Source organism: Mercenaria mercenaria, chromosome 12 (assembly GCF_021730395.1).
Source record: "Mercenaria mercenaria strain notata chromosome 12, MADL_Memer_1, whole genome shotgun sequence".
In the NCBI taxonomy this organism is placed as follows: domain Eukaryota; kingdom Metazoa; phylum Mollusca; class Bivalvia; order Venerida; family Veneridae; genus Mercenaria; species Mercenaria mercenaria.
Window position 1 is genome coordinate 4,671,040 of NC_069372.1, and position 144,179 is coordinate 4,815,218.

Below are 144,179 nucleotides of genomic sequence, written 5' to 3' on the forward strand. Positions count from 1 at the left end.
TTGACCTTTAACCTACTGATCCCAGTAAAAATACTGGTCATCTACTGACCACCGGCAAATAACATAGTAAGTTCGGAGGCATTAGGCCAAAGCATTCTTTCAGTTATTGTGACGAAATTATATTTAGCCTCAATATTATTGTTACCTTGATCCTTGATCAAATGACCCCCAAAACACACGGTTTATCTACTGACCAAACAATCATCTAATGAAGTTTGACAATGCAGGCCAAAGCATTCTCTATTTATTGGGTATAAACCGTTTTAGTCTCAATGTCAGTGTTACTTTGACCATACTGACCCCCAAAACAGTAGGGGTCATCTAATGACCATAGGCAGTCATCGTTTATAGTTGAACATTGTGAGGACAAGCGTTCTGTAGTTATTGATCGAAAACCAAATGGTCTACCGACCGACTGACAAACAACAATGAGCAACAATGGTGCCACAGTCACAAAATACGCCCGTCGAGAGCTTAATAGAAGAAAAGTTTTAACAGTCAAGGTCACACTTAGAGGTCAAAGGTCAGATATAAGAAGATGGTGAACAATTGTGCCAAGTCACACCAAAATCCCACCATGAATGAAGAAGAAATGCTCCGGGCAAAGTCATTCTTGAATCTGACGTATGACATCTAAGTGTGACCTTGACCTTAGACCTAGGGACCTGGTTCTTACGCAAGACACTCCGTCTCATGACAATGAACATTTGTGCCAAGTTACATCAAAATCCCTCTATGCATGAAGAAGAAATGCTCCAAACAAAGTTTGTGGATGCCACCTGCCCGTTAAGGGCGTTCCCATAATACGTCCCGTCTTTCAGACGGGCGTATAAAAAAATACTCCTCTTTTTCGAAGAGGGGCATTAAAACTTTAGAAGGTCTATGCAAGGATGCTTCTGAGTCTGGTGAAGATAAATAAAAGTCAGGCCAACAGATCATGTGACATGATACAAAAGCCATCAACAAGTCTGTATTATTATCATTATCCATACAGGTCATAACATTTATTTTATTATCGACACAAACAAGTAAACTGTAGATCAGCAAATTTACATTATATTTGTCCACAACATAATGATAATTCTCAAATCTTAAATAACTAAATCTCGTTAAACATCACTGCAATAAATGTTTACAAAGTACAGGCTGGCAGAAAATATCACATTTTTTTTCAAATGGCACTTGGCTTTCGTGTGTTTTTTTTTCTAAAGACTAACCAATCAAATACCACAAAAACTAAAATGCTTCTCTCGACTTAGAGACAGTATCCAAATTAAAACATCTGCTGGAGTTCTAACATCTAATCACTGGCAAAGAGAAAAAAAACCTGCTATTCTATTAGCAAATATTTTACCGATTGAAATTTTGTAGACTGGAAAACTTATTATGGTTTTGGGGACTGCTTTCTTGAAATATAACTTTTCCTGTTGGATATTTTTCATTGCTTTTTCTAAGAAAGGGTAGTCTCCTTAGAACTTAGTTAAATAAGGAACATTCTAATATCAAAGAGTGGGTGTTTTCCCTTTGACCACATTAATTTTTATAACTCTGAAAATCACACAGGTATGTCTTAAAAGTACAGTATTCTTTTAGACACTGACAGGCTTGAGGAGTGCTGATAAGCCCTAATGAATATTCCTAATTGAACCCAGTCTGCTAAATTGCTTGGTTGTGTTCTATGCTTCCAAAGAATCTTAAAGATCCCAGCAGAGGTCTTTTAATAGTAGGTCTATAATGCTGTATGATATATGAAATGATTTTTTCAACAAAACTTTTCAAACAAAATAAAGAATATCTTAGATTGCCAATGTATGTATATATTTACAAAACAGAGTAGTAGCCTAGATTTAACAGACAAATTACAATAAACATGATAAGAGCTTCAACAAATATAACTACTTTTGTTTTACATAAAATTTTAAAGTTTCCTCCCAAAGAAGCTGCAAATGAAGCAATTGATCAATGCTATGCAGACATAAATGAGCTGCGCCATGAGAAAACCAACATAGTGCGATTGCGACCAGCATGGATCCAGACCAGCCTGCGCCGAACAGCATGGATCCTTACCAGACTGCACGGATGCGCAGGCTGGTCTGGATCCATGCTAGTCGCAAACGCACTACGTTGGTTTTCTCATAGAGTGGCCCAAATGACAAAACCAATATATCAGTATATAATAATAATTATACAATGAAATAGAATTTAAAACAAATAAGAAAAATACAAAGAAAAGACTAAAGTTTACCTTAATTATTCTACTTAATTAATATAGTTAGTGGTAGTGGTGCTATAGACATTAATGCTTTTTATGTTCCTCTGTGTTCATTGAATTTACCCTCTGTAAACCTACAAAATCCTCATAACAGTCAAATTTCAAAAATTCAATTAAATGAATTTTACAGGCCAAACCGGGAGTTTTCTTTGCAGGCAACCAACATTTTCAAAACTAAGAAATTGTAAACATCTCTCAGTTTGTAAATTTACAAATATTATTCTAATTCCATTTTAAATTTGCATATTAAAACAAAGAAGAATTTACAAAGAAACAACTTTTCATAAAACAATTTAACAAAGTGGCAGTTTTAAGCTTTTAACTAAATTATTTACTGACAAAGGACCTCAAAATGAGGTCCTTTGGTACTCTTAATCAGTAAATACAAATTAAATTCAGCCACTTATATCGTTCTTAGTAAATTATTTACTTGAAACGTATGTTCACAAATAACTTGGGAGTCTCTATAGGAGAAATAAAGAACATTGACATTCTTAGAGCTATTTTTACTTTATATAAATATACACTATCCTACATTTTCAACAGAAGTAAAAATAGAACACAAGTGAATTCCTGAACAACAAAGATTATGTATTTGTCCACTTAACAACAACCGGCTACAGTTACTGTGAAATCATTAATATTCGTGGGGAACTAATATTTGTGGATTTCGTGGTTGAGTCAATCCAGGAAATTTAATCCCAACGAACAAGTACAATTCCCATTCATTTTATATTCAAAAGTTGAAATCCACGAATTCATATCCCCACAAAGATACTGTTTTGACCAAAACCACGAAATTTCATGCCCACGAAATTAAATGATTTTACAGTATTGTTGCAAAAATAGAAAATTTCGATTGCATTCTTTTCATGCCAAGGCACGAGAATTCAACCGTGAACTAAATACATCTGATCAAACATAACCTGTTTTCAGTCAAATAAAATTAACATAAAACTAAATGTAATATATATTTTCATTTTTGACTGCATTGGTATGAACACAGATCAAAATAGAATATACGTACTAAACAAAAACACTAAACTGGGTCTTAGGTTGTAAAACTGAGATTGGAGTATGGACTGGAAACTCAACTTCGTTATTTGTCAGAGCTCAAAATTAACCAATCGGATGCTAGAGCTTTGAGACTGATCTTCAATCTTATTTATGTAATCTTGGATCCAGGCTTAGCTAATGAGATGCAATAAGACCCAGGAAAAGAAAACTCGGAACATTTTCCATTTTTAAAGTCTACTTTAGAAAATGCCTGACAACCAAAAATCACAACAATTTTCCTTAAATATTTAAAAAACAAGAGGACCATGATGGTCCTGAATCGCTCACCTGTCCCAACATGACCCAGTTTTGAACTGAGTATGACGTCATTTTTTTCTATTATTTGACATAGTGACCCAGTTTTTGATCTCATGTGACCCAGTTTTGAACCTGACCTAGATATCATCAAGATGAACATTCTGACCAACTTTCATACAGATCCCATGAAAAATATGGTCTCTAGAGAGATCACAAGGTTTTTTCATTATTTGACCTACTGACCTAGTTATTGATGGCACGTGACCCAGTTTCAAACTTGACCTAGATATCATCAAGATGAACATTCTGACCAATTTTCATGAAGATCCATTCAAAAGTATAGCCTTCAGAGAGGTCACAAGGTTTTTCTATTTTTAGACCTAATGACCTAGTTTTTGACCGCAGCTAACCAAGTTTCGAACTTGACCTAGATATCATCAAGATGAACATTCAGACCAACTTTCATACAGATCCAATGAAAAATATGGCCTCTAGAGAGGTCACAAGGTTTTTCTATTATTTGACCTACTGACCTAGTTTCTGACGGCATGTGACCCAGTTTCGAACTTGACCTAGATATCATCAAGGTGAACATTCAGACTAATTTTCATGAAGATCCATTCAAAAGTATGGCCTCTAGAGAGGTCACAAGGTTTTTCTATTTTTAGACCTACTGACCTAGTTTTTATCCGCAGCTGACCCAGTTTCGAACTTGACCTAGATATCATCAAGATGAACATTCAGACCAATTTTCATACAGATCCCATGAAAAATATGGCCCATAGAGAGGTCACAAGGTTTTTCTATTATTTGACCTGCTGACCTAGTTTCTGAAGGCACGTGACCCAGTTTCGAACTTGATCTAGATATCATCAAGGTGAACATTCAGACTAATTTTCATGAAGATCCATTCACAAGTATGGCCTCTAGAGAGGTCACAAGGTTTTTCTATTTTTAGACCTACTAACCTAGTTTTTAACCGCAGCTGACCCAGTTTCGAACTTGACCTAGATATCATCAAGATGAACATTCAGACCAACTTTCATACAGATCCAATGAAAAATATGGCCTCTAGAGAGGTCACAAGGTTTTTCTATTATTTGACCTACTGACCTAGTTTTTGAATGCATGTGACCCAGTTTCAAACTTGACCTAGATATCATCAAGGTGAACATTCTGACCAATTTTCATGAAGATCTTTTGAAAAATATGGCCTCTAGAGAGGTCATAAGGTTTTTCTATTTTTAGACCTACTGACCTAGTTTTTGACCGCAGTTGACCCAGTTTCGAACTTGACCTAGATATCATCAAGATGAACATTCTGACCAACTTTCATAAAGATCCCATGAAAAATGTGACCTCTAGAGTGGTCACAAGCAAAAGTTTACGCACGGACGCACGCACGGACGACGGACGCTGCGCGATCACAAAAGCTCACACTGTCACTTTGTGACATGTGAGCTAAAAACTCAGAAGATTCACAAAACTTGTTGCATACAGACAAAATAATATAATCTAATTTTTATTTTTCACTCTTTGATTATTATGCCAAAAGGGGGAGACTTCCTGATATGAGACGTTACTCTAAACTGAATCGCTTTTAACCTGTGTAATGCTGAATTAGATAAAATAAATATAATCACTGGAGCCTACAATGCTGGAAAGTAAAAAATTATAAAATTCTATTTCTTATAACAATTAGAAATCATACATTTGTTTGTTTTATAGTTGATATTGATATATACTAATTTATTTTAGCTCTATTGTGATGAAAGTGTCAAGCTTATTTGAACCACACTCCAGTCAGCTTCCTGGAAAAACCAATACTGGTGTCATATAAGATGGCATGGTCATGAACCCAGTAGAGACCTGGGCTGAGCATCCGACACCATAACCACTAGACCAACACTCCCCTAAATATTGAAATATAAACGTGAAAAATTTACAATTTAATCAACAACTTTCTTCATCAATACCAACATTAAATAAAGTAATATAAACTCGGAGACTGTAACTTGGAAACAGGTGTCCTCTTAATTACCACATAATTATCAGTGATGAATTACAAGCCATTTTAAGGTAGTGGACCTGTAACAAGAATCGGCATGTTCTGTTCGATAACCTATTCTCCATATGCAATTTCAGCAGTTTCCGGTAGTTATGAAAAAACATTTTTTATTACGGCGAAAGGATGTCAAAATAACGTATCAGAATTGGTAATTACACCAAATTTCTAATGGTAATTACAGTTCCAACACCTTAACTGGAGAATGATGACGATTTCAAATATAATCTTCTTTAACCCTTACCCTGCTTAATTTCTAAAATGGGCTGGTCCGTCATTCAGTTTCGGCAGTACCACTTATTATTCATTGGGGTGTTCACTGAATATTTACTGACTAAATAGCGAACAGTGCAGACCATGATCAGACTGCACGGATGTGCAGGCTGATCTTGGTCGCACTGGTCGCAAAGGCAGAATAACTTGCCGCGAGCAGGCTAAAGGTTAAATACACCTATTATAGATCACAGGAAATCATTGATGATGGCTGAACAAATGAAGACTGATGATTAATGAGAAGTTTGACACTGGATATTATCAGGACATACATAAATTGTCTCGACATCAAAACAAGAGTAAAGTTAATTGCACCAATCTCCTTTTTCAGTCAGAGCACAAAAACCTCTTTGGAATGTAGCAATTTTGACATGTTTTGTACAAATAGGACTAGCATAACATCTAACAATTACAACTGAAGTAAAAAATACATATACAAAGATACATATCTTTAAAACACAAAGACATATTTGTCTAGCAAAAATATACATTTCATTCCAAAATTTAAACATCTGTCACACATGGAACCAACTAAGTGTATGTTGAGAAACAAAATTGTTCACATTAGTAAAATGAATTACGTTGAATGTACCAAACGTTTTCCTAAAAAAAATGTTGATGTTCTTCAAACATACTAAGAACTACATAATCATGATGCTTGATTTTTTTGCTTTCTGTTTGTTTTTTTCCCGCCACTATCCACTACAGTAACTTTAATTTTGACAAAGTGTAACGAAAAACTCTTAAGCCTATTAAACGCCATCCTTACATGCACAATGAACAAAAGGCAACTCTGCAAAATTGTAAACCCTTACCCTGCTAAGTTTCTATAATGAACTTGTCCATCTTTCAATTTAGACAGTATCGTTAATGTTAGCTAACCAAAAAGATACCGACTGAATGGCGAATAGTGCAGATCTTGATCAGACTGCATGGATGTGCAGGCTGATCATGATCCACACTAGTTACTCAGGCTGAATCAATCGTGTCTAACATGATAAGGGTTAACTATCAGAATTTCATTTGAACTGTAACTTTTTTCTTTTTGAACAAATAATATTATTAATAGAGTAACTTGCAAAAAACAACTATAGTCCTCAAAATTAAACAACATTGTTTTACTGGCGTTTTTACATACAGGTTAAAAGTCAAGTACTGACCCAAAGAAACTAAGTTTTGTTGTAACTGAATACCAAATAAATGCTCTAATGAGTTCATTGAACAGGCATTATATGGCCTGGTATCATACAAAGATAAGTGAAATAAAATTCTGAAAGAATCTCTGGTTGCTGACTGGATGTTTAAACAAATTAACTATTAAGTTTGATACAAACATTGAAAAGCCAACAAAAAAAGAGGTTAAGAATGAAAAAATTGTCTGTCAAATATTGCACTAATTTCCACTGCCCTGCAATAAATAAATGTTTGTACAAACAGAGTTTCTTTTCCTCTAAATTCATATATATATATATATATATATATATAATGTAATGATATTCTTTGTGTCTCCCAATATCAAAACAGCGCTTCTGCAGCTGTAAAAGTGCACTTGTGATTCTAAATAGTACATAAAATTCATCAAAGTTACAATTATACCAAGGTTATAAGGGTAATTCTTAAATACCAGCATCTGATTGGTTACTTGTAACGCACAATTTTGAAATCAACAAATAGCAAGATTGCCCCCTCAGACTGGTTTTAATAACCCTGGAGCCCGAATTTGTTGCAAAATGCGGATTATTATAGAATGGGACATACATGTGTATATGTCAACTATTCCACCAATATTTCTTGATACAGGTCATTCTCTGCTATTTAAATTTTTTCTGAAACTTGACTGCACATTATATTTACAGTGTAAGCCAATAACTTTTTTTATTGAGACAACACAATAAAATTATGTTAGACCATTCCAGTCACAATGAACAATTTTATATATAGTAGCCTTGAAATATAAAACAACAAAAATTGAAAGGGGACTCTATAAAACATAAAAAAGAAACAATTTACTTTAGCAAACAACCAAGAGCATAAGAAATATTAAACTGATAGAAGGGACATAACTCTAGAGAAAAAAAGAGAAATGCAGCACTAGGACAACATTGTTATCAATGCTCACATGCATCTAATGTATTTTCATATGACTTGAAAAGGCCAATACCATCAGAAGAAGACCTAAATATCAAACATTGCTTTCGTATCTGTAAAAGTGCACTTGTGATTCTATATAGAAACAAAATTCATCAAAGTCACAATTATGCCACTGAAAGATACACTTATGCCTGTGGGGAAGATGCAAATATGCCTCTGAGTGGACAACAGTTTGTGTCCAAATGTTGCAGTTACATATACATTATGTACAGAGCAAACACATTCAACTGACTACCAAAAATAGCAAATACATTTGCCACAGAACACAAAACGTGTAACAAATTTGTATACATTATACTAACCTGGCAGTTACAGCAGTTTTTCACGATCAAGGGCAAGCAATGGTCAGTTTATATCACAAAAATTTCTGATTAAGAGACAAAACTTATCAATCAGTACAGCATACTGTAAATCAGCAATATTTGAGGGATTAATTTTTGCATATTACATTTTCTCACAAACATTTTGTTTGTTTGTTTTGGGTTTAACGCCGTTTTTCAACAGTATTTCAGTCATGTTACGGCGGGCAGTTAACCTAACCATTGTTCCTTGATTCTGTACCAGTACAAACCTGTTCTCCGCAAGTAACTGCCAACTTCCCCACATGAATCAGAGGTGGAGGACTAATGATTTCAGACACAATGTCATTTATCAAATAGTCACGGAGAACATACGCCCCGCCCGAGGATCGAACTCACGACCCCGCAATCCGTAGATCAACGCTCTTACCTACTGAGCTAAGTGGGCGGGCAGTCTCACAAACATTAATTTATGCGAAAGTTCAAAGGTAATTTTAGAGATTAGGGAATTGTGACAAACAATCGTAAGATGCCAAGCTTATAACAGCCAGTACCATGTCTACAAGTACTGAGGTATTGTGTAATTTTGGATAAATGATATGAATAACCAGGTATAGCAAAACCCCTCTAAAATGGAAATCCTGAATACCAGAAACCACTCCAAACTCAACAAAGTTTGCAGTCCCGAACTTTGGATTTCATATTTTATTAGGAAAATACCCCTGAATAAACCCTCAATTCCAGAAACTGAACATTTTTTTGCAGACAAAGCCTCTACTAATCACTACAGAATATCCCCTGAAAACTGAACAATTTAAACACAATCAGAATTTTGGCACTTGCCTTTATCATGATTACCATACTTCACAATATTTGGTAAATTGGTAGCACAAGTCAAAACAAACTTAATGGTGTAATTTCATACAGTACTTAACAAGTAAAACTGCAAAACTATTTATGTAATATAGAAAAAAATCCATACACAAAACCACTCTAAACTGAAAACCCTTCGAAAACAAATTGTACTATGGTCCAGCAGCCGTTCCGCTTACAGAGATTTCATTGTTTTTGATTTTCGTTTATAAAATTAGTAAGGAAAATTAACAAAACAGCAATTCAGGAATATCGTTTTTTGTTCTTGTTTTCGAGAATAATGCTAATTTTATGTTCATGAATGTACACAATGCTAAAAGTAGCAAAATTTTGGCTGTGCAAAAATATCCGAATTTACAACTGTTCACAGTAAGAATTTATAGGCAACTTGATAGTTCTATGCATAATAAGTAAAATAATGAGCACAATTGGTCCCCGAAGAATTAGCAAAGTACAGCAGTGTAGACCTAAGGCACTCCGTCTTTGTACACAAACAGTAAATCCTCGTCTGTACCGTAACTTTTCCTGGCTATATCAAACTTGTCCATCCTACTGCAGCACAAATCTAAAAATAAGTTTATAAAGTGTATACACATTCTTAAGACCCTTTTCTTTCTATCTTAAATTTTCCTAACTACCCATGAATGCATTTTTATTGTTTAAAACCAATTTAACAAAATAAACAAAATCAAACTTGATTACTCTGAAAGAGCATAGGACTTAATATCAACAGGCCTAACACCTGGACAAAAAGGAATAATTCAGAAGTCACTGGCACAGTGGTCAGCAGGTAAAACCACAATGCTTAGTCCATGTGATCCAGGTTTGATCCCAGTTGTGTCTGATGTCTGGACCTGTGCTTTGTTCTGGGTGATTACATAAACTGATACTATTTACAGGCAGTATACCTAGCAAGTAAATACCATGCCTGCCAAATCTTTCTTAAAAAAGTATGTTTCTCAATCCATTCATGGAGGCTTTCACTGAAAACCCACGTATAATAAGTATCTCTTTTAAAATTTTCTTAACCAAGTTATTTCAGGTAATTTAAAGCAAATATTTTTCTTTCCTTTTCAATAAAATCATCCCACCTTTCATCTACTGTGTTATCTTATTCAACTACTCACAGTTCTCAATTATAACTGAGACGATCAGTCTATAGTTAATTTTCTTCCCAGAAACTATGGTAAAATTACAATAAAACAGTGTTTATATTTTTAGTTCTATAAAATAATTAATATTCATGAGTTTGGAGGGGCTTATTTTCCTGAATTTCTTCATTTCAGTACCGTCATCCTACGAATATAAGACGCACATTTTTTACCGAGATTCTGGTCTCGAAGGACCGGTGCGTCCTATATATGGGGATAGAAAAAGACCAAACATTTCCCCCGACTCAAAAATTAAGAAAATCAATCTTTGTTTACACCGCATACCTTTATATTGAAGAGAATTCAAGGGGTGTAAATACCAATGACTATCTAGTCTTCAAACATAATTTTGATAGTTGTCTATAATCCTCTTTTTAATCTCTTGTTACTTATCTTACACCTACTGCCGCAATCTGCGAACAATTAACTGTTTAATCATACCCGGAGGTAATTGTAAACATGTGCATGCAAAATTTTAGACTGATCCAATAACATGATCATAGTCGCTGATCTGTAATGTTTAAAACAATTTGCAAACCAGTCTTAAAATTACGTCATTTTACCGCCACGTGCCAAAGTGTTCTTTCGTTTACACTGGTGTCAATATTCATGGAGTAATCAGAGGATGTGGCAGCTTAGTGCTTACACAGAGTTTATGCTTTTCAATTTAAATACTTGCACAACATAAAAACAAGAGGACCATGATGGTCCTGAATCGCTCACCTCTTCCCACATGACCCAGTTTTGAGTATGACGTCGTTTTTTCTATTATTTGACATAGTGAGCTAGTTTTTGAGCTCATGTGACCCAGTTTTGAACTTGACCTAGATATTATCAAGATAAAAATTCTGACCAATTTTCATGAAGATCCATTGAAAAATATGGTCTCCAGAGAGGTCACAAGGTTTTTCTATTATTTGACCTATTGACCTAGTTTTCGAAGGTACGTGACCCTGTTTTGAACTTTACCTAGATATCATCAAGGTGAACATTCTCACTAATTTTCATGAAGATCTCATGAAAAATATGGCCTCTAGAGAGGTCACAAGGTTTTTCTATTTTTATACCTACTGGCCTAGTTTTTGACCGCACGTGACCCAGTTTCGAAACTGACCTAGATATCATCAAGGTGAACATTCAGATCAATTGAAAAATATGGCCTCTAGAGAGGTCAAAAGATTTTAATAATTTTAGACCTACTGACCTAGTTTTTGACCGCAGTTGACCCAGTTTCAAACTTGATCTAAATATCATCAAGATGAACATTCAGACCAACTTTCATACAGATCCCATGAAAAGTATGGCCTCTAGAGAGGTCACAAGGTTTTTTTATTATTTGACCTACTGACCTATTTTTTAAGGCACGTAACCCAGTTTCAAACTTGACCTAGATATCATCAAGGTGAACATTCTGACCAATTTTCATGAAGATCCATTCAAGGGTATGGCCTCTAGAGAGGTCACAAGGTTTTTCTATTTCAAGACCTACTGACCTAGTTTTTGATCGCAGTTGACCCAGTTTCAAACTTGACCTATATATCATCAAGATGAACATTCAGACCAACTTTCATACAGATCCAATGAAAAATATGGCCTCTAGAGAGGTCACAACGTTTTTTCATTATTTGACCTACTGACCTACTTTTTGAAGGCACGTGACCCACTTTCGAACTTGACCTAGATATCATCAAGATGAACATTCTGACCAATTTTTATGGAGATCCATTCACAAGTATGGCCTCTAGAGAGGTCACATGGTTTTTCTATTTTTAGACCTACTGACCTAGTTTTTGACCGCACATGACCCTGTTTCGAACCTGACCTAGATATCATCAAGATGAACATTCAGACCAACTTTCATACAGATCCCATGAAAAATATGGCCTTTAGAGAGGTCACAAGGTTTTTCTATTATTTGACCTACTGACCTAGTTTTTGACGGCACGTGACCCACTTTCGAACTTGACCTAGATATCATCAAGATGAACATTCAGACCAACTTTCATACAGATCCCATGAAAAATATGGCCTCTAGAGAGGTCACAAGGTTTTTCTATTATTTGACCTACTGACCTAGTTTTTGGTGGCACGTGACCCACTTTCGAACTTGACCTAGATATCATCAAGGTGAACATTCTGACCAATTTTCATCAAGATCTCATGAAATATATGGCCTCTAGAGAGGTCACAAGGTTTTTCTATTTTTAGGCCTACTGACCTAGTTTTTGACCGCACGTGACCCAGTTTCAAACTTGACCTAGATATCATCAAGATGAACATTCAGACCAACTTTCATACAGATCCCATGAAAAATATGGCCTTTAGAGAGGTCACAAGGTTTTTCTATTATTTGACCTACTGACCTAGTTTTTGACGGCACGTGACCCAGTTTCGAACTTGACCTAGATATCATCAAGATGAACATTCTGACCAATTTTCATGAAGATCTTGTGAAATATATGGCCTCTAGAGAGGTCACAAGGTTTTTCTATTTTTAGACCTACTGACCTAGTTTTTGATGGCACGTGACCCAGTTTCGAACTTGATCTAGATATCATCAAGGTGAACATTCTGACCAATTTTCATGAAGATCTTGTGAAATATATGGCCTCTAGAGAGGTCACAAGGTTTTTCTATTTTTAGACCTACTGACCTAGTTTTTGAAGGCATGTGACCCAGTTTCGAACTTGACCTAGATATCATCAAGATGAACAGTCTGACCAACTTTTATAAAGATCTCACAAAAAATGTGACCTCTAGAGTGGTCACAAGCAAAAGTTTACGGACGCACGGACGCACGGACGCACGCACGGACGGACGACGGATGACGGACGCTGCGTGATCACAAAAGCTCACCTTGTCACTATGTGACAGGTGAGCTAAAAACATCGACATTGATTTAGCAAAAACCGGCGGGTTCGTTTCAGAAACTATAGCAAATTTGGGACAAACATAAATTTGGATAAGTAATAAGTGGGTAGAAGCATTTTTCCAGAATTCTGTTGATATTTTTTCACAGCGTCCTATACACGAGTGCGACCTATAATCGGCCGATTACGGTAGTACACAAAATTAAATCCCAACAATGTGTATTTTCCATCTATTGTTATCTTCATCAAGTTCATGTCGTTTTCACAGAAGCCACAAACTTTCATGCCCAAGAAAAACAAGAGGACCATGATGGTCCTGAATCGCTCACCTCTTCCCACATGACCCAGTTTTGAGTATGACGTCATTATTTGACATAGTGACCTAGTTTTTGAGCTCATGTGACCCAGTTTTGAACTTGACCTAGATATTATCAAGATAAAAATTCTGACCAATTTTCATAAAGATCCATTGAAAAATATGGTCTCTACAGAGGTCACAAGGTTTTTCTATTATTTGACCTATTGACCTAGTTTTCAAAGGTACTTGACCCTGTTTTGAACTTACCTAGATATCATCAAGGTGAACATTCTCACTAATTTTCATGAAGATCTCATGAAAAATATGGCCTCTAGAGAGGTCACAAGGTTTTTCTATTTTTATACCTACTGGCCTAGTTTTTGACCGCATGTGACCCAGTTTCGAAACTGACCTAGATATCATCAAGGTGAACATTCAGATCAATTTTCATGAAGATCCATTGAAAAATATGGCCTCTAGAGAGGTCAAAAGATTTTAATAATTTTAGACTTACTGACCTAGTTTTTGACCGCAGTTGACCCAGTTTCAAACTTGACTTAGATATCATCAAGATGAACATTCAGACCAACTTTCATACAGATCCCATGAAAAGTATGGCCTCTAGAGAGGTCACAAGGTTTTTTGATTATTTGACTTAATGACCTAGTTTTTTGAGGCACGTGACCCAGTTTCAAACTTGACCTAGATATCATCAAGGTGAACATTCTGACCAATTTTAATGGAAATCCATTCACAAGTATGGCCTCTAGAGAGGTCACAAGGTTTTTCTATTTTTAGACCTGCTGACCTAGTTTTTGTCCGCACATGACCCTGTTTCGAACTTGACTTAGATATAATCAAGATGAACATTCAGACCAATTTTCATACAGATCCCATGAAAAATATGGCCTTTAGAGAGGTCACAAGGTTTTTTCTATTATTTGACCTATTGACCTAGTTTTTGATGGCACGTGATCCACTTTCGAACTTGACCTAGATATCACCAAGATGAACATTCAGACCAACTTTCATACAGATCCCATAAAAAATATGGCCTCTAGAGAGGTCACAAGGTTTTTCTATTATTTGACCTACTGACCTAGTTTTTGAAGACACGTGACCCACTTTCGAACCTGACCTAGATATCATTAATGTGAACATTCTGACCAATTTTCATGAAGATCTCATGAAATATATGGCCTATAGAGAGGTCACAAGGTTTTTCTATTTTTAGACCTACTGATCTAGTTTTTGACCGCACGTGACCCAGTTTCGAACTTGACCTAGATATCATCAAGATGAACATTCAGACCAACTTTAATACAGATCCCATGAAAAATATGGCCTTTAGAGAGGTCACAAGGTTTTTCTATTATTTGACCTACTGACCTAGTTTTTGACGGCACGTGACCCAGTTTCAATCTTGACCTAGATATCATCAATGTGAACGTTCTGACCAATTTTCATGAAGATCTTGTGAAATATATGGCCTTTAGAGAGGTCACAAGGTTTTTCTATTTTTAGACCTACTGACCTAGTTTTTGACCGCACGTGACCCAGTTTCGAAGTTGACCTGGATATCATCAAGATGAACATTCAGACCAACTTTCATACAGATCCCATGAAAAATATGGCCTTTAGAGAGGTCACAAGGTTTTTCTATTATTTGACCTACTGACCTAGTTTTTGATGGCACGTGACCCAGTTTCAAATCTGACCTAGATATCATCAAGTTGAGCGTTCTGACCAATTTTCATGAAGACCTTGTGAAATATATGGCCTCTAGAGAGGTCACAAGGTTTTTCTATTTTTAGACCTACTGACCTAGTTTTTGACGGCACGTGACCCAGTTTCGAACTTGATCTAGATATCATCAAGGTGAACATTCTGACCAATTTTCATGAAGATCTTGTGAAATATATGGCCTCTAGAGAGGTCACAAGGTTTTTCTATTTTTAGACCTACTGACCTAGTTTTTGAAGGCACGTGACCCAGTTTCGAACCTGACCTAGATATCATCAAGATGAACATTCTGACCAACTTTCATAAAGGTCCAATGAAAAATGTGACCTCTAGAGTGGTCACAAGCAAAAGTTTAGGGACGCACGGACGCACGCACGGACGACGGACACCGCGCGATCACAAAAGCTCACCTTGTCACTTTGTGACAGGTGAGCTAAAAATGAGTTTTCAGTATTCTAGTCCTCAACAAATAGTATAAAGCTTACAATTATTTTAAAGGAAACTTTTTAATGAAAAACTTTTTAATGAAAAAATATTTATAAAGTCTTGATAACTACCTTCATCATATGATGGATTCTTGTAAAATATCCTTTTCTTCTTCTTGTCAAAACCACAAACAACCACATAGTGACCTGGAGTAAAAAAGGCCAGAAATTCTGAAGCGATTACCTATGATTTACATGAGAAATTAACTTGATACCTGTTAACAAAACAAATATTTCTTTTAAAATACTGAATACCTGGTACACTGAAACAAAGACTGAAGGGTTACGACTTCAAGAATGACCCTTTAAAACTTTCTTCCCTTACATATATCTACACATCATGGGTGGCCCTGTGAAAGGCTGGACTAATTCCACCTGATTATGAAAAGGCAAATTGACACACTAGATTTTATAAGGAATAGGGCAGTAAATGCCCCTGTAAATCATTACTTGGAGGGGCACATAAAAGGTAGTAAGGTAAAAAAAAAACATCTCTTTTGTTTTGGACACTCTTCCAAATATAAACTTTAAAAATATTCTAAACTGAAACTTATGGCTCAATTTTAAAATAATTTCACACAAGGTTTTATGTTCGGGTGGCCTCCAAACAGTATTCAATCTATTTTGCATTTGTCAAAAAACTTGCCTCATTTCTTGACAAATCAGAAAAAATTGACAAAGTTGGTAAAATTTAGTCAAGGATCATTTCTTTGAAATTATTTTAATAACAGACCAAGGGAGGAGGTGTTGTTATAAGGTTTTCCTATGTGCAGTTCTGACAAACATCTTTTTTGACTAATCACAATAAGGCCTAAAAAAAAATTTCTTTGTTTCCGGTAACATGCTAAAAAAAATTAGGGTAGGTAGGTCGGAAAACTTTTTTTTTTTTGGAAATTTTTTTTATCAAGGGACACTTTTCAGAAATTATTTTTTTGTCAAAAAATGATTACAAATAAGGGGGTTATGCCTTTAGAGCATCAGTAAGTTGATTTCTAACATCACTGGCCATGTTTAAAGCATAAAAAGTGCAGTTTTGCATCTTTTTGTTAAAAAGTTGAAAAAAATATTCTCCAAGGCCATAAAAACATTTAGGGTCGGGCCAAAAATTTAGGGTAGGTTGGGATACCGGAAACAAACAATTTTTTTTTTACGCCTAATATGAATGAGTCATCTAAGGATTATTAGCATGAAGTATTTCAAAACCTGGCCTTCAAGTTTGGATTAGACCTCAACGTTTCCACTATATACATACAAGGGAAAAGTGACCATGCTCTCTTGTGCCCCTGTTTCTTTTTTACAAACTGAACAATACTAGCAGAGGGTCACCTAAGAAACTTTTGTGTGAAACTATTTTCAAATCAAGCCAGCCATCTCTAACAGGACAATTTTAAGTTTCTACAATACAGATATTGGAAAAAGTGAACACACTTCCTGGTGGTCATAGTTTTTATGAATTAGAATATGAACACACAGCAGAGTTATGTAGGGATCATTTGCATGACATATTTCAAAATCTGGCCATCAATTTCTGACTAGAAAGTTTTTGAAGCTTCCACTCATGGCGTATCCGGGAGTTGCCAGTGCACATCTTTTTGTGCATTCACTTTCATGTTACAAAAAGCTGTTCAATTGTTTTAAAATGCGGGTAATTTAGCAGAACTCAGTAAATCGATCACTTCATCAATAAATATTTATAGAATATGATAGACAATTCAACTGTAATGAGCCAGCTATGAGTTGCTTAACAGGTGATAAGGTTTTATCAGACGAATTAGTGAAACACATGCAAATAGTGGATATTGTCTCCAGTATTTGAAATAATTCATTAATCGCAATGGTTTATACGGTCTAAATCATACATTTAAGCTACAAACACAAAGTTAAAACATGTAAGGAATCTAACGAAATCCAAAGATACACATTCAGTTTTAAATCCAGTGTGTCATATATGAGCCATGCCATGGGAAAACCAACATAGTGGGTGTGCGACCAGCGTGGATCCAGACCAGCCTGCGCATCTGCGCAGTCTGGTCAGGATCCATTCTGTTCGCTAACAGTTTCTCCGATTCCAATAGGCTTTAAAAGCGAACAGCATGGAACCTGACCAGACTGCGCGGATGCGCAGGCTGGTCTGGATCCATGCTGGTCGCACACCCACTATGTGTGCTGTGAATTTTAGCTACCACAGTTTGCACTATCGTCCAAAGTAAAAGTATCCTGAATTACCTACCTTGGTAACTTCCACAACATTTACTGGTCAGACAGGAAAAGCAGCTGGTCTGAAATGTTGTTATAATCTTATATTAATATGACACTGAATAATTTGAACAAATCTGTCTTAACAGAGCATCACCTTACAGAGAATTCTTGTTACCACTTAATAAAGTATTGTGACAATTATCATATTGTGCTTACATGGTTTGCAGCCATATTAATATCTGGAGAAGAATCCCTTTAAATTCAAATACTGCTTTCACTTTTCATACAAATATATAAATATGCTATTAAGATTTTATACAAAAAACAAGGAGCTGCGTTCAATAAATGCTTGATGCCCCGGTGACATCCTTGTCGATACAAGGCAACCTAAGTCCAAAACGAGGTCAAGGTCAAGGTCAAACTGAGGTCAGGTGATGTTTGAAGACGAGGAATGGTCACAGGTTACATCTGTATTAGTATCAATTCATTCTTGTAAGCGGTATTGATGCTAGACGAAACGGTCCCATTTGGTTAACTTAGAGATGGCCCATATAAAGCAACCTAAGTCCAAAATGAGGTCAAGGTCAAACTGAGGTCAGGTGATGTCTGAAGATGAGGAATGGTCACAGGTTACATCTGCATTAGTATCAAGTCATTCTAGTAAGGGGTATTGATGCTAGACGAAATGGTCCCATTTGGTTAACCTCGTATGGACGGACGAACGAACGGACAGACAGGACAATCACTATATGCCTCCCACATCAGTAGATGCCAGGGGCATAAAAAGAACAGCTTTGTATGGAAAATCCGTAATATTTATGTAGGACTAATCTTTTTGCTAATTCAGCATTTTTCATTATTTTGCGAAAAGCAAACCTAGCCAAAGCCATATGAGAAGATTAAATGAGCCACGCCATGAAAAAACCAATATGGATCCTGACTAGCCTGCACATCTGCCGAGTCTGGTCAGGATCCATGCTGTTCCCTTTCAAAGCCTATTGCAATTTCAGAAACCGTTAGCGAACAGCATGGATCCTGACCAGACTGTGCGGACGCAAAGGCACTATGTTGGTTTTCTCATTGCGCGGCTCAAATCTTTCTCTAAATTTGGCACATCTTGTTCACATGAAACTATCTCATATTACAGTATTCTAGTGACATGCTGTGTAGGTCAAAACATACCTGGCATCTTAGCCTGTCACACCAGATACACTCCAACTCATTCCAGTCCACAAGAGCTATACAGAGATTTCCCATCTCAATATGAGCTATGATCTCATCTCTGCTTACTGACCTGAAAAATAAAGTTACATCATAGCTATACAAAGATATAATCTCAAAACTGGTTATAGACTCTTCTTGTAATCACTAAATTGAAACAAGAGCGCCTCCAAGTGGGGCAATATACACCCGAAGGGTTACATCAGAGGATGGGAGCAAAATTACTTAAGTAAGAACTTAATTAACTGTTGAAGCCCAAAGGACAGGAACAACAAAGGGAAGAAATTAAAAAAAAAAATTCTAAGCCCACAAAAAAATCCTTACCAGGTACAGGTATGTCAAAATACACCTAAAAATTGGAGGTACCATCCATCTTGTACCACAGAAAAGTGGTCTCGGTTTTTCCCTATGGCCAATAATAAAAAAGTCTCAAAATAAGCTATTTACTGTAAAGTAAAACGGAAGTAATTCAAAAAATTTTATTGTAAGTGAACAAAAAAGGGATCTGCCAAATAAAACCAAGAGCACTGCAATGCAGAGCAATATACGCAAAGCTAAGTCATATACGACCTTGACCCCTAAGTGTGACCTTGACCTTGAAGCGAGTCATCCAAAACATGCGCTCTGCATGTCGTCTCAGTGTGGTGAACATTTGTGCCAAGTTTCTTTGAAATCCTTCAAGCAGTTCAAGAGTTACAGAGCGGACACAAAATTGCTAACGGATGGATGGACAGACGCACACCGGGGGTATAACATAATACGTCCCTTCGGGCGTATAAAAGTAGTATCTAGATTCTGAATAGGCTTATCAACACTTACCCATATTCCACAATATATAGTATAAGAAAAGAACTTATATTTTGTGTTAAAATGGCCAATTATTGTTAATTACAATGGAAAATAGACCTTTCTAACGTAAACGTAATTACGAAACGGAATACTGAATCAGTAAAATTTTAGGCTAATTTGTGGTCTATGGGAGACAATTTCATCCAATAGTAATGCAATAGTATCTCCCTTAGACCATTATTTGCAAATAACATTTACGGATTCAGTAATCCGTTTCCGATTTACGTTTACGTTAGAAATGTCTAATATTAAGAAAACATAAAGTTAAAATTAAGCAAAAAACAACAGAATTTAAACAAGAGGGCCATGATGGCCCTATATCGCTCACCTGTTATCACTGCACTTGAGGACAATAAGGCCTTCAGAAAAAATATCTAAGTCCAAAGGACAGGAACAACAAAGGAAAGAAATTTAACCAAAAAGAAAAAAATATTCTTAAAATGTCAAAATACACCTAAAAATTGGAGATACCATCCATGTTGTATCACAGAAAAGTGGTCTCGGTTTTTCCCTATGGCCAACAATAACAAGAGGACCATGATGGTCCTGAATCGCTCACCTGTTCCCACATGACCCAGTTATGAACTGAGTATGATGCTGTTTTTTCTATTATTTGACCTAGTGACCTAGTTTTTGAGCTCATGTTACCAAGTTTTGAACCTGACCTAGATATCATCAAGATAAAAATTCTGACCAATTTTCATGAAGATCCATTAAAAAATATGGCCTCTAGAGAGGTCACAAGGTTTTTTTATTATTTGACCTACTGACCTAGTTATTGACCGCACGTGACCCAGTTTCGAACTTGACCTAGATATCATCAAGGTGAACATTCTGACCAATTTTCATGAAGATCCATTTGAAAGTATGGCCTCTAGAGAGGTCACAAGGATTTTCTATTTTTAGACCTACTGACCTAGTTTTTGACCGCAGTTGACCCAGTTTCAAACTTGACCTAGATATCATCAAGATAAACATTCAGACCAATTTTCATACAGATCCCATGAAAAATATGGCCTCTAGAGAGGTCACAAGGTTTTTTTATTATTTGACCTACTGACCTAGTTATTGACCGCACGTGTCCCAGTTTCAAACCTGACCTAGATATCATCCAGATGGACATTCTGACCAATTTTCATGAAGATCCATTTGAAAGTATGGCCTCTAGAGAGGTCACAAGGTTTTTCTATTTTTAGACCTACTGACCTAGATTTTAACCACAGTTGACCCAGTTTCGAACTTGACCTAGATATCATCAAGATGAACATTCAGACCAACTTTCATACAGATCCCATGAAAAATACAGCCTCTAGAGAGGTCACAAGTTTTTTTATTATTTGACCTACTGACCTAGTTATTGACCGCACGTGTCCCAGTTTCGAACCTGACCTAGATATCATCAAGGTGAACATTCTGACCAATTTTCATGAAGATCCATTCAAAAGTATGGCTTCTAGAGAGGTCACAAGGTTTTTCTATTTATAGACCTACTGACCTAGTTTTTGATCGCACGTGACCCAGTTTCAAACTTGACCTAGATATCATCAAGGTAAACATCCAGATCAACTTTCATACAGATACCATGAAAAATATGGCCTCTAGAGAGGTCACAAGGTTTTTCTATTATTTGACCTACTGACCTAGTTTTTGATGGCACGTGACCCAGTTTCGAACTTGACCTAGATATCATCAAGTTGAACATTCTGACCAATTTTCATGAAGATCTTTGAAAAATATGGCCTCTAGAGAGGTCACAAGGTTTTTCTATTTTTAGACCTACTGACCTAGTTTTTGACCACACTTGACCCAGTTTCAAACTTGACCTAGATATCATCAAGATGAACATTCTGACCAATTTTCATAAAGACCTCATGAAAAATGTGACCTCTAGAGTGGTCACAAGCAAAAGTTTATGGACCGACTGACGGACGGACGCACGGACGACGGACGCTGCGCGATCACAAAAGCACACCTTGTCACTATGTGACAGGTGAGCTAAAAAAGTTACAAAAAATAAGCTATTTATAGTAACATAAAAGGGAAGTAATTAAAAAGAAAATTATTGTAAGAGAACAAAAGAAGGATCTGCCAAATAAATCTGCTGACATAAATGAAAATTCAGATCAGTATCTTCATTAGTTACGGAGATATACTCATTTCAATTTGAAATAAAGGGAGGTAACTTGACATAAAATCAGTCCATAGTTATCTACCTTGATTGGCTCAGTCCAACTAATGACAATAATGAAATTTCAAATAAGTCCTATAAGTACTTACTGATATAAATCCATTTTGATTACAATCAGGGGAGGTAATCAGATATAAAATAACTCTGGAACCTACGATTGGATCTGATTTGTCATGGAATCCAAGATTTATTGTTGTTGAAGATATTTTGGAAGTTTGTATCAAATAAAACCATAAATGAAGTCTCTATATGGCTGCAAAAGCCAAAATAGCCAATTTTGGACCTTTAAGGGGCCATAACTCTGGAACCCATAAAGGAATCTGGCCAGTTCCAGAAAGGAACCAAGATCTTGTGGTGATACAAGTTGTGTGCAAGTTTGGTTAAAATCAAATCATAAACTAGAGATGCTTTTGAGAAAAGCGCATGTTAGTTTCTCTAGATGTTTTAGACGAGTGGATCCAATTAGATGGTCTGGATGAGTGGATCCAATCAGTAATTCAAGGGCCATAAATGAAAAGTGCCTGAGCGGATTTGGCTAGTTATCGAACTTGGGTAAGGTCTTATGGCCAAACACATTTTGTTCAAGTTTGATGAAGATCGGATGAGAAATGTTCGACTTAGAGAGCGGGCAAGAGTAAACAGACGGATTTTTTCGGTAATTCAAGAGCCGTAACTCTAAAATGCCTCGACCGATTTGGCTAGTTATCGAACTTGGCCGAGATCTCATGGTCAAACACATTTTGTTCAAGTTTGGTGAAGATCGGATGAGAAATGTCCGACTTAGAGTAAGGACAAGAGTAAAAAGGCCGATTTTTCAAAAATTCAAGGGCCGTAACTCCAAAATGCCTGGACCGACTTGGCTAGTTATCGAACGTGGCCGAGGTCTCATGGTCAAACACATTTTGTTCAAGTTTGGTGAAGATCGGATGAGAAATGTTCGATTAAGAGTGCGCACATGAGTAAAAAGGCCAATTTTTCTATAATTCAAGAGCCGTATCTCTAAAATGCCTGGACTGATTTGGCTAGTTATCGAACTTGGCCGAGGGCTCATGGTCAAACATGTTTTGTTTAAGTTTAGTGAAGATTGGATGACAAATATTCGAATTAGAGTGCGGACAAGAGTAAAAAGAATGATTTTTGGTAATTCAAGGGCCATAACTCCGAGACGCCTGGACCGATTTGGCTAGTTATCGAACTTGGCCGAGGTCTTATGGGTAAACACATTTTGTTCAAAACTGGTGAAAATCGGATGAGAAATGTTCGACTTAGTGTGGGGACAAGCTTTGTGACAGACACACACACAGACTGGAGTAAATCAATATGTCTCCCACACCACACAGTGGTGGGAGACATAATGAAACTGCTATTGTGCAGTCAAGGTCAAAATAGCTAATTTTGGCCCTTTCAGGGGCCATAACTCTGGAACCCATTAAGGGATCTGGCCGGTTCAACAAAGGAACTGAGATCTTATGGCGACACAAGTTTTGTGCAAGTTTAATTAAATTCAAATCATAAATGAAGCTGCTATTGTGCAGACAAGGTCAAAATAGCTAATTCTGGCCCTTTCAGGGGCCATAACTCTGGAACCCATAATGGATTATGGAATCTCGCCAGTTCAAAACAGGAACCAAGATCTTATAGTGATACAAGTTGTGTGCAAGTTTGGTTAAAATAAAATCATAAATAAAGCTGCTGATGTGCAGACAAGCTCAAAATAGCTAATTCTGGCCCTTTCTGGGGCCATAACTCTGGAACCCATAATGGGATCTGGCCAGTTCAAGAAAGGAACCGAGATCTTATGATGATACAAGTTGTGTGCAAGTTTGGTTAAAATAAAAGCATACATGAAACCACTATCATGCAGACAAGAAATCCTTGACGGATGGACGACGTCATAACGAAACAGTATTTATGTGACACCCCCATTGTTCTCTCTATCGTTCTATCAGTCACATAAAAAGAAAAAGGTCACATAAACAGAACGGAATGAATGACATCAAAGAGAAAGTACCGTTATGAAGTCACTTAACCATCATTTCGCGGACACGCATGCATGCACGGACGGACTGACGATGGACGACGGGTGATCACAAAAGCTCACCTTGTCACTATGTGACAGGTGAGCTAAAAATAAAAATGGCTGCTTTTGAAAATAAGTTTCTGAAAGAAACTAAACAGCTATAGTCTTTGAGGATTGGAAAAAACCTTATTTTCATTTTTTAGTATTATCCCAGCAGCCACAAATGTGATCAAAAACACGACAGTAAACATGAGCCTGACCTGAACTCTTGACCAAAATGCCATCTTAAAGACTATTTTCTTAATAAACAATGAGAAGTAAAACAGTGAATTCCAGATGGCGGACACAGCATGCTCACAATAAATCAACCTGCACCTTCGGTTCATATGAGCTAAAAAGACTAAATTCTTTCAGAGCGCATTTATAATGAACTTAGATTTCTCAAAATTCTCACCTCTGCTGAACTTCAATGCCATTTGAACCACTCTCCTCAAATAGCTTAGAAACTCTCTCCTCATCTACACTGAACTTCCTACTATAAAATGCCTGAAACATTTTACAAAGCTACATTAAAGAGATATTCAGGTTTCTTTGCAAGAAATATATGAGCCGCGCCATGAGAAAACCAACATAGTGGGTGTGCGACCAGCATGGATCCAGACCAGCCTGCGCATCCGCGCAGTCTGGTCAGGCTCCATGCTGTTCGCTTTTAAAGCCTATTGGAATTGGAGAAACTGTTAGCGAACAGCATGGAGCCTGACCAGACTGCGCGGATGCGCAGGCTGGTCTGGATTCATGCTGGTCGCACACCCACTATGTTGGTTTTCTCATGGCGCGGCTCATATATCCCTATGTAATCATACTTTTTTTACTCACTTGGATAGAAGTTGTTTTATTTAATAAAATCTAACTGCGTTATGTTTTATATGACTAAAATAAGGGGAAGTCATGAAAACATGTGACAAACTTTAATTATCTTACGGTGTCCGTGGTAAAACTGAACAACATTAGAAAACATCAAGTACTGTCTAATGATATAATTTGACTGTTTGAAGCTTTCCACCTAATACTAGCTTACAAAATAAGCTTTAGCAAAATTTATTTATTTATTTATTTATTTATTTGGGTTTTAGGGCGCACCAGCACAGTATGGCGCTAAACAGGACAATAAATTCTTTAGTTGAAAAGGGCGCATAATTTTGCCCAACCATAAGCCAGAGTTATTAAACTTGCCGTGTGAAGTCATTTCATGATGCTCAAGAAGCGTGGAGAATATGAAAACATTTGGTCAAGTAGTTTCTGAGAAACATGCTTACATGCAAAACTGTCACGAAATTCCTTTCTTAAAAGGAGCAAAATTTTAACAAAATAAAAGACTGAGTTATGTCACTTGCTCTGTGAAATAATCTCATGATGTGGAAGACATGTATAAAGTTTTCCAGCATTTGGCCCTGTAGTTTTTGAGTACCGGTAACCTGCTTACGAACAATTTCAAAATCACCAAGAGGCATAACTTTTACAAAGAGTTATGAGTTGTGTAACTTGTTCAATGAGGTTATCTCATGATGATAAAGACATGTATGAAGTTTGAAAGCAATTGTCTAAGTATTTTGAGGGAAACCTGCTCACATATAAAACTTTTGCCCATGAATGGGTGGCAATAAAAGCTCCACTACATGGAAAATATCAAACAGCTGAGCTAAAACGCGGAAAATGACATGAAAATGAAAAAAGCCTAACAACACACATAGTTCAGATTAAACTGCCAACCTATGTAAACATAAGAAATAAATCTATATTTTTAACTATGAATTTTATTTTATTGTGAGAAAACTGTCTCGAGATTTTTCTCTTCCATACAACATACATCCCTAAAAAAGATCAAAACCATCTTCCATAACAGAAACACTTTCATTTTACGCTAGACTAAAAAACCCAAAAGCATCTTAAATAATAATGCTTCCAAATTCGGAAGACTGAAACTGTACAGATGTACTAGTTTATAAAATAACCTAATACTGCAGTTCAAAGCTACAAACACTTAATACGTCATTTACTGCAGATTAGAACATTTTTGTGACACTTATATTTTCAATCACAGACATACCGGTATGTGAAACTTCTAATAGCATAAACACCTTAACAGTGAATTCTTAATGACATGAACAAGTCCCTTGTTCACTGAATAAGAGTAAAAGAGACTGATAAGAGATACGAAAATCAGCAAATCTGCAGTATCAATGTTCCGGACAAATTTCAGCAGATTTTCCCTATTAAAATGTATATAGGAAGGAAGCGAGTGCATTCTAGGGCCATAGTAAAGTTAAGGGTAGTATATTTACCTGTTTAGAGTAGTTTTTATCAACTCCCAGTGTAATAGTGCAGAGACTGTGCTTTATACCATACTTGTTCATCAGGGAAGCAAGGTCTATTGTCCAAATACTGTAATAAATAAAATGAAATTAAATCAGACTTGACAAATATGAAAACATATGAAACAAGAGGGTATGATGGCCCTATATCGCTCACCTGAGTAGAGTTGCTTGCTTGAACAAATTTCTTAGCTAAAGCTTTAAGATCTAGGCCTTCTGGTTTATTTTTAGCAAATTTATGAAGATTTCCCTATGTACAATCAAGTAACCCCATGGGGCTGGGTCAATTTGACCCTGGGGGTCAAGATTTGAACAAATTTTGTAGAGGTCCACTAGGCAATGCTACATGTCAAATATCTAAGCTCTAGGCCTTCTGGTTTATTTTTAGAAAATTTTGAAGATTTTTCTATGTACAATCAAGTAACCCCATGGGACGGGGTCAGTTTGATCCCGGGGGTCATGATTTGAACAAATTTTGTAGAAGTGTAATAGGCAATGCTACATATCAAATATCTAAGATTTTCCTATATAAAATCAAGTGACCCCTGGGGCGGGGGTCAATTTTGACCCCAGGGGTCATGATTTGAACAAATTTTGTAGAGGTCCACTAGGCAATGCTACATGTCAAATATCTAAGCTCTAGGCCTTCTGGTTTATTTTTAGAAAATTTTGAAGATTTTTCTATGTAAAATCAAGTAACCCCATGGGACGGGGTCAATTTGACCCCGGGGGTCATGATTTGAACAAATTTTGTAGAGGTCCACTAGGCAATGCTACATGTCAAATATCTAAGCTCTAGGCCTTCTGGTTTATTTTTTTATTTTTTTTTGAAGATTTTCCTATAGAAATCTATGTAAAATCAAGTGACCCCTGGGGCGGGGTCAATTTTTATCCCGGGTCATGATTTGAACAACTTTACTAGAGGTCCACTAGGCAATGCTACATGTCAAATAACTAAGCTCTAGGCTTCTGGTTTCTGAGAAGAAGATTTTTTAAGATTTTCCAATGTAAAATCAAGTGACCCCTGGGGCGGGGTCAATTTTGACCCCGGGGTCATGATTTTAACAAATTTGGTAGAGGTCCACTAGGCAATGCTTCACACCAAATATCTAAGCTCTAGGGCTTCTGGTTTTTGAGAAGAAGATTTATAAAGTTTTTCCTTTCGGTTGCCATGGCAACCAGAGTTCTGCATAGAATTCAATTCTTTGAACAATTTTTAAAGAAGACCATCCAAGGAACATCTCTGTGAAGTTTCATCAAAATTGGCCTGTTGGTTTAGGAGGAGATGTTGTTTAAAGGAAAGTGTGGACGGACGACGGATGGACGGACGGACGCTGGACGGTGAGCGATCACAATACCTCACCCTGAGCACTTTGTGCTCAGGTGAGCTAAAAAGTCACTGCTTATGGTAAGGGAACCTAGACACCACCTGACTCACACCACTGATGCTAGTTTAATGAGTATCACTCCAAATACTGAAACAGATACAGGGCTGACACAAAATTATGCTACTTGTCCTTTGAGCTCCAAGTGTGACCTTGACCTTGCATCCAGAGAGTAGTTCATGTATGAAGGTAAAAAAATTATGTGTAGTTATTTCAACGGAGTTCTGCATGACAAAAAATTCTCCAAACAAATTTGGTAGGGGACCATCCAAGGAACATCCAGGCCAAGTTTCATTGACTTTCACCAAATGGTATCAGAGGAGATGTCTTTTAAGAAAAATATGGATGGACAGATGACTGACAGATGATGGACAGACAATGTACAACAGATGGTGAATGATCACAATAGCCCATCCTGAGCAATTCGCCCTAAGATGAGCTAAAAATCTAAAAAACAGTTTCAGCAATATGACTCTAGTAAAGACTGACGAACTTACTGTCTAACAGATGTATAAGCTTGACTCAGGTGTAGCCCCCATGTACTTTACATCTGGAGGTATTATGGGTACAGCAAAATAACTTGAACAGCCTGAAAGACTGGCATGTCTCTGCTGAGCATGCAGGCCTTTCTTTCCATCCTTTTGGTCCAAGTTTTGGGAATGCCACCAATACCCGAGGGATTGGGAAAATTGTCTCCAATATTGTTTTTATTGGGAAAATTTGCAAATTATTAAAATCTATGTAAAGATATTTTTGTGTAAAATATTAATGGACTGCATTTCAGTAATTGCTCAACAGTATAACTGTTGTTTTTATATCCAAAATATACATAAAAATTAGCAAAACTATCTTAAAACAGCAACAATCCTAAAAGGTAACACTCATTTGGGAATTTTAAATTCAGAATTAGGAAAAAACATACTTTTTTGTTTTAGGATTACCTCCTTTTACTGGAGGTAGATTTATAGGGAAAAAAAGCCCTGGTATGATTGTTACCTTACCTTTCACCACACTGTAAATCCTCAAGATCAGACGTATAGACTTTTTGTGACTCTCTCCCATAGTATCTAGCAAATATGATAAAAGCATGTTACTTAAGTTTCTTTGTACCTGCTAGAATGAACTTGAATGTACTTTAATAATAGTTTTCAAAATATAAGATATATTTATTAACAAATATCTAGTGATCTACAAAACTTGGCAAATTTTCTGGCAGTATCATCTCATTTTCATTTCAAGCATGTGGAAATAGCATCACAGGTTAATAAGCTGTTCATACAAAATCAATAATTAGCTGTAACATAGAAACTCTGTCAGATTTCCCCAGTGTTGATGATATCAGGAACTCCAAGAATGCCAGGAAACACAAAATAAGTGCAAATTTAGTGAGATCTTTCATGCACAGGTATAACCAGTAGGTACAATTTATTCTGACAAAGCATAAATTATCAGTGACTTCTCAGGCTACTCTACCGGACCCATCTGTAATTTTAAAGATATAATGCTAGGATAAAAGCAGCTGTTCAAATGAGTGGCCCCTGTAAACTATAACTTACTGTAGAACCATGGAGGCACAAGCTAGTCCGCAGTCCCAACTATAGCTCTGCATACACAAGGGTACTTTATGCATAACACGCTGTCCATTTTCTGCCACTGTCGTCCTTTCATTCCACGAATTCCTTCTTCCTTTATGTGAAACAAATGTGTGTAATAACTTTGTATTTATTAATTGTAACTGTATAAATGTGAAAATATAAGAAATATCCTCCATAAAAAGCTGTTTAATATCTTTAAGTCATTTCAGCCTATTAATTATTTTACTAAAACAAATGAGCCCTACCATGAGAAAACCAACACAGTGCGTTTGCGACCAGCATGGATCCAGACCGGCCTGCGCATCCGCGCAGTCTGGTCAGGATCCATGCTGTACGCTTTCAAAGCCTATTGCAATTAGAGAAACCAGAGCTCCAGATAAACTTTTGGTGCAAATGGGTATTTACCCATCACTTTTTGTCTGAATTGGGTATTCGAAATTTGAATTGGGTAAAAATAATATCATTACCCAGCCTTTTCAGAAGTAATTGGGTATTTGCTAAAACCAGTTGGGTATTTTATCAATCTCGCACTAACAATTGAGTATTTTTTGCTTACAATATACATGGTATATATCACTGAACAGGATTGACTAAGTAGCTAAGTACTTTAATGGCACCCTTCAATGTTTAATACAAAAATGTATTTAAAATTGTAATGAATGTTCCATACTGTTGTTTTCTTTTTCACTTTTAATGAAGTCGGAGATCAGTTCATCCACAATATCCCGAACGTTGTGGTCACCACAATATGCATTCTCCCAAAAGATATCATCCAGTATTGGTGACACTACATCGTCACAAACAGATAACTGTCATTGTTGAACAGCAAAATATCCCGCTAATTATTTTGTGCTGCAACAATGTTTATTCTTCAACTCTTTTACATTTTATCGACGTAAAATTGTTTACAAAGTATCCAAATAACACCGATCAGCAGACTGAATGGTCCTGTGATTTTTCCGATAAATTGCAACCTGTTCTGTAGACTGGTGGCCGTGTTTACTCTCTACGTTCCATAAACGACCGGTATGAGAGAATGATTCTCGAAATACAGTCGGGAACCACGCTACCTGTTCTGCGGTAACGTATAACCAGTCAGTCAAATCTAGCGTTAAAGTCTTGTACCAGTTCTAGTAATAAGGAAAATGCGATACGCAAGCTATTTTTTATGAATTGGGCATTAGGAATTTTACTTGCGTTTCATTACGCACACTGTATGAATTCAACTGGGTTTTCTGCAATTTTAATTGCGCAAATACGCAGCTTATCTGGAGCTCTGAGAAACCATTAGCGAACAGCATGGATCCTGACCAGGCTGGTCTGGATCCATGTTGGTTGCAAACGCACTATGTTGGTTTTTTCATGGTGCTGCTCAAATTGTCAATAGAAGACAAAAGTTCCATAGCAGGAATGTCACCACATTATAAGACCCATGTAGCAATAAAAATAAGATAATTTAATTTCAGAAGGTTAACAAAATGTCTGATACATTCTGTGTAATTGTATGACTGTCATACGTAACAGGTGCTCTTTTTAAATGACAGCATGCTTTACTGACTGAAACTCTTTATTGAAAGCCTATATACAAAAGCAAAATTTTCTAAGATGGAAAAAGAGGCAAAATTTTGTAAACTGTAAGTCAAAGATGTGGTTTTATGCAATCTGTATCCGTCGCACAAATCACAGACAAATATGTCAAAATAACCCAACTAAAGTTAGTTTTTTAGAAATCATGCATTACAGTCAGATGTAAGATACATTTAAGAGCAAGATGTGATGAATGTGACGCCTGGCTACACTACGAGTGCCTGTCGAACCATGAAAAGATCGATGTTGATCTTAGTATTTTGACAAAGTCCAAATGGCTTTTTCTGAGATGTAGGGAGGAGTAATTTTCCTACACACAAAAGAAGTGTCAGAAACATTAGTGAGTTATTCACGGTCGTTGTTTGAATCATTAATACCTGAACATTCTGTTTTTATATAACATTATTATACGTTTTTAAGCTTTGTTCTAATATAGTGACTCCATTTCTGTAAGGGAAATATACACATAGAGGCACGTACTAAATTTTATCCTCATTTCTTTTGTTTTTCACATAATAAATGAGTAATGTTCTAAATATTATATTCGCATATGCTTGTTTGTTCATTTTTAGCCTGCTGAATTTTTTTTCGCCCTTAGTTTAATAGTTTAATAGATATAACATACCACCAGCATAGGTACCCTTCCGGGCAAACTTTCACCTTTTCACTTATGCCGTGTCGATAGCTCACGAGACGACTAAGTCACGTGATGACGCACATCAACAATATGTTTCGATAATAGGAGGATAACTTATGTTTTTGTATAGGCAAATCAAAATAATAATTCTTTCTTGTTTCTTAAAAAGATAATATATGTACACAATACCGCGAGCATAGGTTCCACCACTCTAGACACTCCCAAAGAGTGTCATGGATCACTACAAGTTAAAACAAATCCAACTAAGCCAAAATGATATCATGCTGCCTCATTTATCCTATTATATGCACTAGGCATGCAATACTAAATTATGTCATGTTAACATAGTAACTATTATGACAATTATATAACGGCTTGAATTATTTGCCAAAAATGCCTAGTTAATTACTTTTAGTTTTTATCCGAAAACATTACACTATAGATAAAGTGTCTCGCTTTAAGTTTTATTCACTCAAGTTTGGATATCTAAGACATGATACACATGTCAACAGTACCAACTAATTACCTGCCATTTCCATCACTTATATTCATTGTAAAAATACGACTTTGCTGAGTAATTCTTGTCAAAATTCGTCATAAATTCTGACCCAAATCTTTAAGAGGGAGAGTCATAAGGGGAAGTAACTAGCGAAAAAATCTTAGCCAATCCATTCCTTACTATTTCCACAGGCACGAGTACCGGGCCAGGCATGGAAAAAATATGATCAGAAATATAAAAATCCATGTTTTCATCCAAAATCAAGCCAAAATGAAAAATATTTAATGAAACATGAGCCCCTTTCAAATGATATCTGCCATGTACATATATATCACTGGAAGGTAAAATATGTGTCTCACTAGGTGATATTTTTCGTCCCTGCCCTGGTCCATGCTGGTCCGATACTCCCTGTGATTTTTTCTTGGTTCATAAAAACAAAAAATATTTTCAAAAATATGTGCTGATCTAATTATGGAAGTTACAATGTTTGATTTTGTCTCATCCCTTACCAAAATACAACAACAACAACAACAACAACATTTATTCAGCAATTAAGCATTTTTATAAATGCTTCTGGCCTAAACAGAGTTGACATGTAGCGAGACATATTTAACATTTAATATAATAATACAGATACTGAGAGAAGCTTTGTAAGATTATTATTATTACATCCAGAACATTCTAACATACAATAACTATGTTAGATGGAAAAATGGTGTTGCTTCTAAAATGAAACTAACTTTCAATATCTTGTCTTAGTTTATTCGCAAAATAAATAAATTTTGAGAGATTTAGTAATTCCTTTCTATTTTCCGTAGACATCAAATTATCAAATTTATTTAGAGTGGGCCATCTACAATAATATGGTTTTAAATATTTTCTTCGTAATTCTATATATAACGGACATACAAGAAGAAAGTGATATTCATTTTCTAAAGAATTAAGATTACAAAATTTACATTTTCTATCATTTCGATCCGTGTTGTTATATCTACCTCTTTCTATTTCCAAATTATGTGACGATAACCTAAATCTGCTAAGAGCAATTCGAAACTTTTTATCTTCAATTATATTTAAGTACTTTTCAGGATTAAATGAATGTTTAAATCTACTGTAAGAGAGTAATCGTTGAGAATTGTTAATGCTAGCATACCAAGTTTGATAATAATTGTCTAATATTCTCTGTTTTATAGTAGAAAAAGAAATACTGTTACTATCTTGACTTATCCATATATCCGACAATCCCAGGTTTTCTAACAATATCTTTATTTGAAACGCCCAGTTTGAATTATTATATGTAATATTATTATTCGCATCGTTACGCAGCATATGATAAATTCTTTTTTGTAATGAGTTTTCATTCGAATTCAGTAAACGAAACCAGTAGCGTACCATATTTATCTTTCTATATATTATCATGGGAACTCTTCCTAGTTCTCCATACAGACCAATCAAGTTGGTTGATTTATTAACGCACAAAAGTTTACGACAAAACTTGGTGTGAATAATTTCAATGTCTTTCCCATCATTCATACCCCAAATTTCAGAGCAGTAGTTAAGAACAGTAGCAACTAATGAATCAAACAATATACATTTTTCGCTCATTGAAAATTCGTAACTATTAAAAATTGTAAACAATTTATGCATAGCCTTAGACGCATGCTCTGCTATGCATTTTTGTGTTCTATGCCAACTTCCATTTTTAAAGAAGTATACCCCCAAATATTTAAATGACGTTACAATCTCTAATTTTGTATTATATAAAGAAAAGTCATAATGAGTGTGTCTAGTACTTTTTTCAAAAATCATAACCTTAGTCTTCGTAGTATTGATCTTTAATCCCCATGTATTACAATATATTTCAACGCAACATCGATTGTAAAGTTTCTGGTGAAGTTGCAAAGAGCACTTGGTCGTCTGCATACAAGATGAGAAATAATATTAAGTCTTCGTATGAAAATATTCCATCTAAGTCAGAGTTTATATTATCAACAATATCATTCACGAACATCATAAACATCAAAGAAGAGCTAGGGTCCCCCTGTTTTACGCCGAAATTTGAAACAATAGGTTCAGATATTTGATTTTTGTATTTAATACATGAACGCACAATATTATACATAGATTTAATTGCTTTGACCATTCTAGAGCTTACTCTTTCTGTTGTTAATTTTTGCCAAAGAAATGACCTATTTATCCTGTCAAAACATTTTTCATAATCGATGAAAGGGAATAGACTTTATGACCAGAATTCAATAATTTTGAGATTACCGAGTGAAATATAAAAACGCAATCGACAGTACTCTTTCCTTTTTGAAAACCAAACTGATTATTTGATATTTTCTCATATTTAACTGTCCATTTTGTTAGCCTATTTAAAAGGATCTGAGAGTATATTTTTGCAAATATATTGTTCAGCGTTATACCGCGATAATTTTTTACATCAGTTTCATCACCGCCTTTAAATAAAGGTACTATAAACCCATCTCCCCAACATTTAGGATACTCGGAATTTGTGAATAGTCTGTTAAATAGTGATAGTAAATATGGTGAAATTACATCATACGACGCCTTGATAATTTCTGCGGATATGCAGTCGGGACCGCACGCTTTAAAATTATTTTGTTTAAAAACTGCTTCGCGGATCTCAGATTCTAATATCACCCTATCTAATTCCTCATCATAAATGTCTGTATTTTGCTCGTTTTCTATGTCATTAAAATTGCTATTTACATGGTCACTCAATAATGTATTAAAATGATTGTATAAATCAGATATCAGGCTTCTGGCGAACTTTGCGGCAAATTTGGCGCAAACGTTTTGGTGAATTTGCCGAAAACTTTCATTTGGCAAACTTTTACCATGCAAATTAGTTTGCGGCAAATTTGCCGCAAACAATTTATGCAAATGAATATGCAAAAATGAAGTTTGCTGCAAATTTGCGGCAAACCTAATTTGCATGGTAAAAGTTTGCCGCAAATTCGCCAAAACTTTTCTGGCGAACTTCTGGCAATGTTCTGGCGAGCTTTTGGCAAACTATTTATGCAAATTAGTTTGCGGCGACTTTGCAGCAAACAATTATGCAAACTTTTGGCGCTTTTGTTTTTGAAGAACAAAGGATATATTTTCAAGAAAAGTAAGAAAGGTCTATTAAATTAGCAAAATATCATCTGCTAATAATGATTTATCTTTTCTAAATAATTATAAAGAAAAAAATACAAATGCACGAGATCATTATGATAAAAGTATGTCGTTAGTAAATATATTTTATGCTTACATTGGTTTGAAACTCTTTAAATATTTCAAAGGAACCGTTGTGAAAGCTGATTAACTGATATGCAAAAATTTCCTCTGTGCATGTGCAAATGTCTTAATAAATTTGCAGATTCACTAAATTATTTATTGCAATCTATTGTATCTAATGGTATTTAGGTGACACATGTCTGAAATAAACAAAGGCTAACCGTATAAAAATCATTCTGGTTTTGCATGCGTAATAATGTGAAAACTAACCTTACATCCCAACATTTATCCACGGAATTAAACACAGTATACTTCGGTGATTTGTCCATCTTTTTGAGGAAGTTTTTGTTTAGTAAAGAAACATAAATAATTCATGTTAATACATCGATGTTCAACTACTGTTTGGCAGTTTGAAAATGGAGCCAAACTCTATGCAGCCAATAAAATCAAAGAACAAGTCATGTGATACTGTTCTGGCAATCCTCTGGCGAACTTTCACATCTGGTCAGATAATTAAAATATCATATGGCGAATGTTTTGGAAAAGAAAATATAGATAAAAGATTCTGGTGACGTTTTGGTGAACAAAATCATGTGATAAAGTTTCTGGCGATGTTATATTAATTCAGTAAAGTCTGTGGTGAGTTTGCAGCAAAGTCACCGAAACGTTTGCCGAAAGGTCGCCGTTACCGGCGAACTCCTGCAAACATTTATTACTCTGTTCTGGTGAACTAAACTGTTTGCGGCAAATTTACCGCAACGTTGCGGCAAATTTGCAGCAAACTTTTCATTTTGGTAAGGGATAACACATAGACCTGTCTATATAGCCTAATTATACCCTTTAAGTGAAACGGATGTGAAATTCATAGTTTATTTATAATACTTCCTCCCAGACTGTTAGTTGCAACTAATCACAGACAAACATCAAACCAGTTAGTGTTCTACGTCCATGGAAAGGTCTTTTGAATATTAACACATTGATGTGACCTATATATAATCACAAAATCAAAAGTTATTTATCTTTGAAATATTTGAAACTATATGCTATGCTCTGCATGCAACCACTAGCTGTTACAAATAACTCCTTTTCCCTAATCTCCCATCTGACAGTTCCCTTCCCTCCAGCCCTTAAGCAGTTCTATGCCGCTGTTTGCAACACTCCATAACCATGATAACCTTGCCATGTTGCTCTCAGTCACCCCGTTTTTATCTTTTAAAACACTAACGAATGTTCCTTTCCCCTTTATTTGGCCCGGTCGATTTTCTCTAACTATTTTCTAAACAATCTTTGTGGCTTGACACGCACGATTGTACGTTCCTGTAAAGGATATAGATAGATAGTTACTAACCGGTCGCATTTTGGTTTAAAGGCAGAATTGTCTTGATCATTTCCATTGAAAAGTAGAAGAAATACTCAGAGTGAATAACATATTTCGTTCCATTCTAAACATTTTACAGAACAAACACTATTCTTTTCGAGACAGCAATTTTCATGTATGATTTAAAATATCTATTACACCTGCTAGGTTATAGGTTGGCATTATTTTACAACAGAATTGTTGCACTGGCTTGTCAAGTAGCAAGTAGGGTGTCAGAATAAAACAATCTATCGGCGTGGGCGCTCAAAATATCTTGAATTATTAAGACTAGATCTACTTAGGATAAGAGGGTTGACAACTCTTGCTACTGGAAGAATGACAGAAAGAATGGGACTTTTTTTAAAATTATTAACCCTACTCTGCTAAATTTCTATATGAACATGTCCATTTTTCATGACGAGAAAAATTGGTTACTTATTCCTTATTCCTTTTTTCGAATAAGGAATAAGTAACTAGGTACTTTCTGTTACTTATTCCTTATTCAACTGCGAATAAGTAACAGATACATTAACACCAGATAAAGTCTCATGCATCTCCTTCACCATTTTTTTCAACATGATTTAGTAGCCTAACCCACTTTTTAACCTACAAAATGTGTTCCGAACATATGACATCATTCTTTCTTTCACCAGAAAATTTGCAGAAGTCGAATAATTAGAACTCGAATAAGTAAAAGATGAATGAACAACAGATAACATCTCATCTCGTTCACCATTTCTTTAACTTGATTTTGCTACTCACTATATTTTTTAAACACCTACAAAACGTGTTCTGAACACATCTCATATCTATTTCACTGAAAAATCATATAAGACGAATAAGAAATATGTAACTGGTCTCATTTTGTTACTTATTCCTCATTTCGCTTTTATTTATTTTTCATGATCTTATATTTTTTTCCGAATATTCGAACAGTGAAACAGTATTCGAATATTCGTGTAATGAACGAATATTCGTTGCCATCCCTACTTTTTATCAATACACATAAAATGTAGCAAAATTTTATCAAAATGTATAATAACATACTGTAAATGCAGTAAAACAATTCAATTTTGTAAACAAAATCACTTCTTGGATTTGTTTACATGACTGCATGACCAATCACTTCGGAACGGACAAACATTACCTTATTCCATGGTATACACTCACCTCATTCCCAATAAGTTCAATGTACTTTTTTTTTGAATTGGTGGTCTCTGACTCGCTATTTTGACGACATCCGAGTATAGTCTGGGAGAACGTTACATAGATGATGTCGCAGTTGTTCCGTCTTGTGAACAGAGTGGCCGGGAAGCTGATGTTACGGCTAAATGCAACAAAATATGTGCAATTTATAATATAACCTTGTTTACAGATGGAAAGGAAATGTTATGTTGATATAAGAAATTATTTTATATCGGAGCGCTAACGATTCGTGTTTGATTTGCTGATCCTATTCTGTCGTTCACAAAAAAAAAAAAAAAATTTCTTAATCGACTATGAAATACTGCCGTCGTGATATAATTCCTTCACATTTTAACTCAAAACATTGACTTTATTTAACGACAATTCACTGTTTGGGATATATTATTTCTTAAAGGCGTGACAATCAGTGAATTTTTGCATAATAACATGCATTTTTCTGTCTTTTTTGTTTGATAGGAAAACAAAGCGGGTGGTTTTTAGAATGACTGCTAAGATTGCTAAGTGTACTGTAGTGTCATATGCAAACAAACGAACATGAGATTTATAGCAACAGGGTGTATCAAGGTTTACATAACAGTACCTACTTTGATCTGAGGTGCTGTATTTGACCCGAGTGGGTCACCCGAGGCGCGCAAGTGAACCGAGTGCATCATCGCCCATCAAGTTGCTGCTGTAATAACCTTTTTATTATATATATCTGTGTACTAGAACTAGTTCTCAAAAGACACTGTTACATTACAGATAACATTTTTTATTGCAACTCTTTCATACTTGACGCCTTTGAAACGGCATTCAGTCATTTTTGTTTATGCACAGAACAGAACAGAATAGAATTTTATTGAGACTTGGTCATCGTACATCGTCTAAACACCAACATTTACAATATACATATTCACGTTCATGCAATGTTTAAGAAAGTAACAAACATGTTATGAACAACAGAGAAAAGAGAAAACAAACGTTTAAAATGAATAATTTTTAGAGCTTTGCAATTTTATTTTAGAATGGTCTTGGCGGATAATCAGACTTGCCTTTCATATTTTTAGTGTGTTTTCTTGTTCCTTTTTCTTTCTTCATTCTTTTTTTTAACTGTTAAAGAACTGTGTAATCATTTTAATGAAAAAAGTCCGGACGCATGCATGATACAGATTCATAATTTCCACATGTTTAAACAGACTTTTACTTCCGTCAGTTTGTATTTGTTGTAAATAAAACAGCATGTACTTTCCACGGGTAATTCATTGAAGAAATGAGCCACGCCATGAGAAAACCAACATAGTGGCTTTGCGACCAGCAGGGATCTAGACCAGCCTGCGCATCCGCGCAGTCTGGTCAGGATCCATGCTGTTCGCTTTCAAAGCCTACTACAATTAGAGAAACGGTTAGCGAACAGCATGGATCCTGACCAGACTGCGCGGATGCGCAGGCTGGTCTGGATCCCTGCTGGTCGCAAAGCCACTATGTTGGTTTTCTCATGGCGCGGCTCATTAATAATGTTAAGCAGAAGCATATTAAAGTATATACTGAACAAAACAGTTAACTCACTACTCGCTATTTTGCTAATATTCTAAAACTTACTCAAAGTACCTTTTTTTTTAATTGAGCATACATTTAGATCAAGTGTTATTCATAGCCTACCAAATTAAAAAAAGAAGATGTATCAAATTACGTTAAGTAACGCTTTACTGATTTCACCACTATACCCTATTTTAAAAGGTCACAAAAATACACATGTAAATTGTGTATTTATAAAAAGAGTGAATACCATATGTAAGAATACAGTGTTGCTGTTTTTTGCTGGAAAATAATTAAATACCATATAAGTATTAAGTGCTTTTTTCCGACAGGACATGGCAAAAACGATATTTTGTGTTCTTTTTATATCATTTTCTTCGCAAATCTAAACATTTTATAGCATTTTTGTGACATTTCAAGTATGGGCTGGAAGCATACCAATGATTAAATATAAAGGAGGACATTGTTTGAGTTTTATTATTATTATTATCTTTTTTTTTTTTTTTTTTTTTTTTTTTTTTTTTTGCATATTGTAAAGAATACATGGTTCTAACCGTACGCTTAATTAAAAAATGTGTTTTCAGTAACTTTAAGAAATTGGCAAAATAACAAATGACGGGACGACGAAGAGTTCATACGCCTGCGAAACATGAGTGCACCATAACCAGAGTGAAAGTATTCTAAATGGCGTGCGACCGATTCAGTCTATTACATATCAATGGGTCTGTAATTTGTCTCTTTGTAAAAACGTGATTGAAATATTGAAACATATTTTGTTGATGCAGTTTCGTTAAAACCGTCACTGCGTCGACATATTACTAGGCGTCGTACAGAAAGAGTGCAACCGTACTTGATCTACTGTTTTGTAAAAATACATTTCAGAATAGAAATGATATACTTAATTCACACGCTCTGAATCGACTTTTAGACGCACTAGATGTCTATGCACTCTAAAATTATTCCGCGGTACGTGTTACCTAACATGTTTTGAAATATCCTAAAACACGGCTATGTTGACGTCAGGTCTGCCTGCTTCATTTGACACCATACAGCCTCTCTCTATTTCACCCACACGTTTACATAAAATAAATATTAGAAGTAAAATGTAGTAAGACCATGTTTTGATACATTTAAACACTTCGATTAGGTTATACACCGCGTAGAATAACTTACTCCGACCGTAACCTCTTAATTAAAGGTATTCCGCAGGCGTATAACTTATTCGTCGTGTTTAAATATATTAAAATACTGGTCTGGCGTATATTATGACTTAAATGATAAAAAACAAAGATCAATAAGGTGATTATTTGTTTGAGATAAACAAAGCTTGACTCCCGGTGATCCGTGGCAAGCATTATGGGCAGGGTCAATAACAAAACTGTAATAGTAATATCTTACAATGGCAGGCATAATTCATTAAAAACAATACACCATAGAACTAAATAATACGAAAACCTATATTTCACTCTATATAGTTATAGATGTACTCGAAATGTAAAGCATTGTGGAATTTTATTGTTTTATATGGAAAGTTCGTGTATTCATTTTTGTATTACTATAATACAATGTCCATGAGAAACCATAATACCATTGATTCAATGTTCATCTTTCAATAAAGTACTTTGTGATGATTAATTAATCTGATGCCTAGCACCTAGCACCTTTCAATCTTTTTCCAGTAATCGATATTATTGGTTTTTTACACATAGAACAAGAACGATGTATTCATGAAAACACTTTGACAGTTCGCCTTTGCACCAGCGCTATGTATTTGATGCAGCGTGTTAACTGTCCGATTAGCCTAAAGAATATTACCAACCTAGTCAGAGAGTTTTTCTACATAATATATAGACTTCATTTAATGAATTTCTTTAATTTTAATTTTCATTTGCAGCTTTCGTATAAAAGTATAAATCCGTGGGCGGTCGTCTTTAAACAAGCTCCCAAAAAGTTTACCAGTTTGCTTAAGATCTTGAAGGTTTGATGCACTAATGATTTATTTTCTAGATATATTTCAACCAGTTCCAGTTTTACGAATGTTTGAAGAACAATCCCGCCCCTCTGCAAACGCAGGGATATTTTTTCCCCATACTAGTATTATATATAAGACTTAGTATATTAACCTCTGCAGGGCAGTAACCTTTTCCAATCTTCCCGACGGTGTTCGTACAAGGATCAAACATGTCTCTAGGGAGATAAAAAAATGAGCCGCACAATGAGAAAACCAACATAGTGCGTTTGCGACCAGCATGGATCCAGATCAGCCTGCTCATCCGCGCAGTCTGGTCAGGATCCATACTGTTCGCTATCGGTTTCTCTAATTGCAATAGGCTTTGAAAGCGAACAGCATGGAGCCTGACCAGACTGCGCGGATGCGCAAGCTGGTCTGGATCCATGCTGGTCGCAAAGGCACTATGTTGGTTTTCACATGGCGCGGCTCAAATTATTTCACTGTTGCACTGTTGCACGTTTCATTACCTTTTATGAACAGACTCAGTTTGAAAAGGGGTCTGCAATTATTTTATTAGGTTTCGTTCTTTGCGTCCATGGGATTTTTTGTGGATTTTATTAACTTGGCTTGTTTCAAAAGGCGAAAAGCTTTTGAACTGATGAAATCCCCTTTTTATGATAAAGATTTTCTGAAGAGGAAATGAAGATATATAAATTATTATACTTAACAAAACGTAGTGTACCGATCGATGATCTGTATGTTACTTGATACTTTGAATATTTGGAGATATTTGAATGTCTACCCATTGAATAGGGTACTTTAAAACAGTGCAATAAAAAAAAAACTACACAAATAAACCGTGTATTATTGTAACCGCCAAACTTGTCACGTATCTTACCTTCCGTGTGCACACAGATGTTACATATACTGTACATCGTATCTATTCATCTGATGCCATTGGGCTTTACCCAAGCCTATGCTTCAGCGAATATTAACCAATCCGTGACAGTGTTCGGATCAAACGAACATAAAACATCTTTATAGTGACTTCTTTCATAAAATGAACGGGCCATATATCAGATTACAAAAATGATCGTGCAGTACAAATAAAACCTATAGAATTTTATTCTATTTTTTGCGACTAGGCTGTACGCCATTTTCGACTTAAGTGAATTATTAAGTGACTCATGATTCTTTTCGTCTTTATACTGGAGTAAAAGGATACTTATAGTGGAATTTTAGACGTGGAACAGGTAAATTTTTAAACAATTAGCATAAAGGTAAATTATTTCAGTATAAATCAACCTGTACGTTTGAATGTGACTTATATGGCGGATCGGGTATATTCACCTTCAGGAACGAGTCACAGGAATGCGTTTTACATGTAATTGTTTAGATTTTCCAAAATGGCGGATAAGGAATTAAGGTGCTTTTTGGTATCATTTTCACCTTTGAAAATTATATATCTGTTCGCAAGGAAACGCATCCGTTGCCAGATCACGGTACATACGTGACACCAAAGCTCAAGTTTCAGAGCTGAATTATTCATTTAATGAGTAGTTTAAAATTATTTTAAGCGAGCGAAAATATCTTTTTATTCAACGAATTCAACGATATTCATTTTTGACACAGCACAAATTTAATGCAATATCTATGTGTTTGCTCCCTTGACTCCGATATTATAAACAATAGAATGGCAATAAGTGACAGCTATTCAGCTAGAAAATGTGTTACATATCAAAACAATGAATTAAATATACAAAACACTTTGATGAACTGACGAGATTTGTTTTGTTGGCGGTAAGAATAATAGATCTTAGATTATACTGCCATAGGTATGCAAGGCCGTGTAATATAAAAAAAACAGAACACATGTTTATACATGTAATCAATTGCTGATTGATCAACGGCGCATAAACGTTACGGTTAAACAGTTTAAAATGAAAAAAAATATTACACAGTTTTTACCTTTTTACCGATAGCATATATGCCTGTAAAGCAGTATGTCAGAAAAGTATTTTCTGAAGTGTTCGGGAAAAAAATGTAACACTTTTGATAGTTAAAGAACTCGTTTTACCCTCGTTTATAAACGAAAGCATATCACATGACATACCCGCCGAGTTCATTTCCCCCAGGTAGGACTATGCCTAGCAGTAAAGACACTTTGGTTGCGCTGTTACTTAGTGTTCTGAAGTACTAAATTGTTTTATTTTGTCGTTTTATATTTTACCTTTGTCTAATATGTGCACATCATAACTGAGCATAACATGCATATATTAAAAATCAATGCAGTCCTTTTACAACATGGCTTATAAAAACACATGACATAGCGAAAATTAGAATTATCACAGAAACTAAATAATCTTTTTTTTTTTTTTTTTTTGGAAAAATCATTTGACATAGAGGTGCCTTGAACCATCATCAACTAAATTAATGATACCATGAAAAGCGAACCCCGTAACCTATTAACCTAAATGTAAAATTCAAATACGTCGACACTGCTCTATTAAAGGAACACTGTACTACAACACCATGCATGGAAATAATTATTGCATGCACACATGATTTTTTTAATAAAGAATAAGGTGTGGAGTACTGCTGTAGGTATTTTAAGCTTTGACTGATATTGGTTAAAAAATGCAAATAGAATGAACATATTGCTTACTTTAGAAATAAAATACTTTGAAGTTACAATTAAGGAGAATTTATTTTATTTTGTTGGATTTAACTTCGCACCGACACAGTTATATGTCATATGACGACTTAACTATACAGGAAAAAATTGATATTAATTTATCTAATATTTTTCTAAGAAATTACGATTCAAAGCAAGATAGCAAGATATAAGATTTTTTTCATAGCTCTTTTGCCACGGTTACTTTTAACGTTGAGATAAATAGGGTACAATTAATGTAATAACTTTACCCTAATATACCAGTTTGGTCATAAAGAAGAAAACACTGACGCCGCCGAAAAACCCATCATGCATAAGTGTTTAAAATAGGAGAAAATGTATTACCATGGAAACACAAGCCCCGCGACATATACCTTTAAGCTTGTATTAGAATCTGAGCTAACGCGCATAAAAGTTACCAACTATACGTATATTTCTACGGATAATACACTGAAAAGTGTTAAACATCCGTATTTTCCTTCTTTCAATATAAAATACATAAAGTGGGTCATGCACTCCAAACCTGGAGGTTGTAGCAGCTAACACATTTAATTACACGAAATAAATTGCTACGGTTCAATCAATTTGAATCTACCCTTGTGACAAGTTATACTACAATACTAAAAAAAGTACAATAATCGGTGTTACTTTGACGTTAAACTATAAATAGTCCATAATCTATTACAAATGTACATGCTGATTCTTGGTCAAGATGCTCTAAAGTACACTACAACAACGTATCTACACTATATATCGTTTATTATATACATTATGCTAAAATACATTAACACGCAGTTGGCCGTAATCATCATACTTGCTAGAACGAACTCATCAGGATAATGCTGAAAGTTTTTGGCGCCTAATTTAGCTATTTCACCATCAGAGAAATCAAACCTACAAGTATGTACATGGACCAAGTCATTAAAATCCATAACCGTACCACCAGCTTTATCAAATAAATGCTTTCTATGAGATCGGTTGCAGAGCATTGAGTTATTACATGAAGTTCTGTCTAGACGTAATGCTTACATATAATAATGTCGATGCCAACAGTAAACTCAAGACAGAGGGGAGCTACTCCACATCTGAATTTATTATTTATTGTATTGACACGGAGACAGACAAATAAGACTAGGTGGGACAATATCTAAGCTCTCAGCTGCTGTCACCACTGGGCCAATTTCACTAAATAAACAGTTTTTCCTGTTAAGGGTATACAATTCTATACAGTTATATCAATACAAATATGAAAAAAAAAAGAATATATGAATCTTGCAAATCAAACAGATTAATTTTGTTCAAATATTGTACAAAAGAATATTGGATTTTTAACCTGATACCAGCCGTCTTGATAAAAATGTTAGCAATATATTCCCCAGAGGTTTACATGAGGTTGGTGAGAACATTATATTTTGAATGGAAAAAAATTGATCCTATTTAAACTAAATGAACCCAACAAACAATTATTGACTTAACGTAGATCTTCTGTTAGTCTATGGATACCAGTTACACGAATGGCTGAACCATCCATATGTAAGAACAAGTTGTTGACATATCATTTACATAATTTAGAAATAAATGTGAACACAGAAGTCGACCCTTGAGGAACACCACATGTAACATTACAGGACACGGAACAGATGATGCCTGAAACATTAACAAGCTGTTGCCCACTTGAATATTAAATGATAATCTCTTTTCCAAGACCTTTGACTTTAAGTCTCACAGTTAAGATAGAATGAGCAAGAGCAGAAACTGTTTTCTATGTAAAAAACGACTTCTATATTGTGATCATAGAGCATTTTTAATGTATAAATATATTAGGGTTCCACATAAAAACAGAGTTTCGTTTAAGCCGTACTAGGGTGCATGAGGGTTGGTGTACATTCGTTACCCTTCATGAACGGACTCATTTAGTCAATAAATAAAAAAAAATGATACACGCTGGCTCTCGTGAGAGCTTAAATGAGAAGGAAAAATGCAGAAAAACATGATAAATATCGTTTTAAAATTTATAGTATTTTAATACAATAAATAAGAAATTCACCTACGTCACAATGGCGACAATACAATAACTATACCCCAAAACCCAACCTACGCTAGGTGGTTTTACTTCCTGACCTTAACAATTAGCCTGCTGGTGGCAAGTGAATCTGCCTTTGCGACCAGTGCAGACTAAGAATCAGCCTGCACATCCATAGACTGCACTGTTCGCTATTCAGTCAGTAAATTTTCAGTGAACACCCCTTCGATAAATAAATGGTACTGCCCAAATTTAATGATGGACCAGTCCATTTTAGAAATTTAGCAGGGTAAATGTTAATATTTACATTCGCCCTATTCTTTTCCATTGAAAATTATGACGTTCATTTCGTATGAACAGCAAAAGGAAAGGCGCGAAAGTTAGGTCTTGGCTGCTTAGTGATAACCGACCGCGGTTTTGACGACATCCGCGTATAGTCAGGGAGAACGTTCCTTATATGACGTCGCAGTTGTTCCGTCTGGTAAACAGAATGGCCGGGAAGCTGATTTTAATGTTAAATGCCACAAAATATGTGCAATTTATAATATTATCTTGTTTACAAATGGAAAGAAATATAATGTAAATATAAGAAATGAAACTATTTTTCCGGTGTTCATTTCTGTATAATGGGATAGTGCTTGTGGTTTGGTATTTTGAACATATTGCCATACAAAGTCACTCTTTTTTACCTATTTCCTAGATATCTACTATCTTCCAAACAACATGATGTATTGTGTTCGAACAGATACATATTTCTAACAGGCTCAATGGTATAACTCATTATAACAAAATCATTGGAAATATATGCACGCATTCAAGCAATTAAATACACAGGCTCGGTTTCATCGAGTCTGGTTATGAGAGGTTATAAATTGTGCAAAACCTCACATACCCCAACATTCGGCTTAGCGGATTTCTGTTATATAATAACATTAAACTATGGATTTATGATCCTAAAGAAGCAGAAACAAAATTGCTTCTACACTTTCAGTATCATAGACAAATATATAATATTCCAGATAATGATATTATCTCGACGTGAACAACTTTCACCATGACTACGATCCCTAGAGTCATTACACCCCCAACATCCCACCCGTCCCCCTCCCCCACCACAACCACCTACACACAAACACAAACACACGCACACCCTAACCCCTCCAAAAATACATTAAAAAGACACGAAAAAAATAAAATAAAAAAGCAAGAAATAACTTGATTATTAGGCCTACGTTTCATCAATTGAATAAAGTGCTTTACTTTGCGTACATAAAACACATTTATGCAAGTCATTAAATGCAAAAATCCATCTTAAAAGCAACAATTTTACGGTCACCGGTTATACATGGTCTGTACTGATACAAAGTAAACAGAAGCTGAATGAGAAAGACATATCCTCGGGGTCAGCAAAATGAAACGTGTTATATATACATAGTTTGAGCGTAATTATGTCATTTGCAAAATATAAGGTTAAGTGTGATAGTATCAATTACTTACCGAGAGTTTTAACATGATTGTTACATTGTTGCGAACCACTAATTGAAGTGCTCATAATAATTATAGAAGAGTTGCTGTTAATAGTAAAGATGTGTTGCCTTGACGACTCACCAGTTAGTAGTTATTAATAAACTGATTGTAATATTATAATGATAATGATAACTCTACACATCCAATCTTATCGATTTCCGCCTTTTACTCTTTTACACTGATTGCTACATTTGAAATTGTGACGTTTATCTATGGAACAGAATAAGGGCAAAAACTGCATTGTGCTTTCGTATATACAATCTTGCGATTTACATATATGCATTCGTTATTCTCATGTTCACATGCTTCCTTCGGACATCCCATTTTGCATTGTTACATGACCATTTGTGCATCCTATGTTTGCGTGTTTCTTTCTGATATTATACGTGCTTAATTTTGAGAAATGATCTGCGCTTGCTTCATTTTTCTAAAATATTTGTGTTGCTTTCGGACATGCTGTAATCTGACAAACTACACCCATCATTCATCTTATTTACTAGTGGTTACTTGCATTGTTTCTTTTGCTAAAGGTTAAGGACATATCGTCATACAGAAACTAAGATTACAACACTGGGTCCAATAACACAATCTCTGCATTTTTACTTGATATTCTATTAACAAAGACGGAGTGAATTGTAACAGCCTGTGGTCCAAACACTGACATATTCAATACCTGCATTAGTTTTGGAGATAGTAACTTGCATGTAAGACTTTAACCAGGATTTTCTAAGTCCAAAGGGGGGTTTAATTTGGCCAAAATACATGTCAGAGTTATAGGACTTGACCTAGTGAGGTTGGTAATTGACCTAGAAAAAGGAAAAATAAATTTCAAAGATATATGCCTTTAAATGATAGCCTTATGTACTTGAATGCAAAACTTTAACCAATGTGTGACGCCGACGCCGACGCCGACGCCAGGGTGAGTAGAATAGCTTGACTATTCTTTGAATAATCGAGCTAAAAACGAATGGTATCTCAATTGACTTAATGCAATAAATTAGATGCGTACATGTTTGATGTTACACAGGCCTTTTCGAACTTGATTACCGGACGCCTAGACAAATCAAACAGGGTGCATGATTTATTTCGTTTACCACTTACCCCTGTAATATTTCAAACAAGATAGATTTTATTGCTATGCAAGTACATGTATTTGATACGCCGGGTTAGGCTATATTGTTGGAGAAGTTCAATAAATCTATGTAGATATGGTAGAGTAAACGGGAGGTATGCATGTGCATGTGTTAGAGTTACAGGTTATATAGTACTCAGTTTTAAAATTGCATAATGTTATCCAAAAAGACTAATATTACATAAGAAATGTTTGTTTGTTGTTTGTTTAATCACACCATACAAAAAGTAACATGTTTTAGCAGATAACTCAACATAATGCTATTCTATATCAGTACTTTCAATCAGTCTTAATTTTACAATTTAAGTTACATTTAATGCCATTACATATTTTATTTTTATCAATTGATTTGTTATTTGTAATGCCATGTTCAAAGAAGGCAGCCCAATTAGCCGTACCCTATAGTATTGTATGTATGGATGTGTACAAAGTTAATATTTACACAGAAAAAAATACTGACAATGTAAATCATATCGACATCGGGGATAAAATGAACGATCCTGACATGTCAATTATTCTGACAGTTTAATATTTCAACACTATTAAATTTAGTAAACCAGTGCTTTAAATAAGTCGAGTAGAATAATTTTTGAACAGTGACAGTTCTGGGTTTCCCACAAAAGTAGTGTAAGAAGTGAGGATTACACACAAGTGTATCATTGAATGTTCCATGTGCACCGCCGTATGAACACGTCTGCGGATGTCTCTAAATTGTTTTTGTACTTGTAGCATGTGTAAATGTTGAGTTCTGCTCAACCCGGGGGTAGAGGGCGTGGACGGTAATAAGTCCATGAACCGAGCCAGCAGCATTTTCATTTTTGTCGTGTTGAGCGACCTGTGGAGTTTCCACTTTTTCTATTTTAATTGTAGATTTACTTAAACCCAAATCTTAGAAATATAATTCTCGATTGATACCGATGAGAATTATGATTCATGAAAAATGTGTTATTACAAGTCACAAACACCTATTTTGGTATAGAAGAATAGAATAAAGAGAATAAAGAAATAATATTTAGATCGATCAATACACACCCTCTTCACTCTTACGTGAATGCCACGTCTTATTGAGAAAACAGCAGCGCTTTAAATTCAAAGTAAATCGATCGGCAAAACGTTTTAGTATATCGATTTTATTACTAAAGGTAGTGGACCTGCATCAGCAATAATTTCAAAGTCTATGAAATTGGATATTGTATATGCAACGCTGTTAAGTTGCAGGTATTTTGAACGTTTAACAGTGCGCAGACATAGTACATGTAATTCTAAATGTGTCATTTTATTTTTTAATTTTGATATCTCGGGATTTCAAATTTTTACAGACGTATATACATGTAATGGACAAAATATAAACGAGGACAGGAGATTCGAAAGGAAATACTAGTCACAAAGTATATTACTACCTGATTATTATGGAAGTGATATTTACATACCGGCGTAGATATTTCCGGCCATTTTTCATAAAAAAACTATGAAACGTTTCATTGTGGCAGGCAGGCTATGATCGTACGGTTCTGAGATACCCTAAAATGTTCAGCCTTTTCACAGTTGATCGCTACGCCTTCCTTTAACATTGTGCCATAACAGGACGAAGGGGGATCTACGACAACAAGCTCTTCAATACCCTGATAGACGAACTGGTTAGATATTTGTCTACTGTACTGTTTCGTCGTTCCCTTATGCTGTTGCCTTTGGTACAAGACCTGACGTTGCATGTTCCTGAAGAAGACTATGCCATACAGAGTCGAAATATCCAGTGAATCAACATTAGTCAAAGTAATGAGATGTTTGCATCTTAATGTCTGTAAAGTCATTCAAGACATACGTTAAGGATTACGACTTACACATTTTAACATTACCATAATTGTTTGTGTTTTACAACGTGTTCAAGTATTGCTGTTGCATGTGTGGTGGATTCGCCTGGGAGTTGTTTTGTTTGCATAGTCTTCTTGTGTAGAAACATGGTGAGGACTGGGGGATGAGTTCTGGCGCCTATATGCTGGTTTGGGAACCCAGTTGTGTAGGAACACGATAGATACTAGTTGGCGGTCTTGTATAGTTTTGGCTGAACATTGTTGGGATTGGTGATGAGGTTTGGCGCTTATGGGCTGGTTTTGGCTTTCTAGCATTCATTTTGTCACTTACCTTCCTAGACAGTGCTCTGTTGTGTCCTTCATCCTTTCTGTTTATTTTTTCTGTATTTTTAGTATTGCATTCGTTTGTGAGAATGTATGCATGTGCTCTGTGTGCATAGGTATGCATTTGCATGTGTCTATTTCAATGTGAAGCGTTGTACGGTTTACTGTTTTCTTTGCATGTGTCTTTTCCTGTTGGACCTCTCTTCATATTTTTTTTATAATATTTAGAACATACATATGAAAACAGGCTTTAAATGTAATCATTATTGCCGACAAAAAAAAAAGAAAGAAAAAAACTTGGCGTGTCAATTCAACCTTTATATCAATTAATGTTCCATTTACAAAACAAATAAATATTTGTACTATATTCAAAGAACATGTCCAAAACCAATCAAGAGGAAATATTACCCGTTTGCGGTGCTCCGACTGACCCATAAAATTTCACGACCCTGAACTTTTTACCATTTTCTTGTCTTTCTTTCATAATAATAACTTCAGTCAGCTGATTTAGTTTCAAAATCACTAACATCTCTACCCATTTCTAACATTTTTGGTCGGATCACTGCAAACAAACCTTTCTTTAAAGCTGGCCTCATGAAGAAAATAGATATAAAAGAATTTTCTACATGTGAATAAGTTGTGGTGTCAGTATCAGTTAAGGCATATCATTCAGTGTTTAAAGACATGCATGCTTTATATTGACAAACAACGAAAAACAGTGATTTTCTCAGGAATAAACTTTCCAACCGTCAAACCGGAACATGAGCCGATGTGGAGTAAAATATATCATGCATGGTTCAAAGAAATGTTTGACTTTACAGCGCCGGAATCTCCTAAAACAGAATGCTAAAATATGACTTAACAAAGATGAAAATGACAAGGACAGTCTTAAAATAAAATACACCTGAATTCGCCATCTTGGAAAATATAAGGAGTGCCCGGAAGTCGCGATCCGGTGACTCTTTCCATGTTGTGATATTTGATTTGGGCAAAAATCTGAATTTTGACGGACTTAATATAGTGCGAAAACGTAAACATACTTTTGTATGACTTGAAGACAAACATGTTCATTGTGTAAACACACATATTTCAACCGATAAAATTGCAACGTGGCACATATGGTTATGCATAGTATCATATTATTTGTAATATGAATCTGTTATTCAGGATAATATTACAATAAATTAAAATGTAACCCCTGTGATAATCATATAGTGTTGGTGCATAGACCGTCATTTACTAGTTTTTAGTATATCATATTGGATTTTACCATTTACGGATAAAAACAAATCGCGTTTCGTCTATTAGAGGAGTGTACTGCATAATTATTAAAGAAATTGGAATGTGTATTATAACTATGACACAGTTTTCATGTCTGGAATGTTTCATTACTACTAAGGTAGAAGGTAAGCATTGTGAAGGCGCAAAATCCAATGTGTCTATAACACTGTCAAAAAGTAGAAATATCTTTAAGAACATTCTTTTAGAAAAATCCTTTGGGAGCAAAAAGTCATTAATGGGAGGTGTAAAGGCATTGACGATGAGTAGAATGGTTTTATTTTGCGAACTGATTAATCCTTGGTTATAATCTATGAGAGCATTTTATTAAGTTTTAGCCACATGTAAGAGTGATAGTTTTAAAGCTTTGAAGCTTTCCATTAACAAAATGTAACAAAAATTTCAACACATTTTCTACTTGCAGACGAATATAAATTAAATGATTTAACATAAAATGTAACAACAGAAGCAAAAATGTACACCTGAATACCTTTGTCAAACGCTGATATTGCGTGACATTCAGGCAAGTTGAAACATTGATTTAAGTAACACAAGGATAATTGAAAATGTTTTATGTAAAAGCGTTTAAACAAAATACCACTGTAACAAAATACAACTGTTTGTAACAACAATTCGGTGAACGATACCCATATGCAAGTTTAAAATAGACACTGTCTTATGACCCAGATACAGCTTGCTGTTAATATTGGAGCGACATATGGAACACTGTTATGCTTGTAACGTGTAACAGATTGCAACAGCCATCGATAAATTTGTTTGACTGAATTCACCTTCTATATCACCCATTCTTATTGCACGTGCAGACAACGCATTATAAAGCAGGATTTCAGTATTATTTTTTTATAAAATAAAATTTTATCAAGTGATTATAAGATAGGGATAAATTGCTATATGCCTAAGTTTTTAAATGAGTTCCTTATAGATTTTTGAGCCATGCCATGGGAAAACCAACATAGTGGGTATGCGACCAGCATGGATCCAGACCAGCCTGCGCATTCGCGCAGTCTGGTCAGGCTCCATGCTGTTCGCTAATAGTTTCTCCAATTCCAATAGGCTTTAAAAGCGAACAGCATGGAGCCTGACCAGACTGCGCGGATGCGCAGGCTGGTCTGGATCCATGCTGGTCGCAAACCCACTATGTTGGTTTTCTCATGGCACGGCTCATTTTTTTTTTCGCTGGAATTTTCTCTGTTATGAACAACTACACGTTTTGGAATTCTCGAATGCATTGAACTCCGTTTGAGTTATGAACAAAGGTATCATTTTTGAAATCTATGTACGTAATGCTTATATCAAATAAGTCATTTGATACTGCTATCTCCTTCTGTGTAAGTACAAACTATGTGTGTGTATGTATGCGAAATAATTGTGATAGATTACTTATTGTATCTTTTTCAGTCAGTTATTGAAATATAACAGTGAATTATTGAAATATAACAGACAAATGCATGTGATAATATAATGGAGAAATAAATTTGAAAATATTATGGCACGGACCTATAAAATCGGTAAAATTATTGAAAAAAAAACAAAACTAAACAGATTTTGTTTGTTTTGATCAGAGTATCTTTCACCTTTGTACACCTGGTGTAAACAGGCAGTATCCTTGAATGCTTTCATTCAGGTAAAACGACAACACACAGGCTATTGATTTCATTGTAGCATCCATGCGTATAGCTGATGTCGCGTTCACATATTGGTATTCATGCATTTAGAATAATATGGATATGACTAGTTTAAAATCCGCATGAAACTCATTTTTTCATGGCGATTGTAGCAACATAGGAAGCTATGCAACAATTTTGGTTGCATATTTTTCTTTATTAGTATTAAAAGTGCAATTCTTTCATTGGATACAACTGGTGCGATTCATATTACCTTCCTAAGGATATCTTTTAAAACGATTTAGTCACATGTTTTATTTAGATCGTGTTATCATTTGTCAATGATTATTAATAAAAATGTAAAAGGATTATTTGATGAGTTCTATGAATTATAATAATTTCTATTAATAAAAACATAAAAGAATGAACAAAGTCATTGATTGAGTTCTATGCATTATAATTTATAAAAACTGTAAGTTTGTATAGATCATGTATTAAAATGTTAAGATAAAAGAAGTTTACATATAGTCTATAATAATTATACTGTTTTTAAGATTTAAAAGATAATGTTTACGTTAACTAACGTTTTCCACTTTGAATCTGAGTAATTCTAGATATTTCAAAGAAATATAGTTTAAATGAAATTTTGACCTCATTGAATTGTTTGATTTTTTGTTGGAGGGGAGAAAGTATTTCAGATACTTTTTATTAGGTGTTTTTCTGTGTAATTTAAATTTTGCACACAGATGGAAGCCTGTAAAAGAATGTATAAAATATCTACATGTACGTAAACTGCTAGATCAAACAAAAGTTAATTCTAGTTAGCTAGTGCCCGCGACGTTGGTTACTATCCCTGAATTAATTCAATTTTGTATGAAAATAAAAATAAGCTAAATGTTTTTGTTTTTTTTTTCAGAACAAGAAGTCAAATAGCGGATTTGTTATATAGGCTATGTCGACATGGATGATAATTACTGCTGGATTTCTTGTCCATGCAATCGTATTTATCAGCATATTTGACATTTATTTCACTACACCAATAATCAGCGGCCTTCCATCACACTCCTCCCCACGTCCGCCGCCGGCAAAGCGCCTGGTATTTATAGTCGCTGATGGGTTAAGGGCGGACAAGACTCTTATGCTGCAGCCGGATGGAAGCACACCAGCCCCATTTCTCAGGTAAGAGCTGAACAATATGTTATATGAGCCGCGCCATGAGAAAACCAACATAGTGGCTTTGCGACCAGCATGGATCCAGACAAGCCTGCGCATCTGCGCAGTCTGGTCAGGATCCATGCTGTTCGCAAATGGTTTCTCTAATTGCAATAGGCTTTGAAAAAGCGAACAGCATGGATCCAGACCAGACTGCGCGGATGCGCAGGCTAGTCTGGACAAACGCGACGGTCTTTCATTTTCTCTTGCTATTTGTTAGTATAAAAAGTGTAGTATTTATAACCATATTTATTTTCACTGATAATACATAAATATATATACTCCCCCTGTGGTATATAAAGTCTTAAAACGGTTGTTATTCTAAATTGATAGTTACTAAGCAGTACTAAACATTTTATTTTTTTTTTCACGAAAAAAAAACTTTTAAAAGAACTGCATGCAGAAAACTGCCGCACGTGTAAAAGTTTTCCATATGCTAGTTATAATACAAGGAAAGTCCTATGGTTAACCGTTATTACGCAAAGCATTAATGCCCTTCTGGTCCAAAACCCTTGTAGACAAGAACGAGACGACTATGCATGTCTTAACCACCTATTTTTGCGGATTTATGACCTTATCCCTTCACAATGATTTAAATTGATCACAGTCATGTGCTGATGCAGAAAGTAACCGTTTCCTTAATCTTGTATACAGCTTTCGATCGGAATTTCAGACAAATATCATAACTTTCCAGAACAAAAATAAAATAGATAGCCACTACTTATGTTTAACCCTTATCATGGTGGACATGATTGATTCTACCTTTGCGATCAGTGTAGATCATGATCAGCCTGCACATCCGTGAAGTCTAATCATGATCTGCACTGTTCGCCATTCAGTCAGTATCATTTTGGTAAGCACCCCTTTTATCAGTTAATGGTACTGTCCAAATTGAAAGATGGAAAAGTTTATTATAGAAATTTTGCAGGGTAAGGGTTAATGATATCATCAGCCTAATATGACTGATTGCTGTTTCAGAAACATAGCAGAGAATGATGGAACTTGGGGCGTGTCTACAGCTGGTATTCCAACAGCAACAAGGCCTGGTCATGTTGCCATGACAGCAGGTTTCTATGAGGATCCAACTTCTGTAGCTAAAGGTATTGAGCATATTTTCTAAACACTGTTTGTAAGCAACAATTTCTTTGACCTATAAAACATTCTGCATGCATGAGAAAAAAAATTCTGACTAAAGAAGATTATTTTAGTTTATGCACAAGAATTCTTTACGAAACTCTCCATTTTATTATTTGAGAGCCAAAGTTACTTTAATTTGAACTTATAAAAAATCAGCACGTGCCCCTTCACATTGCATGGGAAAACTTTTACAAGTTTCAAGTTTATTACCTCGGCCTTACTTCTGACACAATCTTTAACCTTTATTGAACTACTGTGGCCGAGAGTAACAAATTTAGTGAAAGGGAATTGTTCTTTTTCTTTAGAACCGCAAAAATAGAAACAAACTGGGACTACTATGATTTAAGGTGAACTGATTAAAAGATATTTTTGTAGCGGTAAAAGTATCTAAATTGGAAAAGATACTGTTATGTCACCCATCTTGCATTTTCATGTATTGAGCACCTGTGAGATACTAAGTGTTTAAGGTGTGTGTTTCATCGTCTGAACCCTCTTAAAAGGTCATTTAATACATTCTTCTTTCATAGTTACCGCTATGCTGATATTTCATTAACAGTCGACTACAAACATACACCTATTTATTCATGAACTATGTGAAACTAGACCGTAATAATGTTTTTATCCAGACGTCGATTGCAGTAAAATATCTTGTATCCTAGTGTGCAGTTGACCTTGAAATCATTCAGTTAGAGAATATAATAGTAGATTTCATGTAAATATGGTTGCTCCTGGCTAAAAAACATGATTTAGTTAACGATCCATGTTTAACCAGTATACATGAGTGCGTATTCTATCATTACTTCATGTCTGAGCGGGTGGTATAAAAAGTGTTCATCCCGAAAAATACGAATAACGATGTCTATAATCACATAAACAGGTCAACCAAGAAAGCTAACCAATACCTAGGGTTTTTACGAAGAAACATTATATACTATACTATCCCAATCGTAGTTTACCTGACCCCAATGACCCGCCGTGTCCGCTATGACCATTCCCTAAGTTATAGGTTAATTACTGCAACCACTGACTATTACAAGTTTTCTTATTTTCCGAAAACAGTGTACCATTGGAACCAGCCCCACCCCCCCCCCCCCCCCCCCCCCCCCCCCCCCCCCCCCCCCCCCCCCAGTGTCGCCCACCTCCCTACCCTAGAGCAGTTCAGTGCTGCAGTTTGCAGCCTAGAACATGTCTCGCCCTAGTTATCCTGCAAACTCAAGTTTTTAACCTTTTTATATCACCAAATTTATTTTTAGTTTCTTCCACTCTAAATTTTTTTATCACTATATTCTTTCTCTTCTTGATTTTGACGCGCACAACGTCTGCGTTCCCGCAAGGGGTTTGACGTCAACGGCAGATAGATAGATAGATTCATATTTCACGGGGAGAATATTTTTTTACAAGTACTCTCTCAAAAGGAAATGGTTTTTTACACCGGAAACATATATATTTATTCGAAAATTCTACATAATTGGTTTAAGTAATTTATTAAAATACACATGCGGAATAGTAAAAAGAATGAAATGCGTCATATGATTTATTTTGTTTTCTTTTTGTTGGGTTTAACGACGTTGCACCAACACAATTATAGGTCACATGGCGACTTTCAAGCTTTGATGGTGGAGGAAGAACCCAGGTGCCCCTCCGTGCATTATTTTATCACTGGCGGGCACCTGGGCAGAACCATCGACCTTCCGTAAGCCAGCTGGATGGCTTCCTCACATGAAGGATTCAGTGCCCCAAAATAAGGCTCGGACCCACATCGGTGAGGTGCAAGTGATTCCATGTCAACGACTTTAATCACTCAGCCATAGAGGCCCCTAGATTATGGAGGGTATACCTACATTCCAAATTACATCCCTAGTGTAACATTACAGTCCAAAATACATTCTGAATATGATATGTCATTCTTAATGTGACATGGAATGCTTAAGTGACATTACATTCCAAATTACATTCTTAATGTAACATAAGATTCTTATGTGATGTTAATACAACATGTAATGTAACATTAAGACGTTCATGTCAAAGAAAGAATGTAATTTAGAATGTGATTAAAAATTAGCGTCGCATTAAAAATGCCATGTCACATTATAAATGTATTTTGGAATGTCATGCAACATTAAGAATTTGATGTCACATTAAGAATGTAATTAAGAATGCAGATGAGAAAATGTCGTTAAACATTTAGAAATGTAACTGATAATGTCGTTCAGAGATTGTTGTTACGGTCCTGTTATGTGAATATGATATGCAATATTCTACTGGCAACATGCAGTTTAGTAGCACGGAATTTAAAAGTTGCCATATAGGTAGAATCATGCAATTTAGCAATTTTGTACACGACAGTAAGAAACTGAGATTTACGTATACGCAAAACTTTTTGAGTTGCAAAATTCAATCATAGAATTTAGAAGTTGTCATCTGGGCGAATGGAATTTGTAATTACAAATTTGAGCAGTTTGTTTTGTGGCAGATGATACCCTCCATAATATTATAGGTAAGGTCTTGTTTTCTCCTGCAAAGATTGAAAATCATTATCAGAAATGCAAATTTACTGCAAGGCATCTTATCTATCTTTCTATCTTTTCATTTAGTTCAAATGATTTGATAAACACTTCTGCCATGAGACCAATTTCTTACAAGTAGAAATCAATAAACGCTTTGTCATCTTTGTTATTGTTGTAGTATGTAAATCAACGCGAACCCAACCGGAGATAATTAATGGAAAATATATCAAACGCTAGATCATTTGCGCATGTAATATTAAATTAAATTTCTGTGAAATGTGATAAAATAGAGTCACGTTTTCTTAAGCAACAGAGAATTCGCATTGAGTATTTACGCGAGGTATGATAAAACGCTTTATGAAATTCATTCGCAGAGGTCTTCAAAGTTTACCTATCATTGTTACTGCTATTCGAAAATTGTTAAATTATTTAGAAGAAAAATTTTTTTTTTAATAAGGTCGATTAATTTTTTACACACAAAGAAACTACTCGTGACATTTAACAACAACAACAACAAAAAACAGGCCACTAAAGTTAATTAGAATTCTTATCTATTTGTTTCATGTTCAAAGAAGGTTTACAGATAGAGGCAACTTGTACATACTGTTTGGCTTATAATATTCCCAGTTTCCCATGAAGTGACCATCTTTAATTTTTAATCACCTGATATAGGATTTTGGTTGAGTACTTTTATCAGAGAGCAAAGGCTAACTGTATGAAGATGATATAAAAATGAAGAAAAAAAATCGAAAATAAGAAGATTATATTTGAATTCTCCATTTCTATGGTCATGCGATTTCCATAGTCACGTGGTATTTGTGACGTAGCTGCGGCGTGGTGGGGGGGGGGGGGGGGGGGTGGCGGTTTGCGGTATTCGCTGCTGGTGTTTGGTATGAGGTCCACGGTGTCAGCCTATGTCAAAAATTGATGCTAGATAAGAAATATTTTTTCCTCTTTTTGTAGTCATTAAGACTATAATCAATTTTGTTTCATTATCTTATTACTATTTAAAAGACGTTTCAAGAAATGAATTTCTGACTATACTAAAAAAGGGCTACACACCTTTGAAGACTTTAAGGGATAACATCAAAAATCGTATACACGACCTCAATACTCAACCTTTATGAAGCTTTACAGTTGTATTAAGACTTATATGTTTCTTTGAAATAGCAGACATGATTATGCAACATATTTTATATGACGGCATCGATTTTACTGTTGTGATATCATACAGTCGTTCGAATATGCAAATTAGGTGCAGCTAATTTTAATTTTAATTTACACTTGTAACTGCTGACTTTCGACTGCAAAATTTTACAGCTATATTTCTGATCAGTTGAAAGTTACAGCCTTTTCGTATATGTAATTTAAATACTCAGGTATTTAACAGTAAAACATGACTCTTTTATCATTAAGTTATACATGTGTAGGTAAAAGTATGTAACAAATGGTAAATGTTAGACGAGTTTTAATATTCTGCTCCATTTTAAGTAGCGGCGAATATAAAATATGTCATTAAACAAACTTCCTTTATTTATACGAATTGTGAAACGTATTTTAAACTGTAGCCTGGAATGTCGTCATTGCTCAGAGATAGTATGCACATTTTCCATTTTATATAAAAATGGTCTCAGAGCCTTTGTACTTTGATGTATTCTTTCTTTTACTTTCGTCCCTTGATATGATTATTACTTGTTACAAGTCTCCTAGAGTATAAAATGATAATAAACCATTGAAATCTTATAACAGAATGTAAATGCAGTCTGATTGTAGGTATTTTGACGCTGCTGATTGTATTTTTGTTTTAAATAAGAAGAATATAATTGAGCCGTGCCATGGGAAAACCAACATAGTGGGTTTGCGACCAGCATGGATCCAGACCCGCCTGCGCATCCGCGCAGTCTGGTCAGGATCCATGCTGTTCGCTTTTAAAGCCTATTGGAATTGGAGAAACTGTTAGCGAACAGCATGGATCCTGACCAGACTGCGCGAATGCGCAGGCTGGTCTGGATCCATGCTGGTCGCAAACCCACTATGTTGGTTTTCTCATGACACGGCTCAATTATTATATATTATCTGTAAAAATAACAGCAGACTCGGTTAAATTGAGTTTGTTCATGAGATGTTTTGGAAAGTGCAACGCCCAGCACCGGCTTGAATGGAACTCTTTTACACAGGTATTGAATGGATTCCATGATCACAAAGGACCAGAAAATATAACAACACTGAACCCAAGTACACATAAAAAATTAAATTGGCAGTCTTCGTCTTCTGTTAATATTTGTATTCATTGCAGATGTTCGTGGTGGGAAAATCTATTTCGATACCATATTTCAAGAAACGACATATACATGGACGTGGGATACACCGAAGTTCTTGGAGAAAGTTGCAGAAGGTACATTTGAGCCGTGCCATGGAAAAACCAAAATAGTGGCTTTGCGACCAGCATGGATCCAGACCAGCCTGCGCATCCGCGCAGTCTGGTCAGGATCCATGCTGTTCGCTAACGGCTTCTCTAATTGCTATAGGTTTTGAAAGCGAATAGCATGGATGCGCAGGCTGGTCTGGATCCATGCTGGTCGCAAACCCACTATGTTGGTTTTCTCATGACACGGCTCATTTATATTTTAAAAGTTAAATTAAAGAAAAAGTCTAAGCGCATAAATGGCATACTTTCGCGTAGACTAGAATATAAAATTCAAAATTCCCTCAAAAAATGCTAGGAATGAATGCCCGAATTTCCGCTTTGCTTATACATAGCCAGATATCTGTAATTTCTGATCTAGATGACAATATCAACTCTATGGCTTTGTTTGGGGGTGCTCTGTGCTTACCTTTTATCTTATTTAGTAAATGTACCCAAATAAAAAGCAAAGTATCAAGTTGTCATATATTTTTACATTAAACGTATTTCTGTTTCAGATCACCCAGAGACGATATTTTCAGAACACTTTCCGGGCGAAAGAAAGTATCTCTCTGGTATAAATCCAAAAGACATGGACAGTTGGGTATTCGATGAAGTAACAGTATGTATATAAAATTACCACTAGCTCCTAGTTTATTTTGTGCACTAATTCTCTTTATATTGACCGTAAGTATTGACCTGGCACTCATGAATATTCCGTATATTTCCGTAAATTAATTTTCGGTGTCCGAACATAAATAGCGATATAACTAAATAATTACATATATCGTTCTTAATTGATAAACTGTCACATGTGCAGGTAGTTATACGGACAAAGCGTTTACCTGTCAATACCACAATATCAGGATTGTGGGTTCGAGTCCTACGTCTGGCCATACCTTTTTTTCCTCAAATTTTATATGCAGACTTACTACTCATTTGATCAAACGTATCTTGATGTTTATGGTTCATTTATTAAGGGTAATCATATATTTCCGTTGTAAAAAAGTGGAATAAAATTGTTTTAAAAGTATCTTAGATAAAAAAAGACAAATTACCTGTCGCCAGCGTTCCAAAAAAAAGTACAACAAGAGAAAACAACTAAAATTCATAAAATAATGTGAACGATAACATTAAAGTACAATAATTGAAAAAAGAAGAGATCTATTTAGTAAGTGATTTCGAACCCGTGGTAACGTGCATGAAAGTCAGACACGTGTCATCGATTAGCTTTTAAAATTACATGTTACTTTAGTAATATGGATACTTTCAGGATACTAATATAGCGTAATTTAACGAAAACGCCCGAAAATATTGGCGAAGATTAATAAGTGCCAGGTCAATACTTACGGACAATAGCATAGTGTAAGAAATAAAATATAAGTAACTGCTATATCACAAAGAGGTTATAAAACTTCCTGCGAAGATATTAATCGAGATTAATATCTTCGCAGGAAACCCGAGATTTCACCAACGGCATGATGTTTGCGATAATGCACTCGTATCGGTCCTTTAACTGTTTTGTCGCATGGAAACACTATTTCTTTTTTATCCAAAATGATGTAGACTTTTCATAAACAAGAGTTCCCCACTGGTAGCCCTATATGATATATGACCGTTTGTTTGAGAGCAAAAAAAAACTATGCCGAAATATATCGCCATACTTTTGGGGGAAAACTGTACTGTTATAATTTATTTTGTCATCACAATTACTTCTATACCGTTATTTCATCAATACAGTTTTCTGTTATCTACGGTGTTCCGTTTGGACAATCTTGACTTTTATTGAATCCTAAACCGCGATGCACGATGGTACGATGACGAAACGCGATGGCACGATGATGAAACAACGATGGTACGATGGTGAAAACGCGATGGCACGATGATGAAATCGCGATGGTGCGATGGTACGATGGTGAAATGTCGGTGTAATATCGGGTTTTCATCATCGTACCATCGTGCCATCGCGTTTTCACCATCGTACCATCGCGTTTTCATCATCGTACCATCGTGCATTCGCGTTTTCACCATCGTACCATCGCGTTTTCACCATCGTTCCATCGCGGTTTCAACATCGTACCATCGCGTTTTCACCATTGTGCCATCGCGTTTTCACCATCGTGCCATCGCGTTATCATCATCGTACCATCGCGTTTTCACCATCGTGCCATCGCGGTATCACCATCGTACCAACGCGGTTTCACCATCGTACCATCGCGTTATCACCATCGTACTATCACATTTTCACCATCGTACTATCGCCTTACGGTGGTCATGTGCAGTGGTACAGTATGTGTCAGTAAAATACAGGCTTGATACAATCTCATTTTCACATTGCACTATGTACCTTCTACATGCCATAAGCAGTTTGAATAATATCATATGACTATTACACCCAGCTTTTTATTTACTTTCATGCATACATAAAATACAAAGGACATGGCCTTGAAGATTTTACACAGTTTTAATGAACTGATCACTAAACATTTTGTAAAACATTTTGCAAAACAGCATAATCTAAATGGTAAATTTCATTGAGATACATTCATCTATTGTTGACAAAAATACATGTGCACGGAACTACGCATTTCTAACCGGAAGGCGATGGTACAATGGTGAAAACGCGATGGTACGATGTTGAAACCGCGATGGTACGATGTGAAAACGCGATGGTACGATGGTGAAACCGCGATGGTACGAAGGTGATAACGCGATGGCACGATGGTGAAAACGCGATGGTACGATGGTGATAACGCGATGGCACGATGGTGAAAACGCGATGGCACGGTGGTGCGATGGTGAAAACTCGATGGTACGATGATGAAAACCCGAGATTACATCAACATTTCACCATCGTACCATCGCACCATCGCGTTTTCACCATCGTACCATCGTTGTTTCATCATCGTGCCATCGCGCCATCGCGTTCTCGTCATCGTACCATCGTGCATCGCGGTTAAGTATTAAATAAAAAGTCACGATTGTCCAAACGGAACACCGTAGTTATCGGTACACTTCCTGACTGCGAAGGATGTTACGAAAACTGCCACACTATGCTATAAAGGTAATTGTCGCAAACATCATGCCGTTGGGTGAAATCTCGAGTTTTCCTGCGAAGATATTAATCTCGGTCAAAGACCTCGATTAATATCTTCGCAGGAAAAGTTTACCTATTTATGATATAGCAGCTATCTATATTTTATTTCTCTTTAAATCTGGAAATGACAAAATTGTATATTCATTGGTAACCGCTGTAGTACCATACTTTTATTATGTTTACCACGCTGACTAGCACTAGGATAAACTAGACTTGTGCTTAGGGATGCATTTTGAAAAACATAATATTGTTTGTTTATTCTTTAACTCAGTTTTTTTAAATTTTTTTGTGTGTTTTAGCCTGTATTTGTATTAAAGCTCCGTATTGTAGCCCTTCAATTATATCAGATACTATACTGTGCTTTCATGTTCTATTTCAAATTCTATGCGTGTCCCTTCATGTCCGCCAAGGTAATAAAGTTGCATTGCATATGGTTAGGATCTCTGCGGACTAGGCAACTGTGACTTAGCAACGCCTTTTTATGTCCCCGAAGGTGGGCATATTAAAATCGTACTGTCCGTCCGTCCGTCCGTCTGTGCGTCCGTCCGTGTAAATTCTTTGCCGGGCTGTAACTCTGCCATCCATAAAGGGATTTTGAAATAACTCAGCATAAATGTTCAGCATAATGAGACGACGTGTCGTGCACAAGACCCAGACCCCTAGCTCCAATCTCAAGGTCATACTTAGAGGTCAAAGGTTAACAGGGTTTGTTTTGTGTCCGGTCCATAATTCCCCCATCGATGAAGGGATTTTGAAATAACTTTTCATAAATATTTACCATAATGAGACGATGTGCCTTGCTCAAGACCCAGACCCCTAGCTGCAAGGTCAATGTCACACTTAGAAGTCAAAGGTTAAAACAGGGTCTGTTTCGTGTCCGGTCCATAACTCTGCCATCCATAAAGGGATTTTGAAATAACTTGGCATACATGTTCACCATAATGAGACGACGTGTCATGCTCAAAACCCAGACCCCTAGCTCCAAGCTCAAGGTCACACTTAGAGGTCAAAGGTTAACATAGTATGTTTTGTGTCCGGTCCATAACTCTGCCATCCATGAAGAAATTTTGAAATAACTTGGCATAAATATTTATCATAATGAGATGATGTGCCATGCTCAAGACCCAGACCCTTAGCTCCAAGGTCAATGTCACACTTAGAAGTCAAAGGTTAACAGATGCCATCTATGAAGGGATTTTAAAATTACTTGGCACAAATGCTCGGGGCATTTGTCACTAATAGTGACTGCTCTTGTTCTTGTTTTTCTTTTTGTTCTGAAAAAAATGCGGCGTTAAAAGAGCACGGCTGAACACCACTGAAAGAGACTGAATTGCTGTGTTTTTCAATTTTCTGGGCATCGAGCAGTTTTATGTAACAAGCTTGTGCCCTCAAGATTTCATATATAATTGGTATCACTGATTTTCATTTATTCTGTTTTCTGCGATTCATATTAATTTTTTAATGGATTCAGTGTTTAATTGTTTTGTTTCTGTTGGATTAAAAGTCACATGGACACAATTTAGATCATATGGTTACTTTTTCTAGCTTTCGATGGTGGAAGAAGAAACCAGGTGCCCATCAGAGAATTATTTAAGGCTCGGGCAGGTACCTGGCTGGGTAGAACTAGCGGTCTTACGTAAGCCAGCTCATGAAGAAAAATTCTTCACCCTAAGCAAGGTTTAGAACACACAGTAGAGGGGCAAGTGATTCAAGGTCATTCGGCAACGGATATCTCCTAAATAAGAATTGATGATACACAAAACATGCAAAAATATCTTATTACATACTGATTTATTTCCAGAACTTTTTGAAAAGCGCCAAGACGGATGCTGATTTGAAGAAGAAAATGAACAAGGACAAAATTTTGTTTTTCCTTCATCTTGGAGGTATTGATCATGCAGGATATATAGTCCGGCCAAATTCTCCGTAAGTAAACTTACATTTTGTCTTCGGTTCAGGTCTTTTTGTATTTGTTTTATAATAATTTAAGGTAATGGACCCGTATGGTATCGGCGATTTCCGTGTGGTTACGTATTCTCGTTTGGCAATTCGGCATTCTTCGGATGTAAATATAGGTCAACGCGCAAACGGTTGGCCATAAAAAGCCGGAAATTGCCGAAATCGCATACGAAGTACGTAATTTGCAGACTGTCATTTCGGATCCACCACCTTAACACCTGTGTTTCAACACAGTTTCGATTATATGATCTCGGCCATTTGTCATAAGCATTAACCAAGGTTCTGAACAACTATATTGTTTATTACCTGTTCCTAGAAAATATCTGGCAAATTCACCACATAAGTCTGACATTGGAAACAAATGACATCATATGTATTGTCTTTTATCAAATCGAATATTACTTCACCCGAAAATTAATCTCGCAACTTCTTATGCTGACTGTTCCGACCAACATTTATATTGTAATGTAACTATGTACTGTCAAGTTGGAGGCATGCTTTTGTTTACCCACATACAATTGCAAATGTTTCTTTTTTGTTCCATTATTCAACGTGCTCAACTCGCCAGCCTTGATATTGTCAAGCAGATAATGTATTTTACCTCATGAACATCGGCCAGATTTTGATAAATTTCGACCAGTATTCATAAAGCTTCTCAGTGGATTTTTAATTCAAGATTATTAATTTTTACAGATGTTATTAATCAGTAACTAATTTTACAATACATTTTCAATGAAAATATTGCATGCATTATCAATATATTTTGTTTCCAGTTTACTGTTCAATGAACAAATGATACAGTTTAATCCATAAGAATTTTTCTAAGATGATGTAAACCTTTGAGGTCCAAACACGATGGGTAAATGTACACGTAATCGATTCGAGTCGTGGCGGAAGTGTTAAAACCAACAACGAAATATAATTTCTAAACTAAGTTCCTTTAACAAACACAATATCCACCCCTACAGTAAGCCCAGACAGGAAGAATTGTGTGTGAGCATGCGCACTGACTTGCTCGCCAACATTGCTGCGCTGTCCGGCAAACACACGCTCCTCTAATGCAAGTTCCTTTTTGGTCGGCACCGCTACAGTATAACGCCGAACATTGGGTATCTCTTATGCAACATTTGACTGTCACTGAAATGATATGAAAAATAAATTGTTGTCATCCAGTTTTTCTAACTGTAATTTGTTAAACATAAAAAAGCAAAACAAATGAAAGCATATATTTTTAAGATACGTTGAGTAAATAGCCTGAGCCTTTTTCAGTTTCGAGTTCAGTACAATATCTACTAAACTAGCACCTAGACTATGATATATCGTTTTACATTTTTATGATTAAATGTAGTGAACTGAGCCAGTCTATATCCTATGTCCAATATCATATCATATGATAATTTTAACATCATTCCTCTGTGAAAATCTCTAAAATAGACTGGCTTTTGTCTCTATGAAATGGAATAAGAAAAAAGGGAAAAATGTAGAAATATATTTATTATCAGTCTAGTGGCTAGTCTAGATATCTACCTGATCGGTGAAATTGTCAAATATCTGATTATTAGTAAACAGCCTATACAACAGAAAATACAATTTCGTTTCGCTCCATAAAAATAAATCAACCCATTAATTTCCGTGGTAAATGTTGTTCACATATGCATGAATACATTTATGTCTATATATCATTTGTCCTACTGTTTCTTTTTCAAAATATGTTAAGACAATGGGAATGATCTAAGCCGCCGTGCATTTTCTATGATCTCCTTCATGAGTTGACTAAATTAATCAGTCCCAGACATTTGGATAATAAAAATGAAGTGCATCTAGAAACCATCGTGACATGGCTGACATACTGTCGGCAGACAGAGCACATAACTATATTAATGCATCACAAATGCACCGAACATGCGTATAAAATAGATTACGCTTGGCTAACTTAAAAACGATGTTAACATTGCGTATGATAAAATGCTTTTAATAATTTTATTGCCAGATTTTATCTCCTCAAGTTTTTAAAATGTTTCTAAATGAATACGAAACTAAAAATATTTCTAAATGAGTACGGAACTAAAAATGTTTCTAAATGAGTACGAAACTTACCCGTCAGAACAGTCGCAATAAAAAACGCTAACTTTAAAATATTCGTACTTGTGCACAATATATAAATGTATTAAAAACAAAGTAGAGACACTATTTATAATGCAGAAGTAACCACATTTCACCACAAACATGCGTTACCTTTACCAGAATATCCTGTTTTAAAACTGCTTTGTAGCAATGTTATTTATTTGTGGTCAGTTTAACTGACGTACAATGTATGTTGTTTTTTTTTTTAATTAAATATTCATACAAGCATCAGCTGCATCTGTACAACAACATTATAAACAACATAATTTAATAGTGATAACTAAACAAATGAAAAACAAACGAAACTTTAACACTTTTTATATGAATATTTGAAAGACTGTCTTTATTTTAAACATTTGATTTACATTTTTTCCCTTTCGCTGCAATACTTATTTTTGCAGTCGCAGTCTATGATCTAGTATAAAATTTACACAGAAGACTTGGCTTTGTAAGCATGAACGCAAATAAGCATCTTTTTTTATTGGCGGCTGCTTTCTTTGAATGTTGCTTTTCCTGTTTGATTGTTTTGTTAACGATCCTTTGGGGTTAGGAAATATGTGCAATCGTTGTATATAATGTTACCGAATTAAAAACTCCTGAACTGTACATTTGCGCAAGTCTGTACCATTTATATATTTTTGTGTCTTTATATGGCCATGTTGGTTTTGCTCCTTATATTGACCTGATGAAATAAAGTCATTACACATAATGTGTCGTATGCTGGTCAGTTTGATATAAATTTCAAATTGTTAATGTACAATGGGAAATATTAGTTAGACTTTGTGTTTTACAGGGAATATCTGCAACATGTGACTTTCCTAGACGAAGGTGTAAAAGATATTGTCGGAAAGTTTGAGGATTTTTTCGGTCACGACGGCAATACAGCATACGTGTTTACTTCTGACCACGGCATGACGAACTGGGGTACATATTTGTAATTTCTGGCTTCTCCATGCAGCTTTTAAAAAAAATCGCATCAAAAAAAGGTTGCATGTAAAGTTCAATCTTATATTCGGAATACTGCTTAATGACAGTACGTAGGCAGTGTTGAAACAATGGTTAATACTATTCAACATAGCAATTATTCAATATATAAAGTTTATATTCATATACTTTGAATGCAGGATCTAGCAGATATAGTGTAGGCTATAAGGCTGAAAATATGGCCGAATTGTGCACTTTTTAGAAGAGCTAAATTTTTTATTGTATATGTTACTTCAACACTTTATTCCAAATTTCTGATGTAGAACCCAACCACAACTACTCTTTAAAGCTATGATTTGGCAGGACAAAGTTATGTCCCCTGAATTCATTAAAAACAGGGGTAGCGGCATTTTCACACGCACCGTGCTTACACCTAACGCATATTTCTGTAAGAAAAGCTCAAATACTCTACTAAACACACATATATGGACCATCACAGTGAGAAAAAAAGTAAACTGACTGAGATATATACGAGTTACGGCCCTTGAAATAGACTTATATGAGGAAAAATGCTATGAACATACTGTTAAAATAGAAATTATTTTTTTCCTATCATTTATAAAGCTTCTTTTGTTACGTAATAACGTTGAATATTGTAAACGCAGACTACCGCAGTATTACAGCAAACAAACATCGTTATTAAATGTCCGTTCATCCGTTCGTGAACAAGTGTTTTCTCCATTTCTAGTAGTAATTTAATATAAATCAGTAGTTAAAGTTTTTTATAAAGTTAAATATCTCTGTTACTACCAAAGCTATTGATTTGAAACTTAAAATACTTATTTACTATCAAAGTCTACACCAGGAGAAACAATCCCCATAACTGTGATTTGAATTTTGATGGAGTTATGCCCCTTTTTAATTTAGAATTTTTGGATAAAGTTTTTGATAAAATCAAATATCTCTGTTTCTATCAAAGCTATTGACTTGAAACTTGAAATAGTTATTAACTATCAAAATCTGCACCAGGAAAAACAATCTCCATAACTCTGGTTTGAATTTTGACAGAGTTATGCCCCTTTCTAACTTAGAATTTTTCGTTAAAGTTTGTTATAAAGTCATATATCTCTGTAACTATCAAAGCTATTGACTTGAAACTTGAAATAGTTATTTACTATCAAAATCTGCACCAGGAAAAACAATCCCCATAACTCTGGTTTGAAATTTCACAGAGTTATGCCCCTTTTTAACTTAGAATTTTTCGTTAAAGTTTTTGATAAAATCAAATATCTCTGTTTCTATCAAAGCTATTGACTTGAAACTTTAAATAGTTATTTACTATCAAACTCTGCACCAGGAAAAACAATCCCCATAACTCTGGTTTGAAATTTGTCAGAGTTATGCCCCTTTTTAACTTAGAATTTTTCGTTAAAGTTTTTGATAAAATCATATATCTCTGTTACTATCAAAGCTATTGACTTGAAACTTGAAATAGTTATTTACTATCAAAGTCTACAACAGGAGAAATAAATACCATAACTTTGATTTGAATATGGACAGAGTTATGCCCCTGTTTAACTTAGATATTTTTGGTTAAATTTTTATAAAGTTTTTACCGGCAAAGCTATAATTCAGAGTGAAGCACCGAGAAAAGTCGGTCGTCGCCACCACACACACGCATTACTTGCTCGTATTCATTTAATAGACACTTTTTCAACATTTTTTGTCATAAAACCCATGCACTACTTTGAAATAATTTCACAGACGTTTTCCTTACATAACCATCTACCAAACCTGTTCAAGCAAGCAGCGTAACTCAGGTGAGCGATTTAGAGCCGTTATGACCCTCTTGTTTGTAGTTGTTGTCTTTTTATAGATTTAAAGGTCTGAATCGCAAAAAAGATTTTGAGTTCTGACACCCTAGTGTGCGTGCGTGCTTGCATGTGTGCATGCGACATGTGTACGCGTGTGTCTTAGTGTGCGTGAGTACTTGCATGCGTGTGTATGGTATTCGGAAAATGAACAGAAACGGAACTATATAAAATAATCTTAATGCGTATTTGATGAAATGGAAAACATGATGATTTCATGGTTTTAAAATTTCATTTCTTTCAATAAACTCCATTTTTTCATGAAATTAAATGCCATGTAGATAAATCATTAATCAAATCATGTACCCTTTTTAACCTCTTTATCTATTTCTTTCTCTAAAAGTTATTGTCATTCAATGTTTTAATTATTTGGAATTCTGGGCTCATAGGCGCGATATTCTTCAAATAGTAAATGCTTGTTACTACATCAAATTTTACTTATATTTTTCGTTCAGCCATTTCTAATTAATGTGTTACAGTTTCAGTCTCTGTAATACATACTGTACAATATTTGTCTTCTTGTGCAGCCAAGAAATAAAAGTCTTCTGGCGAAAAGAAGTGTTTTCATTATGACTTACATTTTCCCTCGCAGAAACAAAGCTCAGTGCATTTAAGGTTTGCTTTTTTGCAGTTGCACCGTCCCTTGCACACTTTTTTGCAGCCACAATGTATCAGTTCGTAGCACGAATCCTTGGCCTGGGGCAATGTTGTCCATACTGGACACCATTTCTCATTACAAAGTTTCCAGCCGTACTCTGAAGGACTTGGCAATAGTGGCATTTTAACAAGAGCCTGACCCCAAACAGAACCCCCCTGAAAGGAAGCACGTTTGATGTGTTGCTTCAGTGCACTACTTGAAGGGGATATATCTTCAAGTGCTTTTGACTTCTGACAAAATAATTGCCGTCTTGCTTGGTCAACTCTGAACTCAGGACTTTTTTTACTGTACATCATTACTACAAACCTTTCCACGTCTGTGCAAATAGCCTCACTCACAGCTGGCTGTGGCTCTGAAAGACAAATAAATGCCTCTGTTACAGCTGGAAATAAATTCCATGTATCCCAGGCTGTCTTCTTACCTTTCCCATAGAAGTAAGACACAGTGTCGCAGCCTGTCAAAGCGTGGAATATTGGTAAAGCTCTGGATTTCGATGGGCCAAGAGAGTTTGCAATTTCATGTGCAGGTATATAACGAAAATGTTTGCTAACACCAAACGCAATCCATAGCTCATTTACAGGCATCGCGTGGAGTTTCGATACCAATATTACAACAACATCAGTATCTACTGTTCTGATCATGATGTTTTCAAAGCCCTGTTTTGCCGCATCATATGCATGAAGTGCAATCCTTGTATCAGCTTCTTGGCTGCAAGGTTCTAAATCAGTTTTGGAAGTATTCTTGTTACAAATCACCGTTTCCATTTTAGTTGAATATATCTGCTTTTGTGTTTCTATTTGCACAAGCTCTTGGCCTAAAAGCTCAAATAATTCTGTTTTATTCTCGTTCACTCGAAGGAAATCAGACCAGTTTTTCGGAATAGGGGATATTGCTGCTACCCGACGCCTTTTGCCACTACCTCTATTGTGTCTTGTGTCCGCTTTAAGACTGTTTCCTGTGTATATGTCCCATACTACGTCTACTCTCCTTACATGTTCCAACTGCTGAACAATATAGGGAATAAATCTTTTCTGAGCATACTCTTGGAATGTGCCACATGCAACAGGCTGCAACATCTGTACTACAACAGCACCGTCAAAAATAATTGCATCTACAGTAGGAGAATTTTTCTTTGTAGCAGACAGGTTTTCCAAGCAGGTAAGGAGATCACATTTGTTGCCAGAGCGGCATTCTCCATGTTTTGACAATGATGGAGGCCAAGCTTGATTTTCATGCTTAAAGAAATCATCTAGGTCTCCATTTCGCGACTGGCACGCAATATAGAGGCGAGAAAAGAGCGAACAGTCTTCTTTCAAAACTCTTGTCTTGTCTGAATTCTTCTTTGAACTTTGTTTTTGACAGAATATATGGATGCTGTTTTTTGACAACGGAGACATTATGCTTTTTGTCCTATCAATGAATCTTGTTTGAATAAATTCACTGAACTGGTATTCCCCTTTTCGTTTTATATCCTCCAAATTGTTTGCAATATCAAAATCAATAATTGTATTTTCCCCAATTACCAGCAATTCTGTACTTTTCTCAATGAATGGATTCCCCAAATCACGAAAAGTTTCAACCATCGCATTTATATCTTTCATACAACGCTGTTGAAAGAAGTTACTATGCTCATGGTGATCATCTTGCGCAATGTCTGAATCTTGTTCAAACTCTTTTATCATCCTCGAAATTTCTGGTCCCGAAATAACCCAGCGTCGCAGAGAGGACGGGTTTTCTGTTAAGCCAACTGCCCCGCCGTCGGATTTAATCATCGCATTAAGCTGTTCGTGGGCTTGGTCAAGAGCCATAGCTGAGAATTTTCTCCGACTTTTGTATGCTACAAAATGCCCAGAACAAAATTCCTGGTGTATACTAGGGTGCGGCATCGGCAATGTTAACATATCTTTGATATGAACTGAAAGCCACCTAGCATAGTTTACATGATCAAGGGCAAACACCCAAGGGATAATCATCCTCAATGATTGGATGTAATCATTAAAGCATCCCTTTCTGAGTGACCCAACAAACTTAAGAACTGTCAATTCGAGTTCAAGTACCAAGGACCAAAATTTGAATTGTGGGTGGTTAACAGACATGCTTTCACACCATTTGCTGAATGGTAGCTGATCGTTTTTGGGGGTACTTTCAATGTATATGTCAAACGCCTTATGTTGTAGAACAGAGAGTGAGGCAGCCGTGACTTGGTGTGCATATCTTGTTTTCACTAAATTTGATACCTTAAGAAATGATTCAGCTACACCAGCTTCAGCCATTTCGGATGCTATGATCACATTTAGCCAACCACTGCCATGTAAAAGATCGGCAAGTATTCTGAAACTGGCCATTTCTATATGTAGACCTCCAAACATGATAAGCATCCTGTTTTCCCCAAAGGCATCTGGATAATTCCACTGTATTTTCTTTGCAATTGCAAATAGTGGTTGATCCATAACTAGAATTGGAGTCTATTCTGGGTTCAGGAACTGGACAGTAGATTTGACAACACTCATAGTGTGCTTAATCATTCCTACAGAATGAACATTTTCAGTGAAGAGAGGGAGCAAGTAGCTGTCTGTTTTAGGCATGTTGCAGCTTCCATCATTTATAGTTGATGCATTATATGCTGCCCAAGACACAAGTGTACTATTTTCAGCGTTGTCCTGGCAAATTCCTCTAACATGTTTTAACCAGCAGTTTTCGCCTCGCAAGGATCTACCAATGTCCGGCATATCAAGTGTGAAAGGATGTATTGTTTCAGGGACAAAAGGATCTCAGTTTTGAAGTTTACTGGGTAATACATTGCTGTAAGTAAGTGGTAGATCCTTTACAGTTCGTGTTGATTCTGTACCAGGGGTAATAAGTGGAATTGAGCGAGGAATACCAGAATTTTGTCTGATGGGATGTTGTGTTAGAGAAATTGCTGTACCATGAAAGGAACCTGTTGACGTAGCAGAACTAGGATTATGGTCGATATTGTCAACGGCAGCTGTAGTGAAAATAATCTTTTTCAGGCCTGGAGGGCAAACTACGCCGTCTTCTCTGTACATGTCACAAACAGCGTTCGAAATGTCAGTTGAAAGAAACATTAATCTTTGATATGAAATACAAAGGCCAAGGTCATGGAATACATCAATTAAACCCCGTTTCCTGGTTTCAGCGTGTATCTTAAGGGCTATATAGACCGATACTGGCGTTTCTTTATCTCTGTTATGTCGCTGATATGTCTTACTTATATCAGTTTTGTTATCTCGGTGTTTGACGACATTGAATGCTATCAACTGACAAATAGTAGAGCATGCAGCTGTGTGCGACACTTCCTTTCTAGACCCGTTTAAAATTAAACTGATAAAATCTAGGAGTGATGAAGGAACAGATTTTGCCTGACATTCAGGCCTAAAAGAACCATCAAATGACTGCCCCATTGCTGAAAAACTTCGTACAGATATTTTAAAAGAACCATCAAATGACTGCCCCATTGCTAAAATATCTGTACGAAGTTTTTCAGCAGCTTTTTCACACTGGAACTGGTCAAATTGGCTACTAGTGTTGCATGCATATTTCATAGCGTCTGCTATATCATGACTGTACGTCAGCAATACATCTCTACCCTGTGTGAAAGCACAAAGTGATGGGCATGCCGATAATATGCTGTCTTTGAATCGTGTAGCGCGGACAAGACCTTCTGCTATTCCATATTCGTTTAGCTTAGAAATATATCTTTTCCGTAGATCAGTAAGATAGAACACTGGGACCATTTCAGAGTTGTTCAAAAATGACTTAATATAGCCAATAATTTCCTCAAACGCTAACTGTTCATACAAATCCTTGTCATTATCATTGTCAGAACTTTGGCTTTTTTTCTCATTCATCCTGTACAACTTGCATAAACATTTATTGTGATAACTTGCTTTTATTGACACCATATCACCAATTGCTAGCTTTTTCAATAAATGTGCATCTTGAAGGGTTGTCGCACAAACACGTACTTTCTGGTCTAGTTCTGAGCTTACGGCTTTGTGCAAAACTCCTACCTTATTATCTTCCTCGCAAAAAATACAAACGTCGTTCTGCATGTCAGTTATTTTACTTTCATACATGGTTGAACGCCTTGTTTTAATAGGATTTGTCACGTCAGATTCAGTAGAATCATTTTGCTTTCTTTTCTTCAGCCTTTCTAAGTTAAGTGTGCTGATTTTATTTCGGCATGACTTGTGCCATACAGCAGACTTACCTTCAAGGGTTTTCTGAAGACCAGAACCGGTATCAAGCATCATTATATCAACTGGAAACGGATTGTCTCCCATTTCGTAAAAATGAACAATGTTTTCTGCCACATACTTATATCCTGCACCAACGTCATTCCGAGTTGAATTTGCAGGGCATACAACTTGTTCAAGTGTTTTATTTTGGCAAAAAATACATAGTTTCCAGTTAATGTCTCTTTTTGCGGTGTTACTTTCACCTTCTTTGACAAGTTTATATTGTTTGGACATTTTGAAAATGAATTCAAGAATGGCAGCAAATGCTTGCAAACTTCAAAATATTACTGTTTTGTGACAGCTGTAACACGCTCACTTTTTGTGGCAGTTACAATATAGAAACACATAAAACGTAAGTACAACCGAAGTGAAAATCATACAACAGACCAACAATCAACAAGATTAACGCACAAACAAAAGTCAGACCCGACTTTACAAAAAGCAAGATAGAAATCAAATAATATGTTTATCTCTATAATAAACAATAACAAGATCAGGATAGCAATTAGGATATTGTCTATAAAATTAGCCTCTTTGCGTTTAAAGAAAGTGCAAACAATCTGCCAAATGCGTAATTCGAACTATCAGAGCGAAACCCTTTAATGTTTGTAACACCTTTCCGTTAACTGCATTGTATTAATAAAAAACGCACGACTGTCACGTGCATTTACTGCTAAACGCGGTTGCTACGAGTACATGTACTGCATTATGAATATCAACACTATTAGAAATTCCGGGCGTTTATTTATTTATTTATTTATTTATTTATACTTTCTGTATTTCATTCATCGATTTACTTATATACAGGACTTGATTACTGTTAAGGGGACGCATACTTTGAAATTAGAAAAAAGTGGGTGGGGTATTATAAAATTTACCTGCAAAAAAGTACAAGGTTTTGGTAAATGAAATGAATACTGTTTCAACTGTTATAAGTACACAAAGGATTGCTCACTAAAATAAAAATGAGAAAAACTGAAACAAGAAAGTTATTGTTGAATTACATAAGACTTCTTGTGTACATTCAAAGTCAACAATTAAGACTTTTTGGTGCGAAAATAATAGTGCTTCACTTTGTCCAAACATTTATCAATGTCCTACAGATTCTAATTTAAAGAAAGAATGTGAAATAAGTTCACTGTCTTGCTTTTCATTTGGCATATGTGAGCTAAAACACATTATTTAGTTTGTTTACAAAGTAGTGCATAAGAAAAGATATGGTGGTCAAGGTATGCCACATTACAAAACTAAAAGAGTATATTCCCCTTAATACATTAAACATTTATCATTACAGAAGTCTAGTGGCTTACAATAAAGGCCTAGAAATGTTGCCATTATTAATTTTTAACTTGGTATTCATGAACTACAATGCACTTAAATATCAAAACACATTCAACAAACTTTTGAAAATGTACTGTCTTAAAAATCCCTAAAGTAAGGTATGAAATTTGGTTGAGAGGTCCAATCAATGTGTATATGTGCAAAAGCAACATTCTAATCTTGTTCACAAAAGTTACTAATACACAGCAGGAATGTCAATGATCAAAACTGGATGAATATACAGTTATCCTCACTTTAATGTCATTTATAATTTGTCCTTGAATTCTCCACCATACTTTTCATAACTCTGTTTGCACGAGTTGCACGAGAATGCTGTCATTCACGTAAAAAAATGGGGTCAAATAAGTTGTAAATGCAATATCATCTAAACGTAATTAATGGATTATGCAGTTCAAGATAAAATTTATCTCATAACGTAACGAACATGTATAATGTTGTAACAACAACTTTACTTACACTGATTTAAGTAGCAGTCGGTTTATAAGTGACTTTATTGATTCATTTTGTGTTTTGTTATTGTTGTCAAAAGTATAACGGAAGTGCCTCACAACTGAAGCGGAAACCAGTTTGATGCGCAAAGTAGTCCACTTTAAGTAATATTTTTTGACAAATGTCCACAGAAATTAATAATTTTCTAATATTAAAGACGAATATCTGAATAGGATTCATTATTTGATAAGAAATTATAATCATCGACATGTTTTTTTAAAAATCGTACACGTGCTGACACCTAAGTTGTCTCCCGTTGTTTATTAGAGTTACCTTTCGTCCGGCGCAGTAATACATTTGCAGTGAATCGCCGAGAAGTCGTGGGAAAATTAAAACCCATGTAAACAAACTAAAATTAACCACCTTTTCAAGATGAATTTCAAGTAATCGACATTATGCATTTAACCCGCCTGACCTGTGTAGCATCTTAGATATCTGTTCTAAGGTATTCATTGTGTAGAATGTCATGTTATGCCCTTGCAATGCTAATCCCACTCTGATTTTTTTGTTTACATTTTTTATCAATGAGAAATATGGCGTCCATCCCGAGATGAACTGACGTGGCGTTAAATTTTTACATGTTTAAGCAAACCTGGTGTGTTAGAAAGAAAATCTCATCCCTTCAACATTATTTGGAACACTGTTATTGTAAAAAACCTGTTTTTTCCTTATACAAAAGCTTAATATTTTGTGTTGAATGTACTTTCACAAACACCTCTGTTTTCCTATTACATTCATAGTACCACATCCTTATCCACAAAATACTGAATATTACAGGTGTCCATCAGTATATTATATCAGTTTAGGAATATGTTTTTTATTTTCCCACCATCGATTTCTTGAATATGCACCCCTTCCGCATTGCTGTATGAACTGTGAATGTAGCAATATGCGTCCCCTTAATAACGTTAAATCCTGTAACTAATGTCTTTAAGACGGGTTTGATTATTTTTATGCCCCAAATTTGCATCAAATAATAATACAATGATATGAAAAAAGGAAAACAGCATCGCAAATTTATATATTTAACTATATATAGTAGAAATTGCAAATTAATTTACGAAATAATTCTATTGTAGTACACTTACTCTCTCTGTGTGATTTTATCGGTGGTTCCGAGATTTACATTATGTTTTATTAAGTATACAAATCAAGTTTCTTTCCCATATAGAGTTTTTTCATTAGGCCTACATGTATACATTAAATTTTATTTACTTCTAACTTTATAGTTCCGTTTATATAATCAATCCGTGTAAATATGTTAAAAAAGCAAATATGCTTCACGGTTCATTGATTTTAGAAAAATCTTTACAAATTTGTATTTTTCTGCGAAAATGTTTAAATACAATTCTTTATACAAAAAAATATGAAAAAAGGCCAATTACTAAAAAAGATACAAGGTTTAATTAAGAATTAAGCTCCTATAAAGTTTCAGCAAAATCGGTCCACAATTCTCTTAATAGTACACTGAGCGATGGGTTCTACATCAGAATGACATCTTACCACACACTGCTTGCTGAACCAAACAAAACGGATGCTCTTCTAAAAAGTGCACAATCATCTGGCTTATAGCCTACACTAATAGTTTAGTTCTTGTGGAAAGAATATAAACACTTGTAATTTATCAGAGGTTTTATTTCAGGAGCACACGGAGACGGTATGCCCGATGAAATTCATTGTCCTTTGCTTGTCTGGGGTGCAGGAATAAGAAAAGCTCTACCTGAGGATAATCTAAACAGATATGATGACACACTCTCCCAAGGTAATTCGTAGGAAAATAGTTAATGCAACTGGATTTTGCTATAAGAATACAAGCAGGGGGGAAATTCCGCGTGAAAAACATGAGTGTGGCAAAATTCCTTTGGGGAAAATCTTTCGTGTCGGAAACCTAAAAAGAAGACTAAACCCGTAGGAATGGAAGGATTTCCGATGAGAGAGAAAATATCTGCGATATAGGTATTGAAAACGTCCACGAGAAAGCCATACGTTAAAAATATTCAATTTGAGAAATATAGACTGAGAATATCTGATAATTACACGTAAAGATAGTTTCAAGCTTCATTTACGCAATACCGACAATTTTTGTTGACCAATTTAATATATATTTGAAGAATAGGTAAACAAACTAGAATATTTATAACGCGGTTTATTTTCTTGTAATGTGATATTTGGATTTTGCATTATTTTGATAAATTTGAAGTATGTGATGTTATTTTCTATTAGTGCAAAATGAAAGAAAACACAACATCATTTGATTCTTGAACAATGATTTGGCTGGACATTTGTCCTGAAATAGTCTATATGTTATATGTGATAGTAGAATTTATTGTTTACATTACTTTTTTATGTCTTAAGTCATTGTAAGAGCTTGATATATGTGTAAATGTTTTCCAGTTTCACATACACCGCAACATTGCAAGCAAGTGTTTCCATACATCTATTCAGTAAAATTAGGAAGAAGTTAGAAGAAATTGTGTAGCGGTTATCACTTCGAATATGTCTGACATTGTTATATATCGGTCCAAAGGACATTGTTTGATCAAGTTTAAGAAATTGGATATGTTAATCTTCTAACAGAAGACATTGTAAGCCCAGAACGCAGTAAAACACTGGGTTTTTATTGAGTCCAGTTCATGAGGGGACGCGGTTCAACATCTCTCACGAACATTCTAACCTAACTGCTTCCATTATGTTGTTATAAACATACATTAAAAGGACCACATGATCCCAAATCCTGTTGAAAAGGCATGTAGCAAAGCCCATTTAGAAGGCACATTTAATGTTCAAACTCGTGAATCACTGAAATTAGATAACATTTCCCAGTTATTTATTTCAGATTGGTCGCTGACGGAATGGAAACGGTCAAACTTAGAACAGGTAATATAATTACTTTTTTTATTCAATTTTTATTAAATATGAACTTCTTAGTGATGCATAACATGAAAGGCAAATGCTCGAGAATTAACTTCTAGCTGCTTTTTTCTAGACTATACTGGTAATATCTTGTGCCTGTCTGCGTGCACCTTTTACCTGTATACATTACATTCGATGCTGACTTACGCAGAGGTTGTAGCCAGTGTTTACTTTTGTTGGCAATGAGTCTGTCAGAATAATTTGTATGTTTGATATATTGATAATGTCACACATAAGCACAGATAGTGCTTGACTCCCTTTTCATGCTGTAATTGCTATAATTATTGTTGAATTGCTGTTAATAATAGGAATTGGGTCATTTGTGTCTGATTTGGGTTCATTATGTCGATAGCTGGATCCCAGCATCACACATTATGTCATATACAATAGTTAAAGGGAACCGGATATTTGACAGAGCAAGTACTCGTTGTAAAATACTATGTATAAATTTGGACCAATCAGAATACATTCTATAAATAGCACCAATCAAAGCCCACGTCTGCTAAGGTATAAATAGGTAGATTGATGACAGAGAGATCATTATGTATCCAGCGATAGAAGAAGACACATCGAGGTTTCAACTAATGATTTATCCCAGTACCTTGATAAGGAAGTTATTGCAACTACTATGTCATGGCGGATAAATTATTAAAAAAAGACGTTTCAAGTTTATAGGCAAAAGAAGAGTTGCAGAATTTCAACAATGTTTCGAGCTATAGGGCCAGAGCATAGGAGTTTTAACTTAAGGGTAGTTGAATGCTATAGACGATAGCAAATATAGGCTGAGCATCGGAAAGCTGAGACAAAGACCCAGAGTTTGGTAATCTACTGCGATAGTAGGAGAGTTCCAGCTTATAGGCGGTTCAACGTTATTGGCGAAGTGCAGCCAAGGCATCGGGGATATACCTATATGATAGTTGAATGCTACATATGATAGCATATAGGCGCTGAGCATCCAGGAGTCAGAGCAATCATAGAGTTGCAACTTCAATTAAGAGGACAGAGGCCGAGCATCTATGCGATAGGACTCGTATGTTGTTGATTCAAAGACATTGTCTTACCGGAACTTCAACAAAAAGACCAGTCAAGTATAGAGTCTCCAGCCTATAGGAGTTTGAGCCAATTATTTTTAATTGAAGATTGTTAGTTTGAAACATTTAGTGATTTGCCTGATCCCTGAAATTATCTAGCTCATAATTGAAATCATTTATGAATCAGTGGTACACGAATTATTTTGGCAAGGTAGCCAGGGGAAAATTTTATATACGGGATATTTGGTCTCGCTAGCTGTACGTTTTAACAAAGGACATTCTTCATCGTTTGTCAGCTAGTCTAAGACATAGTCACCTTAGCGATTGGACCCATTTCATTGTTCAAGATACTAAAGGCGTAGGCACTTCCCTGGGTCATATAACTCGTATCCTGACAGAGACAGACCTTTTCCAGTTCTACATGTTATGCGCAATGCTGTTTTGGTTGACCATTGAAATTTTTTATTTATTCTGTCATAATTTCTATCATTTTAGCCGAGTTTAGCAGCTCTGATGTCAGCGATCATCGGAATACCATTTCCCAAAAATGCAGTTGTAAGTTCCAGTACATTTAAATGCTTTAAGTGTGTCAATATTCAAGAAGTCCTTTTTTTGGATATACCAAGAATAGCTATTCATAACTGTTACATGTGCTTTTCAACAAAATCTTTTTCGAATGCCACTAAATTGTCAATATAACGTTTTGCCTATATACGATCTATACATATTGCTTCTGTTGAAATATAGGGATTGTTACATGCGTAGCTTAAACATTTTCATTCTGAGTTCAAGTATTAAACGAGCGGAATAAGATAATAGAATGCGGGACTCTGCATTGTATGTACCCGGTAATATACAGAAATTCTGACTTATTTGATATTTTATTCAGTATCCATTTCCGGATGGATTTTTCGATGTCGCTGAACAAGATGAGTTTGAGATACTGTATGCTAACCTAAAACAACTTCTGGAGAACTTTCAAGCATTTGAAAGATATACACACGTTGGACCATTTGCCTTCAGCTTCCGTTCTTATGGGTGAGTTTTTTCCAGTTCTGTGACATAACTGCCCTAGCACGGGCATGAAATCCTAGAAAAACTGAAATTACATTTTCATACGTCTTCTACGTGAAAGGTTTGTAAATGGAATAATGATTAAGATGTAAAGATATGTAGCTGTTTTTTCTCGTGTTTCTTTTCTGTGATATGCATTTGCTTTGCTAATCGTGGAAAAGTCAGAAGTATTTAACAAACTGTAATCGTTTAGTCTGATTTATGAATTGAATGGATATTTTTTAAATTTTTGCAGGTCTTTGTCGGGTTCCTTAATTGTAAGTGTTTTTGTGCTATTTATTCACTTTTAAAAGTTTCATATAACAGAAAGTATTGTAAAACAGGTCTAGATAAACTGTTAAGTAGGCATGTGTTTGAAATGTTGCATTAATGATGGTATTGGAGAGGAAAACACATGGTTTATTTACTCTAATGTAAATAATTATTCGCAGATCAGAAAAGATTTCGGGGCTTCCGTGGTGGATTGATAAATGTCTATAACTTCAAATCACTTGCTCCTCATCGATGTTCATTTGAACCTCGTTTGAGTCGTAGAATTTTTCCTGTAAGGAAGCCATCCAGCCGGCTCACAGAAGGTCGTTGATTCTACCAAGGTGCCCGCCAGTGCTAAAATAGTGCCTGGAAGGACAACTGAGTTTTGCCTTTCACCAACGCAAGCTGGAAAGCCGCCTTATCACCTATAATTGTGCCGATGCCAATAAAAGCAAAATCAGAAAAGTCGTTTACATATATTGGACAATGAAGTTTGCGACCATTACGCAAGTTACTTGATTGCTTTTGTGATAAAATTGTATGTTGAAATGTTGGATACATGTATTGCAGAGGTCTTTACATACAGACATCCAGGCGCTTAATGTATCTGGTAACTATGCATCAGCTATAGCTTTGACAAAACAGAAGATAGAATTAACAGTACAAGGTCTCCAACATTATCGACTCTACAGTAAAACTCCGTTGTGGTGGGTCTATTGAGGTTTTTCTTTATTGTTTTGGTATAAATTTCCTTTAACCTTTATCCTATAAATTTGTAAAATGGACTGTTCCATCATTCAGTTTGGGCAGTACTTTTTATTATTCGAAGGCGAACAGTGCAGACCATGATCAGCCTGCATGAACGTGAAGGCTGATCTTGGTCTGCACTGGTCGCAAAGGTAGAATTACTTGCCACCAGCAGGCTAAAGGTTAAAATGGTAAATATAAATGGATATATTGATTATTCTGAAAATATTAAGGTGTTGTATTGCCTGAATAAAAAATAGCTTGAAATTTTGGTGGAACCCATGCAAATTGTGCATACTGCCGAATGCCAACTTTATTAATTTCAGCAATACATCTTTAAAAGTAGAATGTGTATAAATTCATTATATTTTATTGTAGGCTAGCAACATTTAGCAGTTGTATCGGATGGATTTGTTTTTGTGCTCTGGTGTTGATTCAGCAACATGAAAACTGGGAGGATATCAAAGTGACGACACCAGTCATGGCAAATACAAAACATATCATTATCCAGATTGCCGTAGCCTTAGCAGTGTTTGATCTCATTTTTCTCTATGGTATGTGGAATTTTGTTCTGTTTTTCCTGCTGCCTGGTGATACTCGAAACTTTAAATTTATTATGTTAGTCGAAGAATATAAAACATAAAAGTGTAGGCTCTAGCCGACACTTCTGCTCGACAAGTTCAAATTTATGAAGATTTTGATGACATTGTAGTAGCCTAATGTTCTGTATAACATACATATGATTAAAATAACTTTCCAGTTAAAGTTTTCCAGCAAAACACGCTTAACAGATTAGGTAATTGCCTATCTGAAACAATACTTAACAAATAAATACGCCACAAAAGTATGCAACCTTATTTGGTAATCTGAATTGAAATAGCTGTTAAAATCCCGAACATAAAAAAATAAAATACTTAATACCGTATGTTTTAAATGACTTCTATGTAATGTTAAGTATAATGAATTTTCTGCTAAATGAAGATGGTCTGCTGAGCGAAGCCCAGTTGCAAGTTGGATAAGTTTCCGCACTAAGCAAATATAATTTTAAAGCCTGAGTTTATTTTGGACAGGCCAGGTAACGCTGCTTGATACAGAAAATAGATAGCCATGTAATCGACGGACTGTATTCCATAACGGTCATTTGTCAGATGAAATAGTCCATTATTAACATGCAGAATGTTTGATTCGTGAGAAAGTCGGAAACGCTACTTTCAGTTCGAAACATTTTGAGATCATTGCAAATAAATACATGACGGTCTAACATACCTGATACAACTTGTTTACAAGTCAGATGGTTTATCGCGGCCTGAAATTTGTACAAACCGGACAGAAGTTGCGAAATTGTCATTTGTGCAAGAAAGAAGCGTTTACCATAATGTCCAGTACTGGACAGGTATAGTGACATACGTTTAAGATATCATGCTTTCTGTTTATGCAGGTAAACTTTTGTTTGGTATAATTTCAACAGAGCACAATTATCTGAACAGTGTACAAACTCATTACTGTTTTTTTCAGGCAAGGGTGGAAAAAAAGTGGTAGACAATGAAAGCAGTAGCATTTTTATTAAATAAAAAAATAAACAATGAGACAAACATTTCCAACATCTTTGGACGGTTCAAAAATCCCATGTTAAACATACGATAAAGCCCGAAACGCGTGAAAATGTTCCGAATGTAAATCGGGTGAAGTAGGCGCTGTATGTATAGAGTTAGATTATGCGTCTTGAGACTGTACCAGAGGGGTCGGTCAATTGTGGGTTATTGATTACACTGGGCGAGTCTACTTACTTATTACTTTAGGATGAAAAAAACGTGTTTTTTAAATGTTGCTCTTAAACAAGGGTGGCGGTTGAACTACAAAAAATACAACAACAGTTAATTCACAACAAATCGTACGGTATGTTTTATAATCAGTAGAAGCTAGTCGTATTTACGCTTATGAGACCTGTTTCACCCATAAGTAAAGAATTCACAGGTCCATCATGAAATATTTTCCCCAGCGCGCATATACTTCACCTATTCCATATGATCGCGGCCGCGATCAATTACAACTATTGCAAAAACGTGTCTTTTAACATGTATTTCAACAACATGGTTGCGTCGGCTTTATTTCAGGGACTGAATATTAAGTACTCAAACAACAAGTTCGACAAAACATTATTTCGTCGCTGACTTCAGAAAAAATTATCATACCCCTCGATTTTTGCAATTTATTACGCGTGAACACTATGAAACCTTTTCCTATTTTATCAGGACTTAACCGTTCTTTTTACCGTCCACGAAAAAGTACCATTATCCAGACCAGAAATATATTTCAATCCAGGTGCTGTATTTGATATTTTGTCCTCAGTTGCATGACGTTTTTCCTTGATAATAGACATAATAGACAATTTCAAGACAGTAAAGCAATTTTAAATTAATACTTTTCCGTGATCACACATTTATTAAACGCAAATGGGGTAATTACAAATTACTCAATTTTTGATTTATTTCAACAAAATGCTCAAAACTTTTGACATCTGTTGAGTAATAAATAATCTAGTCATATGTATGAGACGTACATAAATACTGTGCATTGTAGATAATGCTTCGTTAAGGGTAGAGGAATGAAATACTGTTGAAAATAAATTGCAGTATTGATTTAAGACTTTACCTATTTTAACAGCTCAATCAACGCCTGTGACACAATGTGTACATTTTCTCCTGCCAATACCGATATGGACAGCGGCTGTTATCAAGTAAGCACAGGAATTTTATTCAAAATTACATGCAAAATACTATGTAAACACAATCATCTTTTTGAAAAAAGTAAGCATATTAGGCTGTGGTAAGTGTTTAATTTGATATTTTAGATAAATATTACATGTGATAGCAGATACTGTGAACCCTCAAAAAATATCAACCGAGACGACTTGACTATCGTTTCGGTTTACATTACGTCTCTATGGTTCATATTATATCTTAACACACTCAGATGCATGCGTTATTTATTTTATAGTTACCGAAAAATATAAAGACGACAAAAAAGTTTTTTTAAATAATGTATTTAAAAAAAGACTAAATTTATCAATGAAAAAATGATGAAATTTAAATGTTTTTTTTACAGATGTGTGTTTTCATAATGTTACTTACACTATGCTACGTTTATCGTGTATGCTCATGTCATCATAATGTCATATGGGTAACATTTAAACATTTGCAGTGTGAATGAATAATGTGAGATGTAATAAAATAGTTATACAGCATCAGCCTATTTCAGATGTAACTCGAGCAGTGTTCAGTGTTTATTTTATATTATTATCCTTTAGCCTGCTGGCGGCAAGTGGGTTTGCCTTTCACTGCGAAAAAAGGGTCAATATACGGGAGTGTACGGTCCCGTATATTTCGAAAATACGGGAGTATACGGGGTGTATATTATAAATATACGGACCTAGTATACAATCCCGTATTCGGAACATCTAGTATACGGGAAGTCCGTATATTTGTCATGCATATACGGGATCCCGTATACGCCGAATATACATACATGTATATTTCCCGTATATATTAAATATACGAGTTTTAAAAAAAAATCAATTAGAAATGGTGTTTATTAGTGTCCTGCTTTAACATAGATTTTATTTTCATGTATTCGAAGGGTCTTTGAAATTTATCCCGTATACTTGTCGTATTTTAGAATATACGGAACACGTATACGAGCCTGTATATTCCGGATATACGTAGTATACGGAGCCCGTATTTTTGACATATACGGACTGCAACTGCATCTAATATACGGGACATATACGAACCTGTATTTTCTAATATACGGGCATCGGATTTTTTCCGTATACGTATGATATACTAAGTATACGGATCCCGTACTTTTGACATATACGGGGCATATACGGAACTGTATTTTTTGATATACGGGCTACGGACTTGTCCCGTATATGCAAGGTATACGTAATATACGGATCCCGTACATGTGGCATATACGGAATTTATTTGCATCTGATATAAGGGGATATACGGAACTGTATTTTGTTGATATACGGGCCAGGTTTTTTCCCTTATATGCAAGATATACGTAGGATACAGACTCCGTATTTGTGTCACATATAGACTGAATTTGTTTTTTCGTATACGGGAAATACGCGGAACAGTATTGTTGAAATATACGTTGGCCAGATTTTTCCCGTATATGCACTATCCCGTATTTTTATTTTATTAGAACTAATCTGGTATATGGGGCACACACTGAAAGATGACATAGAATGAAGGTTAAACAAACCTTTAGCAGAATACGGTATGTTAGGAAAAATCAAGACAAAGACAGGGTATGAGAAAAACATTATCATCAATGAAGACAAGTCAGATTAAATTAACATTATATATAACATTATATAAATACTTAAAAAAAAACCAGTTGTTTTTTTCTCGTACGATTACGCGTTATTTTTATCTTTTGTCCAAATGAAATAAGCAGAAAATGTAATTCTTGCATACCAGACGGTGATTTCCGGTATTTTTACCGGTGCTGGAAAAATCCATCCGGGGTGTAAGATGACTCTCGTGCTTTAAATGACGAATTACGAACTACATATATGGAGATGATTCATGTAGTTATATTTTCTTTCAAAAACGAAATAAAAATCCAGTACCTTGACAGTTCCTCTTGGTTCCTGATAATATATTTATCAAAAATTCATAACGTTACGCTGCAACTGATAAAACAAAATCGGAACTAAACATTGTTATTTGTCTATGAAACGTCATGACATCTTTCCTGTTTACGGACGTTGCTTTCCCGCGCTTTGTTTAATTACGCTGCTATAAAAAATAGTTCTATAAAGAAGCCACTCGATTGATTTTGTTATTATTATTATTATTTCTCCATGTCGGTATGCAAGAAAAAGATTCTGTCACTGGTTATAGGTGCAGATGGGAATATCCGGCTCTCGGCTAAACAGTTACCCTCGAAGCCGGAAATTCCCATCTGCACCTACAACCAGTGAAAGAATCTTATAGCAATCAATAACATTATGCATTTTTAGATGTTCGTTTCTAATTGAAAAAAAAAACACACCGTTAACGCAACAAATCAGTATAGTAACACTTCTTTATTACTGTTTATAATTGTTTCGTTATTCCAGTGAATGTTGATTCCCACTATAGGCTTTTCGATTTGCCGTCTGCTAAAAGACCAGTACATCCTTTCTAATGTCTGAAGATGTATTCAAATTTAGCGCTTTGAAAAGATGCATGATGCATTCTGTGTTGGAATTCAATATGAAAGCAGGTTACAAATGATGCACCCCATGGAAATCTTCAGTTTCATGATCTCAATAAATGTAAGCTTTTGTCTGTTGAGGTACGAATGTCACTGAGTACGATGGCTCATCCGGGCTGTCTGTCAGCATCTACTGACCAAACTTCTCACATAAGCGTATTCTCTATCTTGAAAACAAATCGTCGTCCAGATGGAGTTAATTGAAAAATCTCTTGTGTCAACCTGAAATAGAATTTGCACGCATTAAAGGTTATATAAATGGACTCTTGTAGTTAACAGATATAGAGAATGGTATGTTTTAACGTTATAAATGATGTGAAAAATATGAAAAATGAAATGACGTGTGGGCAGGGATGACATCATTTAAGTGCTCATTTCGCGCAAAGAAACTAGATATACAGTCAACTTATTTAAAGTGTTTCATTTGCGTTTAATAGTTATATTACGTTAAAATCTATCCCCAACATTATATTTTATATATAATGCATGGTGTTCATAGTGCCGACACACGCAGCCACCTCATTTTGAAGAATTGTCTTCAAACTGACAAAGTCACGACAAAAGTAGGGAAGATATTTTCAAGAGAGATTCTACAAAAGCATATTAAGTGCAGCGATGTGATCTAAATAACACTTTCCTATTCTATTTCTACTAAAATGTAAAAAATACATCCACTATTTAAACGAAGCTAGCTTAAACACAAACATTCGTAGCCATTTATTGTAGCAAAAAATAGAGTCACATAACCTGTTCGTCGTTATTATGCTATATTAGTGCTCTATAACCTGTCCGCCATTACGCGATTCATTTTATTTCAAACATTTCTTAAAAACGTGGTAAATTAGCAAATTCTGTACGATATATTTGCCACTATTTTTTTTTTTTTATTATTAAATGATCTGGAGAGTTTTCAAGAATTTCCAGTCTTGCGCTCAGTATAATATTCTCACTAAGATTTATTTTAGACAAGTAAAATGATTCACCAAAAACGTCTTATCTCTTCATGTTAAAATGCTTTTATTCAGCAGTCCTGTATTCAAGTATGAAATAGAAAACAAGTTTAATTGTTAGACACATGTATCCAATCTTATAGATTAACCTAAATGAAATATTAAAAGATATCAATCAATATAATTTACATTATTTCGTATAAGTGTTACCGAATACTAGTATTCGATACTATCAGATCATAAAGGCTATCTTTCAAATTGAAGTTTGGTCATATTACGAACAACAGAATAGGAATTTTTGTTTCTCAACTATTTAAAAATACCATATCAAGAGAAAATAAAAGATGACAGCGTCAGGAATCGAACCCGAACTGCCGCGGCAATAAAGAAGTTTTCCGCTGTCGTTACCATTAACGCTGAGGAGGGTTTGATGTTCAATGCGCGTTAAATTTACAAACGCTTTTCAATTTTCATCATAAAAAGTACTTAAAACAATTAATTCTCATTTTCTGTAACATATAGTCTGTCAGAAATTAAGAAATATAGCATTAATTTCCAGAGATTTAAAAAAATGTCGAACTTTGCCTTTAATGCCTGTATTTCGTATTCTTTTAATTTTTAGTTTGAAAATTGCGTTACCTTTTTTTCCCTCCAAGATTGCACACAGTTACAATTAACATAAAATAATCTAACTGTGCCAAATATTTAATCACACTTTAAATTTCATTGTGTATTACAACATTGCCTAGGGATAAGCATTACCCGGCGAGTGTTGTTTCAAGGTGGGTCATAAAATATGTTAATACACTTATAGGTATTTTTATGGTTTTTACGTTGTATTTATGCATCACCTTTTTCTGTCTTTGTATCGTCTTTTTTCTCGGGAATTTAGTTTAAATGATTTTTACAGTTATTTCACTTGACAAATTTTATATCATTGGAGAGAAAATTTTAACACAAGCTAGAAAATAAAAGATTTTTTGCTGTATTTTTGTTGTATATAAAAACGCTGCTTAGAAAACTTTTAAAGTACGTCATTTTGCGCCCCGCTAAAAAAAGACGTTTGTGGTCATGGCTGCAAAATAGGTAATAACAGAAAACTGAAAATATACCAATCTTTCGGAAATACGTATGTAAATTATGAAAATTTCGTAATAGTCCGTTGAAAATCGGTAGGTGGTGTACATTTGAAATAAAAGACTTAGCTACGCAATTACTTATATTGTGTACATATATATAATAATATGAGCGGGACCATGGGAAAACCAACATAGTGCGTTTGCGGCCAGCCTGGATCCAGACCAGCCCGCGCATCCAGGATCTTTGTTGTTCGCCTTCAAACCTTATTGCAATTAGAGAAACTGTTAGCGAACAACATGGATCCTGACCAGCCTGCGCATTCGGATCCATGCAGGTCGCAAAGCCGCTATGTTGGTTTTCTCATGGCGCGGCCCATATGTTTAATATCATGTTTCATATATTTACAAGAAAGTTAACTTAAGTGTTAGATGTATAATATCTAACGATTTCTAAATATTTCATGATATGTTTTAAGATCGAAATTACAGACATACTCGATTTTTTTTTTTAACAAATGACTTTTTTGTTTTCAGAATGACTGAATATGCACGCGCGCAGGTCTATATGTGCACGTGAACAGGTCTGGTTAGAGTAAAAACACGTTTACATGCACAAATCGACCTTCCGGCGAGATTTTTAATGTTCTTACAGTTGTTTCAAAATATATAAACCCTAGGCAAACAAAAGATCTAGAGTAGGTGTGTATTTTTTCCATATTGAAAGATAATAAAACTTTCAAAAATTCTGAAATTTTATTATAACCAACCTTTTTTGATATGATACTATGAAACAATAATACGCATCACAACCGCTTACATTTTAGTCTAGAAAAGCATTATTTTGTCAGTTAGATTACCCATTTTCAAAAGATAAAAGATCGTTAATACTAACTTCATGAATGCTTTCATGAGATTCCAGTTTTGATCGAATGAATGAATGTATGTGCCGCCTAATTCGTAAAGAAGTTAGCCGTGGCTACTTTGCTTCTGCGAAATATATTTTTTTCTTTACAACCTTTTTTCTCGTTTAACCACAATGGTATTCATGAAATATTTTTGCACGATAAAAGCAACATTAGCTTTTGGTGACTGGAATTTTTGTCTACTAATGAATGAAAGAATGAATGAAATAATTGTTGAATTGATTGTGCTTGAATGACTGAATGAATGAAAGATTTCACGAATGAATGAAACTACTTAATGGCTATTCTGAATTTCCTTTTTCATATTATAATTATATAATTTAATAATTTAGTAAATAGACAATTTTTACTGACGCTAGCAATTAAAAGAGTATTTCGTTTGAAGTGTATTATTTCGTCTACATAATTGTACATTAAATATGTTCCTTTAAATCGCAGCAACTCGTATTCCCGATTGATTAAAAAACAACAACAGAGAACAGGGGAATTACAAGGCTAACTCCATTTTCATACAACCTTTCGACTATATATTTATTAAGTCTTCATCAGGAAGTCAACAAATATGATTATGAAATAAACAACGTCATGAATTTAAGTATTTCATGATCTGCCTTGTTACAAAAAGAATTCATATTGAGAAAAAAAACCTGTCTAATTCAGGTAATCAAAAATTAAATAAAATAAATACTTACCCGAGCCTTCGTCTTCCTCTGCAGAATAACGCTAATGACAAGACATTTTTGCAATATACAGATTAGTGCGTGCGGTCACTTCAACCAGATGTTATCGCCTCGGGCTAGATGAATGCGCGCTGATTGGCCGATTCCATTAAACGGCAGAGGGTTAAATTAGGCCATGCCGATTATCTCATAAAATTAATTAATATGCATACAATTAGTATCAGTTAATGTTGCAGTAAAACTGTGCCGCAGAACCTATATGTACAATTTATTTGTATTGACCTGGCAATCTTTGCAAATATTGTCGGGCGTTTTCGTTAATTTACCTAATATTTGTATCCTGAAAATAACCATATTTTACAGCTAACCAATGTCACGGTGGGTTTGATTTCCAGGCACGTTACCACGGGTATCATTTTTTAAAAATATAATATAATGTTAACGATACCTGTTTTATTTTTACATAAATTTATGTATCATGTTTTTTTTTTTTTTTTTTTAAAAAAATAGTGTTTTCTCTTGTAGTATTTATATTCTAGTACGCTTATGACGGGTAACATGCCTTTTTATCTAAAATACTTTAAACAAATTATTCTACTTTGTTACAACGAGTAAATATGATAACTTTTAGTAAATAGACCATAAATATCACGATACGTTTGATCAAATAAGTGGTATTGGTAAGTTTGCATATAAAAATTGGGGGAAAAGGTATGGTCAGAGGTAGGATTCGAACCCACGACCCAGGTATTGGCAGCAACACCGCTTGTCCACTCAGTTACCTGCACGTGCAACAGTATATCAATTAAGAGTTATATATGTAATATTTATATTGCTATTTGTGATTGAACACTGAAAATCAATTTACGGAAATATACGAAATATTCATGAGTGCCAGGTCACTACCAACGGAAACTACAACCACGAGAAATAACTTGGAACAGTGTATAATACGGTAGCATAGAGGGGACATGTTCGCACTTGTTAGCTATCACGTTCGCTTGTGTTAGCTAACACGTTCGCACGTGGTAGCTAACACGTGCGCACGTGATAAATAAAATGTTTCCTATGTCCCCGCTATGCAACCGTAGTATACATAGAAGCATCCGCGGAATAATTTTTAAAATATGAACACATATTTCACTTAATAGTTCATAAGTAACAGCTAAAATTAAACAAAGAAGTATAAAATACATTTTATAGCTCTCTGAATTGAACTAAACAGAATGACTACGGTTAATTATGTACTTTCATAATAATCAAAATGCCATGTTATCTACACGTTGGTTTAAGGGTCCGACCTAGCTGAATGGGGCCTCAGTGGCCGAGTGGTTTAGATCGCTGACTTCAAACAACTTGCCCCCCACCGATATGGGTCTGAGCCTCATTCGGGGTGTTGAATTCTCCATGTGAGGAAACCATCAAGCTGGCTTACGGGAGGCCGGTTGGGCTACCCAGGTGCCAGCTCGTGATAAAATATTGCACGGAGGAATCAATTTCATAAGTAAAGTATCAACACACGTCTTTGGTGTTATATTCTACGTAAGGTCTTATATTATTACTGAATAAAACAGGGATGGATTAGTTGATTATTTTTTTCTATACTAGTAATTATTTGCATTGTATACATGAGCGTTGGAAATGTGCAGCAAAAAGAGTAATTGATGAACGCATTTAATTTTTACAACGGCGATGATACACGAATGTGTTTATCACTACAAATAAATAAGGATGAATGATTTTTTTTCTCAATCGGATATTTAGATTGAATGTAATTCGGAAACGCGCAAGAAGAAATGATGGATTTATTCATGTCTTAGATTTTATTCCTGTTTTTAGCCCGCGAATGTTTTTATCAGTTCGTGAGATATTAGTGCTATACATCTATTCATTAATTAATTCATTCATTCATTCAAAAACATGCAAAACGTTTGACCTTTGAAATTGCCGGATAATATAATCACTACATATATTGATTGCATGGCTTATCATTCATAATGATTTTTCATTAGTATCGACGAGGAAAGAAATTGATAGCTTAATCAATCCTAATTGCTTGTATTGAAAAAGAAGAAGAAGAAATACATGCAAGATACAAGAAGAAAGGATGAATTATTTGAGGTCTTTGATTTTATATTTGCGATGGTCCGCGAATGTTTATTTTTCAATTTTGGACGCACAAGAACAAAAATGAATTATTCCATGCCTTGATTTTCCATTTGAATGAGTTTACTACAAGAAACCCATCTTCTTCTATCAATATTAAAGGGCCTTGACACCAGATTTTAGCTAATATGATCTTTCTTTAAAAATGAAAATTGGTCATCTTATGAACATTAGAACAAGCTATTCTTTGCACACTTTTTTATTAAAAGAATGTTAAACAAAGCAAAAGATATTTATGAGTTGGGAATCGAACCCGGATTTGCCTAGGCAATATAAAGCCCCTAAACATCTTCACCAGCACACCACGGAGGAATTTGTACGACCCGTTTAAATAAAGCTTTATAATTAACGCAGTTTACCTTCGGTACCCCGTGGCAAACGTTTTCAGTCTAATAAAGATTATGAATGAAAAATTTAGTGAATATCGGGACTGGATTCTTTGTCTGTATACACTGAATGTAGAAATTATGAAAACACGAAGGAATATATATTGTACATTGTAGAAAGATCGAAACATGGAAGGAAGGATGAATTAATCAATGTCGTTGATTTTCATACGGCAAAGTACAAGTTCGAAAACATGCAAAACGTTTGACCTTTGAAATGGCCGGAGAATATAATTTTCACTACACATATTGATTGCATCCCGTATTTTTTAAATATATAAATTATTTAAATCCCGTATTTCCGGCATATACGGGACATATACGGAGTTGTATACCAAGCATATACGGAACATATACGTCCCGTATTTTCGAAATATACAAATTATTTAAATCCCGTATTTCCGGCATATACAGAAAATATACGGAATTGTATACGAAGAATATACGGGAAATTTAATCCCTGTATTTTTGAAATATACAAACTATACATATCCCGTATATCCAGAATATACGGGAAATATACGGAGTTGTATACAAAGAATATACGGGAAATATACGTCCCGTATTTTCAAAATATACAAATTATTTAAATCCCGTATTTCTGGCATATACGGGAATAATACGGAGTTGTATACCAAGCATATACGGAACATATACGTCCCGTATTTTCGAAATATACAAATTATTTAAATACCGTATTTCCGGCATATACGGGAAATATACGGAGTTGTATACGAAGAATATACGGGAAATTTAATCCCTGTATTTTCGAAATATACAAACTATACATATCCCGTATATCCAGAATATACGGGAAATATACGGGGTTGTATATGAAACATATACGGGAAATATACGTCCCGTATTTTCGTAATATACGGATTTATATATTCCCGTACACCAGACATATACGGGAATATACGGTGTTGTATACGATCAGAATAACCCTTTTTAGAATTTCCCGTATTTCAATAATATACGGGGTATCGTATACTAAGAATTCCGTATTTCATAGTATACGGAAATCCGTATTTTATTAGTATACGGACTTTTAAATATACAAGCCCCGTACACGCCCGTATTTTAGTTTTCCCGTATTTCTTCCCGTATACGGGTAATATACGGGATCCCGTACACTCCCGTATATTAACTCTTTTTTCGCAGTGTTTGTGACCAGAACAGACCAAGATCAGCCAGCACTGTTCGCTATTCAGTCAGTAAATTTTCAGTAATCACCAATGCAAATTAATAAATGGTATTGTCTAAATTGAACGGTGGACCAGTTCATTTTAGAAATTTAGCAGGCTAAAGGTTATTAAACCTGTATTGGAATATTTATTTTTTACTAGGTGGTATGAAATTGGCAATTTACTTTCCATCATCAAACGCCAGAAACAGTTACTTCCGGTGGCGATTCTCTGTGTCTTATGCATCATTCTAATTGTAAGTAAAGGTAGTTACTGATATAAGTGATACCAATATCTAAAAATAGATCTTGACATCTTTAAAATTATAAATACTTATGATGTAATTGCCAGTTTTTGCATGTAAAATCTATAATCTCTGCAGCAAGACAGTTGTATAGCATTAGATATAATATATTTAAGAAATAAAATTACTTAGATAAACATTAAAGGGGAAGGGTGTACTAACAATCGGTTGATTTAATATGTCGAAAACTATTGTCAACCATTTAAAACACTGTAATGTTTTTTGTTTTAAATCAGATCACTTTTGAAAAAGATGTGATATTTTGAAATTCAAGGTTTATGACGTCATTTACAAATTGCTAAATCATTCAATTAGCATTATGCCTATATGTTGGTTAATGACTTTAAGAAGTAAAGCGTGATAATTTCTTTTATTGTAATGGGAAAAAGTAGTGAAATTCTATTTTGCTGATGGAGGAAATTTTATGTATTGAATATCAGAATACAGATTGAAATCATTATTTTGTTTTATGTTGCCCTTGAAACACAATGGCTTTCATTTTAAATGAAATATTGAAATGGTCTTAACTTTTCGCATTCCTTAAACAATTTTGAATTTTTTCCCATTACTTTAAGTAATTTAAGAGGACTTTTTAGGAGGAATTATCAATGAAACACCTTTACCAATCCCTTTAAATCAAGTTTGTCTGTGAGAGAAATTCAGATGAACAGTAGTTAAGTTCTTACAGTATCCATAAACAAAAGATTCTCTCCCGATATTAAGAAGTCGTGCATAACTTTTATAAATAAAACCCATTCATATTATTGAATGTTTTGCATTCGCGAGTGTCCTTTAAAAATGTAACCGTCGTTAACATACACCTGTCTTAATGCTCGTGAACAACGTGCAACTTCTTGTTACAGATTATGTCTATGTACCACCGCTTCCTTCTAGGAGTTACAGCAGTATTGTTTGCTCTTGTTACAATTAATGGAAACAAAACAGAATTAGATAAGGTAAATATACAATTATTTCTTCATATGTTTTATCAACAAGATTTTTATTATGAACAGGAAGTTCATTAGTAGTAATATACTATTGTATGATCCAACTTTTCTGTAACAAGGCATATCCTAGATAAAAAAAAAACAGTACCATGATATCATTATCATTTATAAGAATTTTAAGGTTGATAATGGGACTTTTTTAAATTTTCAAGATTACTTTATTAGTTTTGCAATTACTGCTAAAATGGGATAAATTCAGTTGCAAATTTAAGTCATTCTTTATTCAGACTTTCTTGATGAATATTATAAGCCATCATATTAGCAGCATTTCGATGCAAAGGTATTTTTGTTTTTGCCAAAGGTATCACGAAAAGCCCTGGTACGGATAAGGTTGTTATGTTTGTTAGGCAAAACGTAACAATCATTTTCAATCATTATTTACCTTTCTTAAACGAAAAGATACCTAACGCTATTGATATACTTGCACAGTTTCTGTGATTTCGATGATAAAGTCAAGAAAGAATCTCAAAATTTGTAAAATTTCTACGAGTTTGCTAATTTAGTCTAAGATATAAGCTAAAAGTAATACAATTTCTGTGCTTGTTAACCTAGTCTAGGATATAACTTATAAGGTCGGGTATACAACTTTACTAAGCTATGCTTTAGGATTTTGTCAGTTTACTGCTTTTATAGCATGTTTTATTTAATAAAATGACTTGTTTCTATTTGCTTTCTATAGCATGTTAAACGAAACAAATATGTTCTTGATCTATATTATTTTAAAAATCTCAGAAAACTAGGGAATCTCTGTAGTTTACGTCATTACACGAACTAACTAAGCGGCCACGTTCTTTTCTTTGAACAGTTTTGACAATATTTGCGCACGTATAGTTTATAGCTTTTATCTTAATTTCAGAACCTCAGATATCAATGGTTGCTTTCTACCCTTGGAATTGCTGCTTTGGTTGCTAAACCACTGGGTGATCGAGATTTACATTATAATTTAGTGTAAGTAAGATATTGGTTATCAGTTAGTAGTGGCTGGCCGGGATAACACACTGTTCCTTAACCAGGGAAATCGATAATTTTTGTTTTACTTTGATAATTCTGAAGTAGTTGTAGATTTTTGGAAATAAGATATTTCATCATCATGGCTAAACTTCGTTAACGAAGATTTATGAAGGTTGCAGTCCACGTTTTCTGCAAGTAAGCATATGACTGATCAGGCCGATGCGGGATCTGCAGGCCCGGTTGCAGTGAATGCACGGGAAATTCTGATCAAGGCTTTGTGCAGTTACTGTAGCAGTAGCTGCACGGTTCTTCCTTCTCTGCCGCTTTTCCTTCAAAATGGCCCAGCGTGTGGTCTCAAAGCGAAGGAAGAGACAGCTCTGTGAGTGGTTTGGCGCCAGGTGTCACGTTCTGCAGCTAGTGTAGACCACTGGCGGTGGTCTATGTTGCAGACACTGAGGGACTATTTTAGACAGTCTTTGTAGCGTTTTTAGGCGCTCGTCTGTCACGATGGCCGGTTGAAAGTTCGCCGTACATTATAGCTTTGGGAAGGCGGTTGTCTTCCATCCTGGACACATGTGCAGCCCAGCGTAGCTGTGTTTTCAACAGCATGGCCTCAGTACTGGTGACCCCTGACATTTCTAAGACTTCAACATTTGTCACAAAGTCACTCCAATGGATGTTCAGGATAATGCGGAGACAGCGTTGATGGAAGCGTTCAAGGAGTCGTATGTGGCTACTATAAGTAACCAAGAATTCAGAACCGTACAAGAGCGTGGTAAACACGACTGCCCTGTAGACGCTGACGTTGGTACTTTTCTTCAGGTGTTTGTTATTCCATACGCACTTGTAAAGTCTCCCAAAAGCATTGTTCGCCTTGGCTAGCCTGTTGCCGATTTCTTTGTCGATGCGGGCATCTGACGTGATGGTGGACCCAATGTAGGTAAATTCCTCTACGAACTTTAGTTCCGTTTCACCAACTGAGATGTGGGGAGGGTGATACTCGATACTCTTCAAGCTGACTTCTAGCCCAGAGAGCTTGGCAGCCTCTACGAAGCAGGATGTAATGCACTGCAGGGCATTCTCTGTGTATGCTACAAGGGCAGCATCATCTGCGAAGAGGTAGTCGCGGATCAGTAGCTCAAGGGTTTTCGTGTGGGCATGAAGACGTCTGAGGTTGAAAAGGCAACCATCAAGATGATACCTGATGTATATGAAGTCCTCATCAAAAATGTCTTCTGTGGCTTGTTTTAGCATCATGCTAAAGAAGATGGTGAAGAGAGTTGGGACCAGGACACAATCCTGCTTCACCCCGTTGATGTGGAAAGGCTCCGAAAGGTCGCTATTCAGTCGGACTTGACCACGCTGTTCTTCGTGCAGTTGAATAACCATGTTGAGGAAAGTTGGTGAACAGCAGAGTCGCTCCATGATTTGCCACGACTGTGTCATACACCTTGGTCAGATCGACAAAAGTCACATATAGGCTCTTGTTCTGCTATCGGCACTTTCCTTGGAGCTATCTGAGGACAAAAATCATGTCTGTGGTGCTCCTATTGGCTCTGAAGCCAAACTGGCTTTCTGGAAGGTGGTCTTCAGCAATAGTTGGTAACAGCCTGTTGATCAGTATCCTTGCCATGATGTTACCCGCAGTTGAGAGCAGGGTGATCCCGTGGTAATTCGAGCAGTCGGACTTTTCCCCCTTGTTTTTGTACAGGGTTACGATGACTGCATCACGGAGATCTTGTAGAAGTTTGCCCTGCTCCCAGCAACAGACAAAGAGCTCATGGAGTTTGGCTTGTCACTCAGGTCCGCCATGCTTCCAGACTTCTCGTGGTATGCCATCAACATCTGCTGCCTTGCCACTCTTTAGATGCTTTATAGCTTTGACAGTCACGTCATGTGTGGGTGCGTTGTCTACTTCGACCTTTACAGGAAGTTGAGGAATGCACAGCAGTACAGAGTCCTGAACAGAGCGGTCAGCGCTGAAGAGAGCCTGAAAGTGTTCCGACCAGCGGCTGAGGATGACTGCTCTATCAGTAAGGAGTGTCGCGCCATCTGTACTGCGTAAAGGACTCTTAACTTGGTGAGATGGACCATGAACTGACTTTAAAGCTTCATAGAAACCCTTGTAGTCACATGTGTCAGCACAGAGCTATGTTTTCTCTGCAAGCTTTGTCCACCAGTCGTTTTGGATCTCGCTCAATTTTCGCTGGAAGTTGCTACACGTTTGGCGGAAGGCAGCTTTCTTCACAGGGCAAGGGGGGCTGAGCCAAGTGAGCCTGATGTGCAGACTTCTTTTCCGTCAGCAATCCCTGGATTTCCTCATTGTTTTCGACGAACCAGTCCTTGTTTTGTTTTCTGGTGAATGCCAGGACCTCATCAGACGTCAGCACTATTGCAGTTTTCAGGTGCTCCCGAAGCGTTTCTGGGGAGGGATCTAAGGGACAGCTGGATTCCTCTAACTTTGAGTGAAGATCTGCCTGAAGTCAGCTTTTACTGCAGCTAACAGAAAGTTACAGATCTTTAACTTTTTCCTGCTGGGCCCCTTTCTTTGGCTTTGGTTTAAAGTGGAGTTTGAGCTTGCATCATACTAGGCGGTGGTCAGTGTGAGATTCTGCGCAGGACATCACTCTGGTGTGTAAGACATCCTCCAGGTCTTTCTGGCGCACTAGAATTTACTATAATATGTAATGACCCAAACTGTATTTTACCTGTATAATATCCTGTCTCGGAAAAACTGCAAAGTTTTAAAGTGAAAATTTCTTTCATGCTAACTAAGTAATCCTTAAGTTTCATAAAAATCCGTTAAGAATTATGACCAAAACTTCTAAAATAGCTGAAATTTACAATGGAATTCCGTGTCAAAAGTCGTTCCGTGACATCAAACATGTACAAATTGTTAAGATAGGTTTGAATTCTGAAATTTTCTATTACCAGCATTAGGGTCCTTTGGAATGACTCATAATGTGGATATGTATATCTATTGTCAAGAAAACGGTTCACGGAAATCACGGTAATCTTTGTTATAAATGTAAAAACGCCTAAATTTGTTACGAAGAGAACAGCGGGTTTTAATACGGCACGGAGATATTTTTACAGTAAGATAATATAACTGACTGGACTACGACTGTAACGCTTTCCGTTTCTTCTTTGTCCTTTTTGGTAAGGTTTTTATCTTGACGTGTCGTATCAAACGAATGGGTTGTTGTCTTGTGTTCTGTAGTTAAGTACGGTAATACAATATACAATGTATACCAAACTACCAGTCTGCACATCTATTAAGACAAAAATTTAAATCATATCATTAAGAAATTTAATTTTAGAATTGTTTCGCTTTTCTCATGACCTTGAAATTTATAAAATTCCCCCTTTCAAACAATATTTATTTTGCAATATATTTTTTAACCCTTCGACCTCTACTTTCAGAATTGTCAGTGGTGTTGCTGCAACAATATCCAGTATAGCTTTCCATTAGTAAGTTCGTTCGTTAACATACCTGAAATCTTCAAAAAGCATTTCTATACATGTACATTGCCTTAGTGTTGTTATAATTTTTGGACCTTTTTAACTTCATTCGATATATGTTTATCAAAGTCTTCCGCTGAGGCGTGAGGGTTAGTGCACATTACATTTCATTGCGTGTTATGAACAAAGTCAGTCAAACCGCGTCTGCTATTATTTTGACTGGTTGCGTTCTATGCTTCCAAATGATCTTTTTTTGCTAAATCTGTTATTTGAGCCGTGCCATCAGAACACCAACATAGTGGCTTTGCGGCCAGCATGGATCCAGAGCAGCCTGCGCATCCGCGTAGTCTGGTCAAGATCCATGCTGTTCGCTTTCAAAGCCTATTGCAATTAGAGAAACCGTTAGCGAACAGCATGGATCCTGACCAGACTGCACGGATGCGCAGGCTGGTCTGGATCTATGCTGGTCGCAAAACCACTATGTTGGTTTTCTCATGGCGCGGCTTATTTGGTAAAGATTTAAAGCAGATTGAAATGATAACAGTTCAAATGTGAAAACAAGATCATATTAAGTTTTACATTGGAAACAATCATATCATCTAGATGTCTGCACGTTGATCTGTTCGAGGTCTCATAGACTCTGCGTTCTAACTTTTATTTCAAGTTTCTTTTTATGAGAGAACTATCAATTAATAACTTACAAAAAGATGTGTTTGAATTATTGCTTACTATAAGTAAGTAAGTAAATAATAGTTAGTACGTAAGTCAGTAAATCAAGTAAATAAGTAAGTAAGTAAGAAATGAAGAAAGTAGGTTTAGTACGTAAGGAAGTACTATGTTTTGTAAGTACATTATTAAGTTAGTAAGTATGTAGGGAAGTAAGTAAATTAATGAGTTTAATAAGTAAGTAAGTAAGTAAATATTTTATCATAGTGACAATAATCAGCAAACAGGTCTATACTTCACCTGTAAGCGTGATTTTTACTATTGCAGTCACCTAGAGGGTTCTGCAGTGAAGGGGCGATTGTCTCGACATTTTGGCAGGCGGTTCGCCATTTTTCAGGTATTTAACTTAAACTTATCATTGATAATAAGATGTATATAATCTGTGTTGAGTATATGCTTGCATATTTTATGCAGGATTATTTTGTCAGCAGTGTTTCCGATATACATTTTACCAGATTTGTATTATATATCTGTCTGTCTGAAAGAAAATACTTATAGCATATTTCTTTTCGTAACTTAATGACTCGCTCCTCGGTGACATAGGGATCAGATCATAAGTATATTAATGAAATGTTTTGACATTCAATATTAAGAACTTTTTACGCATTTCGAAATCATCTATAATTATTATTGAAATTGTCTTTATCTAATAAGCCCAAGAAAATTGCTGGGACGATGTATTTCAAGCCGTTATGGCCAGATACCCCCTGTTTAATGACTAGTTTATTATTTGGTCACTTTAATTACCTTAAATAATACATATGTCAATAAATAATTGCAGTAAAATCATGTTTAAGCGTTTTGGACATTTGTAGCGGTGTAGTAGACATTAAATGTGGTGAGAAATAAAGGGTTAATTTACCGAGCAATACGAGTTATACGATGGTACTAAAAATATAACGTAGTCTCAAGCTTTTATATACTTTCATAGAGTTAAACAAGAAATACACCATCATGACTTGCAATCTTTCTACTAACTTCACTGCAAATTTCAAATTTTGCAAATGAGCAAAAATGTTACACTGTTGTACAGGCTAAAAAAGAGGAGAGGAACATTTACTAACCTTGATCATATCGAGAGTGGATTATTTAACAACTAATACCCTTATGTAATAAAACATTACAAATAAGTTTAAGAAATGTTAACAGAGATTATCTACAGAGATAAAAACTGCGTCTTTGCAAGATATTGAAACAGGTTTTGGCACTATTACGTATTAAAGAAAGATGTGTAAGAAGAAACAGTAATTTGTCATTGAGAGTATTGCATATTAATACGTTAGTCTTCATACAGACCACAGTTTAGCAAAACGTGGGCCTCATCTTCGAGAACACTGCAAAGCTGACAATCTGTCGTCAACCCTGAAGTGTTCATGCTGGTATAAAAATGTATTACCCGGTTTACCTTAACAGGGCCTATTTGTTGATAAGATTGCTGTAATTTGTTTTGTCAGATTGTGAAGATAGCCCTGGCGACTGGTATTCTTTACTACTCCTCATACCTGACTGAGAACAACATCAGAACACCTCTCAGTGTTCAAATCCCGAGTTGGGTTATTTTCTGTATGTACAATTTCTGTTTGTAATCAATCTTTGTCAAGGTCATATAGAACGAGAATGAAAACATTTAATGGCACATTTTTCTCATAAAATGAGAAAAGTATGTGCAGCATTTAGTCTCAGATATGAGAATTAAACAAACTAAGACAAAAAGTTATTTCTGTTATGTGACCTACAGTTATATTGAATATCGCAAATGTATATAGACATTGTCTTTAGACAGGCTGTAAGGAAATAATTTGTGACATGTGAGATAATGTTGAGCTTTAAGTTCTTAGAATCGTGCATTTAGATTTTTTGTTGGCTGCAACTGCATTTTAAAGTAACTGAGAAAAAATATAGACGGTTTAAGGAAACATTGCCAGTTTGAAATAGTGTCCTTCGTAAAGATCCATTACCACAACGTAGACGAGGTTTGAATGTTGCTTTTCATGTTGAAATTTCTTCCTTGTGTTTTGCCTTTGCTTTTAGTCTACATCCGAACTAAATCAGGACCGAACTGTTTACATATAAATCAAGTCGATTTTAGCTTTTTTCTCTAAATATCTTTTGTATTATTCATGTTTCAAATCATCCGGATAACCATGGAGTTGTTGTTCTATTTTCAGTTGTTTCATTATTTGAACCTATTGTTGTCAACACAGATATACAAAGTCGCCTTGTAGCTATGTCTTTTGGATATGTGGCTCCCTTTATACTTCTGAGCATAGGGTATCCTTTATTTTTATATATTGCACAATAATGCCCAAATTTCGTTTCTACTTATTTATATATGTTTGTTTGTTTGTTTTTGGTTTAACGCCGTTTTTCAACAGTATTTCAGTCCAGTGTTCCTGGATTCCGTACCTGTTTTCCGCAAGTAGTTGCCAACTTCCCCACATAAATCAGAGGTGGAGAACGAATGATTTCAGACACAATGTCTTTTTATCAAATCGTTACGTAGAACATACGCCCCGCCCGGGGATCGAACTCACTACCTCACGTAGACAAACGCTCTCCCTGCTGAGCTAAGCGGGCGGGCTTACTTATATATGGTCGGTGGTAAACTTAAAATTGATATGTCTGCATGGTCAAAACCACTGGTTTGATTTCCGATTTTAACATATGCTGCGTATTTGATTTTCTAAGGCCACCTTCAAATGAAGACCACTGTTGGGATCTCAAAATATGCCCTTTATTGACATGTGTGACCGTGATTTGTTTGTATAATGACTTTATATGTATGGATTCTAGTCATTTCTAATAAGGATTTATTTTACGATTTTATATGTCATTGAATTCTATGTGTTTTAAAAATACGCCGAACACCAAGTAGAATATTGAACTTTGTAGTTATAACAATGATATCATGATATACTTTTCTTGCGATTGTTGCATTGATACTTGATCACATAAGAAGAGCATCAAAGGAATGAGATTTTCCTTATGTATATGGTCTTTGCCGACTCAACATATTGTCAATTGTATGTACATATGCTCCTCGACCAATAGTTGTATAGGTTTCTTCTTTAACATTTTCAGCCAAGAGACACTTTGCTACATCTTCCTAGTTTGGAATCTTTACCTTTATGTAGAGGTAGAAAGGAACCTCACAAAGTCTCAGCCAATATTTTTACCAAGGACATCCGATGAGTCAAACAACAGAGTTCCAAATAAGTCGGTTTCAAACGGGAAAAGTTTCCCAAATGGTCACACAACGGTGAAACATCACAAACACACGAAATCAAACGATTATCTTATGTTTCAGCAAACTGTCACTGAGGTATTTTATTTATACATGTATTATCTTTAATATATTCATCAGGTAATTTATATGTTCGCTGTTGGATAAAATTAGTTTTTGGTGCTTATGCATGTGTAAACCCAGCCGAGTAGTACACATATTTATGTTAAAAGTATGTGTTATGAAGAGGAAGGGTTTACACATGCATAAACGACGAGAAAAATAATTTAATCCCTGTAATTTCAAATAGAAATATTTTGGTCACGATTTAATGATTTTACAGAATTATAATAAATAATAGCATTGTTACTTTTTTTCTGTACAAGATACGCATACTGTTGGGTATCCAAATTTGTTATTTTGACAGGTACGTTTCTCCTTGTTTAAAATGTTTTTACTTCACAGTCCTTGAGGCTTTAAATTATATGTTAAAACAAACACAGTGGCTGTCCAAATAGATATTATAGATACTTACATGACTAGAAAACACAATAAATGAATATTGCACGTGAACTTATACATTAAGGTCAATAAAGGGAGGTAATCAAGAACAATTATTCAAAAACTTATTTGCCATGTTTAAATGAATACTGAGACCTTTGACAAATATATGCGACAACAATCATCGAAAACTGGTGTATATAGTTCGTTCAAAACAAAAGAATGTTGTATTCATGTTATAAAGAAGCATTAAACGGGGACGTATTACAAAAGCGTTATACTTTTCATTCAGCTACTAGATTATGGATTATCAAATAAGAAATAATAATGATGCATGTCATATGTTTAATAAAGATTAGTTTGTATTGTTGCAATTCTGTTTGTACTTCATTGAAAATGTAAATTTTACAGTGGCAAAGAATTGAATTTACCAAAGCATCTGAAAACGAAATTCAGTGTAAAAGGGTATTAACTACGGGTGATCTTAGGAGAGCCATATACCTTCTTGTAATAGGTTTTGGGAGTGTAATGGGAACAGGTCATATCACGAACATAAATAGGTAAAGTAAATTCCTCCCATCGGTGTATTAACAAAAGGGGGTTAATTATTATCTATTTTATGGATAGCTAGCTTATTTCAAAAAGTGCCTGTATTAACATATTCATCTGTGTTTCAAGTCTGAAACCTAGACAAAAGAAGAGTAAATTAACCCTTACCCTGCTAAATTTCTATAAAGGACTTGTCCGTCTTTCAAGTTTTTACAGTACCATTATCTGTTAAAAGGGGTGCATACAAAAAATAAGATACTGATGAATGGTGAACAGTGCAGATCATGATCAGCCTGCTGATCTTGGTCTGCACTGGTCGCAAAGGCAGAATTAATTGGGTTGGCATTAAATCTCCCACATTCACTGTACGCACACATTGAACGTACACTATTAAACTTATGTTAAACCTAACCCTAATCGTACGTACATCCAATAGGGGCGATTTAATGTTTGCGAATTAATTGCCGCAAGCAGGCTAAAGGTTAACAATCAATATGCTATGGTTTTGTTTCTGGAATTTTTATAGTTACGGAATGTCTATAGCCGCTGAATAATGTACTGTGAAATCATTTTTATTCGCGTAGGACGAATTTTCGCGTATTTCGCGCTAGGACCGTTGCGCGAATTTAAGACCGCGCTATTATTATCTTTTAATTCTATTTTTTCATTTCAAAAATTGAAAATGCGCGAATTAAAGCCAGTGCGAAACAGTCCTTTTTCACGTTTGCGCGAAATTTCATGCCAGGCGAATTTAAATGTGTTCACAGTACATTCAAGTAGTGACGTAATAACCAACTCAAATATAATGAAAACAATGCATGTTTAAGTTAAATGTCAGGCTTAAAATGCAGATGAATATGAGTCTGTATCCTATATTATGTTTATGGTCCTGCTATGTGATTGCTTCGGTAGTGGTATTAATTTGTTATATACCTATGTTTATTGTCACGAACTAATCATGTGATATTTCATTTTTAAGTTAAAATAAAACCTGGCAATTTTCAGTCAGTATTTTCTCTAAAATATGCACTATAATACAGTCTATACGGACAGTGGACAAATGACATATTACATATCTAAAACAAAAGGTAGTTCTTAAACTGTTTTTATGCATAAATTGTATGGGATACAAACTTCATTTTTTCACTTGATAGTTCGTGGTCAGTTGATAGTTAATATTCGTTAGTTCGTGAGAGAATGCAGCATGGGTATATTGCACGTTTAAATATATTATGCATGCAAACATATTATTTTGCAGATATAAATATACAATGTCTTGCTTGTATATACTAATTAAATTATACACAAAGATTACAAAACAAGGTTTTAGAGACCCATCTCAGGATTTAGCCTAGTCATTTGTCACATTATTGTCAGTTCTTTATACCATTAATTCATCAGTTAAAAAGGCGTAGGAGCAGGGGTGAGAGTGAGAGTGACAAGATGGTCCGGCGACGTAGCACCCAGATTTACAGAAAACGAGTTAAATTATTTATTATCCCTCTCCTCAAAGGTTTTCAACACAGGAATAACTTCCAATAGAAGTTCCTATTCAAATTGTTCCTAAATGTAACAGTGACACAAAACACCCACAAAGATTGAGGATATAAGTATTTTTTTCTCTAGCACTCGCTAGAATACAGGATTTTGACGTTTGAAACAGGGGAACTCTCACATGCGGGAGGCAGACCCCCAGATTTCCCACACTTTTGTAGGTAGTCGGTTAAAAAGCTCAGTCAGAGCTTATGTTGTATTGTTATATAAAAAACAAAGACAAATATCATGTCTTGCCGACTTAAAATAAAACTTCTCTTATCTTATCTTTTATCTTTGCCCCTACTATCTTGACTCTTGTCTGAGCTTATTAAAACTCTGGGCCAAAGGTTATGAAATTTCAGGGACTTACGGGACCGGTCTTATAATGTGCTGCGTCTGAGAAAATTTAAATTAACCAATGACAAGGCTGCATTCTATGTTGAGTCCAATTTAACAAAAACTTTGTTACAGTGGCAGAATCTCGACTTAGCCAAAGCAAATGAAAATGAAACACGATGTAAAAGAGTACTCACATCGGGAGATCTTAGAAGAGCATTGTTCAGCCTTTTGTGTATATTTTCGGGTCTGTGCGGGAGCGGGAATATTCTTAGTATAAACAGGTATGGGCTATATGTTTAAAAGGTATGTAAAACATATTCAACAGACTGCATGAAGCAAGACACGCTCTCAAAAATGATAATGATTTAATAATTAGAACATTGACCAAAAAAAGGGTATTGCATTCGTATCTGTTAAATTACTCGCATAAAATCTGGTATGGGATCGCATTCAATGTCGCAAAAGGATACTGTAGGACAGCAAAAACGTTTCAGCATTACGAAAGGAATAAGTTGTCATTGATTAGCGCTATCACCGTGACGGTTCTAGGTTGTTTTCTAGATCCAGCTAAAATAGTTTAAAAAGGAATCCACAGTTTATGGATTATGTCGAAAAATTTAAAGTCGTTTTTAAACAATGTTTAGTATAAGCATAACACTACACATAGTGCGGCCTGAGCCAAAGGCTCATGGTGAGCTTTTGTGACTGCTCAATGTCAGTCGTCCGTCATCCGTCCATCAACATTTTTAAAAAAAAATTTTCTTCTTGAAAACCACTGGGCAGAATTACACCAAACTTCACAGGAATGATTCTTGGGTGGCCCTCTTTCAAAATTATTAAAAAAAAGGAATTCCATGCAAAACTCTGGTTGCCATGTGAACCTGAAGAAAAAAAAATTAAAATCTTCTTGTCCAAAACCACAAGGCTTAGAGCCTTGATATTTGGCATGTGACATCATCTAATGGTCCTCTATGAAAATTGTTCAAATTAGGCCTAGGGTTTGATATTTGGTATGTAGCATTGCCTTGTGGTCCTCTACCAAAATTGTTCAAATTATGCCCCTGAGGTGAAAAGAGGCCCTGTCCTGTGGGTCCTAAGTTAAATTACATAGAAAAATCTTTAAACATCTTCTTGTCTGAAAGTTCAAGGCCTAGGCCTTTGATATTTTGTATGTAGGATTGTGTAGTTCACCTCTAACAATATTGTTCAAATTATACCCCTGGGGTGAAAAGAGGCCCCGCCCCAGGGGTCACTTGTTATATGAGTTATATAGGAAAGTGATTAGGGGTCACTCAACTTTGACCTTGACCTACTGACCTACTTTCTTGTTTTTTAAAATACAGCCTTGAAATTTGGATGACATTTTACACACTGATCTTAAAACTGACTTTCAGTGACCATAGATGTGACCTACTGACCTACTTTCTGAATATTTTAGCATCAGTTTGACATTTAAAACGTGTTCACACAACTGGAAAAAGATTTCAATACTACTTACATCTGACTTTCTTACCTGATCTCTTACACTTGTCAGTGTAGCTCACATTACTCAGGTGAGCAATCCAGGGTCATGATGAGCCTCTTGTTTAGGTTTCCTTTTGGTACAGGTTGTTGGAACATCGCAATATCTATCAAATGGAAATGTAAAACTGGAAATTATATTGCAATCAAAAGAAATACATTTGACTCCTTTTGTTCCTGCGATATATGTCTTCATAAAATATATGAAAAGTAAGAAATGTTGCTTGTGCACATTGAATCAACTGTCGAGAAGTCTTATGATGTCTGTATGCATTTTGTAGTTGCTTTTTTACCACGAGGATATGTACAGTTAACAAATATATCCGAGAACTTGAAAATATCGAACAGAGTACCATACTGTGTGCATGTTTGTATACATATACCACTTTGATCACCATCTTGCTTTCATTTTTTGTTTGTTTATTGTCGTACTTGTTGTTTGTGCTTTTCATGATCAATGCATAATTTTGTACAAAAGCACAGAATGTGATAGAGAAATTTATCATAATATATATTATATGTTTACATTGAAGTAGTATTATTTATGATTGAGAAAAAAGAAAATATATGTTGAGAAGTTTTATCATTTTTTGTTTCTTTCATCATTTCCGTGTAGATTCTAAGTTAACAGTCAGTTTTCAGATAGAAGGCGTTGGTTAGTTTTGAATGTTTTAATCTCGACAGTGTCTTCCCCATCAGTGCAAGCTACCAGAAGAGTATTGCAGTTACAATAAGTTGTACCAAGATTCGTTCAGTAGCCATATAAATGTACTTTACGTAGCAAAAAACATCACGGTGTCATTTTTGCCTTGTCCAGAAATAGTTCTTTGAATATTTAAGGGGCCTCTAGAGCTAAACATATGACATTTTCCCTTGCGCTTTGTGAATCTTCAGTCAACTTGGTCCATAGCACCGGTGTAGTCTCTCAAATTCACTCGAATAGGGCATTTGACTTGTGTTTTTATACTTGTCATACGTGATTCCATACGTCGTACATATATTCACGGTCAGTTGAGCGACTTTTGGCCACAGCGACCCTCTTGTTACCAGCCACTTTCAATTATTGTATGTGGAAAGTATGAACAGACTCCATCAAGAGTACTTAACCCTTACCCTGCTAAATTTCAAAAATGGACCGGCCCATCTTTCAAATTGGGTAGTGCCACTTGTTTATCAATGGGGTGTTTACCGAAAATTTACTGCTAAAGGTTAAGTGGTATAAAGGAATGTCTATAAATGTATGGTGATACATACCTCGGGCATTATGCAAATTGATATGCACCAGTTACTTACTTTTTTGGAATATATTTTCATTGTGCATTGGTCTTGGTCTTGTCTATACAGTGGCACTTACAGGTAAATCTTTAACTTGACTCTTTTATGCAAGCAAAAAACTATGAATTTTAGCATGGAAGTTTTTTAATTAATTATTCTCACAACTTTACAAAAAGAATCGTCAGCAATTGAAGAGATGGAAACTTGCATATTTGAAAATCCACTGAATTGATGTTCGGCTCTATCAGTGTATATGATTTTGTAAAATGTGTGCATGGCGATTTGTTTTTAATAATAGCAAACATCGTAAATTATTTATAGGCCTGGTAATTCTCACATTGAAATGCGTGATCACCTGGAGATGCCTCCTGCTTAGTTGGTCACATCGAACGAATGTCTCGTGCGTATATTTGTCAATAATTCGGTATACATCTTACGGAACTGTACATGATCTTTCTATATTTGTATCATTGCCCGCCAAATTAATGTTAATGTTACAAGTCGTGACCATACCTATGATGACCGCTACGTATATAAAACATTGAAGTTTTTAATACCTGAGGTAACACAGTTTGTGTTCTCTGAGGGGAAAAAGACTAACGTTTTTATGTTCAGGTAAAGTTTTCCCTACTGGTCATATTTGTTTATGCACATGATCTGCGTAATTGAATTTCCCTTAACTAGGCAGTATTCGTGAGATATATACATATTTTGATAAACGTTTACGTGCCCAATTAAGGATTATAAGAACGTTAGAGATGAACGAAATGGCATGCCAAGAGATTCAGCAGCAGTTGGTAGGAACTTGGAATTTTGACAGAGGAGAGAATTTCGAAGCAGCTCTGAGAGAAATGGGTAAGTGAACAACTAAATTATTTTCCGTTTCAGAACATTTTGCAAATGTATAATTTAGCCGCGCCATCAGAAAATCAACATAGTGGCTTTGCGACCAGCATGGATCCAGACTAGCCTGCGCATCCGCGCAGTCTGGTCAGGATCCATACTGTTCGCTAACGGTTTCTCTAATTACAGTAGGCTTTAAAAGCGAACAGCATGGATCCTGACCAGACTGCGCGAGTGCGCAGGCTGGTCTGGATCCATGCTGGTCGCAAACCCACTATGTTGGTTTTCTCATGGCGCGGCTCATATTTATATCTTGTTCATGTTCGGTTCAATATATTAGACATGTTCTACCGGAATATGTTTAATTTACTTTGGGTAAAAAATGTTCTACGATAACAGGCCGATTTAAACGGATTCCCATGAATGCAATAGTTCTACACAGAAACTCACGAAAGTACATTTATAAATAACATTAACCATGCAAAGCTATTGGCCGACTTCAAACCAGATATGAATTGGTGTTTTAAAAAAATGATACTTCTAGATATAACACCTGTTTGAGGAACTTTTGGTGTAAAAGTTTGCATTTTTGTTGATTATGTAGATGAGATGACTATGTAATCATCGTAATCGTAACCGAGACATTTGTGAAATTTTCGGAAACCTTTCGTTTGGTATACAAGGCGAAATAATCAATCAAAGTAAAAACAACTTTTATCTTTTAATTCTTTAAAAATGGTAGATTTTATCCATATGCACTCGTAATGTGCGCGACATCTATGCTGATATTTTAAATGTATGTATTTTATTTCCAACTTGAAGCAGTACTGCTTTACTACATATTTTACAAACTGGACACACTCATATTTTCGGTGGTATGTTCAGGACTCACTTTTATGGCTTTCAGAGAGACCAAGTTTCATATTTATTTTGGATTGCTGGATTTGGATTTATTTTGGTCGCTGTGACTAAAATATACTATTTTTGTTCGGTAACTTCATTTAGGAAAGAGGCATGTAGACTGAACTTGGTATGTAGGTTCGTTGTATTAAGATCAAGGTTCAGATGCATTTTTGATTGCTTCGGTCAAAGTCTAGGTCGCTGTAACTAAAATTATACTAACTATTTTTGTTCGATAACTTCATTTAGGAAAGGGGCATGTCGACTGAACTTGAACGTAGCTTCTTTGTATGGAGAGCAATGTTCAGATGCATTTTGGATTGCTTTGGCCAAGGTCAGTGTAAGAAAATGTTTTCAGTCAATAACTTCTGTTAGAAATGAGATACTTTTACTAAAATTATGTATACTGTATAAGCTTAATGACTTAAGAAAATGATGAGGCATCATTTATTTTGAAAACAAGAAGATCTTTTACTTGCAGGACAATATTGCCTTCTGTTAGGCTCTTGCACAAAAACAACTCTTCCGTGTGCGAATTAACTCCAATAACGACATGTTACATTTTTTTTCCAGGCTGCAATACTAAGATGATATTTCGTTCTAATTAATCTGACATTCAAAATTGCATGTTCTTGCATCTTCGTAATCCAAAGTAATCTTTATAATCCCACGTGATTAGCAACTTAATCCCATGCAGCCAGAATTATAGAGAATGGCTGCTTCCTCGTTATTTCCTGCTAAAATTAGAATGCTAGTTAATTATCTGGAAAGGAAATTAAATGTTTTTATAATCTCTTGTTAATCCAATGCAGTGAAAACGTGTAACTATTTCTAGGTCCGACTTACCAATTCTCCTCTTTGAAAAGGTTTTGTGTATAATTCGTGGATACACGTGTTTTTATACATATTTAGGACACTCTACTTTTTTAACTAGCGTAAAAAGTGAAAAAAGGTAGGATCGTTCTACTTTCTGTAAAATAACGCCGTCAGAATTACACTTCTGTGACTTGGTATTACTTTTCATTCTATTTCTCAAAATACAATATCAGATGCAAAACAATAAATCCGCAATGAAATTAAATAAAAAAGATACCTCTCTGACCATTCCAACTCAGAAAGAAAAAGTTAAATATCCCTTACAAATGGGTTCCGCATTTTTTCCCTTCTTTTAATCAAGCTACATTTGTTGTCATTGTATAAAAGAACTCAGTAAACTCGATAAAAAGAACACTATTTACGTACAATAGTATTTACCCCAAAATAATCATATGTACGTACTCTTTCATTAGTTTGGACAGTACCTTAAAGGCTCTTTTTATTACACCTTTGCATTACGGTAAAGCTAGCATTTGGGATTAAATGGAATATTCGCAACCCTTTTAGGTCTGTAATGTTTTTATTTAGTTCTTTGAAAACAAAAATGATGGAGAAGAAGGGAAGGAATTAATGGAATAACCATACTGAGCGACTCCAATATTTCTACTTTTCCGACATCGAAAAGTAAAAAAAGGCGCGGGGTGTATAGTGGTCATCTATAAAGCACTTTAAGGATGTAGGAACGAATTGTTTCTAACGTTAAGAATTGTTTCATACTCTGTGAGCTTGAAGAACATTAGTTTCCAAGACAAACTAGAGAAGAAAAAACACAGGTCATCGAACTCGTTTTAATTTTATATAGGACATTTACTTCACCCACTGCATTTCTGAACTTTTGTAAAATTGAAAAAAATCGTGATACCGTATAAAACATATAATATCCCACTTACTGTAATAGGGATTTCAGGTCTTGCAGGTTAATATGAATACAAAGTGATGTCAGTATTATATAAGCAGAAATGTCACTAACAAATCTCTTTCATTTTTGCATGTTGACATGATTACCCCACCCACTTTATTTCAATGGAAAAAAAGACGTATTTAGATCTAAAAAAAAGTCTAACGTTAAGATTTTCAAAATATTTTGCAGCTTTAATGGCACACAAAAAAGGCTTCAAAATGGAAGAAAAACAGGTGGGTTCACCGTGCATCTAAGAGATTTATTAAGAAAAAAACCTGTTAATTTATATTTTCTGGATAAGTTAAAGTGCTATATTGAAAACTTTTATTTCATTTATAGCATATCATAATATGTATCAGTCTGGAAAGTATCAAAACCAAACCTGATCTACTTTAATAGATATTTGAAATTACCTACCCCTACTCCATTGTAAATTTTACGTCAATTTTAGGCTACCAGCTAAAATAAGGGTGATTTTTTTTTTCGCATAAAGTAGAATCTGTTTGGTTAAATGGTACATTATTAGCCATATTTTGATTATTTAGCATTAATTTTAGGCAAAACTTTAATTAGAAAACAATATTCGAAGAAACATTTTTCAAAACGGTGGATATCCTGAAAAAAAATGCTCGTACATCCTTAAGCACTGATTTTGATCTCAGTCAGTGACTTTAGCTATTCGGCCTTTTAAAGGAAGTGGTGATACAGTGGACAAGGTATCGGCAGCTAAATGGTTAGTCGAGGGTTGGAGCCCCGCTGGGTTACGACCTCACGTTCTCATGTAACATCAGTAGGGGACTCGAGAGTGGTTCATATAATCAAATATTTATGAGCTGTCAAATTGAACTGACCTAAGGAGAACGTACAGCCCTGACGCTAAATAATCCTCAGTTAAAACATACTAAAATGTGCAAACATGTTGCTGTTTTACAAAATAAATCATTTTGATGAAACAGAACTAAGTTAATATTATATTCAGCTTTTACGACTTAAACTATCGAGGGCACGAGGAAAAAAAAAGAAATAAATAAAAAGAAAAGAATTGTCTTAAAGTAACTATATTACTGCACAAATATCAAAACAATTTCTCACCGTGTTTGAATATAATCTTTTGCATCTGATATATTGTATCAATATATTATATCTAAATCTCGAGCATAGATAATTCATGAAGTTATTCTCTTGACATTTCTACTTTCTTCCTACTTGTCTCCTAATTTACGTAGCTGTCAAGACACATCTGGTGTCAGACTTCACAAATGTTTCACACTGTCGTAAAATGAAACGCCAGCAATTCGCAATATATAACTGAACAAGAAATATCTTTAAAAATGATGGTCGGCGAACGAATTGTAATAAGGAAAGAAGTTTATGAATTTTTCATCTAACATTCATCTTTCATCTAACATTTTTCAAATTGCAAAACTAAACACCTTACTTTAACAATTTAAATGGTTCTCTCTTAATTTTTCGCAAAGGTTTCGTAGGGTTGCAATTTTGTTTCGTTTATCCTTAGACGAATAATTACAGCAGTAGTTTGATGAAGATTCATGAAGCGGTTCATGAGAAGAGGTCATTAAACGTGTTTATATTTTAGCTAAATTGGCCCCTATCCCCATTTGTAACAAAATAGCAGGAGACCTTACGATATTGTTACACATCGAGTTTGATAAAAATCCATTACATTTTAGTGGTTAATGCGAAGAAAGGCATATCTCCTTTTAGCTATAGTGGTCCCTTATAGGGCCCAAGTTCCTATATAAATAAATTTGGAAGAGGACCTTATAATGATGCTCCAGACCAAGTATGACAAAGATCCATCAAGCTGTTCATGAGACGCTGTATAAAGGCATTTCTAGTTTTAGCTCTAGCAGCCCCTAAAAGGGGTCAAATGTCCCAGCTGAACAAAGTTGGCTGTGGGCCTAATAAAGATGCTACAAATCAAGTTTGATTAGAATACATGAAAAAATCAATTAAAGGATTTTTTTATTTATTATTTTTATTTATTTCTAAAACAGGCCGACTGAACCCGCTTTAACAAATGCATATTCGCTATTCATGAATCTTCGGACAATGACGTCACACCTATAAAAAAGTGAAGGTCAAGCTAAACATACAATTGTAATTATTTCAATATTTCTGTTTCATAAGCAAAGTTTGACCGTAGTCATATCACATAGATAAACTGTATGCAGCGTACCTTCATTTCAGTGTAACGAGATTCAGTCATTATATAGCATATATATAATAAAACAGATTTAAACTGAGTTCAATATTTGCATACAATACTAAAGAAAAATATTCATATACAATAAATCAGTTAAATAATTTATAACAAATTTATCAAAGCAAATAAGTACTCATTTTAATATGCAATCTGAATAAGTCACAAAAGCAAGAAACCTTTTCATATGCAGACGACAAGTGTAACAAGGAAAATCTTTTAAAAAGCACTTCTCTACATAAAAGACTCTTATCACACCCTTATTCATGTGATACGCAGACCGTATTCCGCTCTTTCTTTAATTTGATATATGTTGGTATTTGAACAGGTTTTTATCATATTTATTAAACTTACTTATCATTTTGAGATATATCAATATTTTTGCTAAATATACTGAGCCAAAGTTAGCTTTAAAACTGTGAACAACTGTATTATAGACAAATTTTGTATTGTGTTGTGACGGCGATCGTCTGTCCCTGTGTGAACTTTGACAATGGAAAGGGATAATCCTTTGATCGAGTTAGAGCCTGTTGAGATTAACAGTCAGACACACATCAAGGTGCCCGTTAACAATACAAACTTTAAAAGTGACAAGTTGACAAATGAGCCACAAAACGATGCGGCATCTCTTGAACCAAACATTTCGCAAATGCTAAATTCTAATAAAGTGTACACTTCATCTGCAAGTATATTGCTGGCGGCCAATGAAACCTCTGACTTAGCCGAAGTGCATCGTCTGCAAAACCTACTAGAGGAACTACCATCGGATATGTTCATAGATCAACTTTTACTGGATTATCAAAACTCAGAGACAAATTTGGAGCGTACACGTCAGATGTTATTTGAAATAATCAGACAATCTGATGATTATCCATACAATCGTGATATTGAACTTAAACGGCGTGTAAAAACGCGATATGGCAAATCAGTAGCTTCAAAACTAGGCCGTGATATACATATGCTTTTATCTGTAGCCGAAGGAGATGACTATCAAATTCTGGTGGATATACTCAGCGCATCTAAGAGCTTACGTACCTGCCATTCCACACCAAAAGAAACATCAGATGCTACTCAAGCTGTCACGTGTCCATGTAAGAAAGAAATCGATCTTCTAAAGGAAACGATTTCATCACTCCAAGCAGATATTTTGCAAATGAAACAGAAAAATGCTGCTGAAGAGAATGAACGCACATCAGAAATTAAAGGTATACATTCTTATATCGATGATATAAAGCATGAACTAAATATTAGCATTTCCAAAATAGAGTCCTCAATTTCTGATGAACGCATACGCTGTAAATCCGAGCAATTGAAACAGAACGGTCATCTTCACGCCTTCCAGAATTACATGTTATCAATGAGGACGGCGGTAGAAAATTTGCAAAGATCGGTCAGTGTCTGTTACGGTAAAACTGGCATTGGTCAAGTGGAAAATTCAAGTCAATGCACTAAGTCTGCGTTAGTGACAACTGAAGATCAGGTCTCTCCGCTACCTCCGGAAACCTCTTCCTCTCAGATAATAATACCAGATCAAAGAGCGGAACAGACAAATATACCAAGTCCGACACACCACCGAAAGCAATCCTTTCAGAATCAAATAAATACATGTGATTCTCTCCCTTCATCGCAAAGTAACAATAATTGTAGCGAACAAGCTGTGCAAAATCAGCAACCCATCCAAACTATAATATCTGACCGAAAACCCTTTAGTAAAAAGCAAAATGCACACAGGCGTCGTGATACCCAAAAAGACCAACGGAAGCGCAATATCAACTTTCAAGTGATTAATAAAGAACTAGCAGTTTCAAAAGAAAACAAACTTCGTGAATTCCGATTTCATTATAATCGGGGTAATCAGTACGACGACAATATTAATCAAGATGATTATAATGATGAGTCAGACAATGAGGAAGATTTTGAACAGTATGTAAGAAAAAGACCCAAGCGTTTTTATATTGGTGGCTTTGGTCCAAAAATTACAGAAACAAAGATAGCAAATTATATAAGAAGACGGGGGCCTAAAGTTACAAAAGTGACAATTTTCAGAAAAGCACGATTTGGGTCAGTAGTCATACGCGTTAATGTAGAAGATGATGAAAATGCTGACTGTATGACCGAGGAAAATTTTTGGCCGTATGGAATAACATGTAGACCATGGCTTTCCTATGGCATGTACCGTGGGCGTTTCAACAACAAAGATGTAGATGACAAAATGCGAAACCGGAACCCCCAAGGTTTCATAGAACAGAAGATTGGTTTCAAGGCGGTTTCAATAGTGACAATAGGTATGAAAAGTTAAACATTGACCTTGACGATTAAATGTGAACTGATAATTTGCAAATGTATAATATTGTGAATGATAGATTAAGAGTTGGAACATGGAACTCAGCTGGTATTATGTCGAGTTCCAGTTATCTTAGCGACTTTCTTGAGCGTAATTGTATCCATATATGTGGCATTGCTGAACATATGCTTTATTCTTATGACCTTAACTTTTTAAATTGTATAAATAGTAACTATAGCAGTTTAGCTATAGCAGACCCAGATTTGAGTATTATGGGTAATAGAAAGGTTGGTAAAGGCGGCATCGCCATAATGTGGAACAAGATGCTAAATGATAAAATTGCACCATTGAATATACAATCCAGATACATTATAGGTATTGAGGTCAATATCTCCCCAAGTCAATATTTGTATATTTTTCAAATTTATCTTCCATGTAAAAACCATTCTGTAGAGACATTTAGGAACAGTTTGGATGATGTAGAAAACGTTATATGTAGATTCAGTGATAAAGGTACAGCCTTAATCATGGGAGATTACAATACTGAACTTCCTTCCAGGAACCAACATTCTTTCCATTTTGATCAACGGGGGCATTTGCTAGTTGATCTTATGATCAGAAATCAGCTCATCGCTATTGAAGGATCAGAATTGTGCTCTGGGGCGATGTTTAGTAACGTACCATATAACAGTAATAGAGAGACTTTAATTGATCATATACTGTTACAGTCTGAACATGTGTATTTTGTTGATTCCTGTGCTATATTAGACGACGACTGCTTAAATGTATCAACGCACCGTCCGATTGTATGTACATTAAATATCTCTGTTAAGTCGAATATGTCTAATTTCCATATTAAGGCGAATACACGTATTATTAATTGGAAACATGTCAAACCCGATATTTTAGAAAGATACCGTTGTAGCTTAGATGAAAATATTCAATTACAGCAATTGCTATATACTGAAATTAAATCTAAACAGGACATTGAAAAACTATACCAGTCTATTGTTAGTATATTGCAATCTGTTTCAGAAAAGTGCATACCTAAACAATCGTTTAAGCCTTACATAAAACCTTACTGGAATAGTGAGCTTACAGAGCAGCACAATTGTATGTTAAATAAAAGGCAAACATGGATTAACGAAAATAGGCCAAGAGACACAAACTGTACAAGTTATATGAATTACAAATCAGCTAAAAGGAAATTTCGACATATGCATCGAATGTATGTTACAGGATATATAGAAAAACTAGAACATGAGATAGACACGGCCGCTGAAATAGACAGCAACGAATTCTGGAAATTGATCAACAAAAGACGCAAAATGAAAAAGAATGATCCTGTTTTTGAAATGGCCTTCGATGGCAAAATGTACAGCGAACCCAAAGACATTAATGAAGGATGGAGACGGTATTTTGAGCTCTTATACAAACCCACTCAAAGTGAAAATTTTGATCATGAATGCATTTCGAAATGCAAAACAGAACTGTTCAATATTACCGAATCACTGAAAACAGTGAATTTTGAAAAGATTAATATAGATGAAGAGTTGGTCCGAAAACAGTTGAAAACATGTAAAATGGAAAAGCTAGCGGACATGATCAAATTAATTATGAGCATATCAGAAACGGCGGGAACGTTATAGTATCCGTAATCACAAAGCTATACCAAAGCATGTCTGACTTTATGTACGTGCCAGACAACCTTAAAAAAGGTGTTATTACTACACTATACAAAGGGTCAAATAAAAACAAAAGAGACCCCGACAGTTATCGCGCTATATCTCTGTGTTCGACAATACTCAAGTTATATGAAAAATGCATATTACATATTATCAACCAGGAAAATACCGTGAAAGTGAATGCCATGCAAGGTGGTTTTCAAAAACAATTTAGTTGTACCATGACATCGCTGTTATTACGCGAAAGTATCTATTATGCGAAGGAAAATAACGCAAAACTGTTTACATGTTTTCTGGACGCAAAACAGGCCTTCGACAGAGTTTCACATCCAATATTAATGTTAAAGCTCTTCAAAACGGGAATAAACAAACACATATTTACAATAATTGTCGAAATGTTTAGAAATGTACAAAGCTGTGTTAGAACACAAGGATATACTTCAGACTGGTTCCAGATCCAACAGGGAACCAGACAGGGCCAGTGCATTAGTCCGTTTTTATACTTAATTTTTATTGATAGTTTAATAGATACAGTTGAAAATTCGAGGCATTGTTTTCGTATTAACAACATCAGCTATGGTTGTCCCACTTCCGCTGACGACATGGTCCTGACGTCACTTAGCAAAACTGGATTAGACGGTCTAATGACTATGTGTTATGAAAATTCGACAAAGGAACACTACTTATACAATGCTAAGAAAAGTAGTGTTGTAGTCTATAACGAAGTACCTAAGCATTACCAGAAAACCTTAAGAAAATGGAAATTAGGTTCTGACAGCGTGCTAGAATCAGACAGTTACGTACACTTAGGTGTTAAGTGTAATAAATATATGTGCTTAAATGAAAATATCAAGGATGCATGTACGAAACTGCGCAAAACGTACTTTAGTTTCGCAGATTGTGGAGTACACAGTGGTGGGATACACCCAATATCGGCCAAACATCTTTATGAGACTATTGCATTGCCAAGAACTCTTTTCGGATGTGAACTTTGGTCTGCTATGACACAAACACAATTGCACTCTCTAGAAATTATTCACAGACAATGTATAAAATCTATGCAATCATTACCACGACACACCAGAACAGATGTTGCCTTAAGCCTCATTGGTTTATATTCAATTGAACATGAGATTGATAAACGGAAACTGCTCTTTTTTGGCCAGTTATGTAATTTAGACAGAGACAATCGAGTGAAGAGTATGTTTGATTTCCGTCTTAATTGTTTTATGGATAGCCCAAGTAAAATGCTAGGTTTTGTACCGGATGTCTTCAGAATCTTTGGAAAGTATAACATGATTACTTACTTTTATGACTATTACTACAGGGAAAGTTTTCCATCGAATAATGTCTGGAAAAGAACTGTTAAATCAACTTTAAGTTACCATGCACATTTTGCGTACATTAGCAGGTTGATAAACGATGCTACTTTATCTGATTTCTTAAGCATTCATACCGAAATAGTACCGTGTAATTCTTGGCGGTTCAGTCAGTTATATCGTGATTATTTACCCTATTGTCGGACTGTTGTGTTTTTTATAAGTCAAATTTTTACAAGAGAACGTATTCTAATATGTCCAAAATGTCGACGCTCTACGAGATCAGTGATACATCATGTTGTGTTATTTTGTCCTTTAAACGACATGTATAGACATAAATTATGGAGAAAAATACATGCTATCCTAGGAGGTGAAAAGTTTATAACTTTCTGTGAACTGAATTACAAAGAACAACTTCTGGAAATGCTGTCAGGATTTCCGTGTCAAAATATAGAAGATGAAACGAGGGTGACGCTTTTTAAAATTGTATCCAAGTTCACTCATTATGTGTCGCATCCACTTTATAATATCCTTTTATAAGATTGTATGCAATTATGTATACCACAGTGACCATATGACATATTTGTATTAGACATAATTTATGTCAACATACATGTAAGCTTGGTTATTTTGACTCTCTTATAGAATATACATAGTGATATATATTTTCCCGTGAATATTGTAAATTTGTATTTCTAATGTAATTGTAACGTTGTACATGTATATATTTGTATTATTTGTAAATAGCATGCTCTTCTTATTGGAGGAAATAAAGAATATCTATCTATCTATCTGCATAAATCTTTCATTTTGATAAATTATCTATAATGTGTTATCAAGTAGTTTGATTTGCAAACTGAAGTCACGTGGCATAGGTAACGAAAACGAATTTAGACGGCGTCGCCGAAAAAAACAGATACTAGTATCCTTTAAAACGAGAAAGAATGTCGTAACTTCATAATTCGATGCAATTATACATTTTATGAGGAGCGTCTGTTTTGATATTATCCATATAACAAATTAAGCACCAAACGGTGCGTATTGGTTGAGCAATATGCAAATTTGATACCGCTGATGTATTTTGTGCGCCACGAACGACTGGGACATCATTGCCATGTATTTTGTGCGCCACGAACGATTTGGACATCATTGCCATGTATTTTGTGCGCCCCGAACGACTGGGACATCATTGCCATGTATTTTGTGCGACACGAACGACTGGAACATCATTGCCATGTATTTTGTGCGCCACGAACGACTAGAAAATCGCTGCCATGTATTTTATGCGCCCCGAACGACTTGGACATCATTGCCATGTATTTTGTGCGCCACGAACGACTTGGACATCATTGTCATGTATTTTGTGCGCCACGAACGACTTGGACATCATTGCCATGTATTTTGTGCGCCCCGAACGACTAGAAAATCGCTGCCATGTATTTTGTGCGCCACGAACGACTGGGACATCATTGCCATGTATTTTGTGCGCCCCGAACGACTAGAAAATCGCTGCCATGTATTTTGTGCGCCACGAACGACTGGGACATCATTGCCATGTATTTTGTGCGCCCCGAACGACTAGAAAATCGCTGCCATGTATTTTGTGCGCCACGGACGACTGGGACATCATTGTCATGTATTTTGTGCGCCCCGAACGACTAGAAAATCTCTGCCATGTATTTTGTGCGCCACGAACGACTGGAACATCATTGCCATGTATTTTGTGCGCCAATAACGACTGGGACATCATTGCCATACATTTTGTGCGCCACGAACCACTTGGACATCATTGCCATGTTTTTTGTGCGCCCCGAACGACTGGAACATCATTGCCATGTATTTTGTGCGCCATGAACGACTTGGACATGATTGCCATGTATTTTGTGCGCCACGAACGACTAGAAAATCGCTGCCATATATTTTGTGCGCCACAATCGACTAGGATATCATTGCCATATAATCTGTGCTAGCACATCATTGCCATATATTTTGTGCGCCGCAGTCGATATACAAATGTAAAGGTCCGTCTACATACTACAAGAAAATCCTGTAGGGCCCATAAGTCACTAAATAATTTATCTCTTGTACCAGCCATTAGTGCTTTGCAATATTTCTTGAACTTGGGACACACATTAATTATAAATGGAGGGAAATCATGACAGGTAAATAAAAAAGATAGTTGAAATAATACAAGGTGTTTATAAAGATCAAATATTTGGATATTTAAAAAAATGAATCATCAGTGAAAACATTGATTGAGAAAAACTCTAGTTGAAGTTATACATATCCAGTTGAAGAACAAAGTTACTTAAAAGATATTGTTTCAGGAAATATGATAAAACAGTCATATTTTGTTAATATGTGACCTTGTGAGAAACATCATTGATACTGTGAAAATACTTTTTGAGAACACCGAACATGCTCTTCCACTAGAGTACTTAATTGATAAAAGTTTATTATTGAATTATATAAACCTGGCTTTTGAGCATGTCATTCAATTAAAATAGCTTTTTTTCTGCTGTCCACACTGCCATGTTTATTTCTTAAATTATCAAAGCCCAGCATACAATGATGGTTTTATTAAATCTCAATACACATTTAATGAAAAAGTGTAAACAAAATACCATACTGGGCAGGAGCTCCTCATCAAAAACCCTTTATCAAAGCATTTGACAGCACTACCATCCAAGAAAAATAGGATGAATTCTAAACGCTACAAGATCTTGTAGACGAAAATTATCTGGAAGCTGCCACTCAAAAAGACACTAATGGGGGACACAATGTACTGTCTACACTATTCAAGTTGCTGTGATTTATGTCTTGTGCAAGTTTTCTTGAATAATGTAGACGAGCCTTAATAATATATGCTCCACAAGTGACTGTATTTCATTTGTAAATGTCAGCGAGCAATGAAAACAAAGGAAAATAACTGGGATATGTTACATTTAATAAATGTGAAATTGTAAGTTTAAACATACTAGCATAAACAGTGTAAAATATATATTAATTACTTTTAACATCTGACAATTACGAAAGCAATTAAAAGAAAAAATAAGACCTGTAAATCAAGAGGACTCCATTAAACAAAGGTATGGTACATCAATTCTGGTTTCTGAAAGTTACAAAACTATTAAACAATTTTAACCCATCTGTAAACTTGTAGCTTCATACAATTGTCATACCGTTTCCAAATAGACAGTTATTTGATGAGCACATACCGACATCTAATTGTGTCTTCCTGGAAAATTTTCTTTATAATTTAGGTTTGTACCAGACACCTGATCCCACATCTCACAGACATTTCTGTAATTATTTTGCTACATAAATTAATTTCCCAAACAGAAAAACTGTTATCATATCGACCAAAAGGACTCTGCTGGGATGTTTTTTCTAATAAATTATCCGAGGTTTCTATTCCATACGAGAGTAAAAAAACGTGCAAGGCATTTTATCAATATCTCCCGATGCTTCAGTATTAATCAGCTTTGTGTATGTTTTTTCTTCTTCTCATATTGACATAAAAGATCAAATTTTACCATTACATATAAGGCATTATTTGCTGATTTTCTGTTCAACTGCGGATTTCATCAGTTTAGAATAACTGAGAATTTCTTAACCTATACCCAGCTAAATTTCAAAAATGGACTGGACCATCTGTCAGTTTGGGCAATACCATTTATTATTCGAAGGGGTTTTCACAGAAAATTTACTGACTGAATAGCGAGCAGTGCAGACCATGATCAGCCTGCACGGATATGTAGGCTGATCTTTATCTGCACTGGCCGCAAATCTTGGTCTGCACTGACCGCAAAGCCGGCAGCAGGCTAAAGTTAAATGACCCACATCAATAAAACTATAAATGCCTAAAGTAGTCAGTTCACAGTGAGCTCCTACATTGCAAAGGAATTGCATTCTATACATAGAGCGTGACGCCACTACTTTACGTCAGTGCGCCAGTATGAAAAGCGTTACCATAGTGTACACAGGTAAACAGTCTATTTTAAAAATGTGAATTTTGCGATTATATTTACATTTCTTGTTTTGCCTTTATCGTATGTTGCAAACAACTAATGGAGTTCCATTGTGTCAATACTGGAAACGATGAAATTAACTCGATATTTTGGATGCGCATGCGCGAAAATTTATTTCCTTTACTAAGAATCGTGCCGAATGTAAATTCATCTATAAGGGACAAAACGGAAAGGAAAGAAAGACCGGCTAGGACGTTCAAGACGCTGGAAAATACAGACGGAATAAAAACTCTTATCTCACCTTTAAATGATTTATTACTGGATTAATAAAGACATTATACCAGATTTATATAGTTCCCTTTTCATGATAAATACGTTCATATGCGCTTTACATGGCCTTAGTTGCGTGATAAATCTTCTTATGGCCTTGCTTCAGTAAATCCCTTCATAATGTTTTTGTTCGATGTCTCGAGCTACAGGTAACTCGAACAAATTTTGCTGGTTGCGTCGAGTTCGAGCAAACGGTGTATGGCTGTAGTACTGTAGAGTGAATGAGTAGCCGAAGTTTTCTGTTGTTTATGTACAGCATCATGGACAAGTAGAACAAATTTTTAGCCCAAGAATATCTAATTCAGGCAAAACAAGTATTCAATGATATGTCATATTCATTGTCACGCGTGCCCAGAATTTGGTGAAACTCGTAGGAGGTAAACTTGTGTATAAGTGTATAAAAGTAACATTTCACAAATGAATGTATATACAGTCTATACTGCTAAACGTTGACGTCATCAGCCGAGTCTCCATCTGTCACTGGATGTTTCGCCCCTTATCTCGGAACACCCTCTAGATGGCGGGGAAGGTTACCTCGTCTACGTTGGCTGCCAAGTTGTTTCATTGCGTCGTAGCCAGAGCCTACTGGACGCTCTCTCTGCAGCTTTCCCAAGAGCGTGAGCTGCGGTCTTTCGGGCTCTTCCTTGAATGCCCACTGCTCCTAGCATTCTCCACACTGACTGTGATGGAAAGCCTCTGCATCAAACTTCCATGTCCGATGACTTCCATCCTCTATCTCTACAGGTGTCAGCCATATCTTGGTATTTTCGCTTCTTGAGTTCATACGCCTCATCTGCTCTCTCCTCCCAAGGGACAGTAAGTTCCACGAATACCACTAACTTCGGAGACCTGGACCAGGGTTGTGCCTTATTATTTTATAAAATAATTAATTAATTACAATTATTTTGGCAATCTTCTCAATCAGATTACAATGAATTACTTGGTTTTTGGGACAAATAATTGATTAATTACAATTATTCAGGACAAATAATTAATTATAATTAATTTTCATCAAATCCTGCCTCGAAATGTCCACTTTTATCTTTCAGCTAAATAAAACGTTTCAATGAAGCCAAGTTCATGGTGTGCCTATGCAAACCCAGACTAATAAAGTATTTCCTACGTGTTGGCCTGTGTATAAATGATAAATCCTGCACGATAACTCGAATGATAACATGTTTGATAAATATGATTTTTCTTCATTAAAATGTTTCAATACAGAAAATATTTTTGTGTAACATTACAGTATGCACTTAACGACTATCATTGAACTCACTCTTCAGTTATATAAAATCATTTTATATAGGAGAGATCGCCGTGACGTCACGCATTAACATCTGTTTATCTGGTGTTGGGCGAAACAAATGTTTTTACAATGTGTATGGGATCGGAAATTTTTAATTTTTAATAACATTTTCGCTCATTTATGGATTTTCAAAATTCAAAAAGTTTTGAAATACTTGTAATTTTCATTTGTTTCGTATTCAAATATCTTTTTTTAAATGAATAACCGTTTTAAATGACATATAATTTTAGTGATGTTCAAAACTTTTAGAAAAACACTGTAAGTTAAGCGTTCATAATTAATTCATTTTATTTCGAAATAGTAATTAAAAGTTATTAATAAATTGCTTGTGTTATAACTTTTCCATTGATTAAAAATTATTGATATAATTTGTGTTTTAAGAACGTTTAGGCCGTTAGAAAAAAACATTGACGTTTGGCTTCTGCCTACCCGATCACTGTCTTATCAGTTCTAAAAATAGAAAATACAACGTATTTGAATACAACACGATCTCTCCTATTGATAAACAGTACTGGACATAAACTTGTCTCAATTAATAATTACTTTCAATTATTTCAAATTTGTCAATTAATTATAATTAATTAAATTATAATTATAATTTGGCACAAACCTGACCTGGACCAAATAACTATGTCTGGCCAGAGAGATGTGTTGGTCACTTCCTCAGGGAACTTCAGCTTCTTCCCAATTCTTGGATTCATGTAGAATGCCGGTACTTGTTGACTTTGAAGATTTCTTCTCTCATTCTTTGACAAAGTTGATAAACTGCGGTCCTGTCCGATTTAGGGGTCTCTCTTTCTTCCTCTCTTTTTCCAGGATGTCTGTCATCTCACGAAGAACTTGGTCGTGGCGCCATCTATATCGACCTTGAGATAGGGCGGTGTTCACGATGACATCATATGGCGTAATGATCCTATGTTCCCGCACAGTGGGCAGCTGGAATCTGCTGATAACTTCCACAGATTCAGATTTGTCGGAGAGGGCAACATGTCGTTTACAGATCGAAGGAGGAAACTCAGTTGAAGTGGCTCGTATCTCCAGAGCTCCTGCCAGGTAATCTTCCTCTCTGGTAAGTTCCATTTCATCAAATCCCCTTGTGGTCCAAGATAGACTGATCTTGATGACCTTGTCTCCTCTTCCGCTCTCCTTAGCTCTTTCTGTACCATTGATATTCTTTCCACTTTATCAGACTCTCTCCATCGTTGATGGTGTCTGGTACCAAGCCCTTCTCTACCCCTGTTTGTTGATCCTACTATATCCTGGTGCTTGAGACTACTTTCAGCTTGTTCCACTGCTCGGCTCACCGACCATTTCCTCCCAGTTCTAACTTCTATACCTACACCTCTGATCTTCTCATCAGTTGAGTCCCTGAGTGTCAGCAGCAGGCGTGCCTTATCGACGTTGTACTCCTCGACCATGGAGTTGAATGGCATCTGCAGTTTTGTTGAACGGCTGTATAAGCCTATACTGGTAAATGATGATGGCAGGCCTAGCCACCTCCTTAGATACTTGCTAACCAACTGCTCCAACTTCTCGACTATACTGATGGGGATTTCATTGACCATCAATAGCCAGATAAGTCTAGCCAGGAGACCATGCTAAAAATGCATGCTTTGTACTTCCCGGGAAGTTCTGTCTTGTCTATCCTCCTCAGCCCTTCTTCAACTTTTCGTAACTAAAAGCATATAGACCGTATAATTCTGTATTTTTAAACTTCTCTTCAGTGGCCTGGTGCAAAAAAATGAATGTTTTACTTATTAAATATAATTATAACATTTAGAGAAATAAGAAAGTACAAACCTTGCAAATACAATGTTGAATGCTCATTTACATTGATTTATAATATCACAAACAATGAATGTTTCAATTTAATGTGGTTATGAAACAAGTATAGAAAGTAAACACACATCGAGACAACACTTACTGTTGCATGGAAACTACGTCTGTTTATGTTGCAAGATAACATGCAAAAAGTTCACTGCTAGCAAACTATAATCATTAGCACGTCTTGCTTTTTGTGCTCGGCGTATTAATTTAGCTTATTAGCTAGTTTCTTATAATAATTTCAACCACAGCAGCTACATTAAAACGCAATACAGCGCCTACAGTTATTAAAACCTACAATTGTTGTTTTATGACTTACACTACGTTAGAGGAGGACTTAAATTCTAAGGAAACGATGTAACAGAAAAAGTGCATTTCTTGACACTACCGAAACTACTGAAAGGAATGCTATAATATGTTTATTCTAGAAACTCAATTTTAAGCTGTATGAATTCGACGACTGATATTTCCTCGCTAATAACAAACAATAACAACATACTAACTGATTACAAAGAGGTATTCGCCAATTACTTCTAACGTCTCATGAAATTAATTTGTAGTTCAATATATAGGAACATTTGCTCTTTTTTCAGAATAAAAGCTTATATCTGATAACGATTTTACGATTCTGACATTTTCTACTCATTTGTCCAAATAGAAACATTCGAACAGACATTTTTTGACTTTCAACTCTACGCTGGTGTTTTTGCCACTGACATTTCCAAGGCTGTGCTCCACTTCGTTCCTTAATGATTTCGTTTAGCTCACGTCTACGTGTTTAATTATTTCCAAGTAATTTATGTACATATTAATTAGGCACACATACATATATTCAATACATCCGTGTACGGTTTGAATGGAACTGATTTTCCGATCGTGTCTTTTCCAAATGGGTCGGTAGAATTACAAGAGCTGTCACAGGAGACAGCGCGCTCGACAATTTCGATGCTGGATAGTGAAACTGGGCAAATCCGAGGAAGCTCGAGCTGTCACTAGACTGTTTAATGACTCCAATAAGAATGAAGATATTAGACAATAGCTCGAGTCCGTGTCAAAAGTATTAAGTAATAAGAGAGATAAAGAACATTAAATAAGTATAATTCAAAGCAAAAAGGGGGATAAGTCATGCAATATTGATGCAAGAGTGATTTCTGCACCTTGTGTCATATGATGTGAGTGAGGATGTGGAATAACAACTTCAAGTTTGAATCAAATCCATTTAGTAACAACTGGGATATAGTGAAAATGCATCAAAATTAACCTAAAAGTCTAAGTAAAAGGGGGAATAATTCATGCAATATTGGTACAAGAGTTATGGACCTTGTGTCATGTAATGTGGGTGACAAGGTGGAACAACTATTTTAAGTTTGAATCAAATCCATTTAGCAATAACTGAGATAGAGTGAAAGTGCATCAAAATTTTAACCTGAAATTCTAAGTAAAAGGGGGCATAATTCATGAAATATTGGTACCAGAGTTATGGACCTTGTGTCATATGATATAGGTGATAAGATGGAACAAATATTTTAAGTTTGAATCAAATCCATTTAGTAATAACTGAGATAGAGTGAAAGTGTATGAAAACTTTAACCTGAAATTCTAAGTAAAAGGTGGCATAATTCACGAAATATTGGTACCAGAGTTACGGGCCTTGTGTTATATGATGTGGGTGATAAGGTGGAACATTTATTTTAAGTTTTAATCAAGTCCATTTAGTAATAACTGAGATAGAGTGAAAGTGCATCGAAACTTTAACCTGAAATTCTAAGTAAAATGGGGGAATAATTCATGAAATATTGGTGTGAGAGTTGTGCCGTATGAAGTGGGTAATGATGAGGAATAACTTTGTTTAAAATCCATCACGTAATTACAGAGATAAAGTGGAAGTGCATCAAAACTTTAACCAAAGTGCGGACGCGGAAGGACGCCGACGCCGGGTCGAGTAGGATAGCTCTCCATACTTCGTATAGTCGTCGAGCTAATAAAATGGTCTTATTAAGCAAGTTAACTATTCCAATATTTTGAAGCAAACTGTATGATTTTATAGCATGGTGAAAAAAAGTTATTACAATTCATTGTAGCAGTTCTTATAGCCACCGATAAGAAGCTGCTTTGATATTTATCATATCTTTCTGGCATGATCGCCAGAAAAAAGGTGTTTCTGGTGTTGCTCTGTCTTCTCCGAGGAATTAAGTACATGTATATGTGTATATGCTTCGTAAGTTTTCTTTGTATTTATATTTACACGAGTATGTCTTTACTTCTAATGTAGCGTCTTTTGTTACCATTACGTGTTTATAGGCTGATCACAACCAAACCAAATGTAGGCCTCCGCAGACAAGTAGTCCAAATATAAATAGTGCTCATTCTTTTTCCTTCTTGGTTCATTTTCTCAATAGCAACGTGTTTACTTTTACCCTACCGCGTTTCAATATGTATCACTTGGAATTCTATCGAAATCGGCATGTTCCTATCGCATGCTAGGTAAAATGGTGACGTAAGAATTTAATGTCTCGAAAAGAGAAATTGAAATAAACACAAGGGCGTAAATTCAGCGGGTTGTATTATTCTGTTACACTGATCTATCTAGCAATGTTAATATGTAGTATACAGGCGTGGTAGAGTCTACGGGTTGTATTTAACGAATTGTAGTTTTCTTATATTGAAGTTAACATCCCCTTTTCTTTTTCTTTTTTTTTTTTAAAGTAGCGATACAATTCTTTATGGGAATATAAGTCTCTAAAAATCTGATATGCTAGAAAATGTCGAAAACAGTTTTAAATTAAGTGGATTTTATATGAAATAAGCCGGATTTAGTGGTGTTGAGCCTATAAGTATTTGCCTGTACAATACTGAGAATACTTACTAAATGCTACCCGAGTGACTCAATCGGTTTTCAGTCATTATTCTCTGTACTGTCATTTAAATTTAGCAACTGATAGTCTATTAAGAATAAGTGTTGTTGCACCACTAATACGTCTTCACACCATGATGATGTTTTTGTGCAGTTGTCATGCCCCTCTATGTTCTCTTATATGATTGTTTTGGCGTCGTTGTGTATTTGTTTGTCTTGTATATACGGATGTTATGTACACAACTATGCATGCAGCAATACTGGTTGGGAACCATTTTCCGGACAGGACCAGTTTCCGGACACATGTAATATCCGCTTTTTTTCGTTGTTATTCATGTAATTGTTTCATCTAGATCATTTAAATGTTTGTTCTTCATGTCTACAACAAACCACTATTTTATAAGGCTGTATAATGTTTGGGTTTTTGATGATAACTAATCTGCGTTTACAAAACAACTTTCTGTCTAAACGGGGCATGAAGATAGGATTGTGCATGCGCAGTAGTATATACATGCCGAGGTATCAAGTGGGGAAGAAATAATCAAACTACATAATGATTGTCTGCTGATAACATGTTCTACTTTTAATTTCACGCTAAAAGTTACGTAAGATGCAGGGCTGTCGATTTTTGCACTAATTTTATTCTACATCTATCAGGGGTGGTATAGTACGTCATCAACAGGTGCGCGCAACACTTCCCGATGCGGCTTTTTTGTGTCAAACATCTCGATTCGGTGAGTAAACTTGCGATTATTACATTGATAACTAATAGATTTTGAAATGACTATAGTCGAAAGTACCCACACATGCGTTTAGTTTATCATTTACGTTTGCATTTTTCAAGAAAGCCTTCCGTTTAAGAGAACATTCGTGCACATTGCACTTCATGGAAACACTTCCCTATCCACCACACCATATTATGTCGCATAACAAGAGTTTACATGCATTTCTGATAAATCCAAGCATTGACGGGTATTCTTTTATGGTAAACAGATGTCAGTGATACCTTGATTAGTCATTGGAATCTAAACTTTACGAAAAATCAGTAAACTAAAATTTCGCCTTCCCGGTTCACCAACTGAATTGATGTCCTTCCCGGCTCACCAATTTCCAGTATGACTAACATCGGGCAGGTGCTCATGTAAATGTGATCACTCTTGCCTGGAAGTTCTATTAATTCGAATAACTAATTGTTAGAGTGCTTGCACTAGATAGTCCGTAAACTTCATTTAAGCATTTGAAGAAAATATTATTGAAAGATCGAGACATATCTTGAACATATGTTGTAGGTCCTATACTATAAACGTGCATATGTATGATATATGTTCTATCGTGTCCTTATATTTGTTATTTTAGGTACATGAAAGATGAAAAAGGAAATAAAACTTCTAGTCTGCATCAATGGAATTGTCAATATATGTTAAAAAGGATTGTTGAGTGATCGGCATGCAAGACATAATTGACGTATTATATTTTCCAAAAGCTGTACGACATAATATTTGAGAAGTGGTGAACATCCTCTAACGGAATTACCCCAGACAAGGATTTCAACGCTCAACTAGGTCTCCGTACCAAACACGACTATGTCGGTTGCTGTTTGAAGGTATGGATATAAATAACTGATTTAATTTCAATAATGTTACAGGAGATAAACCTTAATAAGGGGTATAGTTAAGTCGAGTATGATGGCTTTGATTCCGAACTTGAGTTCAAGGCAAGACTCGATGAGACAAATAAGAATATGCATTGATAATATGCTAAGTAAAGCAAAATTATGTAGGGATAATACACGTTTTTTGTGTATTAACGTCTGCAGAAGCCCGCGGGATTGTTTGTGACCGAGACCGAAGGTCTCGGTCACAAACATATCCCAAGGGCTTCTGCAGGCGTTAATACACAAAACAAACGTGTATTGTCGCTATTCTTGCATAAAAAACATTACACGACGACTAAATGCATTGTTTTCATATGTGATGACTTTACGATTCCGGTACATTTTTTATTTACCATTCTTGTTGTTCTTGGAAACGGTAAACATGTTTTAAATATCCATAACCGGGGCACGCATAACAACAACACTACTAAAAGCGTGATTTGAAGGTTTTTGAGCATCTAATTTTTATTTTTAGTTATTACAAACGTTACATTACACATAATTTTGCATATAACTAAAAAATTTGATAAACAGGAACACAATTATTTTAAGAATAACAACTTTACATTCGAATTATTTTGAGTACGAACAAACAGAGTACGGATGAGTACGAAGCTAGTGACTAGCTTTCGAGGTTTATTATATGAATTCTGCGAACAATCAGGTAAAAACAAACCGACTGATACTAACAAAAATCATAAATATAATACCTAAAAACGGGCAATAGCACAAGTTACACGCGATACTTATTTATTCACAATTATTTACAATAACTGAACAGACGCTTTGTAAAGGGAGTAAACTCTAATGGAAGCTAGTGCGTATATTGATGGGGGCAGCACGTTTGGGGTTGGAAACTGATACAGCTAAACATACTATGGATTACATTGTATCTATAAATGCTACAAGAAGAGGTTATTATGGAAGAAACAAGATGCAGATGCCAAATATCAGTCTGCGCAGAAATACATACATACGTCCCTGGCAAAGCATTTCAAAAATAAAAATCATGTATTAACAGCACATGAATTGCCTTGTTTGCACATGATTTTTCTCCCGTTTATACATGGGCGGATCCAGTGAAAAAAGTAGTTTTTATACAAGAATATAGTTAAATTATTATCATGTGCTGTTTTTTAAAGGAGCAACCTTTTAATATATTTTTAAAGGTATAAAGTCGCACCAATGCAGTTTATTTTTTAATGATATGCTACTATTTAATTTTGTTTAACGTTCCAGGGCCACGTGATCATCACAATTGCTCGGGAAAAAATGAGAAATTACTGTATCGCGCCAACGAAAAAAGAACATTAAGGAGTTTTAGATGTGCGCAGGGGAAGAACAAGAGTGACTGCAACCGAATTATAATTACCACATAGTAGAATGGGACATCGATTGAATCTACCCTAGATAGTGGTTCAGGATTTAACATTTGACTAATGTTCAGATTTTGCTTGCAAATCTTAGTGCACGCAATTTTACATGTTAAAACTCGAAGTGAGCTTGAACAGTGGTAGAACAATTTTATTTGCAACGTAAATTATTTTACTTTTCTTAAACTGTTAGGTTGTTGAAAATGTTGATGTATAAAAGATTATTTAAAATAGGAAATTTTACTGATTTTTTATTTAAACCCTTACACAGTGGAAGCCATTGTGACATAAACATGCGCACATACACTTTCAAGACATAGCAATATTTTCCTTTTTATCAGCTAATCTTATATATTTACACAAATCAAATAAAGTAGTACTTGATTGTAGCAATTCTAAATTTTATACACACTTATACGAGTATAATGATAACGTTTCATTTATACTTTTGGACGTAATTCTTTATAACTCAACATTTAAAAAAGATGAAATTCACCTTAAGTTTCATTAAGATCGCATATCTGACAAATTCGTTCCACATTGTATGCTTTAATTCTCTTCGATCAAGAAGTAGTGTACATCTCTATGTCACATATTCTCAACAATTGGTAATATTCAGACACGGCAGGGAACCCTAAAATAATTACAAAACATTTTTTAGTAATTTTAGTGTAAAAGAAAACCGATAAAAAGACTATTGGTAATTTATTATCAAATATTCTAAAACGCACAATACCCTCAACAACATGGTTATTATGAAATTAAAGGTGTTTTATTTTAAATGGCCGTTTGCTTTCATTCACATTCTGAATAGACGACAGCAGCTTTCTGTGGAAAAAATGTCAAAGAATATGTCAACATCTATAGAGGAAGGAATTACACGGAAAAGAAAGCTCTGAATGTTATTGATAAGTTACCGTTAAAACCGATTGCCATGATATACACCATGTACATGTTTTTGTAATTATGAAAATTATACAAAGGTTGAAGTGGAGGTGCACTCTCTATACTTCAAAATCAACAAAAATCAGAATATAATAACTCTTGAAACCTTTAAACTGGAAAATGTTGAGGTTTTGCGCAATTATACTAATTATAACTCAGAAATTTCATTAAAACACACAGAGAACAGGAGAATTACAAGGCTAACTCCATTTTCATTCGACGTTTCGACTATTTATCAAGTCTTCATCAGGAAGTCAACAAATATGATATAAAATAAACAACGTCATGAATATAAGACGTCATAAAAGATGACGTTACGTTACAAACATTTTGGCGTAAAAATTACTATGTACAATAGGCTACATAATGTATACACAAATGTTTATCTAAAGTACTGTTTAAAGTATATTGTGACAAAATTTAAAATTAAAAGTGGTTATACTTAATACATAGTAAGATTATAAACATTATTTAAAATTATAATGTTAATAATCATAATAACAGTACGTACAGGATCACAAAGATACGAAATCACTGGGTAAATTGTGTTATAGACAAAAAAAAAAAGAAAATACCAGCAAAAACAGTACTAACTGACATTAAGAAAACCACTGTTGGTGTTACATAACAGAAAACACTATGAAGTGAAGAGACTTATGAAAAATTATACATTACTTTTGAATTCATTCCTTTTGGAAAAATAGTATCTAGTTTGTGAATCCAGTAAGTTTCTTTTAGAAGCCTCCTCATATCATCATGGAAAACATCAATAGGCATAAAGCTGAAGTCATTTAAGCTATGACCATCTTGATTGAAATGAGTTGCTACATGACTAGAAAATGCAGGATCGATAAAACTTCTAATATCAAAACGATGTTTATTCATACGTCTTGAAACTTGCTGGCTGGTCTGGCCTACATATTGCATTTTACACTTCTTACATGTTATTAGATATATTACATCTGAACTTTTACAAGGTGCATTATTCTTAAGCTTGAAAGTTTTCTTGCACTGAGAACTATTAAAACTATCACTTTCAGTAATGTAAGAACAATGCGAACATATTGAACGATTACATTTAGACGAAATAAAATTAACATCAGACAACATATGAAAGTCAGTTTTAACTAGAATGCCCTTTAAATTCTTAGGACGTTTAAAAGCCATGGTAGGTTTACACGAATGTAACATTTTAACAGCAGGATTATCTGACAACTGAAGTAAATCCCACAAAAATTGATAAAGTGGCAATGTAGTATATCTGTGAACGTTTATTGACCGAAACATAGAGATAACAAAAATAATTACATTGTTGTGTTTTACCCGTTATGAGCATTAGTGTCAACTACATTTCATACAAAGTTTAATACTGCTGTTGCCTTTCATCAAAATCTGTTAAATGTTATTTAGAAGAAAGGAGAGACACTGACAAGACTCTGTGACTTCAACACTGACAGACAAAACAAAAAATGTTTCAAAAAAAAATCACGATTGTTTGAAGTCACGCAAAATCACATTAAATTCCGTCTACAAAAGCTGTTCATGGCTAAATATGGTACGATAGTGGTCACACGCAACAGTGAGCTGTTTTAAACGGTGTCTGCACATATTGCCAGTGAGTGAATCTCAAACAACGACTACTTTTGTGGTCTTCATTTCTGACTTTTTTCACAAACATCCACAACAAGCGGGTATTGTTCTGTCTACAATTCTGATTTTTTTTTGACGTGTCATTTTATTCCCGAGAAATGCATGAATTACTATATGTAGTTTATGATCATCTGTCATCATACTGCTACAACCCAAGTGTTAAGCTTCATAATCTAATTCTGTTAAACAGAATGTGTTTCTGTTGTGATCTAAAAAAGAAAGAGTAAATCCGTCATAATATAGCCATTGAAGGTAAATTAAGCACTGTTTTTACTGACATAAACGTTCATTGCTAAATACTAGTTTTGCTGGTATGACAACCGAAGTATCATGCGTCAAAATAAATTGAAAGCCTACATATAATTAAGTCAAACACGATGCAACACGGGCGGTGAGCCGGGAAGGCGAAATTTTATATTACTGATTTCTTTGAAACTACAAATTCCAATCATTAATTAAGGCATGACTGACCTCTGTTTACCATAAAAGAGCATCCGTCAATGCATTTAGTCATTAGAAATGCATGAAAACTCTTTTTATGCGATATAATATGGTGTGGTGAATGGGGAAGTGTTTCCATGAAGTGCATTGTGCTCGAATGTTCTCTTAAACGTAAGACTTTCTTGAAAAATGCAAACGTCAGTGATAAACTAGAGACACGTGCGGGTACTTTAGACTATATGTCATTTCCAAATCTATTCGTTACCAATGAAATAATCGCAAGTTTACTCACCGAATCGAGGTGTTTTGACATAAAAAAGCCGCATTGGGAAGTGTTGCGCGCACCTGTTGATGACGTACTATACCACCCCTGTCTATGGGAATTGCGTATAAAACGAAATTCGAGTTTTTTTATAGTCAACCTTGGTTTCCTTTCGTAGCTGCTATTGAACGTCAGGTTTTGTTTCATGTGCAATTTTGAAGAGTTAAATGAAAAAGAAATGTGTAAAAATAGTTTAATTACTTATTTTGATATCAAATTAACAACAAAACACCGTGAAAATATTTGTCCGGATACTGGTTTACCTGACGAGAAAAAATTAGTGACTTATTTTAGTGACCCCATTTGAGGACCCAAATGGAGCCGAAATATGAAAATGTGTCCGGAAAATGGTTCCCAACCAGAATAGATATTTGTGTGTGACTTTTTTTTTTGCATTCGAGTTATCGAATATGAAATTATCCCATGTTAGTTAACTTTATTAACGTGTTTTAAGAAATAGGCATACATTGTCATTACGTTGAAAGTAGATTTAAATATATAGCAATTATCTAATGAATACTTAATATGGTCTTTGAAACTGAAAGAAAGAAAAGGCAGAAAATATGTTGCAACAATGGAGAAATTAGTTAGGCACCATAATATATTTTATTTTTCTGCTACAAAAGGGAATTAAAATATGTTGCATTATATTTAATTTTCTCAGACAGTTAAGTATAATTATGACATTTAATGAAATAAATAGATAACTTAGCTTAACCAAAACAAAAACTTACACAATAGGCACCAGACCTATATATAGCCGTTATTGAATCAATATGTTACAATTGTCTCTGTGTATACCATTTCAGGTCGGAAAAATGTCGAGAATATCTGACCGATATTTGACCATTGTTTTTTAAACTTGCTAAAGAAAACGTACATGTAATTAGTTCAGAACTCAGCGGCAGAATACCCTTATTGTTTTGGTTTTGCACACGTTCAGAAAGCGTATACTTTTTCCTTCGATCTTCTAACACTTTCTTACCTTCTTACGCTGTGTCCGGAAGCAGTTAAAATGGTTTTCATTTTTTTTTGTACTAACATGTGAAAAGGACTGTAAATTCAGATTTCTTCGTTACATTATAAACAGGTAAATGAATTCCTAACTATTCGATACCATGCTTATACACATGCACGTTCTGCTAATGCAAAACGTAAAACCTTCTCTGTGACAAATTTGAAAACAACCTATCAAAATTTGAACTTTATTGTTGAAAGGACTTTAGGACTAAATGCTTTCCAACTTCTCCGACATAAACTGTAATGGCTATGAACATCTGTCTTCATTTGTTTAAACATCTCGTATGTATACACGAATTCAAGCTCTTCATGATCGCATTGTTCGTTGTCAGCTTGAATGCGTCTAAAAGAGTCAAACTTCGGAACATCTTCTTCGGAGACTGAGTCAAAAAGGGCTTTAAATCCGGGTACAATATCCACGAAGTCCGGCACGCGAAGTTCATAATCACTTATGAAAAACATTCGTAGTTCATCAAATTTGATTGATGTATATAGTCGTGTCATAATGTACATATAAAATATTGACAGTGGAATTCTGTCAAACCATTTCCTAGACAGCAAGCCCAACGTTGTAAGTGCCGCTGTTTTTATCATATAAGATGAGACCAGTTGTTGTTCTGCGTCATGTTCTCCATAGAACCTTACAAATCGAGTATCGCTCGCAAATGTTTGATCTAACATCTCACTAGCTTCCGGTAAGTTGTCAATATACCGATCTCTTAGATGTTTCAGGCAGCGAATTGAGATCTTAACTTTTGATTCATAATTAAAACTTTCCATCAATAGATGTTCAGTGTAAGATGTTGAAACCCTCCATTGACATGAATGACCTCTGTCAGATATATACGGAGTTAAATGGTACCCATATCTGTCAAGGGCATTGGTGAGCGTTTGAGAGATACAACTATCATCTAATATCCATGTATCGAGACAAGTCTTCCAGTTGTCTACTTTTAAACAGATTGTCAAGTCAACACTTACTTTCAGGTTCTTGTACCTTCTTCCGTGCCAGTTGAACTCCAGTGTTACGGCAGGACCATGGATAAATGTCGGCTCTTCGCCGACAGTCAAATATCTTGGTAAATCTTCTGATGTGAATGCTGTAACCACTTAAAGAACAGCGAAATAAAATGTGTTCTTCACTGAAATACAATTAATTAGATATTCAGGGCTTCTCTTTGTTCCAACTTGCTTCATCCAAGCATGAACCTGTTCATCCGTGTCACACAATGTCTTTCCAACATATTGAATCTTCCGTCTACCAGGTTTTCCCTTTGGTGTTTTCCACAAATTCCGTGTTCTGTTGAAACCTGTAGATCTAACTATGACATCTTCTCCTTCTTTTAGTTCAACAAATTCTGCTAGAAAATCGAACTCGTCTGGAAGACCAATCTTAAGCCCGTCATAATAGCTTCCTACTTTTCGCAGTCTCAATGATAATCTTTCATCAATTTCGATTTTTCATTCGTTAATCTTTGTCGCAAAAAAAAAGAAACCCCGCATTTATTCACGCATAATAAATCACAGAAATGCTTATAGAATGATAACGTAGCTCCTATTGTAAAAGAAATATAACTAAGCACTATTTTTTTTTTGTAAACGAGTGTTTTGTAAGTATTAAATGTGTCTACTTACTTTTTAAAACGTCTATGGACAAACTCCTTTTTCAATGAATAGGTACGACTACGATCCGGTGACTCAGTTCGTTACCATTAAGAATTAGAATCTAGTATTTCTGTACACAAATCATAGACGTAGGAGCCGGGGGGCCTGCCCCCCCCCCCCCCCCCCCCCCCCCCCCCCACACACTTCCAAAGCTTGCAGTCTAATAAAGCTACATTTATTTAGTGTATCATATAAATGATATAATTCTTTCCAACCTGATTTCGGATTTGTATTTGGCATCTTCTTGCATTCTAACTTGCCTCTTTCCGTAAGGTGAGTATTGAAACTTTTTAACGTTATGCGCCGACGATTTTTCCATTATATTTTATAAAAAAGAATATAATATCGAGCGCATCACTACAGTTCCGGTTTAAGCGTGTTAACATAAGTATTTAGCCTGTTTACGCATGTAAATGTTATGTATTGTGTATTGAAGGGAAATAATAGTTCCACAAGATTATATTACAATTAGACAAATGCAGCGCTATTTATTTGTATATCCAGGACTTCATCCGAAGACTGTAAAAATGACACGCTTGATAAGAACAATTTTGACCGATTAAATTACACTGCAGAGTTCAGCGAATAGTCGTACGCCTATAGAGGTATCGACTTTTGAGGGGAACTACGGCCCATTTGGCCCCTGGACAAAGCTTTGTCATGATTGCACCGTGGATCCCTAGCCGCCCCCCACCCCCGCTCTGTCGAAAAGGTTTTTTTCCCTCCCAAAGGTTTAACTCACTCCTACGCTTAAGCAAATTATTGATTGAAAAGAAGAAAAAAAACAAACAAACATTATTTGAAGTTCAGATGCGAAGACACTATTATTTTGCTCAACACAAAATCTTTGTACGAGATTTATAATTTCGGTTCTAATACGATCTCAAGGTGTATTACACAAAATTTTGCCTGGCTTGTGCTATTTTCTTTTTCAGCACGACGCCATGACGTAAACATTATGACGTATTGACAGCAATTTTATTGCAGATTCAGTCTTCTTTGTCTAAGGTAGTTCTGCACATTCGGATCGAATTTCTTTCTACAATATATATAGAATTTGATTAAACTCTGATTTTTCAAAACTTCAGAATATACTTAAAAGTTCAGCAAATATACTCAAACGCAAAAAGAAAGTGTGCACTTTTTAAATTTGAATACTCTCAGTTCTAAAAGAGATATCCGTCTCCAATTTCAAACTGAGCATCTTTTTCAATAGTTGTCCGATTTTAATTTTTTTATGAAAGGCTTGAGAATGACTCTCATATAAAATTAAGGTATTGTCAGCCATTCCTTGTCCTTTAATCTTACATTTGTCTACATACTTTTAATCAAAGCACTGAGAGAACTGATGGGTCGGGGCAATTCAGCTGTATTTATGACATAGCAGAATAATCTCCAGGGTTCAAACAGAAATCTGGGAACTGAATTCAAGGACTTTCCATGGACAAATTGGCATTTTCAAGGACCTGTACCGCGTTCCAATTTTTTAGACTGTTACAGTTTTTCTTTGATGTTGTTACTTTGAAACACATTTATCAAACTATTTAAACCATAAATATTATTCATACGCCCATGGCACTTTTTCAATTTTTTATTACAAACTCGGCAATGCGCTTTGTGGACGTCTTTTTCCTTTCTGCACCATCTTTTATCCTTTAGCCAACTCAGTTTGAAACGGCACTTGCCATTTTGAAATCAATTGTCAGTAAATCACAACAGGAATCAGTAAATTTACTTTTCTACCA

The 144,179-nt window shown here is 35.3% G+C and overlaps 2 protein-coding genes and 1 long non-coding RNA gene across 7 annotated transcripts; 1 reads left to right on the top strand and 2 right to left on the bottom strand.

The window, feature by feature from the left end:
• Positions 1 to 955: 955 nt before the first annotated feature.
• On the bottom strand, positions 956 to 32,624 carry LOC123534766 (protein GUCD1-like). Of its 2 annotated transcripts, none has more exons than XM_045317178.2 (9): positions 32,374 to 32,624; positions 29,585 to 29,714; positions 29,030 to 29,095; positions 26,614 to 26,713; positions 24,726 to 24,817; positions 19,176 to 19,287; positions 18,025 to 18,073; positions 15,867 to 15,941; positions 956 to 9,812 (listed from the first exon to the last, which is right to left on the bottom strand). In XM_045317178.2, the coding sequence occupies exons 1-9, from the start codon at positions 32,384 to 32,386 to the stop codon at positions 9,715 to 9,717; spliced, it is 735 nt and encodes a 244-aa protein (XP_045173113.1). In that variant the 5' UTR covers positions 32,387 to 32,624; the 3' UTR covers positions 956 to 9,714. The 2 variants fall into 2 exon arrangements, with proteins under 2 accessions (XP_045173113.1, XP_053375001.1); XM_053519026.1 differs by lacking the exon at positions 32,374 to 32,624 and adding an exon at positions 31,836 to 32,255.
• Positions 32,625 to 42,609: 9,985 nt separating this feature from the next.
• On the top strand, positions 42,610 to 109,839 carry LOC123533722 (GPI ethanolamine phosphate transferase 1-like). Of its 4 annotated transcripts, XM_053519014.1 has the most exons (25): positions 42,610 to 42,871; positions 54,929 to 55,191; positions 56,203 to 56,324; positions 61,165 to 61,263; positions 61,791 to 61,894; positions 66,171 to 66,295; positions 69,246 to 69,376; positions 79,637 to 79,756; positions 80,831 to 80,871; positions 82,434 to 82,493; positions 82,828 to 82,976; positions 83,248 to 83,269; positions 83,835 to 83,971; positions 84,390 to 84,565; positions 86,676 to 86,748; positions 96,816 to 96,909; positions 97,821 to 97,913; positions 98,821 to 98,912; positions 102,339 to 102,386; positions 103,371 to 103,440; positions 104,558 to 104,666; positions 105,272 to 105,374; positions 106,185 to 106,425; positions 107,239 to 107,387; positions 109,384 to 109,541. In XM_053519014.1, exons 2-25 carry the CDS (start codon positions 54,965 to 54,967, stop codon positions 109,400 to 109,402), a joined length of 2,604 nt encoding a protein of 867 aa, XP_053374989.1. In that variant the 5' UTR covers positions 42,610 to 42,871; positions 54,929 to 54,964; the 3' UTR covers positions 109,403 to 109,541. The 4 variants fall into 4 exon arrangements, with proteins under 4 accessions (XP_053374989.1, XP_053374988.1, XP_053374990.1 ...); XM_053519013.1 differs by lacking the exon at positions 107,239 to 107,387 and having other exon boundaries at positions 42,611 to 42,871; positions 109,384 to 109,838; XM_053519015.1 differs by lacking the exons at positions 42,610 to 42,871; positions 107,239 to 107,387 and adding an exon at positions 51,836 to 52,515 and having other exon boundaries at positions 109,384 to 109,838.
• Positions 66,975 to 68,490, bottom strand: LOC123533723 (uncharacterized). The gene is made up of 2 exons (XR_006682863.2): positions 68,426 to 68,490; positions 66,975 to 67,465 (listed from the first exon to the last, which is right to left on the bottom strand). It is a non-coding gene; the product is annotated as an uncharacterized LOC123533723 (long non-coding RNA).
• Positions 109,840 to 144,179: the final 34,340 nt, after the last annotated feature.

Coding starts and splice junctions, on each gene's coding strand:
- LOC123534766 (XM_045317178.2), bottom strand. Junction 18,074..19,175: donor GTGACAGGCTAAGATGCCAG/GTATGTTTTGAC, acceptor ACAACATTTCAG/ACCAGCTGCTTTTCCTGTCT. Junction 9,813..15,866: donor GAATCCATCATATGATGAAG/GTAGTTATCAAG, acceptor ACTTATTTTTAG/ATTTGTGCTGCAGTAGGATG.
- LOC123533722 (XM_053519014.1), top strand. CDS start 54,965: ATGTCGACATGGATGATAATTACTGCTGGATTTCTTGTCCATGCAATC. Junction 61,264..61,790: donor CTTGGAGAAAGTTGCAGAAG/GTACATTTGAGC, acceptor TTTCTGTTTCAG/ATCACCCAGAGACGATATTT. Junction 84,566..86,675: donor TGATCTCATTTTTCTCTATG/GTATGTGGAATT, acceptor CTATTTTAACAG/CTCAATCAACGCCTGTGACA.